This window comes from Actinia tenebrosa, unplaced genomic scaffold (genome assembly GCF_029948245.1).
Source record: "Actinia tenebrosa isolate PJP-AT-01 unplaced genomic scaffold, QUT_ActTen_1.0 PGA_scaffold2__45_contigs__length_23673736, whole genome shotgun sequence".
Lineage (NCBI taxonomy): Eukaryota > Metazoa > Cnidaria > Anthozoa > Actiniaria > Actiniidae > Actinia > Actinia tenebrosa.
In genome coordinates, this window is record NW_028292579.1 from 3,509,660 (window position 1) to 3,617,117 (window position 107,458).

Consider the following 107,458-nt stretch of genomic DNA (forward strand, 5'->3'; position numbering starts at 1 on the left):
GTCGTTATTCTAATGTTTTGAGGAAAAATAAAGTTTATTTTCTCCGTTGCCTCAGTGTAAATCAAACAAAAGTGGAATTGTTTTGGCCAACAAAACTAAATGTCATTAAATTTCAGCCAATCATATTACATGACCCTGAATTTTAATTAGTTCCTGATCCAAAGCAAAGTAAACAGAGATTTACCGCCAAGGATAATTAGAATTTACCAAACTATATAGTGCAATTCTTACGGTAAATTGGGAATACGAATACGAAAAATTCTTTTGAAAATTCTAAAACTAGAGATCTTGATAGTTTTGAACCTTTTATTTATAGTTTCGAGTTGGAGATTTGACACCGTCCACGTTGGATCCGATGTTGGCTCATAGTTCCGTAGCAACGAAGCGTGTATACTTAAAACTTCATCTAAAACATGCTTAGAAATTACAAAATCCGTGGAAATTACACTTCTCGAAAGACTTAGAAGTAAATGTGTCGAATTCCTGAGTGTCAAATCAGTAGCCAGATCGTTCGTTTCCAAGGTGTCTTGAAGAAATGAACACTTAACAGACGTGTCGACATAACAGTTTACTTTTTTATATGTTTTGTCATCCTGATGGAAGAGTTCGACGAAAATGGCTGGGCCCACATTCACCATGCAGCCTTCAATGGCTATCATAAGAGCGTGTCTCGATTTGTAAAGAGCAAGGACGATCAACTCGAACTCGAGACTCAAGATGGCCAGCAAAGCACGCCATTTCTTTTGTCTTGTACAAGCGGTGTCCTCGATACTGTACAACTTTTGGTCGAATTGGGAGCCAACTTGAAGGCCACAAATCGTCATTCTCAGGGCGCTGTGCTGTTAGCTGCTTTGCATGGTCATATTCATATTTTAGAGTACTTTCTCGAACTTAATCATGAAAGTTCATCCGTTTGGGAAGAGCTGATAAAGGGACTTGCTCTCCAAGATATGGAATCTGCTTCTGCTAAAGTGTTAGTTGAACTTACCCTTGACGAAAAAGAAAAAAATTACGAATCTTTTGTCAGTATTGATGGAGTCAAAGCAGTGGTACAGCTCTTGAAGAAATCGTTTCCAAATGAAGAGCCCAAGACTTTTGGTCTTTCTATTCTTCTGAACATCGTGAAATACCCACCTGCGAAGCAACAGTTGGGAGAGATAGGAATACCAGCTATCATTTCTCAACTCAAAGAAAACCAAAGACCTTTGTATATGCGGGCTTCTAAAATTCTCGGTGAACTCGCCTTTAATGAGAAGAATAAGGCAACTATTGCCAGTAATAATGGTGTTGATGCCTTAGTGAACTTATTGCAGAATAATGATGATGAGGAAGTTGTCGATTGTGTTTTGAGAACAATCAAAAATTTGGCTGATTCCAATTCTGAGATCCAGACCTTAATTGGAAACAACAAAACTACCATGAAATCCTTTGTGAATTTGTTAACAGAAGTCAAGAACAAGCATGTGTTAGCAACAGTTGCTAGGACGATAAGTATGATTGTCAAGACGCACAGTGCTAATCAAGATGGGTTCATTAATGAAGGTGGCATACCACCTCTCATGGAGTTGATGAAGATAAAATCTCGTGAGTGTCAGTTTGCCGTGGTAGAAGCAATCCAAGCTTTATGCGAGAAAAATGAAAATAATCAAACCATCGTGACTGACCTCGGATGCGTCATGATGTTGATGAGACTACTGAAGCGATCTCGGCAAGCCGATTTAAGGAAATTAACAGCAAGTGCTTTATGGGCCATAGCAGGAAACAAGAACACACAGAGACGCTCTATTGCTAATGAGATTGGTGTTAATATGCTAATAGAATTTCTATCTGAAAATCTTTCCCAAAGTCTACACTTTATTGGATCAGAAGCTCTGGGAGTCCTTGCCGATGGTGTGCACAAGAAAAGAGATGAAATAGCAGAAGCTAATGGAGTAATGCCATTAGTACGACTCCTCACCAAGGCCTCCACTCCAGGTTTTATTGTACTGAGTGTTTTACGAACTCTGAGGTCTTTGTGTTTGTGTGTTGGTTTCAGGCCGCACTTGAAAAACCAAAAGGCTGTGTCTAATGAAGGAGGAATTAAGTTCTTGATAAGATTCATGGTACACGCTCGACAGGAAATAATTAAGGTTGAGGCAGCATACACTTTAGGAAGTGTTTCCCTTGGCAACAGTGACAACATGAAAGAAGTTTTAGAACACAGAGAGTTTAGCTTCCTTCATATTTTACGGCTTTTGTATGATGAAGATGAAGAGGTTGCACTCCTTTCCGGTGCGGCACTCGCTCTCTTTGCTTATAATAATGTTGCAAACCAGAAAGCCATTGCAGTGTCTGGAGGAGTGAGGTACCATTCATTTCTTCCATTTTTGGAATCAAAGGACTTACGGCAAGTTGCACATGCTGCTTTTCAAATCATCATCCTATCGCGAATAATCCCAGATGAAGATCAGTCATTAACCTGTGCAACTGGTGTCAAGCTCCTTGTATCTTTACTTGAATGTCAGTCTGAAGATATCCAGACACTAGCAGCAAACTTCCTGGGAGGGCTTTCTCATACAAGGGCGGGAGTACCTGCCGCTATCATCTCCATTGGTACCATAGACCTCCTGGCCAAACTTCTCATGTCACCTTTTGAAACAGTCCAGGCATCTGCAGCAGTGACACTTGGTTTCCTTAGTTACGACAAGGTTGGAGAACGTCAGTTGTTGAATACCTGCCGACATGATCCATTTCTCTATAAAGTCCTCCAGTTTCATGCAGGCAAAGTCAAACTTTCACCTGACTTTGTGGAAAGATGGAAACACTACAAGAAAATTGGCCTTCCTCCAATAATGTAAGTCCAAGAACCCACTTGCTAATTGTGTACTTTTTGTGTTTAGCAAGTCAGGTGAGAAACAGCATTTGCTGTTTTTGCTTTTGTCAATCAAATTAGGGACCGCAGAGCAAAGTTTTGTTGGGGGAGGGCTGTTTCATCAGGGGCTGGAGGGCATGATCCGGGAGAATATAGCCTACATTATATTACATATCACTGACTCAGGGGGTATTACTACAAAAGCAACTGTTATGTCAGCTTATTCATTTGGGTTTGAATGTTTGTTTGTTTTGCGTACTTATAGATCCAAGCCAAGTCATCTCAATATGGGTGACAAGAAGTTAGTAACCACACAGTTTGCCTTGGATGCTGATCAGACATTCACTGTTGTCAGTACCAACACAACCTCTCCTGGTATCATGGGATCTGACGATCAAGAGCGCAAGGTTTCTGCTTCAACCAGGACAGGGACAATCATGAAATTACCAATTGCATAATACCAAGAAGTTGAGAATTAAAGAAAAGATATGATCATGGCTACCAAATTCTTAGAGCATCAAAATATGTTTTGCTTGCTTTTGGCACAAAAAATTACAAAGTATAGTTACATGGAGTTTTTTAGCTAGATGCTTTCAATTTTGTGGTTCAAAATTAATTTGACTTTCAAACTTGTTGTGCTGAAAAATAGTGATAATTATGACATACAGATATATTCAACTCTGAACCAATCAGAAAGCAAGAAAATAAACTAATCAAATTAGTTTTGCATGATCTTTTTATGGCACGAAAAATGAAATATGCCCTTTCAGCCTTTCTGAAAATAGCTCAAGCTTGTCTAAAGGCCGATTTAGACGGTATGATTTTCGCCTACAACTATCGTATACGACACGCTCACGTCTGTTGTAGGCGAGTTGTAGGCTTGATTTACACACTACGACTCGAGTTGTAGGATGGTGCGAGCATGTTGCATACGATAGTTGTAGGCAAAAATCGTACCGTCTAAACCGGCCTTAAGAAGTTTGTAACTTTTCTTTAGGAATGACAATATTATGTACAGAAAAGGTATATAGTGGTAATTAGTTTTATATGTATACGAAGGAGTTCTGTTTATATAGGATTGGTAAAAACGACTACAGTGTGTAATATTTTGTGTGGTATATTAATTTTTGTTTGTTCAAATTTTCTATGGCATGACGTATTGAAGATTCTCGATACTAGTGAGTAAATGGTAAGCAAGTGTTAAAGTTCTGATATGTTGTATTCATTTTCTGGTTGAATCTATAGATCATATTTTTCTTCATTTAATATTTTTCCATTTCAGTCCACATGTCATTCCCTAAAGTATCATTTCTTGATTGACATTGGCACATTAGAGGGCATGTAAATATGGATACGACTCGTAAAAAAACTCACGACACCTGATCTGAAATGGATAAAGCATGAATTTCTAATATTACAAATCCAGGGCTCCAAGATATTTTTCTAAATTTCCTTGAAGGATTTATAGTTAGGTATTACCCGTAGTTTTTAATCACAGAAATTCCTTTTCACAAAAAGAAACAATATAAATATATTTGTACAGAAAATTATTACTTAACTAAAGCTTTTAGTGAGGAATTTAATGAGGAATTTAACTAACGATAACAAAATATTAACTAGAGTGATTTAACTTGGCCCACAAAAAATATTAAGTATATTTCATAGTGATAGCCACTAATTCCATTGTTTTCTTTTGTTTTACTTTGACTGTTAGTCACTAATAATACAACTTTAATAGGCAGAATTATAGCACTCTAGTATTTGACTATTTGAGGGATGAACTATTAGATAATTGATGGGGGGGGGGGGGGGGGGGGGTTGCAGGAATTTTGGTTGCATGATATTTATTTTTTTGGCTCAACCCTTGCACATTATTTTTTTGCCTACAGTTAGATATTTTTCTTCTAGCAGAAGAGGTTGCACAATATTTTTTGAGGTTTAAGTGCTTGCTCAATATTTTTTTGAGACTTACGCAACCCCCCCCCCCCCCCATCAACCATCAACTATCTAATAGCCCGTCCCTTACTACTATCAAGTTTGAACTATGCCAATAATGATGGTGTTATGCCAATGTTGTGTATAATAAAAAGTGTGATTATTCTTTGATTATATAATATAAAAATAAGCCTTTTCATAGTTTAAGAATTGATTCCACTGCGCATGCGATTGTATCTCAAATTTCTCACCTTCTTTTGTCTAAACCTTCTTTTATTCTTAATTAAACAAAAGAAGGTGAGAAATTCGGGATAAAATCGCATGCACAGTGGAATCGATTCTTAAACTATGAAAAGGCTTATTAACAGAGGTGCATTCGAAGGTGTGAAGTAAAAGGTGATGTAATAATTATAGTGTGTTGAAATAGTGTCAAAAATATTTGTACACCATTTATATCTTCAACGAATATACCTGATTTCATTTACAGAAAAAATATACAAATTTAAAAGTTTCATTTTCATTAGCTGTTTTTCTTTCCCTCCTCAAGTTACTTCTATAAAACTGGAATCTGCTAAAAAGAACATGAGAGTACTATTCTCTTCAGCTAAATCTGGCACTTTTAACATCTCGTCATATCTAACATCTAGCCCCAATGTTTCCATGGCAACCACCAACCAACCTAAATAATGTTGATATAGCATACTACGCTATGATTGGCTGGTTTTGGATAGAACATTGCAGCACAGGTAAAATATTTGACAATCAGAAGTACACATTCTGCATTAGGTGCCATAGAAACATTCCAAGCTAGACCTCAAAAAGACATGACAATACCATACTTATACACAACCTATTCTCTACCTACTCTACCTTCTCTGAGAGTATCCTGAAAGTGCTGTTTAGTGCTTTGACTAGCATGAATACAGGAACTAATACAAATGTCTGTGAGTATCTCTGAGAATCACCCTGTACCCTTCTTCCTTTATTTCTTTCTCACCAAGCACTGATTGATCACCTCCAAAAGATGACTATTCTCTAAAGCAGCTGCCACTCTTTCTTTGTCTGCAAGCTGCTTATTTACTGGAAAAAGAGAGAATAAGATATAAAGTTTCTTTGTATTATTAAGTGGGTTGTAAAAGGGTGTAAAATGAAACACAAATTAGAGAAACTTTAAATAAATAAATAAATAATAAAAGAGTTGACAGCAATTTCAAATGATGGCTTTTCTTTCATTGAATTTCAATTAGAATTTAGAAGTTTATTTTTGCTGAGGAAGGAAAACTGGAGAACGTGGAGAAAAACCCTCGAAGCACAGGAGAGAACAATAAAAGCAACTCTACTTACATAAGACACCAAGTCTGGGAATTGAAATCGAAATTAGCCAATCAGTACACAAGTTATTGTAAACATATATATTGACTGAACAGTTTTTACCTGCTAGTTCTGATTGATGAGCTCCTGGTGTGATGGTCACATCAACCTAATGAAAGGGGGAAAAGGAGTAGTTTTATTGAAGGAAAAATGATTGGCCACAATGCCACTATTAAATAGCCACATTAATATGGAGTGCAAACAATATAACCGTGAAACTTTAGTAAAACTAAATAGCACACTTTCATGCAAATTCCATTGTTTTCTATTGTTTAATTAGCACTATTTTGTACTATTTAGTAATTAGTGTTTCACGGATTAATTGTTTGCACTCTAAAACCCTCACAAAATATATAATTTATAAAACAATAATTATACAGGAATCGAAATCCCAGAAGTGAGATGGGAGTGCACTACCACTACAAAACCCTTCATTCCGGCCTCTCAATGGCTAAATATGACAGTTGGCCATTTGCCTGTCTGACATTTTAGCTCAGTCATACCTCATGTTCAACAGCCCTTTTTAACCATCCAAAGGCAGGGCTTAAAATAATAGCAGATTAGTTGCCAGTCATGATCACAGGCCAACTATTTCTTTTATCTAAGTCATACCTTATTTCTAGCTAAACGTTACTGGTCAAAATGACCAGCAAGGCAAAGATTTCACTGGACAAGTTTGATTTCTTGCTGAACATCGTCTGATGTGTGCCCATTAATTTTAAGCACTTCACAGGGGCAACTTTTGGAAATTTTTTGGACTGCACAGCTGGCAGGATGTGTATTCTGGTGCAAATGACTGGCAAGACAAAAATTGGCTTACCATACTTTTTCAGAACCTAAATATCCATATCGAGAGTATTAAATGGAAACAAAAAGACGCTACACTTGAAGGTATATGTTAAAAAAACAACCAATGTATTTCGTTTTGTTCCGCAAAGTACAATTGATGGTTTTCATGGCGGCCATGTTGGAGGAACTTAACAAAAGAATTGTTAATGAATTATTTTGTCATATCCTCCAATATGGCCGTCGTGTCTTTTGTTAATATTTCATTCTCTTGGGAACGGTTGAAAACCATCAATAATCCCTCAATTTTCGTTTCATTCGTTTTGTTTTGTTCGTCGTAAGCAGAAAAATTTGATGACTGACTGTATTTTCATCCCTGCTTAAAAAATTAAAGCATACCTTGAATCTTTCTGGTAATGACCGTAGCAGTTTCACTCTTATTGCCAGACCGATAAGTGTAGCCATGCTACAGTGGGGTATAGTTGGGGTAAATTGAACTTTAACTTGACTTTCATCATCACTGACTTCAACTAACGATTGTTGTACAACATTCAACTCCTCTAATGTTAGTGGATGCTCTGGATCATTGATAAAACGAATCATGTCTACGATATGTCAAGGGTCAATCCTCTCATTACACTGTAATCTATAAATACACCAATAGTTTCAAATTCCCAGAACCGTTCAACTCAGAGGACAAAACAATTAATTTCAGCTCTTATGAGAGTAAGATTCTGTTTATTCGTCCTCTGAATTGGGCTGCATTGGCAACATCCTGCAAGGGGTCTATAAGATCAGGCTTTTATATTCAAAAATCACGACGATCGGAGAGAAACATTCAAAATTAGCTGTTTCGTTTTCAAAACCTCAATAAAAGGATACCAAATACCTCTCTACTGTCTATTTTATCTTTATGGTTCTCATCTTCTTCCTCTACGGTGATAACACGCTCTGCAGCCCGTTCAAATACTGCAGGATTGACATTTTCAAACTCAACAGCCGCCATCTTGGATTATACGACAATCTCCAAAAGCACCTTGGGATTCCCTTGGGATATTGATTGACTGGGATCGGAAATTCTTCGGGACTAATTCGGGATTATCTCGTGACCCAGCGTGGGTGGAAGTTTGTCAAGAGAGACGCGGCATTAGAGAGTTTTAGATTTACGTTCACGGCAAACGTGAAACGTCAGTTGACCAGTAAAAAAGTCTTTTGAATTACTGAAAAAGTATCGCAAAAACGTTCAAGTAGTAGAAAAACAAAAGAGTATTTGCGCTTGGTAAGAAGGTTTGTAAAAGGTAAAGTAAAATAAAGGAAAACTATGAAAACGTGCTCACGTTTGCCGTTTGCGGGGAGAAAAAAAAGTCAATCTAAAACTGTCTATTGACAAAATATTCCCGCTGTTAAAAAAAGGTTGACTTGAATGCTGAAAGGCATGTTTTACATATGATTGTCCCTATAACTTTGGCCCAGGAGAATGTTTCACTTGAGCTTGGGCGTTTTTGTTTTTTCACATTTGAAACTACGTGTGATTCCCTTTAGTATTATTCCTATTATTATTTATTATATTATTATTATTCCTATTATTATTATTATTCCAATTTTTATTATTATCATTATTATTATTCCTATTATTATTATTATTATTCCTATCATTATCATTATTATTATTATTATTCCTATTATTATTATTATCATTATTATTACTATTATTACTATTATTATTATTACTATTATTATTATTACTATTACTATTACTATTATTATTATTATCATTATTATTATCATTATTATTATTAATAATGTTATTATTATTATTATTATTATTATTATTATTATTATTATTATTATTATTATTCAAGCCCCTCAGCAATAATCTATACATGCTTCAGTGTAGTTTCCTGTGGTCGTTACGCCGAATATCTTACACGCGTAGCCGCATCCCTACGCGTTGTGATTGGAAGAATCAACGATCGTGTGAAGTCATTTCAATGTCATGACAGTGTCGTACGATGTACGTGTTGTGCGTCAATACCGTATGTTTCCCACTCATACCAAAAACCGCTCTAGGCGTGCAAAGTTCTCCAAAGGTAGAGTCATAGTAATGACTACACCATCGCAATACCTAGGTCATTTTTGCAGTCGATAACGATAAAAACTACAGGGCTGGCGACCTATTGACGATACTTAATTGACATTTTTGACATATCTTTGATTTCATGGGCATTGAAGAGTTATTGTAAACATATAATGTGAATGTTACTGGAGGGTTGTGATGACAGCCTAAAAAAATTGTCATCATAATAATTATTGTTCAATGAATTGCAAAAGAATTCAGTCACTACAAATAGTTGGCATCACTTGTAGAGTTACAGGATTTTCTCCGGGTTTTTCAGTTTTCCTCCCTCCACAAATGCAAACTGAACCTAACAAGCTAAAAATTCCATGTTATATAACTTCGATCAAACCAAAAATGTTGTTTCAGGGTATGCATAAAATCGGGAGTTTTTTTAACGACATCAGTTATCATCATCATCATTTCTAGTATCATCGTTAGCATCACATCTATCTTTTTATGGTTGTTATAATCATCTAAATATGACATAGAAGGAAGCCAAATGTAATACATGTTAAGGAAGAAATCAGAGAGCAGTTTTGACAATATTCCGCACGAAAATAAAGTATCGTGCTCTCTTTAAAAACCGAATCCAGGAATTTTTTTCTTTCTTTCAAAAATTGAAACCCGCAAATCAAATTGGAATTAATGGACACGCCGAGAATAGCTTAATCGTTGTTTGTGTTATTACTATTTTAAACAGCCCGGCGTGGAGTCCATAAAAGCAACCCTTTATCTTACTATAAGATCATGCAGCTTGGGTTATTTAAGCTTCCAGGGTAAAACAGATGGTCGTTCTTTCTGGTCTCTCTGGTAGACCTCAACCACGTCTGCGTTACAAATTAATGATCAGCGGGGGAAAGCTTTCAATCCGATAGTCGAATAAAAATAAAATATTAAAAAAGGAGAAAAAGAAAAGCGCGTTATCATGAACTTAGATTATCATTGGTATATGACTCACTCAAACATTTCCCAGTGGTTTCGCTGGGCGGAAAATAGGACAGATGGTCTTTGTTAGTGGTATATTGAGTCACACACCACGCGTAATTATTAATTCTAAGACCACGCAGAAGTTGGTCGCTGTTCCACGTATTGAAAATAAGTTAGCATATATGTACTTATCCAAATGACAGTAATATTTTTCGTGTTAATGATATTTTTAGGCCGGAGATAATAAAGGTCGTGACTTTTTACGAAAATCCTGACCATCAAATATGCTACGTATTCATTTCATTTGTTGGTATATTAAGATTACGTGCTTCTGGCACACTCAAGTCGGAGTAATACCACCCGAGCGATGTAAGGGAACAGAAAAATATCGCACAAGGCGATGTACTTAGATCCTTGAAACTGAAAGAAAAGCCCCCAGGTTGGTCGTAATGATTTTACACGAGAAAGATCGCTTTGGTAATCTAATCCCTAGAAGCTTGTGTTCTCGCGTAACCTTCTCTTGGATCGCCAAGACGCTACAGCATGGAAACAAGTCGCAAATTCAAGAAGTGGATCTTCTTGAGCTCAGTGACAAGGACTCGGCTGAGCAGCTTAGTCAACGACTTGAGAAAACCTGGAAAGAGGAGGAAACTTCAGTAGAAACCAAACCAGGAAGAAAAGTTTCATTGCTTTTACGAGCACTCATGAAGGTAAGACGTTCATAGCATGCAATGAGGCGATTCACGGGTTGGTCTGAGTATTTATGATATTTTTACGCGAAGAATTCTTATTCCGTGTGCCTAGACTTTCTTTATATTTTGGTGGCTGGTTGATGTATAGTTGCGAGTTGAGAATAAAAAATGTTATATGAATAAAGAATTTCGTTTATTTTCGACATTTTAAATTCTTTTTGTTATCAGTCATCATTCGCCGCTTGTTTAACTCCAATGACACCGTATACTATAAAGACGTATACTATAATGTCGGTGATACGAGTGAATAGCTAAAAAGCCGAAAGAGACCACGTTGAAGATTTCTTTAAGAGCAAAATCTTCGTTCGTAAAAGTCTTCGAGGATTTTCCTTTCCGAGACTTATTTAACGCTTTGTGGCATAAACATTTCAAATCCTCTAAGAGGCTTACAAGCACAGGTCACGCGTCTGATGATTGTGAATAGAGTAACAGCGAGGCGCATGCGCAGATCCTGTTCCGGTTGACGCTTTCAACAGCTATGACCTCATTCCCCATCGCCCTTGGCTTCTGGTTCATTCATTTCAGTTTAATATTAGCCAGGAACTGCATGGAAGCACGAGTTTTTATGCGAAATTTAATAGCAGAGATAATGCACGGCTGAGCCAACCTATAAGAGAACGTCGTGTCAAAAATGCTATTTTGATCAGTATATAATCGTCTATGACAGTTATATATCACCTCGTCCGCCTTACAGCTATCACTCAAGTCAAATAAATGATAGATAGATTTGCCACGGATGTGGAGTCTGATCGCACGTGTATCTACTGTTATGAAATCAAGATAGTGATCTATTGAGATACCTTTTTAGGAAATTATGGATCGATGATAAGGAAATAACTGATATGTTAAATACATAGGAAGGGGAGGGGAGGGGACGGAAGAGGAAAAATGGAGGAATGCGACGTTTGTGGTCCAATAGAGGGCAAAAATGAAGGGAGAGAGAGAAAAAAGGAAAGGAATGGGAGAGAAAGGGAGGGAGGGAGGAAGGAAGGGATGGATGGATAGATGGATGGGAGGGAGGATGAAAGGGAGAGAGAGAGGCAGGGAGGGAGGGAGGGAGGAAGGGAGGGAGGGAGGGAGGAAGGGAGGGAGGGATGGATGGATGGGAATTCACGTGCATATTATTATTGGTGACACAGAATACGATTGTTCACTTGCGCGTAATACTTTTCCCTGTCAACTAAATACACCTCTTCACAATTCCTTTCAGTGTTTTACCTTCAACTTAGTCATGCTTTTAATCCTGGTCATCCTTAACGTTATTTTTCGCGTCCTCATGCCAGTCCTGGTTGGTCTTCTTGTTCGAGAGCTACAGACATTATCAGAACGAAGAGAAAGTAAAAGTCCTTACATCTACGTGGGAACACTGGGCAGTGTAGCTATGATGTATGGGGTCATAAGAAACTCCTTCTTATACAAGACTGAGACATTTGGCGCGCAGCTCAAGACAGCTATCATGGGCCTGATGTATAAAAAGGTAACCGCATACTTCACTTTTTGTAAAACAAATTATATACATCAACTTTTTTGAATCTCTGAAACTATGTCTGGGCTGATCAGAGTCACGGCTAACGGCAGATTGAATTGGAATTAAGTGCGTTTTGCGGAGGAAAAACCAGACCAATAAACTCTCCTCACGTGTGATGGTGAATATCCAGGAATCAAACCCGAGACAACAGACATGAGATAACAGGTGGGTGTACTAACACCACACCACCCTTGATGTTCTTTTTGCATAATATTGGTAAATTTTTCCTTTTTTCGATTGGAAAGTTGAATGGAGACTTTTCAGCCCGTGGAACATAAGTGAAGAGCTGAATTTTTTGGCAAATGATGTTGTAACTTCTTGGATTCGTCCCTTAATTCATTCCTACGATTTTATTCCTCAATCTCACAATCCTATTTCTCATTTCTTTTTCCATAGTTACTGAGGCTTAGTCAGAGATCAATCCATGACGTCACTTCCGGTCACCTGATTGCCCTATTTCATCTCGACTGTGGAAAAATCGAAGAGGCCAGTCACTTTATGACGCACATAGCAATGTTTCCATTGGAAATTATTGTTATTACCGCGTTGGCATGGCAACAGGTTGGCTGGTTGAGTATAGTGGCCAGCGGTTTTGTCGTGTTCTTGATTCCCCTGCAAGGCGTGATGGGAAGGATCTTTGCAAATTTGCACTATAAAATAATGAGGGAATCAAGGCGACGAGTGAATCTGATTAGTGAAGTGATTCTTGGAATACGAACTGTAAAGACCAATGCATGGGAATGGCCGCTAAGGACCCTTGTCAGGAACATCAGAAGGTATGATGACATCACAGCAATGGCCAAAATTAGGGACCCGATTTTTTAAGACCTATAGAGGCTTCGCACCAACACGTGATGGCAGCCATGACAGGAGGCAGTTACGATTCAATATGGTCTAAACTGATTTACATGAGAAAGAATCTAGTTTCTCAGGGGAAAGACTCTATTGCTGTGACTCCTGTCATGACTGCCATCACGTGATTGTGCAAAGCCACTATAGGTGGGGGTACCCAGATTCGTGTAAAGCTAAAAATATTTATACAGTTGTAGCTATCTTTAGGTTAATTGTTTAGCGTGATGTTTTTGTTTAAAAAGTCCTTTCACGAATTAACATTTAGATGTTTTGAGGTAAATACCGCGATTGAAATTTACGACGTTCGTTTCATCAATTCAAGATTCAAAGTAGGAAGGAAATCAAACTTCGGATAATGCATGACCTGAATCTTTGATACCTGATAGGAACGCATGAGCTGGTGTGACTGTAATTCTTGTGCATTTATTGAATTCTAGTCGCGAGCTCAAGTTTCTTCGCCGCAGTACTTTGGTGTCATCGTTACGACAGATAATCCAGTTTTGTTCACACCATCTTGTCTCACTCATCATCTTCCCATCCCTTGCGTTCCTTGGTACGGAATTGACTCCGGAGAAAATCATAGCCACAGTTGCCCTGTATGTCTGTCTAGTACATTCTGCTCTCGGGTACATAACACGTGCTCTGCTGAGTATACCAGAGGCGTACGTTGCTATACAACGCATTGAAAACTTCATGAAAGAAGAGGAGTTACACCAGAAACCAAAACATAATTACAGCCAATTGATAGGGAATTCTAGGTTTTTTGTTAACGCTGGTTTTGATCCACTGGAAACACCCAAGAAAATGAAGGTTTTAAGTTTTAATGGGTTGGGATCTGGGTACCGAGAAGATGACACTCCTGAGATAAAAGAAAAACTGGAAAATCCTTGCCGTGTTAGTCTTAAGAAAGCATCTTTTGTGTGGAGTCATCTAAGAGCATCGACAGCGCTTCATGAGATATCTTTAGAGCTGGGCGACAAACCATTGGTTGGAGTCATAGGATGTCCAGGAAGCGGCAAGACCGCACTGTTGTTGGCCATACTAAAAGAGCTTTCTTTGGTATGTGGAAACTTTACTGAGACGGGACGAGTGGTTTATGTCCCGCAAGTACCCTGGGTGTGCGCGGGAACTTTACGGGATAATATTTTATTTGATGCTCCGTATGCAGAGGAAAGATACTGGAAGGTTATTTATGCATGCGCACTGGATAAAGATATAGGAGAATTCCCTAATGGTGAGTTTTGAGAATATGTTTTATCAATAGAAACGGATGGTGCGTACTCTTCCTAACTTCCTTTCCCCAAAAGTGTTCTGTTTTCAGCTATAGCTTGCAGAAGAAGTGTGAGAGAACACAAGGAATCGATTGCCAATATTCGTTAGTATTTGACCTTCGATATCTGGCACTGTTTTGCCTTGCCTTGCCTTGCCCCTAATCATTATACCTTCCATGCACAAACTTCAATTGCCTTGCCTCGCTTATTCTTTTCTTCAATCTTTCGCTGTTATGAGCTCAGTGTACCCCCTTGCATCGCCTTGTCTCAGAATTAAATAAGCTACGTCCTATATATTGCTTTCTTTTTTGATTCTCAGGCGACTTAACCTTGATTGGCAATGGAGGAATAAGTCTAACTACAGACCAACAAGAAAGAGTCAGTCTAGCTCGAGCGGCATACTGTGAAGCAGATGTGTACCTCCTTGATGACCCCTTTACCTCGCTAGATAATAAAACAGGTCAGGGTCTCATAAAGAAAGTCTTACTCGAGCTTCTTACAAAGAGCTGTCGCATACTGGTCTCACAGGACCCTGAATTACTAGAGCATTGTGATCGCGTGATAATTCTTAAAGATGGCCGTCTCACGCAGCAAGGAACGTACGCTGAGCTGACGGAAGCTTTAGAAAGCATGAATTTGAGACAGACGGTCCAAACTGATCTGCAGAGTGTAGACATTCCTATATACGAGGTTAAACACGCTAAAAGTAGAACGTTGAGTTCATCGAGTAACGATTCAATAATGACTGAAAACACATCAAGTTGTCACCATGATCACAGGGAGGTCGAAGAGGACCGACTGGTCGGGACGCTGCCGTGGTCGGTGTATTGGAGATACTTTAGAAGTGGTCGGAGCACAGTGGTACTTATCTTCCTGGTAATTGTTTTAATGGCTGGACAAGTCATTCTAATGGTGACAGACTGGTGGTTGGCAAGGTGGAGTAAAATGGACTTTAGTCGCCAACAACAACGTAGCAACATTTATATCTTCTATGGATTAGTGGTCATATCAATATTACTCGTCTTCAGTCGTGCATTGAGTCTGTTCCTTTCTTTTTTGAAGACGTCAGCAGTTTTTCACGATAATATGATTACCGCTGTCCTGAAGGCTCAAGTTTCTTTCTTTGACTCGAATCCAGTGGACAAAATAGTAAACAGGTATGTTGAATGTTATCCTCGAACCACGCCAGTGTTGCAATAGAGCAATAGAGCAAACCATATTGTTATTGCCTATATCAAGCCTTGTTGTTACTGGCCATGCTCAAACGGTGCCCCAACCCCAACTGTCATTGCGCACATGTTCGGAGTCGTCCAATCCATTTTATTTTATTTATTTTATTTTTTTATTGCGCATACTTGGACTTGGGCGCCTCAAGCCCGCTGACATTGCGCACATGATGCGATAGGAGTCGTCCAATCAACTTCGCACATACTTAGACTTGGCGCCTCTAGCCTGCTGACACTGCGCACATGCTTGGAGTCGTCGATTAAGCCCTTGTTAATGCACATGCTCGTAGTGGTCGAGTTTTTGCGCATGCTCAGAAAGTGGTCCATCCATTCAACCACTTGTCTTTTATTGCGCATGTTCTGAAATATTCTGGAAGCATACTAGATATCCATCTTTGCATATTCTACTATTCTATCTTCAATATCTAAACTAATCCTACAATGTCATATCTTTTCAGGTTTTCCAAAGATGTCGCCGATTTGGACGACCATCTTCCATACGGCTTCATCGAGAGCATCCAGGCCTTTCTGTCTGTAACGTCCATCATAATATTATCTATTGCGGTTAACTACTGGGTGTCTCTAGCGGGTATCCCGTTGATGGTAGCATTTGTGTGTCTGAGAAGATACGTTTTGAGATCGACAAAAGATTTTAAAAGATTAGAAAGAAGATATCTCTGTGATGCTGTTTCACACTGTTCATCGACTCTATCTGGGCTGACTTGTATTAGGGCTTTTAAGACGCAGGAACGATTCTTACAACGATTTTACCAGTGAGTAAATATTAACCGTCCACATAATACATTGGTTCAAAGCAGTTCAAGTGACTTCAATTTGTGCCGTTCTTTGAAATTTAATACCGAGCAGCCTCGGTTTGTGTTTAATCGATGAACATATGTACGAAAACACCTCTCTTAGTTATCCTCCTAAGTAAAGGAGAGCATTAGGAAAATATAGAAGAAATTGGTTTTGTTATAGGGGAAATCTGAAGGCGTGCTCACACAATGCGACGATGCGTGTGTGACTCTTCCAGTGCGCGCAACTTTGGGGGAGGACAAACTCCGCGATCTCCCATTAGCATCTTACCTCGCACTCGCTCCTTGAGGCATTGCTTTGCTAGTCTCACACTCAGGATAATTTTCAGTGTTTTTCGATAGGTTCTTAGACACCCAATCCCGACCATATGTGATGTCCTTCGCGGGTACACGTTGGCTGTGTTTACGAGTCGACCTTCTGTGTTCATTGTTCATCACCAGCATTGGTATTGCCTCTGTGTTGACGACAGCAGACGCAGGTGAGAGAACATGCATCTATCATGTTATTGTTCGATAGTTTGATTTTGGCTTTCGCCTCGACTCTCTGGAATCTCTGGTTTTCACATCTCCGCAAAATCCAAATCACGCTAGATCCCCAATTTGATCTTTGACTTAGCCGTGCCCTGACTTAAGGAACAGCCCAGAGATAAGAGGTTTCTTTCGTTATAAATACGCACCGGCAAGAAAATGTCTGAGCACTTGTTAAAAGAAGGAACATTTCTTTTTCCCCTGAGTGTTGAGGCGACAACGAACACTTGCACCTAGAAAGTTTCTTGTGGTTTGAAATTTGCCATCCGAATTAATCACTTCTCAATCAATCAGAACTCTAGGTCACGGCACGGCAACTCCCTACGGTAAAGTTTTCCAATCATGCCAAATTGTCTCTGAGTACTTATAGAGGCTTTGCACCATCACGTGATGGCAGCCATGACAGGGGCACAACATTTAGCCTTTTTTCCTTGGAAACTGAGTTCTTTCTCGTGTAAATCAGATTAGACCAGATTCAATTGTCCCTGCCTCCTGTCATTGCTGCCATCACGTGATGGTGTAAAGCCTCTATTGGGAAAAAATCGCAAACCTTAATCATTATAATTATTATTCTTTTTAGCCTACACTGGTTTGTCATTATTGTATGCCATACAGCTTCTTGGATTAACACAATGGGTCATTCACGTGACTGCTGAAACTGAAAACACCATGGCTTCATTTGAACGAATTTCAATCTACACAGGCCTAGAACCGGAACCAGGGTACGCATCAAAGCACATCCACCTCAAAGACTGGCCTCATGAGGGGGCTATTAAATGCGAGGATGTTTCGCTGAACTATAGCGAGGGGGGACCCGAAGCACTTAAATCAATTGACATGAAGATTCTCCCCAAAGAGAAAATAGTTGTAGTTGGTCAACAAGGTGCCGGAAAATCTTCACTTGTGGCCGCTTTGCTTCGTATGCCGGAGCCGAATGGACGAATCATTATCGATGGCTTGGATATTTCGCAAATTTCTTTACGGGATCTACGCCGACGTATCGTGTACGTCCCTCAAAAGCCTTTTCTCCTGAGCACTTCACTAAGGTTTAATCTCGACCCGCTTGATAGATATAAGGACGAAGATTTACTGAGGGTGTTAGAGCAATTGAAACTTGACAAAATGGTGCAATCTAACCTAAGGAGATCAGTGTCATATTACACTAACGAGGAGCGGAAATTAATTTACCTTGCACATGCGTTACTGCAAGGTCAGCGGATTCTAATCATCGAAGAAGATGACTTGATCACTGATTCCAGGACTGACACCTTGATACAAGAGATCATAAGAACTCATTTCCAGGATCGGACGGTCATAACCATTGCGCATAGACTGGACACTATTATGGCTACTGATAAGGTGGCAGTGATGAGAGATGGTCGTGTGTTGGAGTTTGATAGTCCTGAGGAACTAAGCAGTCAGGACGATAGTGAACTAGTCCAATTACTAAGCGAGGCCAGCTACTAGGTACCCTCGCCTGTGCAACCATTAATTTACGCATGCGCGCATTTCATCTGCTCCGCATGATAACCATGAGGAACGCAGGCTCCGGGGGAGAGAAATGTTCGAGACCCAATGCGATCGATAGCACTGATTTATTATTAAAACATACTTATTTATAAATATTTACTAGGTGCTTCTATCTAAAATATAGAATCGGAGTTATAAGGTGTGACCTGAATATTTTAAGGATCGGAGTTGTACAAGGTTTGTGCAAAATAAAAGGAAAACACTAAAAGCATAGAGCGCATGCAGTAAAACCTTGAAATAAAAACAAAGTTGATTCTGACAAATAGTATTTATTTAGTCACTGAGGCCCCGTCCACAAGTATCCGCGATTTTTTGTATCCGCAATTTTTTTTTTTTTTTGCGGATACGAAAATGTTTGCGTCCACACGCAGCGTATTCGAATCGTTTTCACCGTCCACGCGTGTCCGTTTTCGTAGAATTTGCGGATACGGTCACAAAAATTTGAGGACACGTGTGGACGCAACCCGTATCCGCAAAAAAAATTTGCGGATACAAAAATTTGCGGATACGTGTGGACGGGGCCTGATAGTTCGTATCACTCAACTAGAACATTCTTTACAACAAATAGTCTCTCAAGACACAAATAGTCTCTTGTGTATTTGTCTTTTGCGTAGTGAATGTTCTGGTTCGGTGACAGCAGCTATTAGTCACTAAATAACTACTATTTGTCAGTATCAACTTTGTTTTTATTTCATGGTTTTACTGCATGCGCTCTAACAATGATCAAAAACACAATTTTGTTCAATTTTTTCAGCAATTTTCAACGCAATCAATAAATTTACCAACGAACCAATCAGTGCATGACTTTGATAACTCATAGCTTTTGGCCATATGCTTCCAATCGACTTCATTTTTAATCCAAATTTTGGCAATAGTGCAAGTTAGTTTTTGCACTGTACTGTCTCGGTCAAAGAGAAATTTAGTAAAAAAATTCTAAAGATCATTTGTGAAATTTATTCTGTGGCAGTGATTTTGTATAAAATCCAATAAAAAACATTGTTATGTACAATTGTGATGATACAAAGTCGAATTAAATTATCCCTTTAGATATATAATTAGTTACAATAAATATAATTTATATTAAATTAGTTATAATACTCCCCCTCCCCTCCCCCCTTGCTTTTCCCTTGCAAAAAAATCAAAAGTTGTTTGCAGTCATTCATCAAAGAATGCAATAACAATGCATGGCCGCCATAGTATTTGATGGTCACAAAAAGAAACCAATTATAAATTTTTACAAATTTATGTGTCATGAATTAGCCCAATCGTATCCAAGTACCCCATGTTATATTTGCTCGTTTTAGATTAAGGAATAAGAAACATAACGTACGAAGGACCTATCGTATTCTTGGCCTTGGTAGGGAAGAGGTCTTCATTCTGGATGGTGATCCCTGAACAAGAACATAGATTAAAATAAATATATATGTAATTGAGTGTGAACGACGACTGAAAAGCTAAGGCGTTTCCCCAAGCTATTTCTCAGATATTTAGCACCTTCCGGTCGTTTGCGTCCAGAGAACGAGAAGTAAGACCTTTTAATTTCCAGATCCCCCTGTCCGATCTTACGTCCTTGTTCAAGATTTATAGTATCTAAGGTACCCTAATCACTGTCTACTTCATACCTCGTACTCTACGTAATACCCAAAGCATGCATACACCTATTTCAAAAAACCTTGTCGGTCGGACATCTGAAATCTGAAATCTAAGACTGAGTAACACGCTGCAAAATGAAATATATACACAGCCGAACAACGTAGTTTGCTTTGATAATGGAATATGAAGCGTGACCTTTGAAATTCTTCGTTTGCAATAGACGTCATAGCCGCCATGTTGGAAAAATTTGACAAAAGATTTTTCAATGAATTCTTTTGTTATATCTTCCAACATGGCGGACATCCCTTTTGTTATTGTGCTCTCTTGGGATTGATTGCAAACCAAGAATAGAAATGTGATTTTTTTGTATTTTAGCCAGAAAACATAAAAGTACAAAAATTCAGTTTAGTCTCAGATTACCCATTTCAGATTTCCGACCAACAACGTTTTTTGAAATAGGTGTATATACACACACCAATAAAAATTAGTTACTCATACCTCGTACTCTCTGAGCCTGTCTTTCAACTGCACAGCAGCAGCAGTCTCAGTTTTTCTGGTAGCCTGCCCCAGTTCAACTGTTCGTACTCGTTGAGCGAACGTTAAGCTACACACGGTTTCTCCGACATTCTTTTCGACAGGCGCGACTTGAACGACCATGAGTGTTTTTGAGTCACCACCTAAGTAGGTTCAAAGGAGAATGTTAGGCGTTTTGAAAAGATTCGACGGAGGCAAATAGATATAAGGCTCCGTCCACACTATGCCGGATAAATTTGAATCCGAATTTTCAAACCGAAACCGAAAAAAAAGTTTTCCGTCCACACTAATACGGCTAGCCGGCGTTTTCAAATTGTTCCACTCTGGAGACTGTCTTCGAAAAAATTCGTTTTCGGTGAATCGCCCGGACTAGGCCTAACCGAATGAATAAAAATTCGGATTCAAATTTATCCGGAATAGTGTGGACGGGGCCTAAGGGGAAGAGGGCCGACATATTTATACATTTCGTATATCCTAATTTAGTTTTGCGTCGATGAGAGTGATTTCTCAGTATCCCGAGTCACAGGCTGGTATTTAACCTTTTAAGGCCAGAGATAACAGGAATATACAAGTTTGAAATAAATACAAGTCCTACGTTTTGAATTTGAGACATGTTTCGACAGAAACGTCTGTCATCATCAGTATTCCCCTTAGGGGGGAAGGGGCGGGAAGCGGCTGTAAACAGGCTACACTAAGCACGTTCCACAAGACTTACCGAGTGATTCTTGTAGGAGATAAGTCAATTTGGAGTTTCTGTATGGAACATGGGAGCTTTTGCTCTTCAATGAATGGATAACATCTCCGAGGGACGAAAGGGACTTATTAATATTCTGCGCCTCCTTCATACGAGCCCCTTCCGATCCACTCTTGGAGATGCGTTCACTGCCGGCCAAGTCCACAAGGTTCAGTTTACCTGGTCAAACAAAGATATCGATTATTAATACTCCATTTTACGGTTCCGTTCAGCGACCCTGAATAATAGTTCCTAGCCGAGGCTGGAGTTTCCGCGCATAGCAAAACTACAGTTTATCATGCGCGGTAACTCCAGCCTCGGCTTGGAACTATTATTTGTGGTCACTGAACGGAGCTGTAAAATGGAGTATTGTTGACTTGGAATGAGATAACACCTCAGTCATTTTAGAGAAGGTCAAAATAATAGGTAGGATAGGATTGCGATCTTATGGATTTGGGTCATAGACACCGGTAAATACCCCCTCCCCACCCAGAGGCCTTTTGAATTGCTCAATAAACCTCTTGCACGCGACGTCAATGCAGCTCAATTTGAAGGACAAAACAAATGAATTTTAATCTCCTGAGAATTGGGAACCCATTACTATGTCCTCCAAAATGAGCTGCATTCCGACGTGATGCAAGTGGTCTATACTTGGTGTCCGTAGTTGCTAAGTATACGTGTAAACAGACAGTACATTCATTTTTGTCATGTTAATTTTACTTTTCGAGGTATTCTCGACTTTCACATCCCCATAATCCTTTGCGTCTTTGTGGGGTAACCAGAGGGTAAAAACCCGCTTATTTTGCTGAAGGCTGATCAGACAATGTTGACAATACCTTGTTTGGTATCCAAAGATAAAATGAAGAAGTAAAAAACAGAAAAAGATAGAAGCTTGAAGACGTTAAAGGTAAATTTTAAACATTTTTTCGTAAGTCAATACATTTTCTGTAAGACCAAAACTCTTGATGATCTGTACACGCAAAAATAACTTGGAATAAACTGATAATCAGTATTGTACAGATAAAAGCAGGTATAGTATAAATTCAATTAAGAAACCTTTCAATTTGGGACAGTTTTTTGATTGGTTACCCCCCAAAGACGCAAGGCATTATGGGGATGTGAAAGTAGAGAATAGAGGTTATGCACCATCACGTGACGGGACACATAATACAGCATGAGTTGTCTGTGGTTAGATGGCAGAACAATGAAACCCCTTTGCTCTCGGAAATTGAAGTATTTCTCATGTAAAATGATCGTATTGTTTCTGCCATCTAACATGGCTGCCGTCACGTGATGGTGCAAAATCTCTATTTGAGGACTGACAAAATTCAGGATTTAACTTCTGGAGGTGGTAGGTCTCAGGTAAGTCCACCCCTCCCCTCTGAATAGGTACCGTAGGTTGACCTAGTGGGTTACCTGTGGTTCTTGAACCAGTCGATCTGTTGACTCCTATTATAGTCACACACAACAGAGCATGGGATCGGGACGAGTGCTCGTTCATGTCCGTGAAGGCAGTGGATCTGTTTTGTTTGCCAAGTTGAAACACCTGAAACACAACAACCCCTGATCTTTAGACAAGAATAGCACTTTGATAGAATTATGAGATTACGCTGCGCACAGTCCCTGTATTATCCTGGGTCACCGTTTGGGGTTTGCTGTGGTTTATTTGCCCGAGTGAGGATTAGTAGCTAGTCTAACATCCCCAAGGGAAGAGATGTTGGGAGTGAGGGGACAAATGAAAACTTGTACTGAAAACGGAATAACACTAGGAAAAGTTCTTTGTTTTCTTTATATTTCGTGCACGCTTAATATCAGTTAAAAATTACAATATTTCTTTTCCCCTCGAAGAGTTTTGGAAAATTGTTGTGTCCTGTTCTCAGCTAGAGTGGTGTTTTAGCGTAATAGAGGTTTTGCACCATCACGTGACGGCAGCCATATTAGATGGCAGGAACAATACAATCGTTTTAAATGAGAAAGAATAAAATTCCCGAAAGCAAAGGGATTTTATTTTTCTGGGCCCGGTTGTACGAAGCCTGGATAGCGCTATCCGACGGATAAATCTTATCCACGGAGTAAATTTATTGGATAACAGAATTGAATTATCCAGTGGATAAGGATTTATCCGCCGGATAGCGCTATCCAGGCTTCGTACAACCGGGCCCAGCCATCTAACCACAGGCAGCAAAACCTCTATTGGAGTTAACAAAAATTGTTAGGAAGGAGTTTATGAAGCCGAGCTTGGGCACCCTGTGCTCTCTCCATGGACTATTTCACTTACCTCGTTTAACTCTTGAAGATTCGAAACCATGACCTCCTGTAACCCAGGTACGAAAAGCCCATCTTTACCCTGCTTGATGTCCAGCTTGGCCGAGGTGTCCTCACTTAGCAAGTCTCTCAGCATTTCATTGTAAATCTCCATGACGCTAATACTGATAGAGTATTGCCACTCCCCTTGCCGATCTGACGTCTCCTCGAACAGTAGCTGTAGGGCCCTTTGATTTATGCCGGGGTTATCGGGGATACCCTAGGAAAGGCAGTAATGTTAGCTGCTAAACAATTGATCGGGGTTATCGGGGATACCCTAGGAAAGGCAGTAATGTTAGCTAAACAATTGATCGGGGTTATCGAGGATACCCTAGGAAAGGCAGTAATGTTAGCTAAAAAATTGATCGGGATTATCGGGGATACCCTAGGAAAGGCAGTAATGTTAGCTAAACAATTGATTGGGGTTATCGGGGATACCCTGGAAAAGGCAGTAATGTTAGCTAAACAATTGATCGGGGTTATCGGGGATACCCTAGAAAAGGAAGTAATGTAATTTTGGTCTCAGTTGGTCGCGTGTGACTGGGAATCGCAGTAATATGTCATAATCGTCATCATCATGTACCATGTATTTTCATCATCAAGTATCATCATCATGTTTGATCATCATCATCGTCGTTATCATCATGTATCAAAATCGTCATCATCATGGATCACCATTATGTATCATCATCGTTATCATCACCACCATCATGTATCATCATCATCATCATATATCATCATCATCATCATGTATCATAATCATTATCATCATGTATCACGTTTCATCATCATCATCTACCATCATCATCATCACCAAGTATCATCATCACCATGTATCATCATCACCATGTATCATCATCACATTCAGTTCTTACCTCCATCGTGAATGTCTTGCCACTCCCTGTCTGCCCATAGGCAAAGATACACACATTATAACCATCGATACATGATATAACTAAAGGCTTGACTTCGTTAAACACCTAGAAAAAAACAATGCACTACTATTAGCATATCAAGTTGCGACGAAAAACAGTTAAGACAAAAACCCCGACGTGCGAAAGTTGCGGATGATTGAGGACGCATGACACCAGCTCAAATAGCAACAAAATAGCTTGGTATCGATCAGCTAAACTGATATTTTGAGTCTACATATCAATAGCTTTTATTAAACAAAATTTCTCAGAGATCCTCTTGTCTGATCTAAGTTGATGCATGGCAAATTCACAGATGGAATTGGAATTTGACATGTTAGGAAGAAAACCGGTGAACTCGGAGAAAAACCCTTGAATCAAGGGAGAGACCTAACAAAAACTACTCACAAGTGATGCTGAGTCTGGGAATCAAACCCAAGACCCCAGAGGTGAGAGGTGAGTGTACTTCTGCTACGCCACCCTCGATTTCCTCAAAGAGAAGCACTACCCTCCCAGTTTATGTACATGCTCATCCATAATTATTCCTGTTGAAAGCTTTCCATTCAGAAGGTAAAAATCCAATACGAGACCGGAAATGACGGGTATAAATAGCAACCTATTTAGAGAAAATAATAATAACTCCTGGTAGTGCAATAACTTACTTCTTCCTGTGTTGAATCAGGCTTAAACACTTGGTCCATCTCGAACGGTCTGTTGGATCCTTTAGACCAAACATTTAGTAACCCGTCATCATCCTCGTCAAACGACACCACTTTCTCCGCCATTTTCCCACCACCGTCTTCCCGGATGACCGGCCGAACACGGCAGTACACTCGTATGTTTCCCTTCAAGTCCACTAGTTCGTTGTGGTATTTCTTTCGTAACGCCATTTCTTTCTTGTATTTTTGGACAAGGTCTTTGTTTCGTCCGTCTATATTCTCTATTCTATTGAGTATCTGAAACATAAAGAGGGCCATATGATGAGTTCTTAAGTTAAAAGATATGGCTCTTAATTGACCTTATCTATTTTCTAAGATATTATTACTTATAGATTATTAAAATACATGTTTCTTTTGTTTCTTTCTTTCTCGGACCTAAATGTTAACTACTGGTTTACCAGTAATTGTGTTTTCCAATTATGTCATTATTGTTATTGTTATCATTATCATCATCATCATCATCATTATTGTCCAGTGTCTTATCATTTCAGACCATGTGTCATTTCCTAGAGTATGATTTCTTTGTTTAACGGTTGTAGATAGAAAATGGAGAGTCCCACAACTGAGTAAATTTTCTCAAAGAGCATGGGGTCGTCATTTCAGTATCTTTTTGTCTCGTTTAGCACCCCTAGGTGACCCATAATGCCTTGCAAATCAAGATGGCCGCTACATCGTCCAAGTAGTCTAAAACGACAATCGACAAATAAACACAGAACCTGATTACAATCTTCTTCGCAGCACGAGCTATAAGTATTTGAGTGTACACCAATATGGCGGATAGCAACGGTTGTCAAGACTTTGGTCACGTGGGTGAAAACCGAGAATTGGTAGGAGTCAGAACAATCTTGTACCCAGAGCCTGCGTTCCTTCTGGCCTGCGGCGAATAACAAGGACTCTGGCATAATCCACATTTTGGCGCATGCGCAATTTTCAGAAAGTGAGATATAAACGGTCAAAATAAGCAAAGTAAAGATTAAATCGAAGTCAAAATCAAAGCACAAATCATAGTACAAATTAAAAATCGTGGGGGGAAATATGTTTAATTTTTGGCAAGTCTTTGAACGCGTGCGCTGTTATACCGGAAGTCCAAGAAATCCTGGTCTCAAAAAATGGATTATCCCAGAGCCCTCGTTCTTCAACCCAGGCCAGAAGAAACGCAGTCTCTGGGTACGAGATTGGAGTCAGAGGTGATGTGTCTATTTGCTTGTCTGTGTGCCTGTGTTTATTATCTTTACTACATGGCTGACGTGAAACCCTTCCGTCACTCATGTTAGTTTTTTTAAATTTCGATTCAAGAAGTCATTTTTACTTGCAAAATCCTAGAAACCTCTAGGAAGCCCTAGCGCATTTTGTCGAGCATGCGCAGTAAGGATGACACAGGTCTCTTGGATCGAGAGTAGTTAGTGTCTTTAGTGACGTGCTCGCTTAGTCACAATAAACCCTGCGCTTAGTTGCGGTTTCCTAGCGCAGTTGAAACAAAGAAATTTCGTTCGAGTACATAAAACCTGTATGGTTACCTGTCGTTGAACGTCCTTGATAGCAGGTTTTATGGCTGTTGCCATCTTCAGGGTCTCTATTTTCAGGTCCTTATACTGTCTCTTTATTTGTTTGATAACAGTTGATAGTAACTTGACCTGTAGTACAGTGTTATCTAACTTGGCTTTCATTAATCTGCTGGACTTTTCGGAGCTTTGTCTCTCTTCCTCTAGCTTTCGTTTGGTTTCATATTCACGTTTTTGCTTGTCGCGTTCTGCTTGTTTGTGTAGTCTTTCCATCTCTCCTTTCAGTTTGTAAATCTGAAAAACGATAGATTAAACTAGTCTTAATGATCACAGCTCTGTCATATTGTATTATTTAAAGGCGAAGTGAATATCGGGGAATATTTACCGAGACGCGAGTATATTCTCCGATATTCACTGAGAAGATAAAAGACTTTTTTTTCGGTAACAGCAACAAAGCGGCTGGCCGCCATTTTGGATTATCGCTGGAGGTGATTATCGTGTGATAGTGTGAGTTTCTCGACCAATCAACGCGCGAGATTTTCAATAATCACTTATGTGTTGTTACTAAACACCTATAATACCGCCTCTCACCAATGCGGCCCGAGTTCGAGTCCTGCCGGGTTCGGTGTCGTATGTGAGTAGAGGTGTTTGTTGGTTCTCTCCTGTGCTTCGAGGGGTTTTTCTCCGGGTTCTCCGGTTTTTCCTCCCTCCCCAAAAATCAACTTCTAAATTCTAATTCGATTTACCGGCTGCCTTCAATATTAGGTCGCAAGGCCTGTTAGGCATTTGGCCGTCCACCCAGGAGTGTTAAACGCATTAGACGATAACGCAGTAAACGATATATCAGAAAGGTTCTTGGAGTCAAAGAAGATAGGCAATAGGAAGACCATGAACAAAAGGAATAATGGGCACACATCTAAACAACATCACCACTACCACCACCACCACCATCATCATCATCATCATCATCATTATTTCGTCTCGATGACGATTGTTCGCATGCAAATATGAAGCACTGTAACACTCACCTCACTCTCCAAGGATTTAATCACTCCATCTTTCTCCCGCAGTGATCCTTCAAGATTGCGTGACTCCTTGAGGGAATCCCGTAAACTTTGGCATTCAGACAAAGCCTTCTTTTCTCTTACAGTCGCATCGTTGTTTGAAATCCTGAGAGCCTTAATCTCTGACTGTAATGCTGCATTCTGTTGGAAAAGAATTTTGGAAATTTGAATGATTTTGATAGATAGCCTGGACATCAACTTATGCATGTAACATCAGGAACGTAGCCAGGATTTTCTGAGGGGGGATGGGGGGAGAGGGTCAAATTCAAAAGTCTGCCATACTGTTTCAGCCCCCGAAACACCGAGCCAAAAAAACTTTAAAAACCATAATTATGCTTTACGTTTTACTAAAATAAAATAAAAAATCGTAAGTTTACCGTATAAATTCTAAAAAGCTGCCATTTTGTTGCCACTAAGGCTCCTCCTGCCTATGCCCCTGTAACACTATGTAACATTTGAGTGATCCCGTTCTGGATCAACCTACCTTGCTACTCAGATCTGATCGTGTTGTTCCTAATAGTGACTCCAGGTCTTTGTTTTGTTTGATCATCTCGTCAAGTTGTCTTTTGGTTTCTTCTGACACTACAGATACCATTCTCACCTGGAAAAAAATGCATTCAAGGTTGGAACCAAACTATACCATATCTAATTGCTAGTACACAGAGACCCAAACCATATTGAAATGATGTTTAAGGGAAAGATTTATGTATTACCAGTATTTGGTGCTATGCACTGATCAAGACAAGCTCTCATAACAGCTTAATGGGAAATACACTACCATCAAGCAACAAAATCGTAAGAGTACATACATGTAGAGATACATGGGAATTGTGGGATTACGATACATGGGAACGATTTATTTGACTGATAGTAGTCGACCATTGCCCATTACTATCATCTAATGACTTTTGTCTCCATGAACAAGTACAGTGAAACCTCTATGATAAGGACACAAAAGGGCTAGAAAAAATTTTCTGCAAGAGGTGTCCTTAATACGGAGGTTGGCTCTATGAAACAAAATAAAAACCTATGGCAATTTTACTGAACAAAATATCTGTCAATAATATATTAGATGTGTCTATGAGGAGAGGTTTAACTGTAGCAATGAAAATAGTGGCAACAGAAATGGGAAAAATCCTATTGAACATTAAAGGGAAATAACTAAACAGGTGATCTTCATTATTGTACAGCTTGACTAAGCTCTTTGACATAGATATCCCCTAGAAAAGATTGTATCATGCAGCCATACCTTTGGTGGTGTGCTGGCCAGATTAGTATACTTTGTCTCAGTGTCCCTCAGCTTTTTTCTCACTTCCATTAGTTCTATGTCATGCTTTTTCTTGGATTCCTTTGCTGATTCTTCAAGAGTGCTGATGTCTTGTTCAAGATTTCTGATTTTAGTCTTTAACAGATCATTTTCTTCTTGGAGTTGTAGATGCTTGGATTGGTTATTATTCTCTGTTATAACCTAAGACAAGATTTATAATAATAATCTTTATTATTTTCATCAGTAACTTCAGGTCAGTGACTTCAAATTCAGGGCACAGCTAACCTCACAGATTGAATCCTAAAACCTTCTCTTTGCTGATCTAAGTCAGGGCACAGCTAACTCACAAATAAAATCCTACAACAACCTCTGGGTTGATCTAAGTCAGGGCACAGCTAACTCACAGATAGAATCCTAAAACAACCTCTGGGTTGATCTAAGTCAGGGCACAGCTAACTCACAGATAGAATCCTAAAACAACCTCTGGGTTGATCTAAGTCAGGGCACAGCTAGCTCACAGATAGAATCCTACAACAAACCTCTGGGTTGATCTAAGTCAGGGCACAGCTAGCTCACAGATAGAATCCTACAACAACCTCTGGGTTGATCTAAGTCAGGGCACAGCTAACTCACAGATAGAATCCTACAACAACCTCTGGGTTGATCTAAGTCAGGGCACAGCTAACTCACAGTTAGAATCCTACAACAACCTCTGGGTTGATCTAAGTCAGGGCACAGTTAACTCAAAGACTGAATCCTAAAACAACCTCTGAGCTGATCTAGGTCTGGGCACAGCTTACTCACACAAGAATTTGGAGTCTAGAATAATAGGTTATATTGGAGGGAGCAAAGCTACTATGAGAGAACCTGAAGAAAACCCATCAAATTGAGAGAGAGACCTAACAAACTCTATTCTCATGTGATGCCATGTCTGAAAATCCAACCCAAGACACCAGTGATTCCCTCGATTCTTATCAACATTGTTATTAGTCTATATCAGCAGTATTACCCCTACTCATTTATATATCTCATATATAAAAAATCTTACTTACATTTCCAGCTTGCTGTAATTTCAGATTCTCAACCTGAATTTTTCTATTCATATTATCCATATCTGACAATTCCCATTTCATTTTTTCCATAGCTTCTTTATGTTCTTGTCTCACTGTCTCCAGCTCAGACTGTGTCGAGAGCCATGTCTCATAAATGCGACTTTTTTCAGTGTGCAAGTCATTGATCGAGTCCACCAGCTTCTTAATACTGGAAGCTTTTCCACTAATTTGGGGGCTTCCAATATTACCTCCTTTGATTCTAGATTCAAGTTCTAAAATCTTGGTTTCTTGTTCCTCTATAAGTTCTTCAAGATTGTGTATGAGCTCTGCTTTCATTTGGATTTGGGATTCCTGTGTCTTCTTCATTATCTTTATCTGGGACTTCTTGCTTTGCTCTGCTTTTTGGAGCTTGGATTTATAGTTTGTGGTCTTTTCTGAAAGTGCCTATAATGCAAAGAGATAAAGTAGTAGTGACACAGGTATAGTTCAAGTTCTTAAAAAATAATGGCAATTTCAAGATATCTGGAGTTCTAGTCGAGGAATGGAACTCAACTGCACTAGTCTTGCAGAGTATTTATGCTACATATGGCTTAAAATAACCGCAGTTCAGTTGCCAGTCACAGGCCAAGTTAGTTTTAGCATAGTCATACCTCATTTCTGGCTCAACATTACTGGTCAAAATGACCAGCAAGGCAAAGATTTGGCCAGACAATCTTGTCCCAGTTCTGGCTGGACATTGTTCAATGTCTAGTTGTTATTTTAAGCCCTGCTACACCCCTTTTCCCCCCTACATAAAAATCAGTAACCATCTCCTCACTCCATTAACAATGACAGGTGACCTTTATTTTTAAAGCCTGGTTCTCAATAGCGATGCAAGCTGATGCAAATCCATGTTCTCACTATGAAATGAAGCGAAGCAAGCACAAATGTAAGAGTAAGAAAAGAGAAGCTATTGTTTTTCCTGTGTTGACTTGTGCTTATATGCTTGAAATCACTAAGTGAGAACCAGGCTTATGTAATCTTTTTTGTACCAGGCATACCTTAAGCTTTATTAAGAGTTCTTCCCTCTGTTTTTCTTTTTGTTTTAGCTCTGTTTGTAGAGCATGTACCTCTATAGAAGATGCTGGAAAAAGTGGACAAAAAATATTAGATATCAATTCACCTTATATTAATTACTGTACTCTGGTTTCACAAGTATGAATTTACACTGCAGCTTTTCCTCCTCTAGAGGTTTTGTATGGGAAGGAAAACTGCAGGAGAAGAGGGATAAGAACCTCATATCAAGGGAGTTGCCTAACAGACTGTTACTTATACTTGCTGCCCATTATGCCTGCTGGCATGTAGGGCAGCAACAAAGGATAATTTGTAGTCTTAATCTCCCTTCTTGCTGTTAACATAACATGATTGTTCTACAAGACAGGATTGTTAGCCCTTTGCCCAACCCCCTAGCCTGGATGAGTGGTAGACAGACAGATTCTACTCACACATAATGCAAAGTTCAGGAATCCAACCTGAGACCTTAGAGGTAAAAGGCAAGAAAGGTGTGTCACACACTCACACAAAGCATAAAAAATCACATTCCTAAGTCCTTGAGGATACTATACTACTATCCAAAATATGTTTTGAGAGCATATATAATAAAGACACTAGACAGTCTAGCAACCAAACAGGACACTAATTTTTGGGATCCATGCTACATCATAATCCTGCCATGTTGGTTGACGATAACAATGCAATGCTCATCAGCTTCTCTTGTTAAATCAACAAACATGGTGGCTGTTTTATTGTTATTTATATCTCTAAAGATTTTAAGTCATGTGATTGCACCCCAAAAATAGATATAGAATAGAATGAATGAAATGAATGAATGAATCACAAGAGAATCTCACTTGAAACTTAAACAAGTCTACTGTATATAATAATATTATTCTGTAATATACTGGAGAAAGCAGCATTTAATAAACCTTTATTCGAGTTGATCTGGTCGGCCTCTGGCTCATCCTCAGTGTTGGAGTCATCACCTTCAGAACTCTCTGTAAAATATAAAACATGTCTGTTTATAATAAAAATATCAAAACCAAAGCCCACAGTTATGTCAGTCATAACGAAAATAACTAGTCAGACTTCTGTCAAACTTCATAACAACTTTTCAAAACTCAATTAATAATATATGAGATAGATTTGTAGTTGAAATGTCTCCTAAACAGCTGGAGTTTGACAGTTTGGTTATCAAAAGCATTCAAAACAGAGATTATTATATTTGAAGTAACGTATAGATCGAAAAAAGACGTTATTTTACCATCGAATCCTAGTTCTTGCTTCCAAATCTCATCTCTAGAAGGAGAAGGCTTAGCTGAAGATGAAGGATCGAACTTCATTGGAGTTTTGAAGTGAGTGGCACTGTGACGATTTGAGGGTTGAGCCTGGAGAAAAAAACAAATATATATTTTAAGATGAGTTTTCAAATTCCTACCATACTCAAACAAGAAGAAAAAAGCTTTAAGAATTAAATAAGACCGTGATAAAGGATATACTCCTCAGACATTTATAATTAAAGAGCTACCAAAGTCAATTACAAGTGATAAAGTAACTTACAAAGTTGGACATGACGACGTAAGTATTTCACGATTTAAAAACACGCAGCCAAGAAATCCAAAGATAAATTACTCCGAAGTTGGACAATATAGATTGTAAAACCCAAATATGTTCATATGCGATGCTTTTTGGAGTGATTAATGGAAATATGGAACGATTTGTGACGCTTCAACAGCTCTGGATTTAGAAGACTTTCATGCGTTCTAATTTGAATCGGGAATGAAAGCCCGGTATAAGGGTGACGTCATGTTCTGTAAAGATATGAGCCAATCAGGGAGTTATAATTGGTGTTGCCCGGACGATAATAAACATGCGAATATAAACTGATTAATCTTTTGGAATCTTTGGACTATAATAAATATTTCGTCATGGATATACATTTTTGGGTCACGGGTATGAACATTAGGGGATTTGCATTTCGAAATGATATGCTACTGAACTAGAAAGAATTCGTAAAAAGGGATTTGATGAGAAATAACGCATAAAGCCAAGGATATAATAGCTCAGAACCCTCAAAATGCACGAAAATAAATCAACTCTGAACTCTCAAATAATAATAATAATAATAATAATAATAATAATAATAATAATAATAATAATAATAATAATAATAATAATAACTTTATTAATGTCTCTATATCTTCTAGCCGGGCATAAAGAAAGAAAGAAAAAGGATAAGAAAAAGAAAAAGAAAAAAGAAAAAAATTAGATAGCGTATATTCATCACGAACGGACAGAAAGAAAGGGAGAGAGGAAGGGAAGAAGAAAAGAAACAAATTAACGGGAAAGGATGAAAAGTATAGAGTAATGAAATGGAAAGGAAACTGAAAAAGAAAAGAAAAAGAAAGAACGAACAGAAAGGGTAGAAGGAAAGCATGAAAGCAAGAAAGAAAGACTTTTCAACCGCTAAACTGAAAAGCAAAACTGAGTTAATTTTAAGCTAAATGGTACTAGCATCAGGGGTAAATGATATTCTTGAGTACGGATACCATGCAAACGTCTTTTTAACGTGCAAATGAAGTATATCTCTCTCATACATATTTATTTCAACCCAATGCGACAAAAATATAAACAAACAACTGAGATAAACATGAGACAGAAAATAACAACAAAGAACAAATATATATATCAGAATAACTTTAAAACGTTAATAAAAACAAATTCTAATAGTTTAACTTTTTGGTTTCATCATCGTTCTTATAATTATGGAGTTATAGATTTGATCAAAATAAAATTCCGCAAAAATTAATAGGAAAAGAAAATTTGAAGATATTTTTGAATTTTTGCCTCCCCGATAAATAACGATGCTATGACGGTTTTCAGAATAATAGTGTCTATTTTGACTTGAGAAGCTCACACAGTTGGCATTCAACGCAGGCCATTATGATAACGTAAGCTAAAGCAACAAACAGGAAAGCACGGTACCTCTTTATCTGCAGGTTCATTGTCGTTATCCCATTTTCCTCTGTTCAAATGTTCAAGCAATAACTTCCTTAAAGTCTGGAGCTGCTTTTCATTCAATTCTGCGAATTTCTTTTCCATGAATCTAGACTAAAAACTAACAAAGCATATAAAAATTATAAAAATGATGCCTAGAAAACATTTTCTATCGTTGAGAGTGTTTATCTCTGAGGTACAGCTTTTAAATTATGCATGACAACAATCACGGGTGCTTACCGCAAACAAAGACCAAATTAATTTAAAAGCTACATCTAATTGATATTTTCAACCACCTTTTCTTTCTTCTTTTTATCAACTATTAATAAATTCAGGAAAAAGATATATTTCAGAAGGATAAGAATTTTACCGTTCAATAGTATCCTTTACGAAAAAATCTATCGCCGGTAATTTCAATACTTTACTTAACAGGTGTCTAAATTATTAAGAAGCAGTCATTTTTACTTTATATACATATATTATAGACTTTGAATGCATATGATAAGCTAATGCCGGAGTTTAATTTCATATTTATGGATTTGTTTTATTTGAAAGAATTTTTTCTTTAATACCAATTATTTTTCGCCCTTTGTAAACTATATGATGTTTCCATTAATTAAGCCATTTTCAAATAATAATGATCTAAACAGATGGATCTTTCCTTTTTATTTTCTCATTTTTTTATTTTTATCTCCCTATTCCCAATCTTAAAACAAGCACCGCCTGAAAAGTAACACAGGGCCCCCAATATACCTAATGAACCAGCAGCCTCGTTTACAAATCCAAAATGGCGGACGAGGTAACATTTCTACACTATTTTCAATCCTTTTGCTTTATTTCCGTTATGATCAAATCTCCTGATTTCAATTTATCCTTCTCAGGAAGGTGGCTCTAAATTGCCATCCAACGATGAAGAAGAAAAAGAAGTTTCTCACAGACTTTGGATGGGAAACATAGACAAAAGACTCAGCGAGTAACTATTTCTCTTATCTATTTTCTCGGTATTAATTTAATAAGATATATTTAAGCTCAGTTATTATATTATTGCTTTTAGATATAACCTATTAAAGATTGTACAACGGTTCGGCCAAGTCAAACAATTCGAGTACCTCTTCCACACAAGTGGACCTCATAAAGGAGAACCAAGAGGATACTGTTTTGTTCAATATGAAAGCAAACAGGTATAGTATTAAAGCTTAAATTGAAAGTTAATTATTTTAGAGTGCATACCATATATTCGTGAAAAATTTACTAAATTGTACAAATTAGTGCAAAGTTTTGTAGGTCTACGGTCTACTGAGGTCTACTGAACTTACTAATTTGTTCCGAAATTTGTTCAAATTTCTTACACAGTTTTTCACCGTTATATGGCATGCACTATAAAAAGATTTGCTAATTTGGACTCCACAGTCTCATATTTCCAGATTTTTCAAAGGTAAAGCCACTTATAGTGTAAAAAGGTCCCTGGATAACATGCTGTCCAAAGTACTACTCTTTTTTTATTGTGTTCGTAGCGTCTTTTATGTGATCCAGAAGTACAATTCAAATCAGCCACGTGATGCCAATGTTGTACCACGTGGAAAAGTTTTTTATACCACGTGATCAAAATTCAGTCAAGTTTTAATCACGTGGTGTAAAAAACTTGTCCATGTGGTACAACATTGGCATCACGTGGCCGATTTGAAATGCACTTCTGGATAACATAATAGACACTACCAAGGCCATTAAAAAATTCCAGCTGCCTCGGTCTACTGAGAAGAGTAATACAACCTTACAGGCTGCCCCCCCCCCCCCCCCCCCCCCCCGGCCCACACACACACACACACTCTTTCTAAACTCACATGGTGGAGATAACATACTTACAAGAAGAATATATGTTATTCTTACACTACTTATTATCCTTATTCCTCAGGAAGCAACTAAAGCAATGAAGGCTTTGAATGGAAAAATGGCATTATCCAGAGCACTTGTTGTTCGTTGGGCAAATGATGATCAAAAGACATCTCAACTTCAGGTGAATTTCTCTTAATCCCTCGCACATACCCATAGATACTTTGTATAAATTCCCTAGTAGTTACTTGCCTACTTCCATTGTATCCGCAGAAAACAAAGAATATATTCACTCAGTCTCTCATTGGCTTACATAATTTTATATTGTAATAAGAGTCTAAAATTTCCAATATTCCATTTTTCTTAGTTTTTGAGGTAGTCGGCTCATTTGAAGCAGCTTTAGACCTTTTTGCTTTTATGTAATGCTTTTTCATTTCAGACAACATGTCATTTGCAAGAGTAATACTTTTTTGTATTATGGTTGTGGATGAGAAAGCAAATGAATATGGATGTACAGCAAAAGCAAAGAATTCTATTTTCATAAGAAAGACACATGGTCTGAAATGAAAAAACCTTATGCCCTAATCCAAAAAGGTCTATAAACTTAACACTTTCTACAAAGGAGCCTAAGAGGAGTGGACAAAGGAGACTATGAGGGTCGAGCAGATGAGACTAAAACTAGCTCACTTTGAACTAAAATGTTTCATTTTAGGGAAAGATAGAGGTCAAACAAATTGAGGAAAAGGCTGGTTCATCCCTCTCATCTATCAGGTTAGCATTGATGGTTTTCAAAGCTCTGCTGTGGTTGGCGGAATGTGAATAAGAGTTTTAATTAGATCCTTAGTTACCATATTTACTCATTTGAGAGCTGTGGCAGTTATCAAGTTTTTTTGGGTTTCATATGCAGCGTTAATTCAAGGGCGGCTCTATATTTTAAAAACATGTGTTTACCATATACACTGCGTAACCAATAACTTAATATAGAATGAACGTTTAAAAATGTTTAAGAAATACGAAACAAATTTATGTAAGGATAAAAGTGGCACTTATGCAAGGGCAGTGCTTATTAATAATTTCGATCTTAGGTGCAGCGCTAATTTGAGGGCAGCACTTAATCTGGACGTCACTTAATGAGTAAATATGGTATATTTTTATTACTCTAAAAAATACAATGATTTTCAGAATGTTAAGGCTTATAGCCTCAAATAGCGCAGAGCAACCGTGACGTTGTAAAAACAAAGACAAAGGCAAAATTTGGACAATCAAACTTACAAGTTTACTTTTAGCAGATAATTTTCACAGCTGATCGCAGTTGATCTTAGTTTACATGGATCATTATTGTAACTTTAAGTAAAAATAATAAAATCGGTTCGTATAATCCTCATAGCGGTTAAACAGAATGCAATGTTTGTCCGAATCTTTAAGCTATTATTAGAATCAGTGCGCTGCGCTATTCAGGAGTTGCTTGTTTCATTATTCTAATATGTCTGCTTTTGTTTTCTATTTCGAAAGTGAGGCTAAGCCTAACCATTCTGGACTATTATTTTTGATGTCAGCATGTGCTTCTGAAAATATCTAAACTATCAATCTCAAATTATAAATTTTCTTTTTTTTCAGCCATGATACCAAGATACAAGCCATTGAAGCAAAACTCAAGCTCATGGAAAGTGCAAATTATTCTGACAACACAACAACACATGGTAGCAAGCATCCATTACTTTTAGAAAGTGAGAGGAACAAGAACAAGCCGTACCAGTGCTCTAAAACAAAATCAAAAACTGAGAAGTGGAAAATTGTGAACAAACCAAGATGACACTTGTGTAAATGTAAGAAATAAAAATCATTTTGGTAAAGATCAGTAGAACGCAAACCAATATCCGTGACATAGCACAATACACATCTATTTCTTTTGTTTTTAATTGTTTCATTGGTGCTGTTTTGTATTAATTTGCCAGTGCTTTTTTTGCATTATTTAGCTTTCCTGCAAGGGTATCTTTATCTCTCCCCGGATCCCTGTGTCAATGGTATGCATCTCTTCTCATTCTCCATCCCTCAGTTTCTCCCCTACGGAAAGCCCAGAGAAGAAATGAAAGGAAAAAGATGGCTTAAAGTGATTTTACTTGGCCCATGAAAGAAATTTGTATTATTTAGTGACTAACAGTCAAACTAAAACAAAAGAAAACAATGGAATTAGAGTCTACTACTATTTCTCATACTCATTAATAATTCATGAGGAAACCAAATTAATTCAGTTCAGGAATATATCTGTCCCTTAAGTCTTTCAATCCTAAACAAATAGCCTCATGAATTATAAATGAGCATGAGAAGTCATTTCAAGCCTTCAAATCGGACTGGACAGGATTTCAAATCCTTGTAATTGCCCTATTTCACTATGACGTCACTGCTTGTTTATGTGGGGGATAGAATCACCAAATCCAATAGAAAATTCAACAAAATTTGTTCCTAGCGAAACAGTTTAATCTAAAATGACCTGGTTTTCAGATATGTGTTGATATGTACTAAAAAATATTCTGAGCATTTGCTGGCTATTCTACTTCTCTTCGTGGATTTATATGGGTTTTACAACAATTTTCAGTGAATTTGCGTTGATTTGACCCCCTCCGACGACCATGATCCTTTGCGTTTAAACAATTGATTGTTTTGATGTAACGTCATAGTGAAATAGGGCAATTAGTTAGTCTTCCGCTGAGCCTCAGACTGGAACTAATTGCACGGACTTGAAATCGCGTCCAGTCCTCATTGTCGGCTTTGAAATATTACAGTATTCTTCTGTTTTTCTTACTGTTTTTTTCATTTGCCAAGTAAAATAACTAGAGCGGACAAGATTAACTATTCTAAAATTAATTTCTCCTTACAATTGAGCCAGAGAGAAAAGGCTAGATTCAATGCTTTTTTAATGACTACCTCCTTTTAAGGTAATCAAAAATGATCATTCATACTGAACCTCCTGTTTTTTGTAACTGTATTTAATTAATCATTCATCAGAAGGCAAAAAAATGTGTACATATTGTATGTTTCTCGTACATATTACTATTTATGAAAGCATTGCATAATTTTTGATTTTTTAAGTAAAACATTTAATTACTTTCTTAAAGTTTCATTAGTTGGAATATCTTTTGTTGCATGGCAATGTTTTTGTTGTAAAAAATTGCAGTCTTCGTCAAGCTTGCGACAGTAACTTTTTGTTTGAAGGAGGTTAAAAAAGGTAGAAAAGGTTGTGACTGTATCCCCTACAGCCGTTTTTAGTGTCATCACGCAATGGTCCCTTCCCATAAAAAGCAATAAGAAGGGCTGTGGGGGAGACCAAGGTTGCAATAACATTAAAATGCTTTGAATTACAAATTGCACACTTTATTTACACTATAGAGTATTTTTATCAAAGTTGAAGTCTGCATGTCGTCTAGAGGATATATTTTACAAAGAAAAAATCTATATGCCTTGATTATTAATTAAAGATTAGCAGTACATGTAATACTGTGATAAGTTTTGTCATTCATGAGGTCTGCTCTCTTGACTTCTCTCTTAGTGTGGTTTGACTTCGGCCTAGAGCTGATTTATCCTTGGCTGTTTCATTTTTCAGTACATGTAATAAGGTTTGGGAGCTTTCTAGAATCTGAGGTAAAAACAAAACAATTGCTTCACATTTTGTATTCAACAAGATAATATGATACTGAAAAGCTTTCTTTGCTGGAGAGGTTTTTGGGAGAACAAATGAATGGATGGATAGATGGATGAATGGATGAATGGATAGGTGGATGGGCATATCTACATGTATGGGTGGGTGGATAGATGAATCAGGCAATCAACAAAATAATCGGTAAACCAATGGAAGGATACATTATTGGCTGGATATGCATAAATGTTAAAAACTGTGATCCACTAAGATGATGCATAATACATTCATAAGTAATATCATGGCACTGAGAGGTACAGTACATGTATCAGTAACTTATGTCCCTGGAGCTGAAGGAGGGTTAGTGGAATCCCAATGCTTTATGCAGTAGGAGTTTTACTAATCTTACCTAAATTAACCTAAAACAATTATTCCTTACCTTCATGTAAGCAGCCTCTGTTTCTGCTATTGTTTTATCATATTCATTACGAGAAGCAATTTTACGAGCCAAACTCTCATTAATCTTGGCTAATCTCTCAGTCAGTATTCTGATATCATTTTGTATCTTTGTTTTCTCCTCTTCCTCAGACAATATCTGCTTCTGTAGCTCATCTCTTTTGGTGCACAAGTCTTCTATACCTGAAATGGATAGTTTTGATTACCAATAAGTTTTGTTTTTGGCTAAAATATGAAGACTTGCTATATGGTGCATTGCTATGGTGCTGTCTCTCGCAGCTTCGTTTTTCTACCAATCTTAGATATGCCATTTCTTGAAAACTAGAATAGAGATAAACATTATTTCATACTCCTAAATAGATGGAGGGTGGGGGTCCATGTTCAAACCTTCGAACCACCCCTAACGGCGGGCCTGAAACAGCAACATGGAACAAGGCCATAAGTGCTTTAGTCATAAATACTACCAAAATCACTATTAGCACTGCCAAAATAAGGATTGAAAACGTTTTGAACTTCAGTTAACTCGCATGACTCAAAATATGATTGCTTGTTATTTTGGCAGTGATAACATTTAAGTGATTTTGGTAGTATATGTTTCATTTAATTTCCTGCATATAACATTACATCATTACATTACATTATTATTGTACAACATATTAATTTATGATCAACTGAATACTGCCATTCTAAATGTTACATTGTAATTGGTAAAAATTTTTCAAAGTTTTTAATCCTACATAGCATAAAATATAGATGCCAAATAAAAATAGGTGATCAAATATTTAATTATCTTAAGCCAAAAAAAGCATTTATTATTTGCGATGATCACATTTTTGCACCTAGAATTTCATGTTCTTTGGCCACCTGTGTCTCTCTATGCAATCACAAATTAAATCCGCATTAAAAAGAATTTGAAGCCACTTTGGTATCTTTATCACGGTCTCACATCTACATAAACAATTAAGCTTTAAAAAAGTACCTATAGGAAGACTTATTCTTAAAGTAAAAACCTAAAACTATTCGTTTTATAAAACTTCAGATATTCACTATTCAAAATACTTCAGATTTTCTGCTACCTTTGCCATAAAACAACCCAAAACCAAAACAAGCTTACATTTTACAAGTTCATTATTATAGGTCTGTAGTGCAGCTCCTTGTTGAGACATTTTAAAGTCTTTAAAAGAGAAAATTCCTCTACCCTTCTTTACGAACCGTTCAAAATGGCCGCTCACATTTGTTTTTCTGAATCACGTCGCTTAGAGGCGAGTGACGTCAGAGCTTCAAAAGGGTTTCCCAGTACGGGTAGGGTGAGATAATTTTGTCATTCTATATTTTCTTTGAATTTTCTTTGAATTTATTTTTTATTTCATTTTATTTTATTTTATTTTTATTTTTATTTTTTATGGCACTGTGCAAACTTCTTTTATTCCAATTGCTAAACTATTTTTGAGCAGAATATTTTTTAATGTCTGGAACTTAGGCTGAAAAGTACGAATGACTTCAACTGATGCACTCTCAGTTTTAAGGTAGTCCATTGCCGACAAATAGAATGAATGAACAATAGAAATAAGAGAGCTTAGCGTTGATATAATCATTTCATCATTTGAATCGATACTACTAACTGTGCAAAAATTATAGGAGAGCTGTAACTTTTTTACTCCAAAAAAAAAAAAAAAACCAACAACATTTGTCTGGATTTAGAAACCGTTATCTGCAAAGACGTTATATTCCTTGGGAAATTAATCATTATCATACTGCAATACTTACATTTTAACATTTGACTGTTATATTTTCCCAAAAGAGTAGAACGATCCGTTTTTATTGGAAAACTATCAATACCTTCTTCGCTTTCGTCGGCGCATTTCAATGTATTTTTTCGCGGTCGCGTCTCGCTTGATTTTCTTGACATTTTTTTCCCGTTGTTGAATATTAAATCCAAAAAAACAAATAATGTTCTTCTCCTTGACTTGGTTTTACTGGATCAGTTCTGACATGGCCGTTCAAAATATATCATAACAGATGTAAGGTCTTAAGCCAAGCGTCTTGGCAACAAAAGTGAATTTGAATTCCAAATAATGAGCAAAATTTCCCTTCTTTTGTTGACTTTGCTAATATTGACAGTGTTGGCTTGCTAATGATAGTTCCTGTTGGTTGGTGGATTAAGTAGTGTCAGTTAGAGGGATCTTGTTGTTAGTACTGACAAGGAAGGCTATCTACTGAGAGCTAACAACGGCTTGCAAAGGCACAACCTTTCTGCCTGTCTTTCATGTTCATTTGTGAACGAAGTAGCGCAAAATGCAACAAAGAACGCGAGCTCATAATAATACGTTCATAATGTATGGCAGAGGAGGGGCGGGGCAGATGAAATTGAGGGGGGATCGGGAAAATCTTGGTAGGAAAAAAGGGGGCATGGGCAAATTTTTATCAGAAAAATGGGGGGGGGGGGGGGGGGGGGAATGCACAATTTTTGGAAGAAGCTACAAGCCTTGCCTAGGGGGGATCGTATTTTTTTGCATGACTTTAAGGGGGGTGTTGAGAATTATTCTGGACATTTCAAATTTTCACCTACCCCTCCCCCTGTCATACATTATGAACGTAGCCTTAGGATGGGACAACCTACTATCTCAGGCTGCATAACATAGGCCTTGTGTTCCTAAAAATATCAATAACAAAACAAGTTATATATAAGTATTAGAAGGTTATTAGAAGAATATACATGTGCTTCAGAATCATTTCTAAAATATTATTATAAGTTTATCACAACATGTGAAGGTCCCGTGTGAACACGGGATACTTTGATGGAAAAGGATCATGAAAATATGCATATAGAATATGATTAAAAATGCATAACTAATAAGGATAAATATTGCATGAATATTAAACAGGTTTGAGTTAAAACCCTAGCAACGATTCATGCAACTTGGCTGCGGTTTTTGCTAGAGTTTCTAACCCCAACTTGCGCTAGGGTTTCCAACCTAAACTTGTGCTAGGATTTCTTACCCCAACTTGTGCTAGGGTTTCTAACCTAATCTTGTGCTAGGTTTTCTAACCCCAACTTGCGCTAGAGTTTACAACCCCAATTTCCGCTCGGTTCCTAACGGCCAACTTGCGCTAGTGATAGTGAAAGATACAAAATGATAGGGGTGGCAAGAAACGGTTGACAAAGTACAGAAATAGGTGAAAAGAGCTGTTAACTTTTATCAAGTATGCTGCTCAATAGTAACATATTAAACTGATGGTATTTGATGGTTCAAAATAGGGAAGAATGCGAAGATATAAGATATTGGTAGTACTGTAATTGAAAGCGAGAGGTACAAATGATAACACTAGTGACGTCATCATTAGCACATACACCATATACTAAACTCAAGACCATATGATGATCCTCCATGACGGATTGCCCTAATGTTTTAATGGAAGTAGCAGGGGGAAAAATAAGCTTCAATGTAGAAGTCGATCGTAGGATTTTTAGGCATCCTACACGATTATGAAGAAATGGAGAAGCTTCTTTGCGCTCCAAGCGAACTTTTAGTCAAAATATTTGAATTTTTACCTGCCTCAGATCTCGCATCGTTAGCGAAAACATGTAGGAGATTTCGGGACGTGGTGGCCATTGACCAGATCTGGCATGATCTATGTCAAAAGAGTAAGCTTAATCTTTATTTAGCTTAATATTTTTGGTAGCTTTTTTATTGATTCCTTTAGCATTAGAATATCGAACCATTTGTTGAAACGAGGGAGGAGGTTTATGTGCTTTTTACGATGGACTATTTAACTCCCTGTAGTTTAATATTGAAAGGAAAGAAAGACTAATGCTCTGGTCGGAATTCGAAGGAAGTTCAGATTGGTATTATGAAAAAAAGATGTAGCATATTTCATTGGGGAAGGATTACGGGATACATTTAGTAGCTAGCCTGCACTGTGAGGCAAAAAGTGATTGCAGTGACTATGAGTTTGCTTTGTGGTGGGGGGAAGGGGAGGGGGGGGGGGGGGGGGGTTGCATCTTCAGTGACCATCTTCTTTTAGACTATATTTATCTATGCTTATAGTACATTGTCCCCTCTGTGTATTTCATGCCTGGGGTTGTGCATAGATTCTTAACTGAATTGTATATGTGTGATTTGAGTTTGTTTGTTGTGTTTTTCTCTTCCTTGCCATATATAAGGACTTTCTCAATGCTTTCCAGTTTCCCTCCCATTGATAAATAGGGAAATTTAATGATAGTGCATGTGCACATATGTAGAGTGAACCTCACGGAAGATCTAGATTCTCTTATGGAAATTAAGTGATGGCTCTGAAATACAAGTTTATCACGTAGGTGCTCTCTAGCTCGGTCTCTCCAAAATCCCCTCCTATCCACAACCTGATATCCATAAGTGCTGTAAGTGATTACACTAAATTCTGACTATAGCTAAATGGCAAGAAGTCGTATTAAACAAAAAAAGTAAGACAGAAACAGAACTTCTAAAGGCTTAAGTTTCACTCAGTATGGATGTAGAGTGCACTCAACACTTACGCTAGTCCACTATTCTTGGAACAGTAAATCTTTTGTAAGGGCTAATGAAAATTAGGACTCACTAGCACAAGGAAAAAAACTGGATTCCCAAATTGGGAATTTGTTGGGAATTTCTTTGAATTCCCAACAAATTCCCATCCAATTGCCAGAGAGAACGAAATTGGGAACGTGGCACTGATTCCCAATTTGGGAATCCGTTTTTTTTTCCTGTGTAGTCCATATGCTAGTGGGCTTTTTGGGTTACTAATTATCTCGTCACTAGGTCAAGCACTGAATACACATACATGAATTTGGAACTGTTCACTTTATATTTGTCATTGAAAGCACAGAGGAATGGTCTTTGAGGAGTGAGGAGGGAAAATTTGTTCCCACAAAATGTTCATTATAACATATAGCAAGAGATATACTCTCTATATGTAATCTCTAATATTGGATGTATATTTTGTGTAGATTACAAGGTTTCAAGTCTAGATGGTTGGCCATTGACATCATACAAAGAATTGTATGCTATTGGTAAGTTGTGGAGAGGGTAAATGGTACCTGACTTGCATTGCAGTAAGATGGAAATTGTTAACAAGTTACCAAAATGTGTGTCAGGGAGCTTTAAGTCCTCCCTCCTAGACCCTAACCACCCCTGCCACACACATGCAGACACCTAAGAGTGACACCTGACTACCTACTACACTGTATATGCTCATAGAGACACTGCAGGTAAAAGGTGACATAATCCTCATGAGATATAGCTGCAGTGCTAAAAATACCCTCGATGGATGATGACTGGTCATATATCAGACTAATGAACATGAGACCAGTCAGGAGGACACTGATGCCTGCCAATTTTAGCCACTATTTCTGACCACTAGTTATGACTGACCATTATTTCAAGCCCTGAGCCTCACCTTCATTTGTATCAGATATGATTTTAATATTTGTTTATATTTCAGTATTACATAGATATGGCTGCATTCTAGGACTTTGGAAATTAGAAGTGCTTTATTATGGAGCATTAATATATGTCCATGTAAGTATTTATTAATAAAAACCTTTCAAACCCAGGGGGGGTACTCCCTTTGTTCAGGTGGTAGGGTTGATCAGTGGTCGATTTTTAAAATGGCCCCTAAAAGGTACGCATAAATTAAAAAGGCTCTTAAAACCAACTTGATTTTAAACCCTAAAAGGTACAGCTTTATTTCAGTAATTTACTATTAACACAGGCTATCAACGCTGGTTTGACGAATGACAGGACAGCATATGATAAGATTATAACGATGATCATATTAAAGAAATATTTAGTGCATCATTGTAAAGTAACATTGTAAATACATTACGTAATTGACTTTTGAGCCGGAACCCCTAAAAGGTCCACACAGGGAACGTTTTCAACCCTAAAAGGAGCGCAGACCACCCCTACCACCTGAACAAAGGGAGTACCCCCCCCCCCCCGGCTTTCAAATGTGCATTTTCAAATTAGCCATTGAGCAGACATTTTTAACCCAGATGGACTGAACCTGAAGTCATCAAAAATAGTGGTATTTCTTAGTTGTATATAGACACAAAATGAAACCATATCTTCTGATCTTGGATGAGGGTATAATAGCATATTAAAGGTCCCACAATTTGTGGGTGGGTGGGTTGGGGTAGCATTCTTGCTAAATCCCTTTCTGTTTTCTTCATATTCTTATGAAACTAGAAGTGCAGATATATTTCTGTTCCAATGAAAATTGCAAACCTCTCTTTTATATTATTTGTTGAATTCTGAGTCATTGCCTTTTAAATTCAAAGGTACAAAATGGAAAAATTATAGCAGAGAATTGCTGTCCTCCATTTGATTGTTCCCACCTGGCAGATCCACTGCGTCTTAAGCCATTGTTTGAAATATCCATAGAAAATAAAACCGTTAAGACTACATGTGTGACTGGCCTGCACACACATCATGATGGTATCGTTAAGGTAACTTCTTCTCTGACTAATACTCTGTATGACGATTTCTGTCTAAATGTTACTTACATTAATCAGGGATGGTGGTGCAATTTTACAGTGCGAAGGACCTAACCATGCATGCCCACCCAACTTATTTTTTTGCCTATGCCATTCAATCCATTTTCATCAATAATTGAAAGACTTTTTATGAAAGTATCCAATGTTAGCCAGCAAAATAGGTATCATATGGGCAAATTCCTAGTTTTTGTTGCAAAGAGTATGAAATAATTTCAAATGTTTGCATTCCACTGGCATGAGTGAGTTCACATGCAAATTCACAAATTCTTGCTGTCTGACTGGGTAACTTGTAAAAAAATAAGTTGGGTGGCCATGGTTAGGCACGTCGCACTGTAAAAGTGCAGGGGCTTATCTCTGTCTTTCTTCATAACTAAACTCAATCTAAGGCAAGATAATTTCGCTTTCCCACCAGCTCGCCATGATTTGCTTCTAGTGAAAATAAAAAGACAAACCTCTGACCTCTATTGTCATGACTAAATCAGTCAATGGATAATTAATTTGTATAGTAAATTTGACATTTTCACAAACTCTTTCTTTCAAACTATAGGTTAACAGTACAAAAAGGTGTCAAGCAGAAGGATTTACATTCCTTTGTAGCAAAGCTGACTGGCATAATATTAAACCTGTACAATCCCAAGTATGCTTTTCTTGTCAATATTCCATACATTATATGGTTGTCACACTTATTATTTGCTCCCAGTATTATTGCTCTTTCAAATTGTTGGCCTCTTATCTGATGTAATTGGCAGGCACAGGCAGTTGTGCTGCAAATGTGTGACCTCTCAACAATGCAACCTGGGTTTGATTCCCTGGGTTCAGTGACGTATGTGAGTAGAGTTGTTTGTTGGTTCTCTTCTGTGCTTCAAGGGTTTTTCTCTTGGTTTTTGAGTTTTCCTCCCTCCATAAAAGTCAACGCTGAAATTCCTAAGTTTGATCTGATGTTGAGTACTTTAGTCATTATTTCTGGCTTAGGAAACCCAATCAATTACTTGCTGCGTGAAATAAATTACATTCCATAATTAGTTTTTCCACTCTTTCTCCCCTCCTTTTCCTGATCCTTCCTTTGTTTCACTCTCATTTTCCTTTTTTCTTTCCTTTTCCTTCACTTCCCTTTCTGTTTTATCTTTGCAGAATATAGGATACTTGCAGCAGTGGCTTGTAGAAGAGTACAATGATGGGAACATATTCTCGACAAGTCCTCATCTTATTCATTTAATCTTGAGCCGTTATGCAGCTATGCATAACATTTATAGGTAAGCAAATCATATCCTTGTCAGTCTCATTGTGACAAAGTAGGTTTTGGTGGACATCAATCAAGGCTTACCATGACATTCCATGGGCCCATACCCTTAAAACTGACCTTGTGTTTTCAGTCAATGTCATTGAAACATTTTTGTTTGATGCCCACCAAAACCTTCTTCCTTAATACAGCAAATGTCAACGTATGCTATTGAGAATGGCTGTTATAATATTTGTTTTACACAATACTTTTTCCCTATAAGTTTGACTTACAGTACCGCATTGTACCTGTTCATTTAATAAGGATCTTCCCATGTCAAATTAATGCTTTTGTTTTCTTATTTGCATATTTTTGTAGTTCAAACCTCAGATTTAATAGATTGAGTATACCTTCAACTGTTGGTCATAATGATTCAATTGTACTTCCTGGAATATACAAGGTATGATTATGACGTATTATTAATAGTGGCACCTTCTATCCATACACTCAATACTCTTTTTGTGTGTTTCGGTGTAAACTCAAAAAGCACCTTCAATCAAAAGTGGTGGTTAAGCTAAAAAAATCAACTAAATGCAACCATGGAACATTTGAGTAAAACGGCGGCCAAAGTATTTAATTTTGAGTTTTAAGTTTTGCACTGGAAAATTAATCGCTTAAGTAATATATACAGTATGAATGGCCGTGTTGTATCCAGCATACAAACTTGAGGCGTACCCGAGAGTTTGTATATTGGATACAACATGGACACGAATACTGTGGATTACTTATCAAACGTCTAGGTTAGTTCCTTTGTGTTTCGCTAAAATTTTCAAGATAAAAGTGAATCTAGCCAAGAAAATCCATCTTAAAGTTTATGCAAATGAACAGGATTCTGTATCTGATTTACAGAACTCTTCACGGTCGTGATTTCTGTTGTGTTTTCCTCATGAATTATTAATGAGTTTAATAATAATATTTCTAGGGTACTTACAGTAGCCATGGGATAGAACTTATAATGGTTTGTGATTGTAAAGACAGAATTCTTGGTACTAAGATTACGGTGAGTATACACTGAGTTTGAACAGATTCCTTGTGAGTTTGTAAAACCTCATCACCATCACCGTACTGGGTGGAACATATTCAGGCACGAATATTATACTGGCTTGGAATGTCAATTTGATGATGATCATGTTGGAGATATGGTATTGCTGCTGCTTCTGATAATGTTATTGTTATTGGTGGTGGTGGTGGGGCTGGTGAAGCTGGTGCTGCTGCTGCTGCTGCTGCTGCTGCTGCTGCTGCTGCTGCTGGTGGTGGTGCTGCTGCTGCTGGTGGTGGTGGTGCTGCTGCTGCTGGTTGAGGTGCTGGTGGTGGTGGTGGTGGTGGTGGTGGTGGTGGTGCTGCTGCTTATAACGATGCCAGAATGACAAGAAGGATGGAAGGAGGTATAGTAGTAGTGACTATGATGGTAACTACGATGCCAGGATGCGCTAGCGGTAGAGATAAATGTAGAAGCAGTAGTAGTGAGACTGATGACAAGAAAGAGCTATAGGAGTGGCCAGCAATAATGTTATCCAATAATAACAATTCCTGACTCGGTAAATAATTTCATATTATTTCGTTTCAGGGCGATCCTAATGTCCCATCTGGTGAGATTACATTCGATGTCGACCTCACTTATCCACTTGAAGAAGGCGAAGAAGACAATGGAAGCAGCGTCCCAAGTAACAACAAAAAGCACCCTTTCCATCTCCCTACTGGATATTTTGGTGAAATTCCAACCCATCTGAAATACTACGTTAGAAAGTGAGGCATTTTTACAACGCTTTTTGACTCCTTGCTATTACGGACTCTTGGTTTTTGCTAGACTGCGAGCACTCCCTCTGTTTCCCTTGGTCACTGTTTGGTGTTTCCTTTGGTCAATTTATTGGCCAAGCATGGAAAGGGTGTAGGGAATAAGGGACGAAACGTTTAAAATTTTTGTTAGTTAAATGAACCCTCTTTCTACGGACACCCTGATAATATATCGACACGATCTCTGGTTACCTTATTAACAGGTTTGACTGCATAAAAGCTGAATATATTTCAAAGCAGTACTTTTATATTCTAGAACCTCTTTTACTGCAAAATATCAATTTGATTTGTTTTCTTCTTGTGTTTCAGATTCAAAGGTGTTGGCCGAATAGCAAATACCGGTTTTGTTTCACCGCAGTGGACTAATAATATTTTATATGTTTTTGAAAAAAATGAATTTGGAATACTTTGGACGGAGCTTCGAGCTTTTGCGATGTTTCGTCGGACTGAAGAAGAGTTTCTTCAAAACTGAATTCTAATCCAATTTTAACTGATCGCAAATACCACCTGATGCCGGCTTTTCGCACTGTATGTTCCAGTTTATTAATTTCGACCTCCTGACACGTGATTAGCCAAGAAAAAACTGCTTGTCCTTGCATGCTGGTAACGCATTGACATTATCCCAATCCACACCCATTTCATTTCACGTGTCATTCCCTTGAGTATCTTTGTTTAGCAGTAACGTCTATGGAGATTGATTAATATGAATTTAAAAAAATTATTCCATGTAATTTTTTATCTCAAAATAAAAACAAACAAAAAACTCTGTGATTTACTTGTGACGTGGTGCGCAATGTTACGGAAAGGTTTCTACATGTGACATCCCTCTACAAACCCTGTTACCTACCTCTGATGTGATGCGCAATGTTACACGAAAGATTGTTATGTGTGATATCCCTCTACAAACCCTGTTACCTACCTGTGATGTGGTGCGCAATGTTACAGGAAAGGTTGCTACGTGTGACATCCTTCTATAAACCCTGTTACCTACATGTGAGGTGGCTTGTAATAAAGGTTGTACACTCGGCGGTAATCCACTGTTTAGTTGTACAATTCTCTTGGCAAACTGCATTGAAATAACAAACAACAATCAACACCACACAAAAAAGAGATTTACATGCGTTTAATGGTCATGTAATGCTTACGTTTATAACGACTTAAAACGGACTTACGTCAGTTTTACTTAAATTAAAGAAAAGCTGAACTTTGCGCTAACTTTTCAGGACAAGCGTAAAGCTGAATTAACGGAACAATAAAACGCGTTGTTTAAATATGCGTAAAGTCGTATTGAATCCGAAATATACTTTACCAAAACGTGGATCGCTTGATTTTGACTTAGGCCTCGTCCACACTATGACAGATAAATTTGAATCCGAATTTTTATTTATTCGGTTCCATTCGAAAATTCGTTTTCGGTGAAGAATTGTTCCGGATTCGCCCGGACTAGTGTGGACGGTAGGCCTAACCGAATAAATAAAAATTCGGATTCAAATTTATCCGGCATAGTGCGAACGGGGCCTTAAACTCCAAGAATACCTTCGATTTACGCATTACGAAATTTAAACGAACAAATTTTAAAATGAGCTGGAGTGTGCGACACTGGTTTCAGTTATTGCTTTAGTGGAATTTCAACTTTATCATAACTTATATTCCACTAAGAATGACAATTCTTACAACAAAATCATAACAAAATTTACTACCGGATACTGAAATACCTGAGTTAAAAGATAATGAGATGATTTTCAGTCAGTCAAAATTTGAGCAACGGAACCCTTTACATCAATGCCATGGCCAGGACACTGGATTACTCATACATGGAGATTAAAATAATATTATTCTTAGTTTACCAGTTGCAAAAATCTTTCCATTTTATCTTTTTTTAAGCGAAAACCTCAATAACTACAAGGCAAAAAAAAAGAAGAAAAAGGCGAAAGGAATGGACCCTAATATCATTATCATTAGAGATTATTAACCAATCTACATCCGGGAGCCCTGAAAGTATCACCAAAATGGCGGACGTCGATGATCAGCAAGAAAATGGAGATCTAGATCTTTGGTAATACCGGCTTTTTCTTTTAAAAACTAAGACACTTTTATATATGAATTGAACTCATTCGAGTCGTTGTTTTTTCAGGTCATCGATTTTGCGTGATGTTCAAAGCTCGGCGAGTCGAAAGCTTCGAGCACACAAGTCCATCTTGCTGTTAGGTGTGTAGTCAAATATAGCTTCATAGACTGAAAAAATCTTCAGAAAATACGCTTTTAACTTTGAGGTCTTCTTTTACAGGGAACGATGAGTCAGGAAAGTCAACACTTATTTCAAAAATAAGAGGAAAAGAGGACGAAATAAGCCGAGGACATGGCTTGGAGTACACGTATCTTGATGTACATGACGAAGAGTTAGACGGTAAATTTTGGGAGGTTCCTTGATCAATATATGCTTGAAAATTCATAGTGATTTTTCTGCATAGCTCAGTCGTTAACAACTGTGTTAATCAATTAATAGATATTTTTTCTTTTCTTAGATTATACGAGGCTAAATGTGTGGATTCTGGATGGAGATCCTCGGAATAAAACGCTACTTAAGTATGCACTGACTCCAAAAAATGTCAACGATACTCTTGTAGCTCTGGTTGTAGATTGTTCGAAACCTTGGTCAATAATGGACTCTTTACACTCTTGGACTGAGATTTTAAGAGAACACATACATTCTTTGAAGCTTACTCCAAAGCAGCTCAATGAAATGGAGGAAAGAAGTAAGTAGTTATGCCCTAATTTTGATGATTACAGCTGTAAATCAAAATTTCAACACAAATAATCCTGTTTGTGATCAGATTTTAAGACAAGTTGGGCCAACTTTAGACAAATAATTTGTTGATCTTGATATTAGATCTCACATGTATGACTCTATAGTTTCTATTCTTAGGGGTCTTAACGTATTTTGACTCATAAAAAACCCTCTGTATTTTATTTGACTGTACATCATTTTATGATCTCGTACTTTTAGCTCAGAAACTTCCAAAATTTTCTGTGTTAGAGCTTAAAATATATTTTAAAATTATATTTTTGGAAATTTTTAGGGCCCCACAACTATTCTTATTACTTTATTTATCTAAAAACAAGATTCATTTTAAATTTGATTGCTTTTGTTTATTATTTTACTGGGTGTGTGATTCTCATTCATTCCCTCAAATCTGATCATATTATGGTTTCCCTTGCTCCTCTAAATTTCTTTGAATTTTATGCAAAAATAGTTGCACCCTTTCATAATGATAGCAAAATAATATATTGCATAGTAATTCTTGAAAAAAAAAAAGAAATTAAGCAATTTTAGGGTCTGTTGTTGAAGAATTATTGTTATTATAGTCTAAATGTAGCACAGTCCACACACAAATGTCTGCATGAATAATGACCAAGCCAGCTCAGTACTTTATTATATGAATTTAATGGTTTATATTTCATAGTATCTTATCCATTAGTATTGGTATTACAGTTTCCTTCATTTATACACTAAGTAAGAACATTTGATGCAATCAGACTTCATGATTTATTAAGTATTCTATTTTTGCAGAAAAAATAATTTGGTCAAATATTTTTGGAGTGGATATGTTGCCATGTGCATCCAGACTAGAAGAAAATTATATTTTAGATTACCCCATAATTACCATATTTAATATCCCTTTACCAAACATTGGACAGCTGTTACAGTCGCAGGTGGATATGAATGTCACTAACATATTTGTGCTTAAGAGAGATTTATGACTTTTGAGGATTTAAAAAAAAGTCTTTATGCATAATATTGGAATTATTATGATAATTAACTAAACTCTTGACGTTACATCATGTCTTTTTAAGTTCTCTGGATGATATTAGCAGTAAATCATAAAATGTTTAAGAATAAAGCACTCAAAATTTCAAAACTTGATATATATATTTTTATATAATATTACAGTAGCATCGTAACCAGCCTTAACCATTGTATAACTTATTAATATTTATAGGATATAATCTAAATTGTAGTTTTATTATTGATGAATAGACTGGATGTTTGTTGATTTTAGTTTTTATTGTGTTCACCAACAAATATAACCCACAGAATGTTCCAGAATTATCTATCCAATGTGGATCCTTTAAGGTTCAGAAAACATGGAACAACCTCTTGACATTTGAAACAACACTTTGGTATCTTTCGTTTTCTTATTCCTTCTAATAATTTGAAATACTAGAAATTGAAATACTTAAAAATATCATTCATTTGTCTTATTAAGCACATACATAGAGGATATTACATGGGCGCGCGGAGATACGAATTTTATCTTGGAGTGTTCAATTATATCTCATGAGTGAGCGCAGCAAACGAGATAAAATTCGTATCTCCAAGCGGCCATGTAACGTTCTGTTTATTATATAGATATTGATGAAACTTAAATAAAACAAAAGCTCAAAAATTCTTTATTAAAATACATTACTATGTCAACAGCGATATCTTCATGTGTGAAAGATATGGTATCTTCCACTGGTGAAAGATATCAAGTTTTCGACACTAGAGAAAACCTGGTATTTCATTGATATCTATATAATAAAATATATTCAACTGCTCTAATTTTTAATATCTCTTTACATTCAGTTTATTTTATTTGCATGTATTTTAGTTTTCTACCCAATGTTTCACTGAGCACTTTTAGTAATAAGGTAATGCAGTGTTTTTCAATATTGAAGCCCCTGCATGCAAATTTTTTTTTCTTTTTTCTTTATTTTTTTTAAGCCCTGCGAAGCCCCTGCAAATTTTATAATATAGTATTCTTGTACAATATATGCATCAGTTAATCAATCTAGAATGTTGTACAATATTGTACTCTTCAAAAATAATAGTTTTGATATTGCTCAACATATCTAGGCTACTAAAGTCTCTTTATCAGAATATTAAGTGGGAAATAGTAAATGCATATTTTTTACTCAATTCAGCAGTTTTTTGTTTTTGTTTTAAGAAACTGATAATCAATTTAACGTTTGATTGCTAAACCTACGAACAATCTCCACTTTGTTTATAACAAGTGGTTACACTTGAATGAAACCTATTGTTGTTATTGTCTATTTGTACAGATTCAATCCACTGATTTCTTCTTGAGTTCCTAATGTCTGTTAATGACTGTTTACTTCACTACTATATATATTCACACTGCTTTCAATCTTACAAAGTTTACATTTGAATAAAACCTATTCTAATAAAACCAATTATTGTCTATTTGTACAGATTTAATCCATTGATTTCTTCTTGAGTTCCCACTGTCTGTTAACTTTTTTTAGATTAAATATTCATACTGGGATGATAGGTCATACTTCACTTACTATATAAACTATATTCACTACTATTATATTCACACTGCTTTCTATCTTACAAAGGTTACACTTGAATAAAACCTATTCTTTCCTTAGACTCCAATTATTGTCTATTTGTATAGATTTAATCCATTGATTTATTCTTGATTTCCTACTAAGATTCTACTTGAATAAATCTAGTTTTAGACTCCAAGTGAAGCCTTTTTGTCAGAATCAATCCATTTGTTTCCTATTGAGATCGTACTTTCTGTTTACTTTTTAATACTTATTTCATACTGGGATGATATCTTATGCCTCAGTATTATCCACACTGCTTTCTGTGTTTTATCTCACAAGGGTGGTCTGTTTTCTCAGCTGTTTACCTTATATGGCTCTCAGAGCAGAACCTCTCAATGGCTGGTCAACTTTCCATTGCCTTCCTGAACTATTATGGCTTGTTTGATTTAGACCAAATATATTCATCACAATATCAGACACCTAAAGTAAATTAATCAGTTCCAAGTATTGGGGCCTCTTTTAAGGCTGGTTTAGACGGTACAATTTTTTCCTACAACTATCATATACAACACGCTCGTGGCATCCTACAACTAGAGTCGTAGCGTGTAAATAAAGCCTACGACTCGCCTACGACAGACGCAAGCGTGTTGTATTGTCGAAACCAGCCTTTACACTTGAAGTAAAAGAAATTTTTAAGAGTTCCCTGAATTTATCTAGTTTCAGAACTTTAGTAAAACCATGTGAGGTTCATTAGATCTTTTTTCATATGAAATTGAATCTGTTGTTGGATGATTTTATGCTTTTTGAACTACTATAGTGTCAATGTATTAATTCTTGAGTGGGTTGTACAAAGCCTGAATATAAACTTGTACTCTTCACTAAATAAATTCTTATGCAACTGATAAACTGATAGGATGCCATGATTGGGTTGCCCAAAGCTTGAATAAGAGTTGTCCACTGGATATACATGTATTTATTGATATTTGCTGGATAGCACTTTACCAGATAATCCATTCTGGTTCGTACAACTATTTCCAGATCAAGGTTAAGTAACCACTTTTTGCAAGTACCGAGTGACTCTTATAAATTAATACTAAGTCAATCAATGTTATCCTTATGATTATAAATACATTAACAACGACATCTTTATTTAGCACTTCTTAATTTTGCATTATGGCTTTAGCTAGTGAAGAGAGAAAGAGGGCACCAACCTTTTAGGAAAAGCTAATCGAGCTAAATGATTATCATTAATTTTATCTTCATCATAGTAATCATCAATAAACTAATTCTCTTTATCTCAGACAGGGTTTTCAAATTTCGTGTGCATCAAATTTGATTACCATAAGCTTCAATAGCAAATCTTATGATATATATATATATAACTTTATTTTATGAGTCAGATTTTTTGAGCTGCAGAACCAGAGACATGTGGAATTCATTTATTTTTAAATATTAATATATTTTTATTTATAACAATTAGTGCTAGACTGTCAGAGGTTAAAGTTTTCTTTAACCAATAGTAGCTTAATTAAATAGTTCATAGCTGCACCTAAATACCTATAAATGAATGGTTTCAAGGTGTGTATTGTGATATCAGACTTCAAAGGTCAATATGTCTAAGCTGGTGTTCTATATTTTAACGATGTCATTAACTAGGAATTAAATGAGTGTTATTACATAATAGTCTGGGGGTTTTTTTGTTCTTTTTGTTCTGTTTTTTTTTTTTTGTTGTTGTTTTTTTTGTTGTTGTTGTTGTTGTTGTTTTGGTTTTGTTTTGTTTTTTCATTATACACCTAATTACAAAAACAATGGCATATAAACATGAAAATGAAAAACAAAGAAAGAAAGAAGAAGGAATAAATTATAATTTTTTTATTTAATTTTGTTTCTGAGGCTTCCTACTGTATATCAGGGCTTAAAATAACAGCTGATCAGTCGCCAGTCATGATGGCCAGCCAAATTAGTCTTAGCTCACTCATACCTCGTTTCTGGCTAAACGTTACTAGTCAAAATGAGCGGCAAAGCAAAGATTTGACCGAACAAGTTCCAATTCTAGACATACATCGTCCAATGTCTGGCTGTTATTTTAAGCCCTGCTAGATTGATGAAAAGAACTGTTTTAGTATATACCAACAATGTACTATCAAAAATGGCAGTCTGTACCTTCAAAACAGTGGAATAAATACCATATATTTTGCTTAAAAAATGATTACCGGTAATGTTTCCTGATAATTTTTACTTCACCAGTTGTACAGCAGTTTCAAGAGTATGTTGACCCAGAAGAAGTAACAGAAGAGAACAAGAGAAGATCAGGAACAGGAATAAAAGATGAAGAAAAAGTACTTCTACCATTAGAAGAGAATGTCTTAGTGGATAATTTAGGGCTTCCAATGGTTGTGGTTCTAACAAAGGTAAGAAAATGGATTTCCAAGGTAGCTCATTGGGTCTACAGTACAATGTACTGTTTTCCCATTTCAGACCATCTGTCATTCTCATCATAATACAATTTTTCGTTTGAGTTGTATCTATATTTGTGTGTCTTATTTAACTGTTAAGCAAAGAAATGATACTCTAGGGAATGACATACATGTTGTCTGAAATGGAGGAAAACGATGCACAAGCTAAAAGGACTATTGGTCTCAACCTGTCTCCCCCATGCACAACCCAAAATTTTTATTTCCTGCATGTTAGCTTCCTACCGTAAAAGTTACTTACTCCAAAAGAGGGGAAGGGTGGGAGGAATTTTCATGGGGGGGAGGGTCAGAAGGTTTGTCATGTTAAGGTATTAGGATACGAAAAATGACGATTTCATCGGAAAAAAATTTTTCTGAAATTTCGTAACTTTAAACTTTTGTCTTTCATATGTTAGTGAAACTTCTTGCAATTTTTGATTGGAAAAACCAAAAAATTGAGACATATCGAAATCGTGACTTTATCAAGACCGGAAATGTCCCATCGCTTGCAATAATGTTGACTCCAAATGCTCCTTTGTCCTTGTAAAAAGATCCTACATTGCGATCGTCCAGAACACCAGATAATATGACAAGTGATGACAAAATGGAAGGCTCAAGGTGTTTTGGCCAACACCATCGTGACTCCCTGCAGCTTCCGGCTCCAAACAAGGAAATGCAATTTTCTCGAACTTTATTTGCCGCTAAAACTTCAACTTCAAAAAGCTAAAAGGCCCTTGGATTTCATTCGTTTTTTTTCAAATTTGGAGAGTTTAAAAAGAAACTCATGACCCAAAAATGGGTGTCTCCGATTTTTGAAATGTAATTTCTTTCCAAAGTTATGACGCTTTTTACTTTAAACAACACTCCAAAAGCAATCGCCGAACTTTGATCAAAAATAGCGAGAGATATGAAACAGATATAAAAAATCTGGGACACCCTTTTTGAGCTTATTATCTCCTGAGTATGTTAAGACATTTTTCGCAAACATAGTTAATGTACGTGTCCGTTAATGTTTTTACGAGGCATGGTCAAATTTCGCTTCGAGGACAATAACGTGAACAACAATTTAAAAAATCGTATTTTGAAGATTTCTTCATAAACTATGTTTATCCAGCTTTCAGAAAATGTATACTTTGTATGTGTTATACTACAAAGCAAGCGCGTAATTTAAGTTTGCGCGCATAGTGGTCGTAAACGTATCCTAATACCTTAAAAGTGATGTTATGCAGTGGATGCAATCAAACCTTTTTGTTTTGACGAAAGCTGTTTCCTAAGTGACTTACAGCTATTTTCATAAACATGCGACCTCGGTGCCCTTGAGTTGCACGGTGAAATTTGGTTTTCCGCTGCCGTCCATCAAACCTAATCAGTCGGTAACTTTCATATCTTTGACTGGCGGCAGCTAAAAACCAAATTTCAACGTGCAGCTCAAGAGCACCGAAGTCGCATGTTTATGAAAATAGCTGTAATAGTAGGGCCATGAATTTCTTACTGAGTAATAGGAGGGTTACAACCATTGTTTAAAAAAGTTTACTGCAAATCCCCAAGCCCCATCCCCAAACCCCCCCCCCCCCCCTCCATTAGAGAATGTAGCTTCCCTAGCAATGAAAAGCAGGAGGGTTGGAGGTAGCAAAACCATAAAGCTTTCAGTCCTTTACTCACACCCAGTTATTGTAGGTTTTTATCCTTTACTAATCTCTAAACTGTATGTTATTTTACAGACAGACAGCATGTCCATGCTTGAAAAAGAGAATGACTACAGAGAAGAACATTTTGATTTTATACAACAGCATATCAGAAGATACTGTTTGAAATGTATCCTTCATTACACCTTGTATATATTCTTAGGACACCCCTCCCCCCATCCCCCACCACTTCTCCACACTCCACCTCCAAAAAACCCTACTTAGAAGTGAGTGAGTTCTCCTTGGATCAGGAATAGCTTTTTACAAGAATGACCTATTATTTTGTCTTAGCTTGAGTTCACTTTTAGAAAAGCCCCCCCCCCCCCCCCCTTCCTAATTTGAAATGTGCCCTGCCATCCCTGTGGTTTAAAGAAGAGAACCAAGTTTACTAGCATGTGATGAAAAGTCCAGGAATTGAAACCACCAATTACAGTAGTCCAAGAGTATTTCAATCTGGGTTCTTGGAACCATATATTTTGTCAAATGTCAAGTGAGAGTACTAATGATTCTTTTATGCATTACAGTCAATATTTTTGCAACCTTTTCAGTAAAAATGGAGCGGGCCCTGAGATGCATTAATAATAAAAATCTTGACAAGCCCTTGAGGAGAAATCAGAATCTTTATATTCTGTTGTATATTAGAATTAATTGCAGTAATCATTTGGTTTTTCCCCTTGATTCATTGTATCCAGATGGTGCAGCTTTGTTTTACACTTCAGTTAAAGAAGAAAAAAATTGCAATTTATTCTGGAAATATATACAGCATCGGATATATGGGCTGCCGTTCAACAGCTCTGCTTTAGTTGTGGATAAAGATTCAATATTCATGTAAGTTGCAAAGTACATAAATGCAAATGCATAAATGGCACTGAGAGTTGGCTTGGTTGGTTGAGGTGGTTCAATAGTGCATACTATAAACATTTATTTTTGTTGATTATATAAATACCAGAAATCTATTGTAATTCAACAGAACAATGAGACAAACGTATTGTTTAAATAGTCGGTACTTCATTCTGCTGTGTGTGCATTAGCTGTTAGTTCTTTTGTTCTGTTTGTCTACCTTATTACACGGTGCTGACATGTTGCGAGTGACTGGACACTAGTTTTTTCGTACCTTAAAATGCTGTAAAAGCTTAAGAATTTCTCAAAAATGGGGGGGGGGAAAATACAGAAAAGCATTACTGAGATATTGAGGATTTCTTCCAAATAGGGAAAAATTGCACTTGAGGTGCACTTTAACTGGAAGGGAGACTCTGATAGCAGGAAAGTCAAAACCTAGAAGTTAATGCAAAATTTACATGTTGCAAAAATTTCATGTGATAAGATACTTACATCTAATGTTTTGTTTCGATAACAGTCCATCAGGATGGGATAGTATGAAGAAAATCAGTATTATTAATGAACACTTGAAAGTAATACAACCAGACGACGGTTTTGATGACCACATTGTCAAACCCATACAGAGGAAGGTAATAAAGATGATTTTATAACTGAATGCTTTAATATCATAAGGGCTCTTATACACCTAATCTGAATTTGGTGACCAATTTGAATAACCATTATTCTGCACTCACTAGCAACTGACTAGGATCTCATACATGTGAAAGAACTTTTATGTTTCCTCTTGAACACAAGGCTAGTCAATCGCTAATCAGTGCCGAACAATAGTTATTCAAATTGGTCACCATAATTGGTGTATGTGCAATCTAATCCAGTATTTTCAATGCATGGAGCTAAAATAAAGGAACTCAAAAATCCCTTGGGGCAAGACAAAGAAGAATGCATAGATAACAATGGTACCAAATCCATGTATTATAAGTGTACTGTACACAGATAAAGGTTGTTTACCATTAGATTGGAAATTCTGGTTTTTCTGCAAATGGTACAACCTTCTCCCATTGGAAAATTTCTGGTAAAAGTGGAAATGCTCAATAGGTACCCCATTTGTTCCAGTGAGCCCAGAATAACCGGAGAATCACGTACCATTTACACTTTCCACGCATGTTTTTTAAGACAGGAAGCTCAAATCTTGAAATTGTTTAGAACAGGAAGCCCAAAAGTAAAATTTCCAGTTGAAATTGCAAATGGAACACAAACCTCCCAGGAATGACTGGGAAAAGGGAAACATTTTCGTACCATTTGCTCATTCTGGGTGAAGAGGAAATTCTGGTGGAATTTCCAATCTAATGGTAAACAACCAAAGTAGTATATAGGTGTGAGTGTCATCACTTGACAAAACAAAAATGTGTTAACTTCCTTTTTCTAATGTTTTTCCTACAGCCTTTGCAAGAAAAAGAGATTGCAGCAGAGGAGGAACAAGCATTCCTAGCTAAGCAACAGGTATCAAAAGTACCATCCTTTTAACCCATTCCCATCATTATATGCCCAGAAACCTACCTATAATCAGAGACATCAGTTTATATCTTTCATCTGTCAAATTTCCAATGGCCTGAATTAGTATTATTTGATTGATGGAAGCCAAAAACTGACAACTTGGAATATGTTGGTTGAGTAATTCTTAAAAAATGGGCCTTAAATTAGGTACTGTAATGCAGTTACTCATATTCATGTTATTTGCTTGCACAGCAACTGCTTCAAAAGAATCCACCTTCAGTATCTAGCATTGGAAGACAACAACCTGTGAGTACAGGATTTTTGAATGATTTTTAGGGGCATATACAGGAATAGGACAAGGGGCTGGGGCGGAAAACATTGCTGTTAGAGCAACCTCTATCAATCAGAGAGGAAAAAACTTTGCCGTTAGATTAGCTTCTATGAATCGGACCAAGAGGAACCAGAAAACTTGTTCTCTTGTGAAAGATTGCAAAAACCTCTTTTTGTAAACTTCAATACTGTTTCACTGATTGGTTGAGGAAGCTGCCTTCTAGAGTGTAAGTGTCTTCTCATTGAATTATCCAGGACATCACCAAGCCGAGATCCCCAGGATCACCAAGCACAAGAATGTCAGATAGACGGCAGTCAGGTGGTGTCAGTACCCCAGCTGCTGGGAGAGCCAAGGTAAGAGACGCTCCCATCCCACCATCATCCATACCTCTTCCAACCCTTTCCCTCTAACGGTTAGGTGGTGTCAGTACCCCAGCTGCTGGAAGAGCTAAAGTAAGAAACTTCCCCTCCCATCACCACCCATACCTCTTCCAACCCTTTCCCTCTAACGGTTAGGTGGTATCAGTACCCCAGCTGCTGCAAGAGCCAAGGTAAGAGACGCTCACATCCCACCACAACTGCTTCCAAACGTTATAAGCAAAAAACTCCAGCATAATTCCATGGCAGTCATAACTAGAAACTCTGTCACCTTCCTAGGTGGATAATATCAAGGTTCCAGCAGGAGCAGGAGCTGCCACAAGTGAAGGTGTCCTCGCCAACTTCTTTAACAGTTTACTAAATAAGAAGACAGCAGCTGCAGCAGGTACTCCCCAGGGGAGAGGGGTACCTTCCGTGCGTAGTGACGCAGCCGCTGAACTCGATCGAATGACTCGAAGTAAAAAAGTAGTAGGCCAACCAGGTAGGAACGAGGAAAACTCATCAGACGCTTGATAAATATCGTTAGTCTTAATTATTTACAGCAAAGCATCAGAGAACCATGATCGCGGTTCTAAAGAACCTACGAGTAATGCGTGACTACATTGACGAGGATTGCGTGACTATTGTGTCACGCCATTAAGTCCGTTGAGTAGGTATTGTATTTTGTATAAAGTAGGTTAATAAATTTATTTCAAAGTAAGAACAGGACCAAAAAACAAAAGAAAAGTAGATAAAGAGTGGTCAGTAGTATGGCTAAGAAAGATAGAGAGAATGAACGCATGAATACAAGGGATATATTCGCTCCTCCTGGCAATGAAGGAGAAGAAAATGTGCTCGATCTTTGACCTAAGGAAATGCGAACAAAAATATTTTAGCACGTGATTAGGTTATGTGCAAAGTGAAGGCGCTGATTCGGTGTCTGAATAAAGGGTCATGCAAACATTGAGCTGCATGTGAGAGCCACAAGACTTGTGCGACAAGCGTCAGCCAATCCGCATCAAGGGAACAAAGATTGGGCTTGCGTGATTTATCTGGATCGTACGCAGTTCGGAGATACCTCTGAAAGAACTGTAGTCGACAGATATAGAGACCATTTAAAACACGATCATTCAATCTCGTGCCTTTTTCGAAATCATCTGCTTCAAGTGAGATTTCAACCTTACCTTGAACCTGAGAAGATTATTTACATCCTCTTTCCTTTTTCCGCCCCAGTATACCATTAGCTTTAGCCTCTGCTTAGCGTAAAATTCGCATGTCCCTTTTCTGAATCTTTTCCCCTTAAACCCTGGCTTTAGTAGGCGCCATGTTTGATAACCCTGTTTTGTTATGTTGGTCGTCATTGTGGTCTTTACTTGTCTCATTTTATTGAAAGTGATTTCATACCCTGCGTAGTTCAAGCCTCTTTGCTTCTACTGTGTTTTGTGAACGATATGATGCTACCTCATTGTCCTCTCATCTTGAAGTCGACGGCTTCCAAATGACCTTCTATTCGACACATTTAAAAGAATAAATAAAGTCTGAGACCTTGACTTAACAAAACGCCTGTTATTAAAGTTGAGCCCACAGTTTTGAAGTTATACAATCGAGGCTAATAATAGTGAAAAATAGCCAGACCGCCGACAACCGTAAAATCTGCCTGTTATTAAGTTGAGCCTACAGTCCAAAATGATTTTGGTTTTGAAGTCATACATATGAGGCTTGACGGTCAATACGATGCAAATATGTCTTTAACCGCTGACAACCTGGTCAAGTATTACAATTGAGCCCACAGTAAAAATATTTTGGTTTGAAGTCATACATGTGAGGCTTGAAGGTCAGTACAATGCAAACATGTCTTTAACCGCTCACAACCTGGTCAGGTATTACAATTGAGCCCACAGTAAAAATGTTTTGGTTTTGAAGTCGTACATGCGAAGCTTGAGTGTCAGTACGATGCAAAAATGACCATATCGCCGACAACCTGGTCAGGTATTAGCCCAACAGTAAAAATGCATTACTTTTGGAGCCATACATTTGAGGTTTAAGGGTCATTAAGATACAAAAGTGACCAAACAGCTGATGAGCTCAATGTTCGCAAGTGGTATTCGTCTAATAGGCTTCCTGCTTGGGATTCTGGGTAAATGTAATATTATGGACACAAGATTGAACGAAGGCAAAGTTTTAAAAAACCGTGATAGACGAAACCCGTTGATCTGATCGCGGCTTTTACATTTTGAAGCTAGAAAATGCTCTGTGAATGAATTCTGTAAATAGATATAGGTTAGATGCAGGCATGAACCAGGTTGAAATCCTCGATAGTTTTGTTCTTATTGTATTGTCATTGTTATCGTGAATCTTAACTATTTGTAGTTGTTATCGGGTTAAGTGATTAATTTATATGAAACTTGCTAAAGATTGTTATAAGAGGGAATGTGTTGTAAGAACTAAGAAAGAGGGCGAGGCTAGATTGTTTGGAATACAGTTTGGTGCCTGTATTAAGTGGACACACCCGGTACCTTGCCTGGTATCCGTTGAATAGGGGCTTTGCACCATCACGTGATGGCAGCCATGACAGGAGGCAGGAACAATTGAATGTGGTGTAATCTAATTTACATGAGAAAGAATTTAGTTTCCGAGTGGGGAAATAAGACTATTGTTATGACTCCTGTTATGGCTGCCATCACGTGATGGTGCAAAGCCTCTTAAAATAAATATGGGGGGAAAAATCAGGACCGTCAATTAGCTGTCCGTTTAATGAAGGATGTCTGCTTCATACAGGTATCACTGAATAATATCTTAACCATTATAAACAAGGTATTTAAATTACTTTACCATCCCTTTATTAGCTGGATTTAAGAAAAATTTAATTATTTATATGGTTTGTCATTTGAATAATGTACTCGTACTGTAACGCAAGCTTCCTTTTCTCATGTTAAAGAACCTTGAAGATTTTCCAGTAAATTGTACCAAACCTTAAACATTAAAAAACCGTCATCAACTTGACAGGGCGGTGTTGATATATGTTCAAAAGTTTTATGATAACCCTATTGAATTAGAGTTTTAGACGGTACGATTTTCGCCTACAACTATCGTATACAACACGCTCGCGTCTGTCGTAGGCGAGTTGTAGGCTTGATTTACACGATACGATTCGAGTTGTAGGATGGTGCGAGCGTGTTGTATACGATAGTTGTAGGCGAAAATCGTACCGTCTAAACCGGTCTTAAGTTGAGTCCTAAATTTTTCCTTTTGAAATTCAAGAGTGGAAATCACCTTATTCCTTGTTGGGAAACAGGTGTTATTTTTGCTGCACGTTTTCGTAAACAGTCCTGAGAAAAGATGTACTGTATTCTCCGTTATAAACTTGCGGAGCAATCTAGCATAAATTATGAGGTTAAAAAACTAAAACAGGCTGGAAGTCGTCCACAAATTAAGTATCAGATTAAAATGTCGTGTAGCTCGAAGAATGGGAAATTAAGAAAGGAATATAAGGGATCAAAAATTTTATTTTATTTTATTGTCTTTAACTAAAAAAGGAAGCTAATTGTGAAACGTAAATCTCCCCCCCTTCCCATTTTTATTCTCTTTCTCTCATTCAAACTTGTCGTGTTTTCTCATTCTTTCTCTCCTTTTCACTCTCTCCTTTAAGATTCTTCCTTTTTCATTCATTCCTTGATCTCTCATTCTCTGTCCCTTTCACCTTATTCTCTCCCTTTTCTTCCTTTCTTTCCTGTCCTCTTTCTCCGAGCTGCGCCCAATGAATTAAAAATTAAACTCTAAAAATGTTTAGTACAGAGAATGTGCAAGAGTGATTTTATTTGGCCCTTGAAACAAAGTTGTATTATTTAGTGACTAACAGTCAAAACGAAAGAAAACAATGAAGTTAGTGTCTACCACTATTTATGACGGTGACTTTTCTTTCACGGGCCAAGTACAATTACTCTAATCTACTACAGTAACTGTATCTCCAATTACATTAGAACCTCCATTAAGCGGCCAACCTGTATTCAGCGGTCAGTGGTCAAAGTCCTAACGAGGGTTTTGCAGTAATTTATATCTCTATAAAGCGTTTTCACGTGACGTCACAGCGGCCATTATGGGGTACCAAAACAATACATTATCTATCCTTCGGGAATTGAACTCTATTTTTATGCAAATACTGTGCAGAAAGTTTCTATTGTTTATGGCTGCCTTCTCACGTGAGTGAAAACGCTGTATTAAGAGGCCAACCTCTGTTAATCGACCACTTGAAAATTCCTGAAGAGTAGCCGCTTATTAGAGGTTCTGTATAACACTAGGGTATTCCAGAGCAACAGAATCAATGGAATTATATATATATATATTAGATAACTAAGAGCATAACTTATGAAGAAAAATACAATCAGGACTACTATTAAATGGGAATAAACTAAAATGTGTTCTTAATACTTGCTTATTTTTTCTTTATTTTCCCATGCTTTGGGTTTCTTATACGTGTATTCACTTTGTTCTATGAGTGAAGTAATAACAACCTACCACTATTTGAATGCTAACGCTAACATTGGTAATAGAGCAAATGCTTAACGTTCTGGCATGAATGCCGGAAATAGTCACAGCATTTTGAAACCAGAAGGATTTGGATGGGAAACAGAGCAAAATTTTAAATGCTTGTAAATTTTTGTCTTTCAGTCCCTTATTACAATTTCCCGATTACGTTCAACATCATGCATCCAACTTTACAAGAGCATAACAAGAACATCCTACACTTATGTCAGAAAATTTTCGTCGCTTACTGAGAACTTAGTCATACTTCCTTCTTTACTGACTTTGCAATCATCATGGCTTGTGTGAGGTCTATAGCTGATTTTGTCAGTGATAGTAGGACCTTGTGGACGGTGATTTGTTAGGAAATTCAAGTCTTTCTGGTCTACAGAGGAGAGTGGCGTAAGAAATCTCATTCCATTTCAAATTATCCCAGAATCCTTATGGCCACCTAACTCGACCCATTCTTCCTTTTCAGATTTGTGCCAATAGTCTTAACCGGCGCGAGCCCGCTGACCAAAAAGCCTGAGGACTCTGGGATCGAAATTGGAAGTTGAATTGAAGCATCCTTGGGGGACGTTGCGCAAGAGTCTCGGCCACCAATACATATACACCCTGCGGTACTACCCATAACACCACCTTATGAAACAATCGTTAGAGAAATAGGAGAACTTTTTTTGTTCGACTGAATATACCATGAAATCAGTAGTGGACACAATGAACTTCGAGATGAAGTTTTAAGTTTACTAAAGTTATTTTTCTCGGTCTTATTACAAGCGTTATTACAGGTGAAACTTAAAAACGTATTGATATACCAACGCACCCATTTACCCTTACACCTAGAGCTACACTGATCCGGCTCGGAAGCCAGCGCGCATTCACATTCTCGTTCCCTCCTAACAAAGAGACAAGTGTATATGTAACTTAATTAACGTTATTTTTATTTCAGCACAAACTCACCGACACTCCAAAATACATTGGTAAGAATTGTCTATACATGTTATCGTCTGCTCCTCCCGTTAGTATTTTATAGTGTTTAAGAAAACTAATCATGATTTGTGATAATTCCTATCGCACACACTCGCTATCAGAAAACGCGGCTAAATCAGGTTTCCCCTATGACCTGGGGTTTTTTACTAAATACTTAGAGTATTGATCAATACATTCGTATCAAATTAAAGTGAAAATTCCAATATACATACATATTGACAAAGTGTAAATTCAGCTTCACGCAGTCCGTGAATGCAGTACACTTTAAGGTGCTCAACAAGTAAGCGCTACTGATGGAATTGTAAATTGCAAACCCAAAAACTGAGAGTGCGTCTTAAATCGACTAGAATTCATCAGTTGAACTAAAGTCTTTATTCTTATTCCTTTGCGGATCGTTTGTCCTTTGTCGCACGCTTTCTCTTCCTTCGTCGTCGCTTTCCACCTTCCTTCAATACGTCAACTGCGTTCGCTTCGTCCGGAATACACTCGTACCAAACCTTTAAATACTTGTAGACGTTGCCACACGTATTGTCGTCGAAGAAGATATTGGAGGCAACCACTTCGCAAGCTTGTTCGTTCTTACATTGGCCGTTGATCTTTTGTAAAGTGTTGTCGCTACTTGTTTCGCAGAGTCTGTCGATTGCAAGGCCAGCCGGGACTTTGGGACATGTCACGTGATCATCACGACCCCAGAAAGATTTCGTAATCTTGATAAGCTCGTATTGTTTGCACTGCAACCATCCTTTTTCACCTTCGCAGATAACTGTGAAGTTCTGGAAACGAAGAGTATTCACAGAGTTAGTTGGGCATTCTTTTTTTCTTGATATCTGAAGGAACAAAGGCTTAAAATTGTGAGTCTGCTTACCGGCATAATAGGTTCTGGACCACGAGGACCCATTGGACCTGGAGGACCGGGTAGACCAGGAGCACCGGGTAGACCGGCAGCACCAGGGGCACCCATCTCACCAGGATCTCCCTTTTCACCAGGAAGACCAGGAGCACCAGGAGAACCTGGAGGTCCTGGAGCACCGGGAGCACCTGGGGCACCATCTTCTCCTACATGTCCTGGAGGACCAGGTGGACCGGCAATACCTGCTGGACCGGGTTCTCCTGGAGGTCCGGGAGCACCTGGGGGACCAGGAGGACCATTAAGGCCTTTAAGGAAGAACCCCAAGGTTAGATTTTGCTCGAGAAGCTGGCTGACCATTAATTGATCGAGGAAGGGTTGTGTGATCCTGTCGCCGATCTTAGGCCAATCCGGTAAGATTCTTTGTGAACACTGAAAAACGAAAAACTTAATTTTTAACTAACAGAATAGGCCATTTCGCATTTCGCTCAAATCATCTTCATAGTGTGGACACAAAAAATACCATTCGCATCATTGAATGATTACCACATACATTTTCTTTCAACAAAAATACTTGCCACATGCCCTCCATTATAAGATATTTTCGTATAAATAGGATTTGTGATCAAAGATCAGATTTGTTGTCTTGATTTAAGTTTTCCCATTTCTCCATTTATTCAATCAAACACTGATTTCTCATACACACACCCATAACATCAGGTTATAATTTCATGATTAATTATTAGATAATAATATCTTAATATTATATCTTATACAAATTCTTTTTTTTTTTTTTTTTTGCCGTAGTTATATAATATAACTTAATTATAATATAACGATTCATTACTTTATTGGACCACGGCAAGTGGAAAATATTTTCGTAACCCGTTTTCGTTATGATTTCTTTATGATCCAACTCTCTTTTTGATAGGAATTAATATATTTTTGTTAATAATAAACAAACTTTAAAAAAAATTTCTAAGAATTTTTGTCACAAGCGATGCTCGCTTTTGACACTATCTCGACTTTTTCATGGTCTGTGAACATCAGAACGCAACAGCAAACACCAAGTTCATGCGAGAAGACAGAATTTGACATAGATATAAAAGTTTAAAGTTTGTTCATAAATTTTCGAAAGATCTCGCATTTCTGTTGCTGGTGGAATAAAGATCAATGGTAATATTCGTTGTTTTCAGCTTGTGGTGTGTTTCTTGTCAAAGGCGACAAGAATGAGACTGGTGTGTAGTACTGGTAATACCTGTTGGATTGTTGACGTCAGGGGGTTACTATGCACCGATAGTTTTGCCCCTAAAAACCCTCTAAATTTTCCCACGATAACCAATTTTTTTTATAAGAAATCTTTTAAATCCAAACTCTAAATAAATTTTAATGAAAAATTGGAGAAAAAGGAACCGAAAATACGGGAAAAAATCAAAAATTCGAATAATGGGAAATTGAAAACAAGATGGTTGATAAACTAAAACATTTCAGCTTTCTTTGGTCAAAATGTTTGAAGTTGCTTTTGACATAAATGAAACCTTACTATTTTCTTTCGCTAAAAAATCTACTCAAGCAAACCATGTAGAATTTATTTGCTCTTTTTAAAAAGGTTTAAAATGATCGAAAAACTACTTTCGTTGAAAAAATGGCTACTCGATGTCAAATCCTGCAGGAGAATTATCCCAAACTCAAGCCGCATGTGAGGGACGAAATATTTAGAATATATTTCAAATTTAAATGTTTTTTCAATCCCGGTTTTTCCAGTAACAATGGAAATGCTTCCAAAAAGAGAATCCATGAAGCGTACGAGATAAACTATACGCTCACTTGTTCATGTCAAAATCACCAGAACTTGCAGTTATTAATTAAACATAACAAAGTCAAGCAAAAGAAGGACAAAATAAACTTTTATATTTCTACTTACCGTACATTCTAGGATTATAAATCCTATACAAAAAGCTAGAAGGCTTTTGTAGCCCCCTAACTGCCCCATGCCCTATCAGTAGAGAACAGAATGAGAAATATCAGCATATATACATCATTGGCACAATTTGGTTCACCTTATTAATTATTCCTAAGGAATGACCACCTGACCAGCAAAATATCCCAATCAAAATTTCCTACAATATCCTAAAAATCCTATCATCTAAGTAGAATATAACTAAATGTATTGTAAAATATATAAAATAAGTTAGATGATAGACATTGCTCAAGGATATCTGGAATAGTTTCGTACTTCACGCAAGAATGGTTAGGAACGAAGTGGAATCCAGAGTTCTTTGTCTAAAGAATATTACAAACATTTAAAAAAACTGCTAGGAATTAAACTATATCGTTTTGAATTCACGTTTGTAGAATATTTCTTTGTTAAAAACTTATGGTCACGAAATTCAAATGTCAGAAACGCTAAGACAGTTGAAGAATTAGAAACTCGAGCAACGTTTATAAGGAAGTAAATATTTCTCGTGAATTGTAGTGAAACAAGGTTATAATTATGAACTTACGGTTTAGGAATCACAAATAAAAGAAGAATTGTTAAGGACAATGACTTGTGTAAGTCAGAAGACTTTGATATAAAACTATCTCTGTCGTTTTTGTTGCCCTAAGATAGCAAATGTCGTCACTCTTCAAAATTAAATCAAAACACCCTTGTCGAACAATTAACTTCTATTTTTGAGGAATTACCCAAGGAATTCCAAGTACACAAACGTCCAAAGAAACTCTCTTCGTTCATACGATGAATCCTTTCTTAGACGTTCATTTACTTGGTGAAAATACGACATAACTCGACAACAATGATTGTGTCACCAGCCAACGTTACGCCATATTTTTCCCGATGGACAAAACTCCAACAATTAGAAAGCATTTACCGTGACTTTTGCTTCCGAGATGCTGTCCAACAAATTCCTTGATAATATCCACTAAAGTTATGGCAAAATTATTATGTAGAACATTAGCAACCAACCTGTGACAACTCCTTGGTCCTGGTTGTCACTGTTTTAAATTCAGTAAGGCGGTATGACCAGGGATCCTAGCACAAATGTTTCAATATTGGCGTTGGGTTGGTACTGAGTCGGCGCCGTGAAAAGAGCCAACCACGTTTATGTGCTTGACGTGGCATTACAAGGGATCAAATTTTATTTTATATGACGTAATGTAAGCTTAGCCTGTTTATGTCTGGCTCGACCAATCACAGCCCGTGATGCAATTGACCGTGAAAGCAAACAATGAGTAAGCCATGACCCAAAACGACTCTTAGGTAATATTGATATAAGTGGATTGCTATTTAATAATAAAGATCACCTCTTGTGGAGACCCGGTGAGAGTCACCTACCCTCACAGGATCAACTCGATTTCGCACCTGACGACCAATCACAGCCCGACTTCCCAAAAGCCTTACCAATTTCATTGACCCCGATTGATAAATTTCATTCATTCCCATTCGTCCTCAAACATTTCATTGCAAAATAAACCAGTACAATAAGGACCCACTTTTTCCTCTTGACAAAAATTCTTACCTTATAAGTGAGTTTCTTGGTGTTTTTGTGGATTGTCGTTGTTTTTGTCCTGTCAGAGCGACAGCATTACTCGTCTGTGATCTGATGGAGGTTTTCACAAGCCCGACGGCCCATTTGTTATGGATACACCTGATTGGTTCTGTCATAAACTAGCAGGTTATGCTTGTACTCTGTGTAAATTCTAAATACAACAACCTGATGGTTTTAGACAATAAATGTCAATATATCCCTGCCTTCTATTGTATAACTGCTAGTATTTGTGTCTGGAAAGGGCTGTCATATAGGGTTTTGATTGAGTGGGTTTGTAGTGGTTTGTTGCTTTGGTTTGTTTTTTCCAGTGCACTTGGTTGGTTGCAGCAGAGTGCAGATATTGAGTTCATCTTGACCACTTTTTGGGTCAATCAAGATGACCAACTAATATAAAACTATAGGGTAATTCCAAACAAGTCCATCAACCCTTAAATAAAGTCCCACATTTAAGGCTTTTTAAAGCTTCTTTGCGAAACTACGAAACAATATGAATTATACTTTTGATTAAAGATCAAAATGAATTGGGCCTGGCCTTTCATTTTCCTTTCATGTGTGCGCGATAAAACTAAAAATAGTACCAAACATTTTTGCTACTTTTTTGCTCCAAACACACAACTTTACAACCGAATGTGATATCCAAGCTGCAAAGGTTGTTGTGCAGGAGCTTCATCATGATTTTACGATCCAATGAACGGGTTTATTCAGGCAACCTAATCCCTAGTAATTTGTCAGTGGTCCGGTCAAGGATATGAACAACTGCACGCTTACTGATTTTAAACTCGTAAACGAGTAAGTTTTCTTGTTAAATCCTCTTGACTGTGTCACTTATCGACGCAACTCTTTATTGTATCGGGAATCTTACTTCGTTTTATAGAAATAATCATCCGAGATGTTCGTGTGCATCCTAGGAATTCAACCCACTATTAAAAGACCATCAGACTCAGGGGCTCATTTTTTCGTTGCTGCTGCATTGCATCTTGTTTATTGTATTGCCTTCGTGGGGATCACGACGCGACTCTTTCGATCCCTTGCAGTCTCAAATATTAAATTGTTATAATTTACAATATGCATAATAATATTTCCAAACACAATTTTCACATAATCATGTTAATAGAATTTATTTTGACATCACCCAAGGTCAGCTGCAGGCACGCGCGCGTCCGCCTTAATTTCCCCGCCCTTTTTCCACAACAATATGTGTCTGTCTTCTTTTTTCTTGCTATTTTCGAGAAAAGGGGAGATTTCACTTTCATAACTTTGTTTGGTTTTAAAAGAAAAAAAATATGTATGTAAATTGTAATCAGGTGTAATAAAGTAGACAACGTTGTTTGGAGCAAGTGGGAGTTGGCCAGGCGTGTGTATACCATATTAATTAGATACACATCCGGGAAATTAAAAAGGCGGGAATTTCTAGAAATGGTGATAAATGGCACTTACTAAAGTCTATTGCATCTCATAAAGATTCGATTGCATTTTAATCTAAAGCTCTAATTCTGATTCTCTGATTCATTAAACATGATCTATTTTGGTTACTATGACAATACCATTAACCTGCACGAGAGAGTTCAAGGTTACTATGACGACGCCATCAACCTGCACGAAGGAATTAAAAGTTATGACAGTTATGCCTTGTAAGCAAAAGCAGGTGGACCAAGATGTCTGCCATCAAAGGTGTCGTTTTGGATTCTCTTCAAGTCAATTTGTGACTGTAATGATCTTAACACCATGTGTACAAGGTCATGATGAGATAGCCGCACAGCTGCAGTCCGACACTATTGTTATTTCCTGTCTAGATACTGCCACACCACATGCAAACACAGCTTCTCTAATCGTAAAATTGCATTCTCTGTTGTTGTCTGTTATTACTTTGATTACCAGTAATATCTTTTTGTTGCAACTTCCATATTCAATACTTTTTTATAATATAACTAAAATGTAGTAAAAATATTTTTATTTACAAGTCGATGTGGGACTTTTTTGATGGGGTTTTCATTCATTTACTGTATTTTATCAAATCACATTAATTATCGACCTGCAACATTGTGTGTTTTGGTCATTCATCCGAATTTAGTAAGGTCTTTTCCAGTAAACTTTCGCTCTCTAGTCACGTAAGCTCGACCGTCCACGATATCGGAATTTATATATCCCGCAATTAGAGATTTCTCATTTACTTTCGTCAAATTTCCCGAATATGTAGGTGGCTAAATTATTTTGCTTTTTGACTTTATCGAGCAATGTCCATCCATTCACATGATTACAAATACATCGGACCATCTCCATGGTGAAGACATTAGGGTCTATTTAAGTCCAGGATTGGACAACATTTCTTATCAATTGCGCCGTGTTGGAAGATGTTGCAAGTCTAAAAATTTTGAAATTAATGGCTCCCTCCCTTTACTTATTATTTCCGTGATCTTTGGATTTTTTGAGTTGGCCCGTAGTTTAATCGCACCAAACATACTTGATGTTGTGATGCGTGATGATTTTTTTAATAATGTTTTGTCATAGGTGGGCTGGAGATTCATAGTCGAATCATCACCCATGGCAAGCTTACTGAAGAATTAACATTCTTACAAGCAATGTTAATAATAACAGAAGATTATGTTTAGCAATTTTAATACGATCATTTAGTTGTTTCCATCCGACATCTATCAACCTGTTCGCCCCATGTAAGGGAATCCGGAATGCGGAATCCACGAAATTTTAGGCTTTGGAATCCGGAATCCAGGCCTTGGAATCCGGAATCCAGTTATAATGGAATCCGGAATCCGCTACTTTGAAATTCAAAGTATACACTCAAATGCTATCGCCTCGACCTAGACTGAACCGATGTAGCCCCTCCCCCACTGTGCAAAATCTCTACCAAGAATCTGTCATCAGATGCTGATTTAATTGATAGACGATTCTACTTATACTGGCAAGTATGTCAAATATAGTTTTCAGAGAAAGTATCTGAAAATTAACGATATGGAATCCGGAATCCGCAATACAAAAGTTTTGGAATCCGGAATCCAGACCCTTGGAATCCGTAATCCAAAGTCTCGGAATCCAGAATCCAGCGCTTGGAATCCGGAATCCACCATAAGTACGGATTCCCTTACATGGGGCGAACCTGTACCAAAGATAGTAGGTGCCTAGTGCACTTGTTGAATTTTTTCCACTAAAATTACTTGTGTTATTCTAATTACAAAAAACCGACAGAAGACTAATTTGTCCGTATCAGGTGGCTTTATCGCATTTTATCAACCCGTACGAATACTAGAGATGCCAGATGACTATATGGATTTCTTAGTGAGAAACTAGGTTCATAGCATCCATAAAATCAACCTGATATGCTAAATGTTCTGGTTTACTAAGGAAACTTATGCACCAACAAATGCAAAATTGGTCCTTCCTAACAGAAGACAATTGCTTAAAATCGCTTCAACATCGGGCTGTTTCATTCAATTTGGATTAGTCAAAAACGTTAGATGCACACAGATTGTTTTTGTTGGTAGCAAATATTTTTTTGCATTTTTTCTCTCCACCCATCATTCGGAATAATCATCATTTAAATCAACCGGAGATGCTAGATGCTCTTGCATACAGATTGCTTTTACTGATAAATGGAACTTGGGCACTCATCCGGCAAAAGAATGATTTTACCAGAAGAGGGTATCTCGCAGTTTTATCCTGTTTTCATGCAATCTCTCTTGTTGATCAGCCTTCTTCTGCATTGAAGTACACTCCTGCAGGGACGGCGGAGAATTTCACAAAAAGTGGGGGGGGCCTAAAGTCCCCCCAGCCCCCCCCCCCCCCCCCCCCGGTTCCGCCGTCCCTGTCCTGATTTGCTGGCATAAAGAGCTTCATACTTTGTTCATCGTGGTTATGAACCTTAAACCCTTTGCACCAAATCTTTAACCGAGTGTTACGTATCGATCAAAAGGTGTGTCCATTAAGACACTTGCCCAAGTTCGACCCACTCAATTGCCGAACATCAAATCCCTAATTGGTACACTTTCTTGCCTATTGGGTCGGCACCTTTTTTGAGTCTAAAACTGGACCTCTTGTCTCAGAAAAGGACTATCAGTACCGATATTCGAAATGAGGGTCACCAGTTAAAGAAATTCGCAAGACTATTCAATTTTAAATTGTAGGAAAAAAGGGATGGTTTTTGCGAAGCATTATGGTCTATTGTCTTTCGCAATTTCACTTCAAAATGACTCGAAAAAGTACAATGAATTAATATAATACTCATCTGTGTCACAGGGTCACAGTAAATTATTTTCAGTTGTGTGTTAGTTGGACTGTAGATGAACTTTTAACTCATGTTTAAAGAAATGGGTGAAGGAATTGGTTGCGCATGCGTAAAATCAAAAGCGAATCGTGGCGGGAAAATTCTCTCTGATTCATACTTACTTTGGAACTTCTTTCTTTCATAATATAACAACTTTTCTTTTCTTTTCTTTTTTTTTTTTTTTTTTTTTTTTTTTTTTTACTTTACAAAATCATAGTTAAATGAAATAGAAGTTAAGGATTTTCTTTTCAGAAAAATCCACTCTTAAGGGTTTGCCTGGACTAAACATTCATTGATCTTTTTGGTAGCATCTTTTCAACCGTTTAGTCATTTGTCAAGATTTGTCAAGTGACCTTTTAAAGCGTGTGTAAATAATCAACAGGGCTGACAGATTTTCGATATTGATATTTGTAAAAAGCAGCGATTTTTTCCAATAAAAAAGATGTAAGAAAATGTTACTTGATATTTCAATAGTATTTGAAATTCAAGCCTTATATTATGTTATAAGGTTACTCGTTGTTTAACGAGTTGCTTTGATTCGATCTCACGTATCAAATGCGGCTTTCAAAACCAGAGCTAAATTATTCACCTATCCAAGCTAATTAAATACCAACATGTCAAATCTGCCAATCAAATCACTGCATTTTGTTTTCGTTTTTGAGTTCAACAGGTGGCGCGTGCAATGGATCACGGGTAAAATAACTTGAATAGCGCCGAGATCTTAGAACAAAAGACTTGTTCTGAGCAGTCAGCAAGGGGGCTCTGAGAGTCAGTAATTCAGGCCCAAATTTTCGGTAGTTTTATATTTACAAGGAATTCCTCTGGAGAAATGTCATCTTATGCCAGACGTGGAATATAGAGTCGAGAAGCCAATTGCCAGAATCTTCAAAACGTGAGTAAAATACTAGAATTAAATTAAATTATTAGATCTTATGTTGGTACACGTAGTAACCTATAATGCCTTTGACGTCTGACCCTGTTTTGGGCGGGAAATATTCAGATCTTTGTAGGAGCGCGCGTCCTTATTGAAAGGCAATTGCAGCAAATTTTCATTCAATAATTTGAAAAATTGGAAAACGTTTTCTAACCAGAAATATATGTTAAGGATAAAACCGAATTAATGAATCAAGAAAAATATGGTAAACTTCATATCAACTTGTGTTCAGTTTCGCCAGACCTTTGTTATCAAAGCTGTCAATATTTTCTGGTATTTATAGAATTTGTATTCATATGTTTCAATGACAATAGACTTTATTCAATTTTTAAGAAGATGTACTTCACATTTCTGGCCAAAAGTGCCTTTAGTCTCCTGGTAATTTGATTAATAACTTGATAGAGCTTGTGCCATCAAGTGTAACATACCAGCGTGTCACCAGCAGAACTCAATCAGAATCGAAACACTTAATAGGTGTCTTTGTATCGATGTTTTTCATCAGGATGGTGGCGACATTCAACTAGTGGATCTTCGTTACTTTTCAATCAAAATTTCAACGAATTTTTCCTCTGAATTCAACGTTTTATTGACTCAGACCCTCACACTTTGTTCTCAAAAAAACTTTTTGAAGTGTCTGAACAAAAACTTTACTCACAAGTGAATAAGAAGGAAACTTGAACACCGTGCATGTAAAAAGATTTTGTAACAACACTGACGTTTCGGACGTTAGTCCTTTGTTGGAGTAAAAATTTTAAAAAACGTGTAAATTTTTTAAAACTGACTTGTTGACTCAAAACTAAACATTCAAGATACATTTCATCCATTTCAATAAAATCTATAATCCTTTTAGACTACAGATTCTTTAGTACGACTTAGAAAACGTTTTCTATATTGAAAAACTTTTTTATTTTCATTGCAAATCATTATTTTATGATAATAATTTGTACTTTAGAGTTTTTAAATCAAGACTAGTTAATTATAGAGACATGCCAATGAAGTTCCTTATCCTTTAGTTCAATGGCGTATTCACAGAGAGGGAAAAAATTCTGAATTGGAATTAGCCAATCAGAGATGAGCAATTTGCTAGCAGCTATGTTTTTCGGGTTTTCAAATCTTTTACGCGAAATCAAAGTTAAAACTCATACAATCTTCGATCTTCTCCTGATAGTATACTTTCACAATATTCTTAGATGAAATGGAATGTCAGTAAACTTCGCGGAATCGACTGATTTTAAAAAGTTTAAAATTTGAAGTCAGCTGTAAAGTAAGGTATTTCAGATGTAGTGATACTCTTTATTTTAATTTTTATTAGTAAGTTTTCAAAGTACTGATAATGAAAAGCTAAAACTTGATACCATAGAAATCAATTATCAAAATTCGGAAAAAATTATAACTCTCGTGATTAATACAATGTGAGGGGGAGGGGAGGGGTGGCGACTTGATTGCTCAATCCCCGACGGTCTTTGTAAGTGTGAGACTTGTCCGCAGTATGCCGGCCCTGTCCGCACTATACCGGATAAATTTGAATCGGCAACTTTATTTATTCGGTTAGGCCTACCGTCCACACTACTCCGGGCGAATCCGGAACAATATTTCACCGAAAACGGAACTTTTTGAATACGTTCTCCAGAGTAGAACAATTTGAAAACGCCGGCTAGCCGTATTAGTGTGGACGGAGAACATTTTGTATTCGGAACTTTTCGAATACTATGACGTCATGAATGTCATGGGAACTTGGCGGGAAGGCTAACAATTCACTGCGGGCTCAATTTCAACTTCGATGCCCATGGTCAGATGTGCAATGAAGCGTTTTTGCCGCCTCTGATCGGACTAGCGTGGATGCGAACCATTTTCTCCGTTTTCGTGTGTGGACGGAAAACTTTTTTTTCGGTTTCGGAGTGAAAGTTTCGGATTCAAATTTATCCGGCATAGTGTGGACGGGGCCTTAAAAACAGACACTGTGTAATTGTTTGAATAGTCCCCTTCACAGTTCCCTGCGCCATCTTGAAAGGTATAGCCTTGCCTTTGCATCGAAGCGAGACGAACGGTGAGCTTGCAATGATAGAGACATGTGAATGATTGTCCAGGGTGTTGAAAAAGGTCTCTATCATTGCATGCTCACTGTTCGTCTCGCTTCGATGCAAAGGCACGGCTACCTTTCAAGTTGGCGCAGGGAACTGTGAAGGGGACTATTGTGGGACAAGATTTTAATTCCACTGGGGATACGGGTGCAATGGTGATTGGTTTGCCATTGTCTGAGTCGGAACCACGAATTGTTTTGTTCTTCAAATTGAGCTGCATTGGGAATATGCTGCAAGGGGTTTATGGCAATATTTCTGATGGCAACTGTTTGTTAGTTTTCTAATTACAATCCGCATAAGTTAATCACGGGTGCTTACCATTTCAACCAATCCATCTGCTCGGAAATTTGTTTGCTAATGGTAAAAAAAGAGCGGGAAAACTTTTTCTTCCAAAAGATGGTACACGCGTCTTACGGAAGAACGGTTAATCGCGGGTGCTTACTATTTCAACCAATCCATCTGCTTGGAAATTCGTTTGCTAATGGTAAAAAAGGTACCAAAAAATGGTACACGCGTCTTACGGAAGAACCAAAATGAGCGGGAAAAGTGTATTACCTCAATTGGAAGACCGAGTTTTCCGGAATTTTCCAATTGGAATGACACTGACCATTTGTTTTCCAACCGGAATTTCCAGTTTCGTAAGCACCCCAGAACTCCATGTTTTCCGAGCAGATATCTAACATCTCCAGGGTTTACATGACAAATTAAATTATCGTCATTACAATTTAGAAACCAAACTAGAATGCGCGATCATTTTGAGCGCGCGGTTTAAGTTTCTTTAAGTTTCACTCGAGAAATTATCATGGTATATAAGATAAGATATCGTAATATAGAGGAATTGGATTTCACTGAATATGATAGCATACGTAGAAGACATTTGACAAATGGACAATAGATCTTTTGGACGCGTACGCGTCTCATTTTCCCATTTCAAGCCTCTTTTGTCTTCGTAGCTGTATCAGTATCAATGTACTTTCTTACTCGATGCCCGCGTGGCACGTTATCTGGAATGGGAACATTACGCTCAAATTGAATGGTCCATTATTTAAGTCAGCTTTATGAGAAAAAAACCTACGTTTATCACGCGAGCTCCGGCAATATTTGATTTCGAGGTAAAATCTAAAATCTAAAACATATTTTTTACAATTTCATTTTCTAAAAAAGTTAAATAGTTTGAAATAAGGTATATATACGATTGGTGGAATCGTACGCGCATTTTCATTCGTTAATAACCACCAAAAGCTATGCTAAAAAGAAACTATGTATATAAGATTGAAATACATAAAGAACAAAACCGGAGCGATCATTCAATCGAACGCGAGTTCAATCAATCAATCAATCAGTTTATTCAATCTACCATTCTGGAAATATAGTTATCAAGGACCTTAGGATAAAAATAATTATTGCATTGAATAGTCCACCACTCGTAGGCACATTGCCATGACTATGTCGAGATCTGCCGCAGAAATCATTTTTCCCTCTGAGCCCTAGCTCCTCATGGTCAGCACCAAGTTAATGGGAAACATTCCTTCGTGCTGACTACGAGGAACGCATGCTCACTTTTGCCGATAACATGCCAGCTAAGTGTTAAAGATGAGTGTATTTCAATAGTTTTACATCGTTTTTCACTTGTGAGACCCATCGTATTTAGAAAATATATCGCTAACGGTTATCATAGTTAACTGTTTTATTTTTATCATTCTATACTATTATACAAGTTAAGACTCCTGTTTCAAGTCCTCTTTTGCTCAGCCTTAGTCTCGTTTGTGCCGTTAAAATATTCAGCTATTCTACCAAAACCAGTGGCATTTTAATCAACTCGTATTGTTCCGTAGTACATACATTCCTTACTATACAATGGCATTTGTACACAATCGAGGCTAAGACTGAGCAAAGGCGAACTCGAAATGGGAGCATTGTTGACAAATTTTCTTTAAAATTGACAGAAAAAATGTATACGCAATGCTACAAATGTCTGAAACATTTTATTTCAAAACTTATTTTCTTAAAATTCTGTTACAAATTTGTTGCACTTATGCCCATAATATTTACTACTAAGTAAATTCCTATCAATTCGTACATATACCAGGATATGTTGAAAGCCATTTAAAGTTGAGCGCAATGCATAAACATTTCAAAATTTTGTTTGAGTTTCAAAAACTTTAGCTTGTAAGGGTCAAAGGTCGCGTTTCCAAGGCGAACTGGTTTATGACGTATCCAAGGGCAACGTAGAAAATATTTAGTAGCAAAATATTGAGACTTGCATGTGTTAAAAATAAATTTTTGCACGCTTACTGACAAAACTAAAATAATAATAAAGAAGGCGGAAAATAAGAGTCGGAACTAGCATATTTCACGTGCTGATATCAACTAGAATTTTTGATTAAAAAAGGACACTTAAAAAAGTTCATACTGATTTTATCATGGACGAGGTATCTTAGCAAACTAAACTGATTAGTATATACATGTATATATATATATAGAAGAGATGCATTGAATATATATGAGATTGCTTGTATATATTCAGATAAATTGGACAAATAGAGAAAATACCAAGGAAAATAAAATAAAAAATTGGGTATTGTCAAAAAGCGTTCCCAAATGTACAAAACAGAGCATTTCATTGCTAAGAACATTGCACGGCTGAGCTGAGCTTTGATTTAGAGGTCACTATTTTGACAACGAACCATCGACCATAGCGATCAAATGTCACTAAGGAACAAGATTTGAAGTAAGGATCAGGCACATTGGTGACAAAGTGTACTTCATAAACCCTTGAAGGTGATAACTGACAACAACTTCTCTTCCTTAAGAAGATCTTTTTTTTTTAATTTCAAAACTAGCACAACTAACAAAAAAAGATTCAGAGTATTTTAAAGGAAGATCGTTTGGTTCTATATAGTAAAAGTCTTAATGCTTTTCGATGGCATTTGATGGAAGGTGTTGCTCGAACCAGTTCGTGATTTCATCTCTTAATCTAGGGCATTGTCCTGGTGACAATTTGGTTGACATTAATTTAGACTTATGATGTAAGACTTTTCAAATCTTGAAAGACATTTCCATCAAATTCCTAAAAGTTGAAGCGACTCTAAAATCATTGCAAGTATTTGCTTTTAAGTGAGTTCTAAGGAATGAAATACGAAGTGGGACGATTCAAATGGTTCGTAGGTTTTGAAATAGTGGGCAATGTTCAAAAATCAAAAGGTTCATTCGGAAACCAAAACACGGGCCAGTAGAAGAACCTCTTTAATTGAACACTTACACAAAAACAACCTGTTGTTTCCTTGATCCCGGCGCTCTGATTGGCTGCGAGGGTGTCAAGGGTCACCACATTACGTCATTTCATCTTAATCTAAGTGCCCGCGCCCAAACACAGGTAATTCCACGTCAGCCCTTCATTGCCATAGCGCATGCGTAGTGCGTTTAGATTTTATAGGGTGAGATCGTTAAGGCATCATCCTAGGGTCCATTCGAATTTGCGTTTATCATATTGGGACTTGGGGCAAACGATAGGCTTGCCGAAAATAAACAGGTTGGTGAGATTTTATAGGTATAAGCCAGTAAATCCAGAGTCCACAGTTGAATGGAAACTTCCATGTTGGAAAATTACTCTTAAAATGGAGGATCTTTGGTGTCCTGCTCGAGCTCCTGGGTTCATACACCGAGCGTAGTTTACTCTAGCACTCGTTATCAAAGTGTCTGCTTTGGGATATTTTGAATATGTTACGAGTCTGGCTTCGTAGCTTATAACTGAAGGCTGAGCTGCCTTAGAGGTCTATCGGGAAGTCTTCCATCATACCAAGAGGGTCTAGAAAACCTCCCTGAAACGTCTGACTCTAATCTGGGTATATCAGTGTTTCCAAGTGTGGAAGCATACAGAATACTAAATATCCTCTATTGCTACTGGCAATCACCATTTACTCACTCTGGATTTGCTGGCTTATTTATTATAAGATTCAAAAGCATTTTAAAATGAATTTAAGGATGGCATTTCTGGTAAGTAGAAAACTTGTTTATGATACCGTGGGTGTGTGTGCTTTTGACTCCACGATCACTCCTCTCGCCGTAGCCCACTAGTTTCCATCGTATTCTTATCGAAAAGAACACTTATGGAAATTAAGTTGGTTTTTTTCGTTTTCAATAATCATCTTAATTAATTTTATTCCTTTAAGACAAAATCTAAATATAGTTTTGTACATTAGATCATTCAAAATATTCCTTACCCGTCAAATTAGTTTAAACAGCTGATATTATTCTAAACTAAAAAAAGAAAAGCATAGAGCTTAGCTTCATGGAAAGCAATCTTAAGACAAAATATTGGGAATTCAATATCAAATTATATTGAATTTGCAAATTTCAATTTTAAACTGTCTAAATTTTTTTAAAGCAAATCTTACGTCATTGATCGTGCAAGATTTTTGATCTCGAAGCACGCTTGCTCGTTTTAATCAAATTGTCATGTAAAATATCAGGTTGTCTTTCAAAATAGGAAGTACATAGGTGTAAAATCTGTCCGTTGTAAAATCTGATAGTTTTTCGGTTGTCATTTTCGTTGATTGTCAAGTTCGCATGCTGATTGGTCCGTTGCCACCCGCAGCAATTTCAAATTCACTTCAAACTTTCCTTGCTACTCATCGTAGGAATCGAAACGTTGAAAATTCTAAAGTCATCTTTGGAACAGTCTTATAGTAAGTGTTTGTGTGAATGCTTGCAAGCTAGTATTTTTAGGGTTGCATTTTGGCATAGATAGGGCATGGTGGGAGGGGGAGGGGGTTAGTTTTGACATGTAGTTGTTCATGAGGTAACCGAAGCACTAAGTTGGATTTACGCCCATAATTGATTAAAACATGCGAGAGAACACAATACTACAAGAAAATAAGCATAAAGTTAATAGGATAGCAACTTTAGTCTAGAACTTGAATCATTTTTCTTGATGTTTATGTTTTGAAGTGATGTTGACACCTTGAAAACATCAATAACAAACATATTAGAGTTTACTTTTTAGTTTGTTCCTAGTCACTTTAGCTATAGGTACAAAAATTGCAATACCGTATCCACCACAAAAAACTCCTCGCACGCTGATTGGTCAATCCAAAGGAGATTTACAAACAACCAATGGGCACCTGTTGTGTGATCAGGTTTGGACCAATCAGGGCGCGCCCTTACCCGTCCTTGACAGACGACGTTATCGCTACATAGCTTGGTCATGAGGGAAGGAACATTAAGTTTTAATAGTTGGCTTGTCTAATATATAAACAATTCAACTGGTGGCTTGTAGTCACGGTACAATGGCAATTCTATGAACCACTTGTCAAAGAAGTGTTTTGAAAGCTTTGGGCTTTCTTTCAGGTCATGAGGATCGTCTGCCCGGGGATATCGCTTTTTATAGGCCTTGTGCTTTTCCATTATTCGGTGAGTATAACACTTTATCATACCTTTTTTTCTATATATTTTTTTAAATTTTTCTCGCATGGGTAAAAGTCATGCTTGAATACTTTTGGGGTATCAGCAACTACTACCGTTTTTGTCGTTTTTTAAGTTCACTGCAAGAAAGACCGTCTATAAGCGCTGTATTATGCCTTTTGGGACTTTCTCCTTTTTTTAACTCTATGGTGCAAAATAAGCTGCAGTTAAGATCGATTAAACATCGATTGTTTGACCATTCATCAAAAACTAATCGCAGTTAACTGAACTGTAACCGATTCATCGGCTTCAAATAATTATTATGTGAAGGCTATTGAGTTCTCCTCTGTGGTTCATGTTACCGAGTAATTTTGACAATCCTCTAACGGTTTGCTGGTAAATGGCGCCAAAAACAATAGATTTCTGATCGCAAGAATGACTTCAGTCGCCAAACGACTAACACTTGATCTTTCTTCCATATACGGGCATTAGCACCTGCTGTTAACCAAACTCAGCGATGATGAAGTGAACAAGCCCAGTCACATCGTCCCTTGTTAATCATTTAAGACCTTCGTCGATATTATTTTATTTTTTTCCCAAGAAAGAACATCGTTTCTTTTCGTACCTAAAAACGGTCCAAATGCTAGAACTCCGTTTTCAAAATTGAATGTAAAAATCACTTGTAGAAAAACTGGGGTCCAAAGACGACGATAAACGTACTTTGGGGAAAACCGATCTACGACGTTTGCCCAGTTCGGGCAATAACATTTCAAATAGGACTAGAGTTTTGGATAACTGAAGATATTGGACGAGTTTCGAATTCAATTAGATGTTCTTGGCGATAGTTTTCTCATTGTTTCTCCTACTTCATCACACGGTAAATATTTTCAGGCAAAAAGGGAAATCCTCAGTCTGTAGAGATGAAGAATTCCTTGAATATTGTTAATCAATATATCATTATTTCTACAGCTTTAATTAAGAAATTGTCTTGTAGTTTTTGGTGTGTGAAAAATAATTCATAGCGGGAAAATTCTCTAGGTCTTGAAAATTTATTAAATCATTGTACAAATATATTCTCTTCGCTCGAGAAAAATTCACATCTTAATGTCATCTTCACCTGACGCCATTTTTATTTATTTATTTACAACAGGATGTAGCGGGAACCTCTTTTTAAATTTCTCTTAACGCTCTTCGAAGTATATATTCAATATATTTTTGTAAAATTTATATGTCGTATGGATATCTAAGTTTTGTTTTTACAAATCGACCAGCACTTTAAAGGAAAACATCGCAGAACAAAGAAATTTATAGTATGCATGACTGAGCCTGCGAAATATTTCTTTCTTGCCTTGAATATTTTGTTATCATAGTGTAGTAAGGAATTCTTTAACTGTTGACAAAGTGTTTTTTGGCCAGTTAGTTATGTCTTCGGTTGCATAGCTGAGATGATGACTCGTATAATGACTCACATTTTTTTGTTCTTTTCCAGGCCTCCTTACCAGTGTCGCCTGTGCCACCACTGTTGAACAAACTTCTCAAAGATCAGAATGTCACATTGGGTTTCATTCTAAAGGGTCTTCAAGGACCCCCCGGTACTGCCGGTCAAAATGGTATGTCCGGTTCTCCAGGTCCTATGGGTCCCATGGGTCTTAAAGGAGACCCTGGTATGCCCGGTATGCCCGGTCCACCAGGTATGCCTGGTTCACCTGGGTTGCAGGGACCGCCTGGTTTTGATGGTATGCCTGGTGCTCCTGGTATGCCCGGTCCTGCTGGTATGCCCGGTGGTAGTGGTATGCCTGGACCTCCTGGTCCACCTGGTCTGACAGGTCCTCCTGGTCCCGCTGGCCCTACTCCCATCAGATATGTAAGTATATACTCTTGTCTCACCAACCGTGAAAATTTCAACAACATTGGATTTCGTTTAGCAGACAATCCAATTGTGATCCAAGGTGCTCAGTTCTTTGCTTGCACTGCCAGCCAGTTGCAATGTGTGACACCTTGGCCACTAATTCAAACCACTTGCATTATCCTATATATGCATAAACTTGTATAAGTTAATTCTAGTTTTGTCTAGTTTTTCTAAGTATACCAATTATTCTGCTTCCCACAGAACGGCACCGTCAAATGTGAAGAAGACACAGCCTGGCTTCGATGTAACGAATACAAACACATTAGCATTATCTCCGCCTTCTGGGGACGACGAAACTTTGGCCTCTGCACAGAACACACCGGCAACCTAAAATACGACAAATACTGCCCAACGTCACCACTATTCACCACGAAAGTAAAAGATACATGCGAAGGAACAACGATGTGTGAGATTAAATGCACTAAATTCTTTTTCCACGACCAATCATGCCTCGATGTGTACAAATATTTGGAAGTATATTACAAGTGTATCGAAGTTATCAATGGCCACGAGGTGGTGAACGAAGATAACCTACTCAACGCTAACTTCTTGGGTTAGATTTACCCGTAGATCATAGACACTGAACGCTTACTTGCTAAGGGTTTGTACTACTGTTTAATTTTACTTTGGCTGACAACACCACAACGAGTCGAATGTATAGTTCAAGGGTTGGGTTCTCCCCTTGAGCGAGAGAGAAAATAATATATACATTCAGATATTCAACGTTTCGAAAGAAAATAAATATAATAGTGGCACTTTTGCCCGGTGTAAAATACCATTGAATCTGTATAGCTAGATAGTTATGTTCTATTCCCGTCGTACGTCCAAAAATGGCATTCATTTTTCAAGACTTGACATGCTTTAGAAACCACACTACATTTGAGTGAGAGTGATATTTATCTCTGTATAGGGTCAAAATAATTTATTGAGCGATTCGTTCTCTTATGAAATTGTATAATTAGTGTTAATTTACAAAAACCGTTCAATGTGAAGATAAAAAAGGTGCTCTAATTAACCGCTAAGGGAGGATAATTTTAACAAGACGAAATAGCAATCTGTATTTTACAGAGGAAATTGTGATGTAACCTTCCGTTGGAAATGTAAATAAACCGGTTAATTCAAATGGTATATCGTCGACATCACGTGGTCCTGATCACGTGATTCTCGTAATCCCGCAAGTAGTACTGGTCATAGCGTTATAGAAGCGTGTATGTGCGCATGCGTCATTCTATTTTTATTTGTTTTTGTCTCGTTATACGGGATATGAACCGAAATAAACCGTTCACAAAACTATCATCTCGTGTCACTTGATAGATAAAGCAGTTACTTTGAACTGTACAAAACTACATTTCCCGTAATCATGAGAAAATGTATTTAGATTCGCCAACTGCACCAGCCAATAGCTAGCGAGCCCCCTTCACACTTAATCTATGAAAAAATCCTGTAGCCTCGTATCTACACGAGGCCGTGCACTAGTCAAGCAAACATTAACAAAATGGTCTTGAATCAGAGTGAATACGTACAGAGATTTCTCTTTCCTCGAACAAAAGGGAAAGCAATACCTCGACTAACACGGGATTGCGATGTCAGCTGTATCCTCTTTTTAGTTGTTTAAAATTGACCTTTATATTTTTGTAACGCGTTGTTGGATTAAACGGAATTGACGAACTCTTAATAAAAGATGTGGTTATTGTTTATGATATAACTATAAACGAGCATATCGAGTCTTAAAAGCTGCAAAAAGCTCAAAAGCCGTAAAAAACTGCTTTTTAAACCTACAAAACTCCAAGTACTTGCAAAATAGATATAGTGTTGTTTACCCCTCCTAGTCCCCTAGCACTTAATTTAATGAACATCATGTATAATTGGTTTCCATATCAAAAAACAAATTAATGTCCCAACGGGATTAATGGACGCTTTGCTTTTAACTAATCCATTCTTTTGTCTTTTGATTGTTTCTTTCGTTTCCTTGCGCGCCCACCTTGTTCTCATTGGCTTCTTTTGTCTTGTTCTCACTATGTAAACACTTCTTTCTACCACCTTTTCCTCTTTTACTCCGACGAAGGACTAGCGTCCGAAACGTAAGTTTTTTTATCTTTTCACGGTGTAAAATTTACCCCTTTATCATTACTGTCTCATTAGTAACACCGACGCAGCTCACACTAGTTTTTAGCTAGTTATCTCCTCTTTAACTAGGGCCATGCAGGGACGATGCAGGGACGTACACCAGTTTACTTACAAAACCTTTTCTCCGACTACCATACTAAATACAACCTTCGAAATCATGATCATAAACTGTCAATACCTAAGCCACACACTGAATATCTAAAACGATCATTCAGCTATAGTGGGGCAAAATTGTGGAATGACCTACCGTTAAATATAAAAGAGGTCAAGTCAGTACGAAAATTTAAAACGGAAATTGATAGTTTGTACAGTAAGAAAAGTTGTAACTAAGGGCTCCACGGCAAACATGTAAAACAGTAACTAGCTTTTTAATCGTAAATCTTTACTTTTAAATATTTTTAGGCAATCGACTGATGTTTTTACCGTGGCAAAATAAAGAAGCTTCCTTCCTTCCTTCCTTCCTTCCTTCCTTCCTTCCTTCCTTCCTTCCTTCCTTCCTTCCTTCCTTCCATTTCAGGCTAAGAGATGCCTTAGCTTCAAAATTATTGACCATTTCTTGTCATTAAAGCAACTAATTGTCAAATATTTCGGTGCAACAAGCATATGGGAAGTTTAGTAGCAAAACCTAAAAAAACAACTAGCAAAACCTAGGCAACATTAGTTGTATTGATCTTTTGAACTACAGTATCAGGTTGCCCTAGCCTTATGAACTGAGCAGAAGAAAGCAGCAAAATATTTAAACTAATGTTCATAAAGAATGAATTTCTATTCTTCTTTCATTGCAAAGAGCAGTTGAATTTTTATCAAAGAAATTGTTATTAATGTTGTCACCGTTTGCCATAGTAACGGCGCACCCGTTGTCTTAGATGCAACTTGTTTGACAGGGATTGGCAGCATGCATGTTAGGCTTTTGTACGTATCACTGGTATCAATATGTTTGTTTTTAATTATTTTAATAGCCACTGCAGGGGCTGTTGTCGTTGTTTATGATCAAGATCTTCATTACTGATGATGATGCGATAATAAAATGATAGTGGTAATGGTGTAGATGTAGACTGTTGTCGTTGTTTATGATCAAGATCATCATATTACTGATGATGCGATAATAAAATGATAGTAGTAATGGTGTAGATGTAGACTGTTGTCGTTGTTTATGATCATGATCATCATTACTGATGATGGTGCGATAATGAGTTGATAGTGGTAATGTTCTAGATGTTTTTGATGATGATCATTGTGGGGGTGGAGGTGGTGTTGAAGATGGTGATGGTGATGGTGACTGAAGATGAAGGCGTTAGAGGTTTTTGTGGAGATGCTGGAAGTGATGGTGGTGGAGGTGGTGGTGGAGATGGTGGTAGTTTTAGTGGTGGTAATTGTAGATGCTGATGATGTTGGTGGTGCTGTGATGGTGGTGGTGGTGGTGATGGTTATGGTGTAGATGGTTTTGATGATGATCATGGTGGTGGTGAGGGTGATGTTGAAGATGCTGATGGCGATGGTGACTGAAGATGTTGAAGGCGTTACAGGTTATTGTGGAGATGCTGGAAGTGATGGTGGTGGTGGTGCTGAATGTAGATGTTGATGGTGATGGTGGTGCTGAATGTAGATGTTGATGATGATGATGATGGTGCTGCTGAATGTAGATGGTGATGGTGCTGCTGAATGTAGATGTTGATGATGTTGGATAAGAGGATGATGACAAGGTGTTGGTAAGTCTATGTTCATGATGATGATGGTGGTGGTGGTGGTGGTGAGTGGTGAGTGGTGAGTTTAGATTGTTCATGATAATGGTGGTGTCGAATGTAGATTTTGATGATGGAGGCGAATGTCGATCATGATGATGATGGTGGTGGTGTTGCATCTTTATTATCAAGGCTACCAAACTCTCTATCGTTTACAACCCTGTGAACCATTGATTTTCACAACTGCATGACTTCGAAACCTCATCTCTTATAACGGCAGGTGTTTTATTAACTGGACTGGATAACTACAAACAGCTGAACAATCAACCACCAAACAATAGCAAAAGAAACAAGAAGAAACATGAATATAGTAAAAGAGATCACATCCAAATCAGTAAAGATCATCGAACAATTTAGTAACATTAACGAGGTTTCTTCATCAGTGACCCTTGATTGTAGTGCGAAGTGTACGGGTACCTTACATCAAATCATCATCTATAGTTGACTATTATTACTGGTGGCTGTTCTTCATTACCAGTAATGATTTACCAAAAAAGGGGAAAAAAGAAAAAAACGAAAAGGAGGTTTGAAACTCTTAGTACAAAGAAATTAGGATTCGCATATCTTCTTTCTTCAACTGAAAAGGTTTTCCAGGCAGAAAAGGTTTCGAATCTTTTTTGGTGAAGATTTTTCAAGTGCAAGCTTGTCAACGATGTTAACTCGTCATGTCCTAACTCAAAATAGCCACCAAAGCTGAGAAATACTTTGGTCGACATGCGCACTGGGCCGGTTGTCATGGTTGATTGACATGTCAGGCGAAAGCTTGGAAGATGACGTAATGAGCAATTGAGTAACATTACCTAACAAGGCGGGATTGTGGCGAATCTTGACCTTACTGTGTCTCGCTGATTTGGAGAGACGTTTTTGGAAAAATTTTGATTTTTCCTGATAGCGTTAACCGCAGAGGTAAGTCTTTTATCAATTTTATTTAGACGAGGATATACTTTAATTCCTTTATTTTAAACTTATTGTGAAGTTGAAATACCATTTAAGATATTTCAAGGCTTCTTGTTAAATTTTTGTGTAAAAAAGTCCATGGAATTACGATACATCGATAAAAATAACATTGTTTCGGCAGCTTATAGTGAAGCAAGCTTTCTTGAAATTTACAGTTCAATTCTGTGAAGATCTTATAATCGAAAAACACGATATGTAAGCCATACTTTATAAGATCTCCAGCATGGGTCATGGTGTATACAGACCATGTCATTATATATCGGTATTTAGTCCAGTAAATTCAAGAACTTGCCCACAATTGAAAAAATCAATACTTCTTCAATATAGATATATTATTTTGTAAGGAAAATATAGAAAATGAGTGCTTCTTTATTATAATTTTGACAGCTCTTGCCTGATCTTCTGTCGTTTAGTCTTCCAACCTGCAAAATCATTGAACATTTTTTGTAAACAACTTTGAGCTGCACATTCCATATTTTCATTTTTGCAAAAAAATTACAAAACCCACTGATGATTATTACTTTTAAGCACAGCAAAAGTTTTGCTTGCAGAAATTTTGCAAACTAACCGAATAGAATATAACGTTTTTCATATGCCGGAAGTACGTTGTAACTTCCGGTTTGCGATACCGAACGTCAAGGATTCCCAGGGTTAAATTTGTTCACTCCCTTTCGTGTCATTTCTAACTTTTTATATTTTCCAGGAATGCTAAAACACTGAAAACTTATCGATAGGGAAAACTTTACCCTAAAAGGAAAAAAAATGTAACTGCTGATTATTTCACGGGACTCACGCAAGTCTAGGCGCGCGATGCATTGTTCGTTTCACATAGAAAATTATAAATTATTGCTATCATCTTTCGCCAAAATTAAATGAGGTATTTCCCACCAATCAAATTTAAATACGAATCTGGGAATAAAAAGTTAAGTAATATTTTCGTGGTTGAAATGTGTGAATGATATATGTAAAGTAACACCGTGCAAGGAGGTAGTACATCTTTGCTGAGGCTTGAGATTTTAGCGTTTATTCGGCAAATAGATGCTAAAAAAATATTTTTTTGCTGTTTGTTCGCTGTTATTTCTCGAAGTCAATAATTTTAACTGGAATTATTCAATATCGATCGATTGCTAAACAAATGATTGGCCAATTGTCTGTCCATTAAAGTATATGATTCGCATCTATATATATATGCAGTCGATCTAATAGCCCAGGTTCCGTACGCCTCCATTTACAAAAGTATAGGGTTCGCCCATACTAATCAAATTATTCCCAGTAAACCAATTATATATTTTTTGTGGACGGCTTCTAATAAGTTCAAACTGCAGTTTTTATTGGCCTTCGTCTCAGCCTTTTCCAATTACTATCATAACATCAACAACACGAACCAACAGGTGGCTAAACATCTTAACGCATCAATGATTTGATAACACAAATATTTGGAGTGGATCAAAGAACTCAAAGTATCAACCTTTAAATATACAACTATTTCAAAACAGTTTGAATTAATGACGATTGGTGAAAAGCGACTGTATGACCCAAAGAAACCGTGGGCCGATACATCTAAACACAAATCGAGATGTTTTAAATGGTTTCGTTGACTACAAACACTAAATATCTCAACAATAACTTCTGTGTTGTTGAAAAGATTAATGATAAGAAACACCCGTCATGCCAGCTATTCTTAGATCTTGCAATGATCTCCTATTCTCGCTCGCCCCTTCAACGATTTTTTGAAATAGCTCTATGCCATAAAAAATCATTCTAAGAATTGAATCCAATCTGACAGCTTTTTGGCGTAAATCCTAAACATTTTGAAGCATTTTTAGTGGGACTTTTCAATCCTTGCTTCACACTTGATCGATGTCGTCAGATTCACTTACTTCGTTGAAATCCTATAGTACTACGAATCTTCATTTTCGGTGTTTCTCGAATGAATTCGACGATATACGCAAGGAAATAGTATTGAGTGTCATATTAAGTGGTTGAAGGCAAGAGGTTTTCTTGGTTACACGCTCCATTAAATTTTTGTAACTGTTTTTTTTTACGCTTCACCTACGATAGATAAGTTGTTCTCATTTACATCATCGATAAACCCTCCGTTCTCCTTACTACATCTTGATACAGCTTTTTACAAAATTCTTTTTCAGTTCAGTTATTTTTCAGTTTCTTTTGTGGGCCTAATTAATGCCATTATCTTGCGACTCCCAGAGGAGTAAAAATATTGAATACTAAAAAAAGTTTCATTCTCTTGTATGTTATTTCATTATTTTCGGTAATTTTCGAGAGAACACATTGATATGAACTTAGTATCTTAATCTCGTGGGAATGACAAATGGTCTGAAATAGGAATACTAATATGCACTCAAACGATAAAGAGATTTTTTTAAGTAATATGAAATTATTTGGGTTTCTGTTTCAGTCATGAAGCTTTCAAGAGGAGCCCTGTGGATCACCACGGGACTTTGTCTTGCTGTACTAGCGGTAAGTCCTCATGAAGCATGCGCAGTGTAATTTCTGTCCTTGCTATACTATTGATAAGCCCTCTAAAGCATGCTAAGCGGTAGGTCTCCAAAAGCATGCGCAGTGCTTGCTGTTCTAGCGGTAAGACCCCAGAACGACACGGGTGAAAAACGTCTGCGCATGCTCTGAATCCGTATGCAAATGAGTGAAACATGTAAAGTTGACTTTCAAACATGCCTGATAAATTGGACTTCACAAAATGCCAAAACGTAGTGTCCATACTTGAAACTTAAGGCTAATTCTTTCATATTGTGTTTGTTATAAAGTATCTTGGTCTCTCTCACAAAAGTGTACTTGCGAAATGTTTTGTATACTTGGAGAAAACAAACTTTTATTTTCTCACTCAAACTCTTCAACATTTTTAGAAAGCGTGCTGAAATGCACGCATGCGCAAGCGTTATTCTCTATTGCTTACTATCAATCACGTGACTTTTTGGAGTTGGCTGGGGGGCAAACAAGCGGTTGACTGGGGGGCAACTAGTGGATGTTAATTCAAAATATATCAAAATAAGTCCTCAAACTATTGTATTTGACTATTTTCACGACATCAAACCAGAAAACAAGAGATGAAAACAACCTCCAGGATTCTACAAGCCATCAAAAAAGAGCTATTACCGGAAGTGACGTCTATTGATAGCAACCTATTGTCCCCCAGAACCTATCTACAATTTAATTTATTCTAAGTTGAAATGTGTGTGTACATATGCAAAAAATGCTTGTGTTGCAAGTGCACATCCATACAACTGAGTCTGCATATGTTACTAATGATTGTGTCAATGCTTCCAGCAATGCGTACCTCATGTACGCAATCCACGTCACATATCCCCCTCAGAGATGCAATATTACATGCAACAACAAGTTCCAATAGGATTCTTTGTAAGAGACGAAAAGGATGGTGGTGGTAAAGCAGGACCCCCGGGACCCCCCGGACCTCCCGGACCTGCAGCACGTCCTTTCTTTGATCAGGGTAGCGGCGGTAGTGGAAGTGGGGATCTTGTTGCTCGTGGAACTATTCCTGGACCACCAGGACCTCCAGGACCACCCGGGCCCCCGGGAGCTGGGCTTGAGAATGCGGACAAACTGGTATGTTTCTTTTTGTGTTTTCTTTAAACTATGATCATATGAAGTCCATTTGCCTTTAGTTTAATCCTCTAATATCATCGCTTGGGTTGCAATGCTTTTCCATTTAGTCAAAACAAGTGTCATTCCCTAGAGTATAGATCATTTTGTTTAATGGATCCACATGAGAAGACACATGAATATCGGGATACAACTCAAACTACCGAGACAAAAGATGATACTCCAGGGAATGACATGATCTGAAACATAAAAACAATGCGCCCAAGTTAAATAGCTCTATTAACAATTTAATTTTCTGTACATCTTTTTTTGTCTTACAGGGAAGAAAGGATTCCATTACCTGCCAAGGCGAAAAACAATGGGTCGAATGCCCAACTTATCGTGTCATCAAGATCCATGATGCCTTCTGGGGTCGCGATGACGACAGAACATGCACACGTAATGGTGTCCAGCACGGACTGAGCACCACTGCCATGTGCCCTCAAGACGACCAGAACACAATCAGAAAGGTCAAAGCACAGTGCGAAGACGAGAATGCCTGTGAAGTCGTAGCCAGCCCGGTTTTCTTTGACAGGACCGACTGCACTGGAACGTACAAGTTCTTACGAATGAAATACGAGTGCCTGCCGAGCGAATCACGAGTCAAGAACATGTCATAAGCCATCTGATTTCTTTTGGAATTGTCCTTGTTAATAATAGTGGCCAAATCAAGTCGTCCAACACTAACACCTCCAAAGAATTTCATCGCACATATTGTAATATATTTTCATAAAGTGAAAATTTATTTGGGCAAAATTGATCACGTGATTATAACTTAACCCAATAGTAAAGCCGCATACGTTGTAACTTGCAGTCCAATCTATTTCGCGTATAGTACTTTTATGAGATGACATTCATAACTAGTGTAAATACCAAAAATCTCATTACGTATGACAGGCGCTTTTAGATTTATTTCTTAGAAGATTTCATCGATTATTCACTTATGGAAAGATGAATTTACTTTTGTATTTAAATAAAGCTGTTTATCTCATATTAGTAATGGGTCATTCATAGATCATCCAACAAATACAGGGAAACAAAGATCTGGGGAACCAGTGCGCATTAACAGGGTGCTTTTACATTGCGCACGCATGCAGAAACTCATATTTCGATTGCGCGAAAAAGTAGGGTTTTGTTGGACGTCAATAAAAGTGTTTCCATGATATCGTCGAAAAACCGATAAACACAAAGTTTTCAAAGGCAAGTGAAAATCCACCGAAACCCACGTCATCGCGACAACAATACTCGAGATTCGAGTTCTCTCTTGCTCAGAATTACCCTCGATTTTGTGCAGAATATATTCAAGTGTTCCTTGAAGGTCCGTGGAATTTCAAAGTGTTTGTATTGTTGAAATTGTGCATTTTTTATTTTACCGTTGGTATTTGTGAATATTCAGAGCTAAGGAGCTAAGCCTGAGTAAATGAGTCTGTAATCAAGGAACACAGCAGTAATTTAAAAAAGGTCTATCCCTTAGGTGTTTTTGAGAAGCACTGTGAACGGGTTGATTTTGATATTGATTGAATTGAGCTTACTGCGTACCTTGTTTGATGGAATTTTGCAAATTTATTTCGATTTATTCTCTTCCTTAGCCTTTGGTCGAGCTTCTTGATTATTCTGTAATTCCTCGGATAGCGGTTTTGGGGCTGAAATCTCAAGCATAAACGTAAACGCTTTGCAAACCCATGCTTTGTTTCAATACTCGTTCAATACTGGAAATATGGTCCTGGATCAATTAACCACAATTAAACTGACGGAACCATAGAATAGCGCGCAAATCCAAGTACATGAACGTTTTAATAGAACAATATGCCAAAGGCAAAGGCGGATCGTAAGATGCATTTAGGTATTAAAGTGGCTCATAGTTTTTCTGAGCTCATCTCTGATCTTAAGTCGGCAATTAATTAGTCGTACCTTAGATGGTATCGAACAAATATTTCAATGTTTCGTTTGGCTTTCGTTCCAATCTAATGGATGCTGGATATTTCCTTCTGCCAAATAATCTAAAGGTCCAAGGTAATAAAAACGGGGGAAAACTACTTATATAGACTGAACAGACTAATGATATGATACACATTATAGATGAATACATCGTATAGGAGCAGGTGTAGCTCATTTGGTTAGTGTAGGCAGCCTGCGGAGCTACAGGTGCGCGGTAAGATCCTCTGGGGCTTCACGCCTGTTTCGGGGGCTTTAGACGAGGGGTTTTAGTTCCTGCGCTTAGCTTCTCGAAAATAACAAAAGAGAGAAGGGAACAACAGGAAACCTCTGGCACACAGGTGGTGAAATGATACAATTATCTCAATATCACTTAAGTGAAGTGTTAAAATATCACTTCCCTGATATGGTGTACAATTATCACAAAGAATATCACTTCAGTGAAGTTTTAAAATATCACTTCACTGTAAGCTGTAAACTGTGAGCTTTGTTATTGTATCGACCCTAAATGTGTAATAAACGAATCATCATGTTTTCCTTATCATATTGCTCACTTGCTCTTGGACTCGCTTGCTCGCTTGTTTGCAATATGATATGGAGGTGAATAATAACGATTTCAAACTCTTAACATGTAATAATCTATATATTTTTTATTTTTACATGACGATATTTTTGCAAAAGGAGTGATGTTTCTACATTGCGAAAGAATGTACAGGTTTCGCATTTCTTGAGAAATGGGTTCGCTGACTCTGACCACCTTTCGTGACCATAGTCACGCTTCTTGTCAACCAGTCACGTTGGAAAAGGCGTCGCCCAACCTGATTGCGTTACCCTGTTTATAAAGCATATATAGTTGTCAATTAATTTTAGAAGCAGGGTCAGAGTGATCACCACTTGCATAAAACAGAAGGAACAAATTCCTCGATCCCTCTTCTAACACAGAAGCAATGGGATGTTCAAATGCACCATGTCGAAATCTCGCGGGAACGTTTTTTATTCGAACTTGAGGATCTTGAGAGATTCTCTTTCTCAAGATGCATACTCTTGAGAAGAGATTACATGAAGCATGTAGGATAATTAGCAATGGTACAGGAAACATCCTTTATTCTCTTCCAAGAGCAAGCAAAAGAGGTATGCTTTTAAATACTTTTCTAATTTCGTCTTTTTTTAAAAAAAGTTTGGTGATTCCATAAGCAAAACTAACACTTGGAAATGTCTTGGTGAAGTTTTTCTCACGTTACATCGATCGTCATTCGTGAAAATTTGGACTTCACATAAACCATAAGTCATTTACACCTCAATAATAAATATGAAGGCGTCCTACGATGTCACTTTGATCACCAAGAACAATATGGCCCTGCGGGTGGTCATTAACGGATCGACATACTCGACCAGCACCTTCTGGTGTGGTAAGATATGGTCATACTTAAAAATATTAAGGCGAGAATTTAAGAAATGCTTTAAGGAGCGCATAATAACTCGTAGGTTCTACTTAAAGGATCTTCCGAAAAGGCATTATTCATTCATATAGAAATCTTTGGGGATCTGAGAGTGAAATACCCGTACAGCTAAACCAAGTCAAGTCAAACAGGTCAACGCTTAAAGTAAGTAACCGTGTAGCAGTAGAAAATAGCAGTTCTCAGTTTTATGTCGCTGAGAGCCTTTTTTTGAATATTGAATAATCAAAGTTATATTTCTTATTGCCTGATTTCATTTTCTTCGTTTTTCACATATTTACTCCAGTATTTTTCAAATCTTTTTATTCTGAGCACTCACTAGATTATTTTGTCAAACGGGCTATTGGTTTAGTATACATTGCTGCCAAATGGTATTTAATTGCCCATAATTTAGTATATAAGATTCGACATTTTCTATTTTATTTTTTGTTGGCAAACTCGTTTTTATCACGCTAGCTACCCATATGTTTATAAACAAGTAAATGATATTCAAAACCCAAATCATATTTGCTATGAATATTTGCTAACAACTTCGCAGCCAACGTAAGTCGACACAACTCAACTAGTTTTCCCGTACAGGTTATACCATTAGTGTTTTGTCTCACCGTTGTCCCGCGAGTTTCCCGTTAATAGCCGTTTTGATTTTTGCGAATACGTCACGTTTGAGATATTAAAATTCAAGCTCAACAAAGTGCAGAGCCTCTCCGGAATTGCATGTTTTAAAATTTCATTACTTGTAAATCTCAAAAGAATCAGTAGGATCAAGGGAACCTGGTAGGATACAGAGGGAATTTCATCAAAATGTTGAATAGTTGACGTCGCCTAAATTAGTTAAGTTTAGTTTAGTCTAGTTTTTAAAATGAGTTCGTCACCAAAAAAAAACCCAACAACAATACATTACAAATAAACTAAATAACAATAACGGAAACTTTAACACAATAAGTCAAAATAAAATGGGAGGTGACGGGAGAAAGGAACCAGAACTTACGTCCCAATTGCACCCTAACCCGTTAACCCAAAATTGGTTTCTACACTTAAACAAAGAGAAACTTGAATAATCCATTCATCCTGAAGATAAATTCAGGTTTGAATTTTGAGTATTTTGACTTTCAAGAAAGTCTAACAGAAAAATCCATCGTGACCAAATGATTCAACAGGCCGTTTGGATGATGGCGTCATTTTACTGACCACTACCAAAATGCTTCGCGAATTTTCTTTCTTATTCAAATTTGTATTTCCTCATAAGAATAGTCAGGCAATTGTTGCTAATTAACTGAACAAGAGAAAGTGTGGAAGAGATTCTGGTAGTTTTAATAAATGACGCTACGATGCAAGTGACCTATTATGAGTTATACCGATGGAGTTTCTGTGGATCGTGGATTTGGCGGGAATTTTGCCGCCAAAACGCGCGCGCGCGCCTCCCCATTTCTGAGACTCTCGCTATGCCATTAATGTCATCACAATTTCTTCTCTCAGCATCATGAAGTTTTCAAGAGGAGGATTTTTCATCTTGGCAGTTGTCTGCCTTGCTGTACTAACAGTAAGTATCTGTATATAGTGTGCACATTCAATAGACTACTTTACCTTGGCCGTTATATTTTCTTATTTCAGACCACGTGCCATTATCTTGAGATTATGACTCTTTGTTTGAGTTGTATCCATATTCATGTACCTTCTCGTGCACAACGGTTAAACAAAGAAATGATACTCTAGGGAATGACACGTGGTATGAAATAGGAAAACATTACGCCCAAGGTAAAGAGGTGTGCAAGGTTTCAACCAGCTGATAAAAGTCTTTGAATATTATTATCCGCCCCAAATGATGTACAAACACTGACCACCATGTGCTTTCAACCAGAAAATTTTTTATTCAAAACATGTGATCCAGGTGACATTTTACACGAGGCAGGAAATGACGTCACGTGAAACCCAGCAATAATCATGGCTTGTATTTGTTCCAGGAATGCGCACCACGTCTAAGGAGCCCGCGCCATATCAGAAAACCAAGAGGCTCAATCAACGGTTTCTACTGGAACAAAAAACTTCCCGTTGGCTTCGTCATCAACAACGTCAAAGCAGACAACAAGCAATTCAAGCGCAGCGTTGGCAGTGGTAGTGGCAGCGGCAGTGGTAGTGGAAGCGGTGCTAAGGCTTAAATAAATGCTGACTTTCTCGTAATATTGATAGCTAACGTGTGATAGTCAAATTGACATAAAAGAAAACGATGGAAATAAGATCTAATATTTATGTTAGTTATATGACGATGCGTCAGTATTGTAATGGAGTTTAATACATTATAAAAATATGAGTACAGTGTAATAGCGAATACATTAACAATAATAGTTATAATCATAATCATAATGATATTAATAACAATGATATTAATAACAATAATAACAATGATAATAATAATAATAATAATAATAATAATGATAATAATGATAATAATGATGGTAATGATAATGATAATAATGCAAAATTCAATGATACCAGCATTGACACGACGTTAATAAAGCTGTTTATTCTTTTACCCGTTTTGTTTTTGATTATGTACGCCTTTATGAATGGACATTTTGGCGGGAAAATAAAATAAGTATCACGCTAGTCTGTGTTAACAGTGAGATGTAACAATAAATATATCTCTTACAAGAGGAACATGAAGAATAGAATGCGTGACTAGTCACCATAGAAAATATGCGTCACATCTCTTCCATATCAGGCGAGAGAAAAGACAATTGCTGCTAATGAACGCACGCAACCGAGCCTGCGTAGATGATACAAGCTTCTGTTTATGTTGATGTGCGCCTCTAAACGAGCTCAAATATTTAGCAATTAGAAGATGTGCTCAGCCATACATATTCAAGAGCAAGTAACTAAATAAGTAAGTTCTTGAGATGTAAGTGTTCAATTCCTGGTGAATATTCGACAAGATATTTTAGACTCAAACCATGCTCGATGAATAGTTCAAGAAGTTCCTTCAGTTCTTGAGATGTAAGTGTTCAATTCCTGGTGAATATTCGACAGGATATATCGGACTCAAAGCTGGTACGACTATAAACCATGCTCGATAAATAAATAGCTCAAGATATTCCTTCAGTTTACCAAGGCAAAGGTAAGCCATGACTTTAAAATGTAGCTCATGAACTCAAATTTTGTTTCATGGCCTTGAAACTATATATTTCAAAGGAAATACTGTTCAAGTGCCAGCGAAATCTTGCTATATTGTTGTTAACTGGGAGACCAATGATATTAGAAAAGCTGTTGTTCGTGATCAATGGACGTATCACAGTTTGGTCATTTGGCCTGCGCGAACAGAATTGCTTGGGTCTATTAAATCAACAAACTTTATTTTATCAGAAACTGTAAAGTTGAGACCCTATTAATAATGCCATTTATATTTCTTTCTCAATATATCAAGCTTATATTTTCGTGGGATCCCTGTGGTTTTAGACATTTTGGGCTTCCTTTGTCAAAGACCAGGTTTCTAAGCTAGATTCAAAATGGTGGACAATTTTGAGTATTTCTTTGCTGTAACATCTGCAGTTTTGATTCATATTTTCGACATTTTAAAACTTAAAATGGCGAAAAAATCACCAAAAAGAAATCTGGGTTTTCTTCCAAATATAAGGTAAGCTTAACAAATATGGATATAAAAATGATGGCTACAAAAAACGACAACTTTATATGAATCAAATTTATTGTAAGTTTTTTATAAGCTTTACTACATTTCGATAATTCGTTCTATCGAACCGTTTCAATGCTAAAAAGCTGATTCGGTGCTCAACGATGCAAATGCATCGGTATTAAATGGTATATATTAGGTATATATTAGATTACAACCATTCAAAATAGACGCCTAGAACCGCACAAATGTTGTCCAATGACATTGGTGACATCTCTCTCTTTCTTTTCCTTTCCGTTTGCTGGAATTTTAAAGTAATCTCTTTTCTTCTTCAGTCTTTTTTTTCTTCTTTCTTTCCTTTTATCCATCCGTCCGCCCCTCTGTCCGTCCGTCCATCCGTCCGTCCGTCCATCTGTCTGTCTGTCTGTTGTCTGCTGTCTTTATTCATTTCCTTCATTTCTTTTATCTTTTGTCTTTTTCTTTATTTCTTTATATCTTTTTCGTTAACATATCAAAGACAGAATAAGTATCAAAGTATCAAATCTTGACCTTAGGCTTGGTGCTTGGGGTCAGTGTCACATTTTTGCCTTTACCTGCAACTATTTGTAAACAAAAACCTCAAGGAATGACTAAAATACCTTAATATTCTTTTAAAAACAATAATCTAAAGTTACAAAAAATAGATACATTGAACAAGCTAAGACTGATAATGTTACAGCCATGACTCGAGCAAGTGAATGAGTTTAAGAAGTGTTGACAGGATTGGGCACCATAACAATCTTCTACGGTTACGAGAATTCTTTGACAAGGTAAAATTTGAAATTCGACTTGTAAGCTTACTGTGATCAAATGTGCTTATAGAATTATATCAGGAGCAGGTCTACCAGTATTGTTTTGACATTTTTTGCCAAAAACATAAAATAGTAGATTTTTACCAAATACTTAATTGAAAACTCATTGAAGGTAACTACGTGTTGAAAAACGTGGACCAAAAATCAAGAATTTGAAAGTAAACTTGAATGGGAATAAAGTGGCTTTGAAATTCGTTTTTTGAATTTAAACGAGATCCCTGCGGGTTTGAGCAAAACATGTTACAAAAAAGGTTAACAATATCAAAACAAACTCTATAGGTGCAAAAATTCATTCGACTTGTTTTTCTCTTTAGTGTTAAAGTTTCTTGTCTTCAAAGTGCCGCCATATTTTTTCTGACATTCTATCTTCGAACCATTCTCATGTCAAGATCGACAAAATAGCCCATATCATTCTGCCATGGACCATATACCATCGGCTGTTATTTTTCTGATGTTTTCATTGGTTGCCATGGGTTTCCACAGCAATGAACTAAGCAGCATTATAGTACAGGGGAATATTACAGATCTGGCTTGTGAAGGGACCGACATGACATTGATGTGTGACTCCGGTCTAGGAATTAACGTCCACTCGGCATTCTGGGGTCGAGATGACACCATTACATGCGCGACAGAGGCAAGGAATGCCAAGAAGACACCTATTCCTTGTACACCCTTGTGTTCGTCATATCCAACAGAGTTAGTCAAAGATATGTGTAACAAGAAGCAGTTTTGCCTTTTGTTTGCCTCAGCTGGTATATTTGAGCTGCCCAAATGTTGTCCTAGTGTGATGAAGTATCTAAAAGTTCGATATGACTGCAATCAAATGACTGGACAATAAGTGTTGTGCTGCCTTCCTGGATAACAAGTACTGAGCCCTGGAAACTGATCTGGTTTGTTCTATATTTCCCCATCAAAACCGTTGCGATAATCTTCAAACCTGAAAAAAACTTTGGACTGATTCAAGACAGGAGATGGCTTATTCACAGATCAACTTGGAATTTAGCTTGTTAGGCTTTGCGGTTTGTAGGGGGATGAAAACCGGAGAATCTCGAGCATAGCCCTCAAATCAAGGGAGAAGCCTTACAAACTCTACTCACATGTGATAGCGAGTTTAATCAATCTTGGGCGCGAAAGGTAGCGAGTGCGTTACCCTACGTCACCTTTCTCAGCATTGATAATCTTTCCAATTCTCTGCCACCTGTGTGCAGCAAGAGTAAGAAGATCTTTACCACTCGATGCGCAATGTTTCCATTATCCGATATCATGATACAATGATCATGTACAATTTCTACAGGTTTTTTCAGTGGGCTTGTAACCGGGAGAAAACGTCTAAAATCCGTTCAAATAAAACATTAATCTTTTCCACTTTTAAAAACTGAATGACCGTTTATAAAACAATACTGCATGACCTGTAAAAGCTTCGAAACGCGAATGTTCTCACAAAAACTATAATCTCAGCAGGTTGTCGATGTGTTAAGGGGCTGCATGGCGGTACTCTTTCAATGTAGGGGACTTATAACCGAGAGGACTCATAATAGGGACTTTAAGATTCGCAAAATCTGCGACGGCGACGTCAACCGGAAGTTTAAATTACTTGACTTTTGCGCTTCGAGTCTTTAAGATCTGTCTTCCCTGTGGATGAGTTAAACCTTAAAGTCCCTAATAATAATAAGTACAGGGACATTTCTGTTATATTGCAGAGGTGAGCTTATTAACGGCGGGACGGAGCTTATAACCAGAATTTTAGATCGACAGTAAATGTTCTTAATCTTTTATAGTAATTTGTATTGAATAAATTCTTTACACTAGAAATAAATTCTAATTTATTTGTCTCTCATTGAGGTTGGTGTTGCCTTCTTAGTCGTCTTCGTAGTTATTCTTCTTGTCCTTTTTCATGTTCTCCTTCCATTGCCATTGCTGTATGTTGCCGCTGCTGTTGTTGTGTTCAGTGATATTGTTGCTTCAACTTCTTTTTTTATTTGTTGCCACCATTGCTGCAGCTGTTGTTGTTAGATTTAATTCCTGTTGTTTGATCTTTTTCTTCTGCAGCATGGCTACTATTATGCTGCTGCTATACTTGCTGTTAGTTTAGTCATTCTAACTTCTTTTCTTATTGCTCCTATTATTTTTAATGATTCTGCCAATCATTATTATTGCTTTTTCTGTTGCAAGTACCGTTGTCCTGTACCAACGTTACAGACAATAAACACAGCCACTTATATCCTCGTCTTATTGCTCTCTCCCAAGCAGGTTCTGCCAACAGGTGTATTCCGGTCCGTTGATCACAGTTCCAAAAATTAGAGAATTCATCTTAATGGAGATCTAAACTAAACCAATTATCAAAAATATATTTATTTTATTCGTCTCGTTTTCGTAGTACCATCCTGTTCTGTCAGAATATATTTTGGATTACTCGTTGGAAAGGTTTCTGAGATGGAGTCTTGTGGTTGACTCTTGTCAGTTTTCAAACGCGCTAAGTTTCAGATCTAAACCAAGCTGTTGGTGATACATGGCGTATAGTTTCATCCCATGTTGTATTTGTTCCTATATTAGAACCAGATTAGCGGTCATTTCGATCCCAGTCCGCTCATAGCCCTACAGTCATACACGACCTTCAAGTATTTCGCAATCCTTGGACACAAAGGTACCTCAAAGTAAGCCTCGGATGCATCGATCTCACAACGACTCGTCGCGTCACAAATATCACTCAGTTTCTTAAGCGGATAATTCGAGTCCATTGGTTTACACATATTGTTTGTTTTTTTCGAAGCTGACGACTTGCAGATAGCAGAATTATTTCTTCCCCAAAATGCTGATTGGATTTTGATTCCATCTTGCTCATCGCAAGAAAGTACCATCTTTTGTCCTTCGCAAGCGAGTTCAGACATATTCGCTCTTTTTACCCAGTCTGTAAGTTTACTTTCATGTCCATTGAGTCCAAGAAGCAAGCACGAAGAAAAACAAGCGAAAAGTATCCACACTTGTCTATTTGACATGATTTTGATTCTCTTTTCCAGTTTTCTCAGTAGAAATGAGAAACTGCCCCTGATTTCTCTTGATTGTGTCTACCAGCTTCGCTCTTGTTTTGACATTGTTATTTGACTCCAGTGGAGTAACACATTACACATTTAAGAATGAAAGACAGTTTCCCTTCATGTGGCTGGTGGCGTGGTTACCATAGCAATGCTTTAACAAATAGAATTATCACTCGCTGTCTGCTTTTGAATCGTACAGAATCTTCAAAAACCACGAGTTATCGAAAATAAGCTAAATAGAGGTTTTTTGCAATTGTGTAACATAGAGTTGAACATTTTTAGGGATGAAATGCAATAAGAAATAAATGTTAATTCACTGTAAGAAAAATATTGAGTTTTATATCAAAAGAGTCAAATTTGTTTCGCGTGAACCCGTGTATTAATGCTAGATATTTCGATGCATAGTATAATAACATAGACAACTTTTTGATAACATAAGGTACTGAAAGTTTTGAAATATTGTAAATCACAGTGTAGGAATAGATACTTTACGAAATGTTATGTATAACAAGCGAATCGTTTTTTTTTTTTGTTTTTTTTTTGTTCCAATTTTCAGTGTTCTTGTTATGTGCATCTCAAAGTACTAAGCAAAGTGGAAAGTGATTTCAGAGTTGCGCAACACCGTTCCATGTCTGCGCAATAATTGCCCAACATATTTTGTCACCGATTGCCGTAGTTTGATAGTATCCCTGTACAAAAGGGATTGTTATACCTAATACGACGTATGGAAAACGGGTGCCAATAATGCAATAGGATTGCTGCAGCAATACACGAGAAAAAGATAAAAATTAACTTTAGATCAGCAATATTGGATTCAGTGGCAGCCTGATAATCAAAGACTATTAAAAAGATTTTAACCTCGAGAACAAATCCATTATTTACTTGAAAGGAAACCACTTTAATACTTTGAAAAGGTGTCATGGTCATCGCCGACGTTTCGGGCAAAAAACAACAACAACAAGACTGTGCATGCTGTAATATTTACATAGAATACAAGTTTTTTATCTACAAAAATAGCAGTGAAAATATAAGGATATATGCCAAGTTCAATAATGTTTTCAAACCAAAAAATGCGAGCACAAAAGGTTTGACAAAGTTTTGTACTTTAAGTTTTACTTTTCGATTCTGAAATGTCATTCAAACATGAACATTTATTTAAAAGCTCGCTTACTTAATCTGTTTGACCAAACCAGTTATGTTTGAATTCTCTATACTAGGGTCTAATGTCTTTTTATCTCAAGATTAACAAACTCTACGACACGTTTAACTGATTACTAGTGCAGCGAAAATGGTTCTCATTTGCGTGTCCAAAATCTATCACTGCCTTCGTGTTTATAGAACCAAAACTCATTCTATCCTTCAATGAATAACATCACTAA

At 37.3% G+C, this 107,458-nt stretch overlaps 11 protein-coding genes and 1 long non-coding RNA gene across 20 annotated transcripts; 8 read left to right on the forward strand and 4 right to left on the reverse strand.

Annotated features, from left to right (window-relative positions):
- The first annotated feature begins 596 nt into the window (after nucleotides 1–596).
- LOC116299679 (ankyrin and armadillo repeat-containing protein) lies at nucleotides 597–4,663 on the forward strand. The gene is made up of 2 exons (XM_031708389.2): nucleotides 597–2,833; nucleotides 3,117–4,663. Exons 1-2 carry the CDS (start codon nucleotides 597–599, stop codon nucleotides 3,307–3,309), a joined length of 2,430 nt encoding a protein of 809 aa, XP_031564249.1. The 3' UTR covers nucleotides 3,310–4,663.
- A 541-nt stretch (nucleotides 4,664–5,204) lies between these two features.
- Nucleotides 5,205–7,955, reverse strand: LOC116299681 (MIP18 family protein galla-2). The gene is made up of 4 exons (XM_031708390.1): nucleotides 7,826–7,955; nucleotides 7,343–7,548; nucleotides 6,221–6,266; nucleotides 5,205–5,866 (listed from the first exon to the last, which is right to left on the reverse strand). Exons 1-4 carry the CDS (start codon nucleotides 7,947–7,949, stop codon nucleotides 5,769–5,771), a joined length of 474 nt encoding a protein of 157 aa, XP_031564250.1. The 5' UTR covers nucleotides 7,950–7,955; the 3' UTR covers nucleotides 5,205–5,768.
- Nucleotides 7,956–10,220: 2,265 nt separating this feature from the next.
- LOC116299682 (ATP-binding cassette sub-family C member 4) lies at nucleotides 10,221–19,500 on the forward strand. The gene is made up of 8 exons (XM_031708391.2): nucleotides 10,221–10,699; nucleotides 11,952–12,218; nucleotides 12,666–13,045; nucleotides 13,559–14,355; nucleotides 14,712–15,549; nucleotides 16,077–16,391; nucleotides 16,776–16,912; nucleotides 17,542–19,500. Exons 1-8 carry the CDS (start codon nucleotides 10,439–10,441, stop codon nucleotides 18,426–18,428), a joined length of 3,882 nt encoding a protein of 1,293 aa, XP_031564251.2. The 5' UTR covers nucleotides 10,221–10,438; the 3' UTR covers nucleotides 18,429–19,500.
- On the reverse strand, nucleotides 18,538–34,364 carry LOC116299683 (uncharacterized). 2 transcript variants are annotated; one of them, XM_031708392.2, is made up of 16 exons: nucleotides 34,191–34,364; nucleotides 32,470–32,593; nucleotides 32,135–32,203; nucleotides 31,211–31,293; nucleotides 30,171–30,614; nucleotides 29,101–29,319; nucleotides 28,336–28,452; nucleotides 27,816–27,992; nucleotides 26,803–27,081; nucleotides 25,229–25,522; nucleotides 24,531–24,635; nucleotides 23,630–23,875; nucleotides 22,768–22,897; nucleotides 21,334–21,531; nucleotides 20,583–20,761; nucleotides 18,538–19,882 (listed from the first exon to the last, which is right to left on the reverse strand). In XM_031708392.2, the coding sequence occupies exons 1-16, from the start codon at nucleotides 34,305–34,307 to the stop codon at nucleotides 19,829–19,831; spliced, it is 2,835 nt and encodes a 944-aa protein (XP_031564252.1). In that variant the 5' UTR covers nucleotides 34,308–34,364; the 3' UTR covers nucleotides 18,538–19,828. The 2 variants fall into 2 exon arrangements, with proteins under 2 accessions (XP_031564252.1, XP_031564254.1); XM_031708394.2 differs by lacking the exon at nucleotides 34,191–34,364 and adding an exon at nucleotides 32,766–32,970.
- Nucleotides 34,365–34,980: 616 nt separating this feature from the next.
- On the forward strand, nucleotides 34,981–37,885 carry LOC116299685 (putative RNA-binding protein 18). Its single transcript, XM_031708396.2, has 6 exons — nucleotides 34,981–35,001; nucleotides 35,084–35,175; nucleotides 35,257–35,383; nucleotides 36,115–36,216; nucleotides 36,745–36,803; nucleotides 37,650–37,885. The coding sequence occupies exons 1-6, from the start codon at nucleotides 34,990–34,992 to the stop codon at nucleotides 37,843–37,845; spliced, it is 588 nt and encodes a 195-aa protein (XP_031564256.1). The 5' UTR covers nucleotides 34,981–34,989; the 3' UTR covers nucleotides 37,846–37,885.
- A 1,497-nt stretch (nucleotides 37,886–39,382) lies between these two features.
- LOC116299686 (microtubule nucleation factor SSNA1) lies at nucleotides 39,383–42,163 on the reverse strand. Of its 2 annotated transcripts, none has more exons than XM_031708397.1 (3): nucleotides 41,890–42,163; nucleotides 40,106–40,305; nucleotides 39,383–39,666 (listed from the first exon to the last, which is right to left on the reverse strand). In XM_031708397.1, exons 1-3 carry the CDS (start codon nucleotides 42,029–42,031, stop codon nucleotides 39,547–39,549), a joined length of 462 nt encoding a protein of 153 aa, XP_031564257.1. In that variant the 5' UTR covers nucleotides 42,032–42,163; the 3' UTR covers nucleotides 39,383–39,546. The 2 variants fall into 2 exon arrangements, with proteins under 2 accessions (XP_031564257.1, XP_031564258.1); XM_031708398.1 differs by lacking the exon at nucleotides 41,890–42,163 and adding an exon at nucleotides 41,237–41,359.
- Nucleotides 42,164–43,505: 1,342 nt separating this feature from the next.
- On the forward strand, nucleotides 43,506–50,480 carry LOC116299690 (F-box only protein 31). The gene is made up of 10 exons (XM_031708402.2): nucleotides 43,506–43,768; nucleotides 45,089–45,151; nucleotides 45,583–45,659; nucleotides 46,421–46,588; nucleotides 47,184–47,273; nucleotides 47,768–47,889; nucleotides 48,234–48,315; nucleotides 48,838–48,915; nucleotides 49,483–49,661; nucleotides 50,019–50,480. Exons 1-10 carry the CDS (start codon nucleotides 43,618–43,620, stop codon nucleotides 50,179–50,181), a joined length of 1,173 nt encoding a protein of 390 aa, XP_031564262.1. The 5' UTR covers nucleotides 43,506–43,617; the 3' UTR covers nucleotides 50,182–50,480.
- Nucleotides 50,481–51,706: 1,226 nt separating this feature from the next.
- Nucleotides 51,707–66,630, forward strand: LOC116299666 (cytoplasmic dynein 1 light intermediate chain 2). Its single transcript, XM_031708369.2, has 12 exons — nucleotides 51,707–51,765; nucleotides 51,844–51,917; nucleotides 51,997–52,116; nucleotides 52,235–52,465; nucleotides 57,294–57,457; nucleotides 59,221–59,314; nucleotides 59,877–60,012; nucleotides 60,542–60,653; nucleotides 61,465–61,524; nucleotides 61,771–61,824; nucleotides 62,104–62,202; nucleotides 62,506–66,630. Exons 1-12 carry the CDS (start codon nucleotides 51,719–51,721, stop codon nucleotides 62,737–62,739), a joined length of 1,425 nt encoding a protein of 474 aa, XP_031564229.1. The 5' UTR covers nucleotides 51,707–51,718; the 3' UTR covers nucleotides 62,740–66,630.
- A 1,016-nt stretch (nucleotides 66,631–67,646) lies between these two features.
- LOC116299669 (uncharacterized) lies at nucleotides 67,647–72,184 on the reverse strand. 5 transcript variants are annotated; one of them, XM_031708376.2, is made up of 4 exons: nucleotides 72,082–72,184; nucleotides 70,488–70,559; nucleotides 68,582–68,995; nucleotides 67,647–68,489 (listed from the first exon to the last, which is right to left on the reverse strand). In XM_031708376.2, the coding sequence occupies exons 2-4, from the start codon at nucleotides 70,554–70,556 to the stop codon at nucleotides 68,094–68,096; spliced, it is 879 nt and encodes a 292-aa protein (XP_031564236.2). In that variant the 5' UTR covers nucleotides 70,557–70,559; nucleotides 72,082–72,184; the 3' UTR covers nucleotides 67,647–68,093. The 5 variants fall into 5 exon arrangements, with proteins under 5 accessions (XP_031564236.2, XP_031564233.2, XP_031564235.2 ...); XM_031708373.2 differs by lacking the exon at nucleotides 72,082–72,184 and adding an exon at nucleotides 71,529–71,670; XM_031708375.2 differs by lacking the exon at nucleotides 72,082–72,184 and adding an exon at nucleotides 71,529–71,643 and having other exon boundaries at nucleotides 70,488–70,563.
- A 4,936-nt stretch (nucleotides 72,185–77,120) lies between these two features.
- LOC116299674 (uncharacterized) lies at nucleotides 77,121–88,007 on the forward strand. Of its 3 annotated transcripts, none has more exons than XM_031708384.1 (4): nucleotides 77,121–77,279; nucleotides 84,752–84,814; nucleotides 86,295–86,669; nucleotides 86,916–88,007. In XM_031708384.1, the coding sequence occupies exons 2-4, from the start codon at nucleotides 84,755–84,757 to the stop codon at nucleotides 87,270–87,272; spliced, it is 792 nt and encodes a 263-aa protein (XP_031564244.1). In that variant the 5' UTR covers nucleotides 77,121–77,279; nucleotides 84,752–84,754; the 3' UTR covers nucleotides 87,273–88,007. The 3 variants fall into 3 exon arrangements, with proteins under 3 accessions (XP_031564244.1, XP_031564242.1, XP_031564245.2); XM_031708382.1 differs by lacking the exon at nucleotides 77,121–77,279 and adding an exon at nucleotides 82,799–82,934; XM_031708385.2 differs by lacking the exons at nucleotides 77,121–77,279; nucleotides 84,752–84,814 and adding an exon at nucleotides 85,386–85,682.
- A 3,390-nt stretch (nucleotides 88,008–91,397) lies between these two features.
- LOC116299675 (uncharacterized) lies at nucleotides 91,398–96,175 on the forward strand. Its single transcript, XM_031708386.1, has 4 exons — nucleotides 91,398–91,489; nucleotides 93,960–94,021; nucleotides 94,847–95,143; nucleotides 95,461–96,175. The coding sequence occupies exons 2-4, from the start codon at nucleotides 93,962–93,964 to the stop codon at nucleotides 95,797–95,799; spliced, it is 696 nt and encodes a 231-aa protein (XP_031564246.1). The 5' UTR covers nucleotides 91,398–91,489; nucleotides 93,960–93,961; the 3' UTR covers nucleotides 95,800–96,175.
- A 1,833-nt stretch (nucleotides 96,176–98,008) lies between these two features.
- Nucleotides 98,009–101,101, forward strand: LOC116299677 (uncharacterized). Its single transcript, XR_004197494.2, has 4 exons — nucleotides 98,009–98,245; nucleotides 98,646–98,718; nucleotides 100,048–100,111; nucleotides 100,533–101,101. It is a non-coding gene; the product is annotated as an uncharacterized LOC116299677 (long non-coding RNA).
- The last annotated feature ends 6,357 nt before the right edge of the window (nucleotides 101,102–107,458 follow it).

Bases quoted from the DNA above. Each gene is read 5' to 3' on its own strand.
- LOC116299666 (XM_031708369.2), top strand. From the start codon at position 51,719: ATGGCGGACGTCGATGATCAGCAAGAAAATGGAGATCTAGATCTTTG. The intron at 59,315-59,876 runs GTATCCTTCATT...CATTGTATCCAG, and splicing joins CAGAAGATACTGTTTGAAAT to ATGGTGCAGCTTTGTTTTAC. The intron at 61,525-61,770 runs GTATCAAAAGTA...TTGCTTGCACAG, and splicing joins CATTCCTAGCTAAGCAACAG to CAACTGCTTCAAAAGAATCC.
- LOC116299675 (XM_031708386.1), top strand. From the start codon at position 93,962: ATGAAGCTTTCAAGAGGAGCCCTGTGGATCACCACGGGACTTTGTCTT. The intron at 94,022-94,846 runs GTAAGTCCTCAT...CAATGCTTCCAG, and splicing joins TTTGTCTTGCTGTACTAGCG to CAATGCGTACCTCATGTACG. The intron at 95,144-95,460 runs GTATGTTTCTTT...TTTGTCTTACAG, and splicing joins TTGAGAATGCGGACAAACTG to GGAAGAAAGGATTCCATTAC.
- LOC116299686 (XM_031708397.1), bottom strand. From the start codon at position 42,031: ATGTCAAGAAAATCAAGCGAGACGCGACCGCGAAAAAATACATTGAAA. The intron at 40,306-41,889 runs GTAAGTATTGCA...TATCCATTTCAG, and splicing joins TAACAGTCAAATGTTAAAAT to GTATAGAAGACTTGTGCACC. The intron at 39,667-40,105 runs GTAAGGAATAAT...TTTTTACCTCAG, and splicing joins CAGAGGCTGCTTACATGAAG to ATTCTAGAAAGCTCCCAAAC.
- LOC116299682 (XM_031708391.2), top strand. From the start codon at position 10,439: ATGATTTTACACGAGAAAGATCGCTTTGGTAATCTAATCCCTAGAAGC. The intron at 13,046-13,558 runs GTATGATGACAT...ATTGAATTCTAG, and splicing joins CTTGTCAGGAACATCAGAAG to TCGCGAGCTCAAGTTTCTTC. The intron at 16,913-17,541 runs GTGAGAGAACAT...TATTCTTTTTAG, and splicing joins GTTGACGACAGCAGACGCAG to CCTACACTGGTTTGTCATTA.
- LOC116299669 (XM_031708376.2), bottom strand. From the start codon at position 70,556: ATGGGGCAGTTAGGGGGCTACAAAAGCCTTCTAGCTTTTTGTATAGGA. The intron at 68,996-70,487 runs GTAAGTAGAAAT...TTCGTTTTTCAG, and splicing joins TTATAATCCTAGAATGTACG to TGTTCACAAAGAATCTTACC. The intron at 68,490-68,581 runs GTAAGCAGACTC...CTTCGTTTCCAG, and splicing joins GTCCAGAACCTATTATGCCG to AACTTCACAGTTATCTGCGA.
- LOC116299690 (XM_031708402.2), top strand. From the start codon at position 43,618: ATGGAGAAGCTTCTTTGCGCTCCAAGCGAACTTTTAGTCAAAATATTT. The intron at 47,274-47,767 runs GTATGCTTTTCT...TTATCTTTGCAG, and splicing joins TTAAACCTGTACAATCCCAA to AATATAGGATACTTGCAGCA. The intron at 48,916-49,482 runs GTGAGTATACAC...ATTTCGTTTCAG, and splicing joins TTCTTGGTACTAAGATTACG to GGCGATCCTAATGTCCCATC.
- LOC116299685 (XM_031708396.2), top strand. The intron at 35,176-35,256 runs GTAACTATTTCT...TATTGCTTTTAG, and splicing joins ATAGACAAAAGACTCAGCGA to ATATAACCTATTAAAGATTG. The intron at 36,804-37,649 runs GTTAGCATTGAT...CTTTTTTTTCAG, and splicing joins TCATCCCTCTCATCTATCAG to CCATGATACCAAGATACAAG.
- LOC116299674 (XM_031708384.1), top strand. From the start codon at position 84,755: ATGAGGATCGTCTGCCCGGGGATATCGCTTTTTATAGGCCTTGTGCTT. The intron at 84,815-86,294 runs GTGAGTATAACA...GTTCTTTTCCAG, and splicing joins TTGTGCTTTTCCATTATTCG to GCCTCCTTACCAGTGTCGCC. The intron at 86,670-86,915 runs GTAAGTATATAC...TGCTTCCCACAG, and splicing joins GCCCTACTCCCATCAGATAT to AACGGCACCGTCAAATGTGA.
- LOC116299681 (XM_031708390.1), bottom strand. From the start codon at position 7,949: ATGGCGGCTGTTGAGTTTGAAAATGTCAATCCTGCAGTATTTGAACGG. The intron at 7,549-7,825 runs GTATCCTTTTAT...GACATATCGTAG, and splicing joins AGACAGTAGAGAGGTATTTG to ACATGATTCGTTTTATCAAT. The intron at 6,267-7,342 runs GTATGCTTTAAT...CCCTTTCATTAG, and splicing joins CATTACCAGAAAGATTCAAG to GTTGATGTGACCATCACACC.
- LOC116299683 (XM_031708392.2), bottom strand. From the start codon at position 34,307: ATGGAAAAGAAATTCGCAGAATTGAATGAAAAGCAGCTCCAGACTTTA. The intron at 28,453-29,100 runs GTATGGCTGCAT...ATTTTTTTCCAG, and splicing joins TGGCCAGCACACCACCAAAG to GTGAGAATGGTATCTGTAGT. The intron at 24,636-25,228 runs GTAAGTTATTGC...GTTTTTTTCTAG, and splicing joins CTGATTCAACACAGGAAGAA to GTGTTTAACGAAGTCAAGCC.
- LOC116299679 (XM_031708389.2), top strand. From the start codon at position 597: ATGGAAGAGTTCGACGAAAATGGCTGGGCCCACATTCACCATGCAGCC. The intron at 2,834-3,116 runs GTAAGTCCAAGA...GCGTACTTATAG, and splicing joins ATTGGCCTTCCTCCAATAAT to ATCCAAGCCAAGTCATCTCA.